The 109,076-nt window shown below is 41.6% G+C and overlaps 1 protein-coding gene across 1 annotated transcript; it reads left to right on the forward strand.

The window, feature by feature from the left end:
* Window positions 1–32,693: 32,693 nt before the first annotated feature.
* On the forward strand, window positions 32,694–101,392 carry LOC141000135 (XK-related protein 7-like). Its single transcript, XM_073470765.1, has 5 exons — window positions 32,694–33,301; window positions 94,295–94,494; window positions 99,323–99,542; window positions 100,585–100,958; window positions 101,010–101,392. Exons 1-5 carry the CDS (start codon window positions 32,694–32,696, stop codon window positions 101,390–101,392), a joined length of 1,785 nt encoding a protein of 594 aa, XP_073326866.1.
* Window positions 101,393–109,076: the final 7,684 nt, after the last annotated feature.

The raw sequence follows: 109,076 nt of genomic DNA on the forward strand, positions 1-109,076 counted from the left end.
ACAGAAGTAAAAGGAATAGACAGGACACATCCTGATGTGCAGCAGCTGTATAATACTGTGTCTGTCTGCTTTTACACATCAGCTCCTCTGATTTTGAGTCTTTTCTTTCTATATTCACTTCTGAAAAAGTTGTCCTGTTGGAGGACTGAGACACGTTCTAGTGTCGGTGTCACCGGAGTTGAAATGACATCACTGTCCCTTTAATGCTACATGTGAATACAGTCCCCGTGTCATCGGGCGTCACAGCTGTTTGAGACTTTTTGAACTCACAGGATATAAATTATGTGGTAGATCGTGTGTTTGGCTGTTTGTATCTGATAGCGGAGGACGATTTTAAAACTCAGGATTGTCGTCGTGTTTTCATGGCACTTCTTGAGATCAACGAGGGAGCAGGGATGTATTTCACAAAGCAAACACAGGCAGTAATCAGCTCATACAATAGCGTGATTTTGTTTTGGAAAATGATGCTAATTTCCATCTCATGAAGTGAATCTGGATGGCTGCCAGTTAAAGAAGCGCGGTAACCTCAGCCGGCAGCCAGATGTGTTCACGCTGATGAACGGAGAATCTCGTCAGCTGATGAAAATCTGTTTTCTTTGCTGTAATTTGTGAAAACACTGTATAACTTTTGCCACTGTGACTTTGTTGGTTACGCCTGAGTGATGCACGTTTTAGTCTTGACATGCTTGTTGTGCTTTTGATTATTCAAATCAGGCTTCTACTCATCCTGATTTTTAAATACCAGGAGCGACGATGCTCTTTCTTGGAGCATAATCCAACTTTTTCTCAGGTTAGGTTAGAAAAATAAAACGTAATTGTGCTAAACTGAGACGATCCTAGTAAAACTACATGACTGGAGGTTCTTAACGGAATAGCTTAATAGGTCAGCGCCTCCTGGAAAAAGAGATTTGGCTTCTTGTGATGCAATTTTTATTTTTTTTATTTGTGTGATTTTTCTCTTTTAATCTCTCCACTCTCCTTAATCTGCACTCTTCTACTGAACTTCTTTGTTCCTCTCTCTGTGAGAAGTCCAGCCTGTGTTGCTGCCCTGTCAGCTTAGCTCCTAGCCTAGCCGAGTACCTTAGCCTCTATTCAACCTCAGCTGAAGCGACCTCGCTAGCTGTGTTACGATGGTTTGTTTTTACCTGACATCCACTAGATCTCACAGGGCGCTCCAGCCACAGGTGAGATAACAAGCCGGTCAGTGATAGCACTAGCACGGCCTGGTTGGCAGGTAAAGCGGAGTTTATCCCCGTTCAGCTTGCAAGAGCAACAAACCTGTAGTGAGGCTCGCTTTGTCGTCACCTCTCCCCACTGCAAACTGTTGGTACTCCTGTCGGCCTTGCGAACCTCTTCTACCTGCACTGACGGGGTAAATCTGAAGGAGCAAGTCCAAATATCCATATCAGCATCAATAACATAAGGACGAAGCTGTCAGAGATCACAAAAGAAAGTCGAGTCAGGATGTTTGAACGTGCCAGAAAGATGAGTGTGGATTGATTAATGGTTTCTGGTCCCTTTACACATGCTGGGTGATGGATGACGAGACGTACAGCAGTATTACCTCACTGAACCCACAGACTCACTCGCTGTAGTGAGCAGCAGTGACTAGTTTGTACCCACAGTTAGTATTTCTAACAGCTGGTTCTGTTTCAGATCGTAGATAGAAGTATAAATGTTGCAGCAGCAGCTCTGATCGATCTGAAGCGTGACTGTCTGTTCTATCTGCTCAGCTTCTGTGTCACAGACATTACCTCACCGATGTGCTGTGATGTCATCCCATCCCTCTCCCTCCCTGACGTCTCCTCTCTCCCTCACTCGATCTGACTGTCGTCTTTTTCTGGTTCGGTCTCATCTCACCTCTGCCTCTCCTTCCTCCGTCTCGCTCTCTGTCGTCTTTCAGTCTGTCTCTCTCTCTCTCTCCCCCCCAAATGGCCACAGTGCTGCTGCAGAAATAGCACACACACATTTAAAATACATGCCTGCAAGCCTGCACGAAGTATAATTACACAAAGATAGTTTGCATGCACGTTGAAATTGACATTGATGCACTCACAGGACCGTGTGCAGCTCTCTTGAGTGAACATGACATCTGAGCATGAGGCAGCGTGAAGATGTTCGGTGTCAGGGAGACGTAAATTGATGCGAGCGGTGAGGGAGTCATTTTCATTTCAACACGACGCGTGTGAGGTGTTTCTTAATCAGACACAATTACAGTGTGAAAACACGCTGTATGTAAACCCTTTGTCACTTCACATGTCACGCTGAGCTGCACAGGGTGTGTGTGGAGAAACGGCTCGTTACAGAAGAGGTGACTGTGATGGAGTGAAGGAGTTAGTGCTCTTACTTACATACGTATACCATTGATGTTCATTGGTGTAAATTAAAGATGAATATCTTTGCTGTTACAGGTGTAAAGGCAGATTCACAGCCTCTCTGTTACTTTCAGAGCTAAATCAGCTCTCACACAGTGAATAAATTAGATTAGAGTTCAGATAAAGACATCAGCAGGATCAGAATCATGTCTAACAGAGTCATGATCATTAAAATGACTCAAACTTTCTACATAATCTCCTTTACTTTAGTCTGCAGTCTGTATTTATACGTTTTTCTTATGTTACTCTCCAGTACAGTAGTTGATGTTGCAGTTGTGCCATGGCGTCATCACATCTCTGTGATGGTACCAACGTTCACTGGAAGAGTTTGTTCTTCATCAGCCAGATTTCAACCATTGCTCACTTATTCATATTCATTTTATGTTAACGGTCAAGGTTCAGGTTGATAGGTGGTCTAGCTGAAACAGTTCCCAGCACAGACAGCTGAGAAATGAGCCACGAGGGAGTCGCTCCGTGCACGAGCCCTTTGAAAACCGGCTCACTGACCAGAATGTCAACCAGGGTTGCCAGGTCTGTAGATTACATTACACCGAAATCCTGCCATACTGGCTCCAGATTAGCACGTACGCAACTGGACATGGGACACATGAGAATTTACATCGACTTACATTAAATTCCTGGAGACTTACTGTAACCATAACCACTACGAGCCTTTCGAATTATTCGAAATTTGTCGCTGACAGTAGCCTACGCATACGTAGCCTCAGGAAAACAGACTCCACCCGCCTCTCAGTCAAGACTCTGCTGGTTAGTAAAGCGAACAAGATTAAAAAAAAAAAAACTAGCCAGCGACCCCGAGGAGAAACATGAAGAGTTTTCCTTTATTACTTTTTTACTCTGCCGTCAACCTACAAGTCTAAAAGTCAAACAGGTAGATTGAAATGGCAGTATAGCATAGCATATTTACACATATATATTGTGAGCGTATAATTAAAATAAAGCAGAGAAACATGCTAAGATGATAAGGCATTGAATTTACTACAGTAACTTCACTTATGTCATCAAAGCAGCGAGGAAAAGGGAAGAGAAAGCAACAGGTGAGCTTGTGCCTCAGTGAATTAATCTACACACTCACAGGACTTTATCTAATTTCTAATAATATACTGTTCCTAATCACAAGAAGCCATTTTAGGACGTAGGTGAAAGAGCTGTTCAGGGGAAACTGTTTTTAATCCCGGCTCACTAAACATTTATGGTGACACTTTGTAGATTCTTACAATACGTCTGGCAATGAAAGCAAAGCTGTTCCACTTTAACGCTGTGCAAATGGTTCAGCAGGAGCATATCTGAGTTCAGCCTGGATTTATTTACAGTTGTGCTGCTTTTAACTGGCCAGCAGGTCAAACCCGATGTCACAGGATGTTTTTTTTTCTTTGTGCTACTTCAGTCTGAACCGCAAGAAAAGAGAAACCTGCCATTCTGAACTACCGACGCCTCTTTCAGCATCACCTCTCTCTCACTCTCTGCTGTCTGAGTGTTTGTTTGGCTGAATAAGTCTTCTCCGACGTTCAGCTGTATATCGCTCTCTTTCAGACAGCTGCATACAGAGATTTTTACCTGGTGGTGAATTCAGATGTCTCCCCACCTGCGAGCGTAATCTCTCTGCCTCATTATGTTTTATTTGGCTGTTATTGTGTGTTACAGCTGATACGATTCACCGAAACGTCTTTTTTTATGATTTGGTGTGGGTTATGAAAACATATTGAGCCAGAAATATAACCTGCCAAGCTTTTTTTAATTGAACTCCATTTGAATCTTGACAAGCTGCTGTGGAAGACGTGTGTACAGCCTTGACTTATGTAAAAGTACAGGAGCAGAATGAAGAAATAATATATTAAAATATATCGTTAGTGACAGTACGTACTTTTATTTTGAAAATAATCATATGCACTTTGATTTTAAAGTTGATTTTGATGGAGGTGAAGCTTAATTTCAGTATTTTACTAATTCTTGTTGTTTATTTTACATTAATGTATTTTATGAGATGATCACGTGCTTTGTGTGTAATTATAGCCGTTAGATGAAGTAAAAATGACAATACTTCCCTCTGAAAGGTACTGAGGTAGTTATCATGTAAGTTAAATGAAAATAGGGAAAGTAAAAGTCCTGAAAACTGTATTCAAGTAAAGTAATTAAGTAAAAATACAACACAGGATCACATTTTATATTTTTGTCAAGACAATCCAATCGTCACAATAAATGTCGGCAATGTACGTTTTTACGCAAAATCACTGACATGTTGCAGCTTTGCATTTCTTTAGATTCACTTTTTTAATATTTCTTCTGGTGAATTTTAGGCACAGAGGTTAGGAAAAGATCTTGTTTTGGCTTAAAGGTTTTATTGATGACATTTAAAAACTAAACATCTATGAGCTCGTTTCGTCAGTGATGAGGAAGTTCAGTTTGTGGGAAAAAAACTAAAAATGACTGAATTCTGCCAACTGCTGCCCTAATGTATGCAAGCTAGAGTTAGCAATGTTAATGTCGCTAGCTGGCTTAAGCAACATCAATGTATCTCAGGAGGTAGAGCGGGTTGGTTAGTAATCTGAAAGTCGCTGGTTTGAATCGCTGCATGTCGATGTGTCCTTGAGCACGATACTGAACCCTAAATTGCTCCTGATGAGCAGCTGGCACCTTGCATGGCATCAGTGTGTGAATGTGTGTGTGAATGTGACAAGTGTTGTACAGTCTTAACATTCGCTCGCTAGTGTTAGCAACGATAATGCATTAAGCACTGGCATGTTAGCTAGTGCTAACAAATCGGCAGCCACATGAGGGGGCAGATGAATATAGCGGTGCAATGGAAGGGCTGAATGTTAACACCTCTGAAACACCTGTTACGGTCGTCACAGTAACAGCTGGGTACGTCCCGACATCAGGTCGACAAAAACATCTGGTTAACATCGACGCAAACACAGTTTCACACATACAGATGTTGAAACGCTGTCTCGAAACTGTGGTCACTGGCTTCACAGCCTAGTTAGGTCATCAACGTGTAACGTGAAACGACATGTTTTGTTTGAATATAAATGTTTCGTCGCCCATAACATGAACAAATGTTAAAGTATCAGCGGTTTGCAGAACATTAAGTGGTAACACCCTATCCTGGCGACTGGACCTCGACAGAGCTCCACTGTTGTTGAAACTATTAAAAGCATCACATCAGTGAGTCACACTCTGCACCGGGTGTCATTTTCACAGCCCCTTTTAGTTTATTTTGACTCAGTACACTGCGATGTTCACTCTCCTGCTGCTGAAAATACTCACAAGAGCACCAAATGTGGATTAATCCACTGCTGGAAATGTCCTCCAACAAATCCACGTTTAGCTTCTGTTTGAATAAAGGTAGTAAAAACCACAGCGGCCAAATGAAACTATTTATTTGCGATGCAAAAAGATGAAAAGTCTTATGATTTACATTCGATTATGCTGTTCTGCCAACTCACTTCACAAACTGTATATTTATGTAGATTCATTTTTGTAAACATATATTTTTAAGTGGTGTGTTTCAGGTTGTAATGTATTATTTGGCTCTAAATCCTTGGAAGCTACAACTTCTAGTCCTTTGAGAGACTCTAGCAAACTGCTAAACAAATTTGAAACGCCTGAACCAGACATCAGTACATCGACATTAAATCCAAAGGAAGAAGTAGCCACAGTGTTCTGACTGACAAATGATCCGGGGGGATTTCAGTGCAGGAACATCAATGAGGCGTCGCAGCGAAGATGAGAGAGAAAATAAAAAAATAACACGCAGAACTGATATTACCACTTTAAATGCAAATAAAACAAGGTGCAGAGTTATAAAAGAAAGGTGCACTAGTTCTGCCTTCTGAAGTTTAGAGTTCCTGACTTTAAATACTTAAGTCAGGAGAAAAAAGCAGCTCTCCTCTTTATTGATTGTGGACTCGGGCTTACGCTCTCCCTGAATCGCCCATTTCATTATGCTTTGCTCGCGGCTTATTGGTTTTAAGGCATGAAGCTCTGAGGGGAGACTTGTTTAGCTTATTGCTTTGCCGGGATGAAGCGGCGCCGGCTTATTGCTGGAGTCTGGAGGTCCGAGCTGTTTCAGCAGCAGACGTGTACTGTTGGGAAAGCAGTATGAAATACAGCAGGCAGAACTGGCCACGCAGGAAACCCCACACAGTCTGTCTGTCTCTTAAAGAGGGCAGTCAGTAGTATGCACAGACTCTCTAATGGTGAGTTCAGACTACTGGTGACAAAGCAAGAGGCCGCAAGTCATTTTCATTGGAAGCTACAAACTGACACCATGTCTACAGTGAAACATCCTGATGGACGATGACATCACTGTGTCCCCTCAGTGTTGTCGTAAGGCAGCGGTTGTGTATTAGCTCACCACTGTAGCCGCCGCTGTTTCCCATCGTTGCTCTGACATGAATCTCCAACTGTCTCACCCTGCAGAGGAAACTATCTCCCGTTACCACCGACATGCATCCCTGTGCCAGGTTTAAAAGCGTCCTCGTCTCTGCGCCACATGTCCGTAACTTAGTTTCGTTCAGCCTCACATGCATCAAACAACGTTGACTGACTAGCTGAGGAAGCTAAGCTAAGAAAACACTGCTGCCACAAATTTAACCGAGGGTCTTGTTCTCCTAACTGAGCTGGTTCAATAAGAAAATAGTAAACGGGACATGGAGACGTGATGTTAGTGCACCGAGCAGCAACATACTTCATTTCCTCTCCCCACATATCACGAACAACAGCTACTCTTTCCCTACGGCAACTCTGAGCGGACACGCCTCTTAACTGTGCTCTCTGGTGAGGAGCCTTTTAAATCACGATGTTACGATGCTCAGGGATTAGTAGTCGATGGCCGTCAGCCCGACCTTACCGGAGACTTGTCACCGCCTGATGAATCACAGTTGAGCTGTCCTCAACTTTCAGCTGTTACCTGGCAACAATGTAGCCGGCTGTTTTGTAGCTTTGTTGCTCGTAGTGTGAACAGAACATTTTCAGCAAGGAAGAGGAAAAAGGGCTGCCGAGGACTCTGAAGCTGTGCGTAGAGTAGGAAACCCCTCGATGAAGTCTAGACATCTGAGACTCTTCTTACAAATAGGACCTCTAGAGCTTCGTTGTCATTGTTTTAGCTAACTTTTTGTCCATTTTGCAGTCAGCAATCTCCTCCCTACGACGCCACATGAGTGCAGATACACAGCAGCATGTGAGGATCCTGCTCTCTGCTTCTTTATGGAGGTTCCTGTCATGAGTGGATAAAGTGGGCGGGGATACCAGAAGGTGTAGTTTCTCTCTGAGCAGAAGGAAGGACATGGGGTATTGACCAAACACTCCATGACACTGAATACTGCATGAACACGGAGCTATTTAACACTTGTTTTAGTAAAAAGAACTAAAAATATATCACTTACAGCAGCTTTAATGAAACTGGGATCCACTAGATATTCATCTTCACCTTCTTAGCCCGGCAGAAGTTCTTCTCTTCTCTTGCAAATCTAACAGTTTTTCATTGATTTCACACATTTTTTAAACCATTTTTTAAAAAAAAAAAGTTATCACAGACCTCATGATAGGACTGTTTTTTTTTAACAGTTAAACAAAAGGAAACCTCTTTTTCTTTTCATTTCATTTCAACGTTTATTTAAGATTCTGGGAGAAAGTCAGCAAACCAGATCAGTTAAAGATGTTGCCATATAAAAATACAATCAGACAGATCAGCAAAATCAATTAAAGCAATCACAGGTAACAGCTGATGGAAATGACTCTCTAATGCACCTGTGTGAAAGTCCTTTGTACAACTCTTCAATCAGCATTCAGTCCATCTATCTAGCAAGGACGGATCGAAGAGGGCGAGGGCACATGAAGAGAGTAAAAGCCTGGATAAAGTCTCGAACACATGCTAACATGGAGTCCACTTCAAGGACACGTCCCACACATGTGTGGAGATACGTGGATGTCCACACCGAGCCTGTACGCACACCCGACGATGACAACATTTTAGTTGTGCAGACCCAAAATATACTGTAATTCCAGCTGAAGAGGCCGAGGGAGAGGGGCCCGAGGAATAGGAGAAAACAGAGCTACAGTTATTGACCATGAATCAATCCTGGCTCGTCCTTTTAAAAGAGCCCGGACAAAGGGGTCCGGCCCAATCTGAGTCTGAGCATTGTGGCGTTTTTCAGAATGAGAATAGGAAAGACACAATGTTACTGTGTACCACTGTGTATTTCAGCTTTCAGTGTATTGCCCTGTTCAAGTACTGTAATGCAGTTGTTTCATCAATGCCATTTAACTGACTGTCATAATGTCAACTTCAAAATGCTTTTTGCATTTACTTTATAAAATCCAAAGACTAACACACGCTGGAGGCAGAAGAAAGAAAGACAGAAAGACGTTTAGTGCTGAAAAGGAAGCTGCTGGTGTTGATACGGCTGCTGCACACAATGATATCAGACTGCGTGAAGTCCAGGCAGCAGAAACTGCAGATCAGGAAGCATCTAGAAATATCAACAGTGTGAGTTTGGCTAATATCGAGTACCTGTACCTGTACAGAGTTCAATCCCATAGGAGCTCTGACATCGTGCAGGAGGCAGCCAGGTGAGGGTTTGTCATTGTAATGCCTCGTCGTACCACAGTTACAGTTAATTTTCCTGAAAAGGGGGACAGCACCTTCATTTACGTCGATGAAACTGACTTCAACCTCTCTAAAGTGAGGAGACATTGGGCAGCGGTCCACTGTTACCATCGCCAAATGTTGCTGTCCTTTGCCACAAACTGGGGACCTCTGGTAATTTGTAATAACGAGAACATCTGTGGTCTTAACCCCGTGCAAATCTGCCACGTTGGCACTGTGTAAGGCTTCCTCTGCATAATGGCCACCAGATTTCACCAAACACAGAGGTCATGTGATAATATTTGTCCCATGCTAATTGGCAGTCTGTGTTTTTGGGGATTGCATTTCCTTTTTTTTTTTAAACCTCTGTTATCTGTCGGCAGCCAACAGAACAAGTAAAGAAATTTGGTCACGGCTCAAAATAAGTTGAACAGCAGCCAACAGCTGTGCCGCGAGATTGGCTATATTTTGATGACAGGGGTTGTTATATCCAACTGCAGCCACAAAGCATCTTTTTCCTCCATCTAAATGAGCTGCAAATGTGTATTCATGTTTGCAAATGAAGTCTAAACTGTATTAATAATGTGGCTGATGGAAAACAAGAAGAACTTCTTCCCTCGACATCCGTGTTTACTGACTTGCAGTCTTTTTCTGATGCACTGGTTCATTCGTTGAAGCGACAAACATTCAGTCAGTTGAATAGAGCTAAAAACCGAGCAGCGATACATTTTTGCTGCCCGCATCCTTGTCTGATAAACACAACAGGTACCAAGAGGAACTTTGCTCCATCGCCCTCCTTGAGCTCTGTTTGTCTCTTTAAGGCATCAGACAGCAGCAAAACTGAAGGTTTCTGAAGAAGAACTCAAAACTAAACTCTACTCTCGAACTCTCAACATTTCACTTGAAGTGCACTACGAGGAATAATAACAGGGCCGTCTGAAGGAGATAAACATGTTGCACAGTATAATCATCAGGACACAATCACACACACGAGGAACACATTTGATTTAGTTTCATGTTATTCCACCAGCTGTAGAGACTCGAACCCAACAACCGTATTTTTGAGTTGATTATGATTCAGTGATTATAACGATCATCATCCACTCACCATATGATTACACTACACTTAAGGAGCTTTATAATAATCTTCACATTCTGTTGTTTTTCCTTCTTGTGGTAAAAATCTAATTGTATTTCACCCCAGAGTTATTTCCTTCTCGCTGACCTGAATTTCACCTTCTCACTTCGTCTCTTTTCCAAAACCTTTTTTTTTTCTCACCTTCCTTTTTTTTTTTCTTCACTTCATCTCTCTCCTCCGTCTCCAGCCGCTCCATCAGTGATTACACATAACCCTGAAGTAATTAAGCTAAGAACACAGACGGGGGACGCAGGCCGTAAATAAACAACTGTAAGTGATATTAAACTATCAGGGAGAGCGTTTGGCACGAGGAAACACATCGTCAGGAGTTTTTTTAAATGAACTCTGGGCTGAGCAGCGTTTCTGACTCCTTGCAAAATTGTCTCTGTGGCACGGGACAGAGTCAGAGAGCCTTTAGTCATATTTTTGTTGAGGATTATCGAGCCTTCTAGGTGATACAGAGCCGAGTCATTTGCATCACAATATTCTTACTGGGTTTTTATGTTTAATGCCTAAAATAAACACATGCACGCCTCAGATATGCCGACTTCAAAAAGAGAAAATAAAGACTTTTTAAAATGACCCTCTAAGCCTCAAGTAAAAATGACAGCGTTGACATTTTACCTTCTTATGCCCCCCTGAAGAAACCTCCGTCTGGGTAATGAAATTAATCGCAGACCCCAAAGATGAAAGAGGCGTGACGTTAGGAAGTGTTTAAGGAGAGGTGGGAGTGAACAGCAGATTGCTCATCGCTGAGCAATAGACCTAATTCACACGGCGGCCATTTCCCTCCGACATCACGCTCAGAGTGGGAAGCTCATATGATGGGATGATGTCATACTGCTGCGGTCCAGGTTGCAGGTTGTACAAACGTCAAATTGTCATCATTTCGTAACAGATTATCTTCCGTTAGACATCAGCTAACACTGAAACACCTGCCACTAAGCTATAAAACACAGATGTTAAATAATTATTTTGATATTTGTTGCATGTGGATGTTTTTTAATGACAGTCTTCTGATATTTGTTCGTCTTTTTTACTTTCTACCACTGTTAATAGACCTTAATCACACGGCAGCCATTTTCCTCTGATGTCACAGTCAGGGTGGGAACTCAAATGCTGGTATATTATTATGTATCATGTTAAGTTGTATATATTTTTTTTCATTTACTCACTTCTTTGATTAGCAACTGAAAAGATGATGGATAGTGAAAATCCGGAGGGTCATCAGGCCATATTTCAAGCTAAAACAACATATTTGATAGCCCGGTAGCTAATGTTAGCATGCAACCACACCCTAACTATCATGTTTGATAGTCATGCACGACATGATAGGAAAAGTGTAAATCAATTCGAAAATACCAACCAACATCCTGGATTGCATGTTGTTAACAAGAATATTAGCTAGATAGTGGTTGAATGCTAACGTTAGCCAACAAGCTATCAAATATGTTGTTTTAGCTTGAAACATGACCTGATGACCCTCCAGATTTTTTACTATCCGTCATCTTTTCAGTTGCTGATCAATCAAAAAATAATTTTATACGACTTGCAACCTGGAACACAGCAGCGTAACATTATACCAGCGGTTGAGCTGAATGTGACAGAGGAAAATGGCTGCCGTGTGATTAAGGTCTGTTAACAGTGGTAGAAAGTAAAAAAGACGAACATGAATAAAATATCTAAACATTTATTTAACATCTGTGTTTTATAGTTTAGTTTCTAATTCTTTACAATGCCATGTTTAAAGTCATTGTTCAGCGTCGCTACTTCTATTGTTAGCAGGTTGATGTAATTTATGTGAACAGACCCCTTAGTTTTTTAATGCTTCTCTTCTTTAGTAGCCTTTAAAAAGTACTTTACTCCGGCTTCACTGTGCTGTGTTAGAGTAGGTTTTAAATTGTGGATCTGAAAACCAAAGCACTGATGAGAAATTCTCCAAAGAAGTAAAAAAAAAAAAATATCTATCACCAAAAATAGCAAAAGTCTATTTGACAGTAAAAATAGACTTCCATCCATCCAGTTCTCCGTCATCTTCCTCTTCTTCTCTCTCATCCTTCTTGTAGCGGGAACCATTAAAATCATAATGAGACTGTTTCCGTTTTTGGAGACTGGGATTGGAAGTAATTCATCCTCATTGCAGAAGCTGAATAATTGAAAGGATGAGGGAGTTTTTTAGGGAAGAGGGGGTCGGGGTTGATATCGAGGTTTTTCAGATGGTGTGTTACAGTATGTTTGAATCACAATCTGTACAGATGCTATAGTTCAAGAGGAGGGTACAAGGCTTCGATCAGTCTGTGAAACAAGTAGCTCAGAGAAAGACAAAATAATAGTGTTGTAGATGAAGGTAGATCAGTCTGAAACCCCATAAACTCTCCTCCTGAACGAGTACCGTGTTCGCCATCCTGTGTGAGTATTCAGGCTTTAATCAGGCCGAACAGCTTCAGCTTAATCTGTGATAAACTGAAGACATTCAGACTGTTTTAAGTTACTGAAACTAAACACGGGTTATGTTCAGGCTAAGAAAGTCACCTGTGACCGGTGTTGGGGGGTAACGCCTTACAGTAACATGTTTATTTTAGCGGTAATGGAGTAATGAAGCGCGTTACTTATAAATCTAAGTGCTGTATCGTAGGCAACTGGACTTGTTTCAGTCTCTTGAAGACGTTTCACCTCTCATCCAAGAAGCTTCCTCAGTTCTAACTGGAGGGGAGTTGCAGGGTTTTAAACGTTGTGTGGGAGTGTCCTGACAGAGTCGTTAAGGACACGTGTGATCCTTTATCTGCTCATCACTTTGTCCAAGGACATTCGTTTATTTAAAAAGATCTCGGTTTAGACAGATTTATTTTATAGGTTATGTTGTTTTGCATCATGAGCAACTTGTTTCTGAGGCAAGTTAAAAGAGAGAAAACCTAAATCAATTCATACCATCGCTGTTTTTTCCTGCCTGAAGTTCATCGTTCAATATCTGTGAACTGCAGCAGATACAAGATACATTTCCCCAAACCATAACCATCTACGACTGAAACCCAACAGTGGTGTTTATCTTTGGATTAGCAGGCCCTGTGAAATTTACATGCACTTAAAAAAAAAACAGGTTACTTAGAGGAGTCTCGCTCACAGATAATCATGTACACAGTAGTAACCTGGTTACAGTTAAACCTGCACAGCTTGCAGCAGGCCAGTGTTAGAAAATCCTCCCCCGCTCAACACCTCATTGTGTTTCCTCACATCGCAGACGTGTGTGAATTTAACAAATAGTCAAATGTTGAACAGTGAAAACAGACATATATTTAGACCCGTGGAGGAAACTTTGTGTTAGATTTAATTTTAGTCCAACTTTGGATGGAATTATTTTAAATACAAGGACACACTTCTGCTGTTCATCGCCTAGGAAGTAACCTGGTTACTTTAATGTGCAATTTGTAAGATGAGGCCAGAATTTTAGCTTAAAATGTAAAAATAATAACAAACATTGTAAACACAATGTGTGAAATAGTAGTTTTGACGTTATGTTGAAGACTTCTATGTACTGTAAGACATGTCTACTGAAGTTAGCATGCTAACTAGCTAGCTAGTGTACCTCAAGAGGCGACAGTCTGATCGCCCACGTAGTTTAAGCTACGAGACGCATGTGAACGGCAAGTTTGCTACATTCCACAAACTATCTTGGCTTTCATAGTCTAATAATTCAACCAAACAAACTCACAAAATGCAAAGAAATATACACCTGTACACCCTCTGAATTTGGGTTTCTCTGCTCTGTTACACACTTGAATCAAACTTGACAGAAACAAGGGTCGTCGAAACCGTCTGTTTGTTTTTCCACCGTTCCAACAATCACCTAATATTCTGCTTGCGTTCCCGCTCCGGTGGCGTCCCGACCTCCCTCTCGCTCCTCTTCCACTTAATGCTTTTCCTGTCCTCACCTGCTGTCTCGTTCACCCCCAGAGTCAGAGTCCTCATTGAAATCACTGAAAATCACCATACACCCCGTCTCCAAACCGGCCTTCATTTGTCACAGAGGCTTTTGTTCACCGAGGAGGCTGCTCACCCCGGGTTGAGCCGAGCCCCGTCGCCCGCGGTGTAAACACCAGACGAACACACCCAGCATACAGGATTGGCTTCCTCAGTTGGTTTATACGTTCTTTGTTCAGTACCAAATTTAATTCTCAATGCCAAAATGGTGTTTCGGGTGTCGACATTTAAAGTCACGCTTCCGGCACCATACGTTTTGTGTACAGCAGCTCTACAGAAGGACCGCCTGGCTCGCCTCAATCCTGCCTGATTGATTTGATGCAACTGTGAGGCCTCTGTGGTGTTTAGATCTGACAAGAGTTGCATTTTTGGCTTGTCTCATCATTCCCCTATCTCTTCTTACATCTCATTTCATTTTAAGGAGTACATGAAGTGCTGTTGATAACCGAGCAGGACTTGAATTATTTATAGCTCGGTACAACAAGTCTGCAGAGTTTAATATGGGATCAGTGCTGTGAGCCAGCAGTGGCTCTCAATCACAGAGTCCCCCGGTGGAAACATCAATCAGGCCTCAGACAGTGAGTGATGGATTTACTGTGAGTTTCGACTGTTTGGACAGACAAGCCTGGCCCAGATTTATTGAGTGCTATGACAAAAGTTTGAGAGAAGGAATATTCTTCACAATCTTTTCTCGACGTCACTTCAGCTGAATTTGTGAGCCATCGGCAGCAGAAGACTGGTGTTCAGGGACAGCTAAATGAGATTTGTAGCAAAATGGGTGACAGCGCATCGTTTGTCCCCATTTCCATCTCTTAGAAAACACATAAATAACCGTGCTTGTTTGGTTTTTGGCAAGAATTTACTCTAAAGCAAGAAAAATGGTTGTTCAATTTTAGTGTAGTTGAGGTCTGCTTGATCTAATTTACCTGTTCTCCTGTATGTCCGGGAGGCAAACGCATCAGGATAATAGATGTATAATAGAACTACCAGACCCAAAGATGCACCTATTGAGGCCAATACGTATCACTTGCATGGCAAAAACTAGAAAAGTTTGTAGCTTCAGGGTTTACTTCCTGGTTGCTCAGCCCACTGAATACACACAGTAATGTTTCTCAGCTGCACATTCCTGCTCAGCCCGCAGACTTTACATTTAACTTTAACGTTTAAATAATTTTTCCTTGGCTCGCAGAAATAGTAGAAAAGAGTCATAATTGTCCTTGTTTTGCCATTTGAGGTGTCCTGTCAACAGCTTTGTGGTCTACGGGGGAAAGACTTTTGGGGCCGCAGGGGGATTTTTAGCTGCAATGCTGCGAGTGGCCACTGGGCAAAACTGGAAGCGAGGCTGAGCAGCACCACCGTATCCAGGTCGAAACAGAAGATTCATGAGTAGGAACAAACAGGTTCTCACTTTATGCCCGTACTGATGTCATCCCTGATGTTGTGGCTTACCCCTAAATTCCACCAGATCCGTGTTCGGTCCGTGTCCGATCCACCACGGCAGCTCGAGTTTTCTAGAGTTTTTTTCAGTGCTGCGAACAAATTGCAGCTGGTGGGGGTTGCCGGACAGCGGAGCAAAACCGTACCGGAGCCGTTCTGCAACGCACATGCAACCAGTTGAATTCCCGGGTTAGATTAAGAGTCAGGCAGAGGCTTTATTAGTTAAAAGAGTAGAGTTTGCACATTAAGTGGTGATAAAATTGGAAGTCTGCTGCTTAGTGATGTTTAATGAACATTTAAAAACTGTCACCTACCTGTTCTGAGTGAGAAAGCTGTAGCATGGACCAACATTAGCCAACTTTTTAATTCTTCTTAAATAAAAGGGGGGCAGCACGGTGACGAAGCGCATTTCTTTGCTGAATTTGCATGTTCTCACATTCACACCAGTCAGCGCCCTTGACCGAGGCACTGGCTAAGATCTGGAGTCCCCATGCATGACCACCTCTGCTCCTTCGGGATGGGTTTAAATGCAGAGTACCAGTTTCGCTGTGTTGTACATTGTATGGTATGTGATCACATAAAGATTCTCCCTCTTCTGTAGTTTAAAAGGCTTTAATGCCACCCAGGGAACAGAGGTGCCAGTGTTCATTTGTTCTTTTGTCCACTTAGAGGCAGCTGAACTAAAAGGCTGAACCAAAAAAAGTTGGGACGTTGGTGAAAACAAGCACTGAAGAGGTGGCTGGTGGAAACTGAAAACACCAGTGACTCTGCCTAAAAAGCTGCTGCTTCTCATTTTGCACATCAAACAAAGAAAAAACAAAACAGTTTATGATTTTCTGTCATTTCCAGAAGCTGGTAAATTAAGAAATCTGTGCCTCCAGGCCATCTGCAGATGGGCCGGTCACAGCGAATAAGTACAAGGCTGATACTTCCAATATCTGGATCCTCAGCTGCTAAATGTTTCACTTTCTTCACCAGGGTAGTTGCTAACTTTTTTCCCTCTGCGGTTTGGTGGTGCACTGTGAATTAATCAGAGCTCTTTTGCTTAAAACAGCTGCCTGCTGCTGCTGAAAACAGGCTTGATTGGAGCACTGACACTGAATCAGACAGTGAATGTGCAGTAAAACTAAAAACTAAAGAGCTAAAAGACTGAAAAAGCTCCAGAAGAGCTGAGGGATACTGCTCACTTGAGTGATGATTCTTTGTGGGCTTGTCAATCCCCCGTGAGTTTTTTAGCTCTTACATTACATCTAATCATTGGATCCACTCATCCAGTGACTTGGCAGAGCTTTTAAAAACTGCTTCTTTAATAAAAAGGCTGTTTGAAGATACTGAAGAGTAATTCCAGGAGATATTTCCACCATCACTGACGTATAAAATCCGTTTTTGCTTTTTGCCCCGGCTTTTTATGAACTCAAAAATCAATGTGTTCTTTCCACTTTTATCTAATATTGTTGTATATCTACACCTACACACATAAAGGTACCCACAGATATTTTGGCAAGACAGGCGCGATATCAAACAATCATTCAGTGCTGTGCTGGGAGGCTTCCAGGTATAAATGTGTTAGTGTGGGAATAGAAAGCAAGGTGTTGCTGGGAAAAAAAAAAAAATGTCTCTATGCTCGATCAGCTTTTCTCTGAGATTAAAACATTATGAGCTGTGTAAGTCGCTCTTGTCCTTAAGAGGTACCTCGTGTTACCTTCTCCCTGCTGAATTAAACCCTTCTCTTCTACATCTCCCCAGCCTCTACCCACCCTCGTCTTTTCTTATCACAAGAGGAAATTCTACTTTCCTCAACATTTCACTTCAGCATTTTTTACTTGAAGACTTCCCAGGATTGCCGTGTGATTCTTCACACTTGCTTCTGTCATCGTCTAGCAAAGGCAACACGGGTATATGATCGGCTCGGCTGTTATTCTAACCAGGCATCGAGAGATCAGTGAACAGTGAAGTCAGCTCGGCCTGAACTGACAAATCAGCTCGTGTTGCTACAGAATTTACTTACGTGTCATATACACCATATTGACACTTCTCCAGTGCAAGTCATATCAGGTTCATATTACGTCTCTTGCATTTGAGACTGCATTTTATTGAAGACAAATTCAAGACGTGTTTGTGGAGACTAAACAGACTTGACCACGATCCTTCCCTGACCCTAAGCGAGTGTTTTTTGTGCCTAAACCTCAACATATCTGTGGTTTGCAGAAACACACGTTGCCAACATTTATTCTGGCAGCTGGGTTCATTTGGATCATCAATCATTTGGATTGTGAATACATTTAAAGTAAGACTACAGGTCATGTAGTTTCATAACTGTGGTTGATTTGGTTTGCACGATGTCTTTCTCACACGGTTTGGGCCTTTTGAGAGCCATCGAGTCATGTTCTCATCTGAACACTTCCAGCATCGATATAGAGAAAGTTATCCCAGATAGCAGCACTGTAGTGCAGCAGTTAGCATGGCTGCCTCACATCACAGAGGCTGCTCTGGCTTCCTCACTCGGTCTAAAGACATCCAGGTACTTACTCTTTCTAAACCGACCTCTAGTTGTGAATGTTAACGTGGACATCGATGAACTGCTGACCTGTCCAGGGTGATCGCCTCCAGAACATCCAAAAAATAAGCTGTTATAGATGACGGATGGATGGAATAGATCCATCCCAGATAGCCAGAATGTCAGGGCCCGACAGCAGGACCAAAAATGTGTTGGCTTGTCGAACTAACACTGCTACTGAAGCTAAAGTCCCGACACTGGCCCAAAGCTGGTCAGAGAGCTGGTACTGCCGGGAAAAGGTCCTACCTAAAAGACCAGACGACAGGTGTGAGTACAGTAGTACAGTACTCACAGATGCAGTTAGGAAATATGTTTCTATACAATCCTAAAAGTCCTCCTAAAGAAGATATGATAGGATTACAGAATAATAAAGTTTTGCTAATGAGGCCCTTGGATCGAGTAGATGTTTTAACTCTATTTTTAACATCACGTTTATTAATTTAGTGTCAGATCCATTAACGCAGATCGATTCCTTACTCTTTTCTCTCCACCTCACATTTCATTTAAAGTCTTGTAGTCTCCTCCGGATCCTTTTCATTTGCAACAGGGATGCATTTTTTCCATCCACAAGGTATATTATTGGCGTTAATGCCACTGTGCCCACAGCACTCTGGATTCAGACACCAATAATTCCCCGGGTGTGAAAGCACAGCCGTTGTTTTGTCTGTGTGGACGTCTGCAGCGTCTCTGTGGCTCTGCTCTTTAGTCCTCTCAGCCCTCCAGCGAGTCTCAGGAAGAGCAAAATCCTAATGAAGGGTTGAGTAATTACTCCTCTTAATATAAACGTTATAATGGGATTAAAATGATCCCACATCCTCCCCACTGCCTTCCCTCCCTCCCCCGTCCTCCCCCTCTGGACTCCCAGTCGTACTCTTCTCTGGAAGTCTCTCTCTCTCTCTCTTGTCCTCGTATGTCTCTCTACCTCGCTCTGTCTTCTGTGTTCATTGTTTATTTCAGGCTGTCTTTGTGAATCAGTTGTCGAGACAGTGAGCTCTCGAGGGCCGGTCAGCTGGACTGTGTGTGTGTGTTTGTGTGTGGTGTGTGTGTCTGTGTGTGTGCCCTCTTGTAGCAGACAGCATGTGTATAGTTTGTACAGTAAGTGATTGTATTTGAATGTTTCTCTCTCTTTTCTCTCTGTGTTTGCTGTGATTGTGTTGCGGAGATTGTGTGTGTGTGTGTGTGTGTGTGTGTGTGTGTGTGTGTGTGTGTGTGTGTGTGTTAGCACAGCATGTGACTAAACAACAGAAAGTGAACATGGCAGCTGCCATGCTGCACAAACTCCCACTCCTTAGATGAACCATACATACACACGCGCACACACACACACACTCTGAGCTCTATACTTGTGAGTACTCTTCAGCATAATAATGCCCTCGCCTGATAACACTTATAACTAACCAAATTCTAAGTAGCGTGAAAATTATTGATTAATCAACAGAATTATAAAAATGCCAACAATCTGATCATCAGTTACTCGCTTTTATCCGTCTCACTTATCTGTTTTAAGATGTGAAAATTAGCTTGAAACTGTTTAATATGACTGTAAACTTAATATCTTTGAGTTTTGATTTGTAGATTCAGTAAAACAAGCAAATATAATTTGTCTCTGGGAAATTGTTAGAGACTTTTCACAATATCTGACATTTGATAGACTAAATAATGTTCCAGTGAATCGAAAAATTAACCACATAACCGCATAATTTTATGCCTAGCAGCTAGTCATGCACGTAAGAATTGATTTAGCACATCTGCTCTGTTGTTGTTAGCGGTCCTTGTTCAGGCGTGTGTGAGCTGACCAATCAGAGGAGCCTGAGTATTCTGCCGTTGTTCCCGACGTTCATAATCGGGCTCGACAGTGGAAATTTGGTTGTACCTGATTAATGTCTTGTGGGTTTTTCAGCAAAACAAAAGCCAAACATTAGTTGATTTCAGCTCCTGGTTTCCAGACAAAATGAGAAATTTCAAGATGTTAACTTATTTTCTCTTCTAACATCTTGTAGACGAGATGATGAATTGCTTTGAATAAGTAATCAGCAGATTAATCAAGAATAAAAAAAAAACATTACTTGTAACCCTCATTCTAAAACCAAGTGTTAATCTTCAAAGAGCTCGTTAAAGAAATGAGAATTGGACAATTTTTCCTCAATTTCAAAAACTGTCTTTGAAACACCGAGTGATTAAAACATGGACACACACACACACACACACACACACAAGCATTCAGAGGCTGTGATACTGACTTGTGAGGACACCGCTGTGCTGTACATTCAGCTCGCCTAACCCTAACGCTAACATTAACAGTGTGGTACTGGACTTTCTGTTCTTCTCTCATCTCCAGTCGACCATAATGAGCTGTGAAAGAAGAAAAGACAAAAAGAAAAAAAAGGGGCAGAAACTGGAGAAAAAGCCGTCCCTGCTGCGGACGTCTCCAATCTCGTTAATGAAAAAAAAATACGTTTCTGGTGAAACAGCAGCGACACAAACTTTCTTCCATTTCATCTGATGTGTACAAAGAAGAAAAACAGGAATTCTTTATCATAATTATCAACTGATTTTTGCAACTTTCTAAATGCAAACGAATAATCACTGGAAAAAGAAAAGTTACTGCGCCAAGAAACCATCAAGTCAACCTTCCAGTCAGGATCCACAAGAAGATACTGATTTTTTTAGCACCTCCTGACTCCTGATGTTATCTTCATGGCCAAAACTTACCAAAGAACAACACCAGACATCTCAAAAACCAATGATTTGATTCCCACCACATAATTGAATATATCAGTATTCACTGTCTAATGCCACCATCTGGCCCAAATCATCAAAATCAAAGCTAATGAGCAGCTTGCCCTGAACTTTGCTGACCTCTTCATGCTCCCCACAGGATGAACCATTTACATTTCTAGCTCCACTAGGATCTGAAAATAGTTCAGTCATTCTGCCCAACACAAGCCTTTAACCACCACGAGGCTTTCAGACTTTGGGTTGTGTTTATTTTCATGAATTATTTTACGGTTCTCACTTGAACTTGCTGTTTGTTCATGTTGGTGTGACTCCAATTAACAGTTCTGGTAAAAGTAAAACGATCTTGAAACCAGAAACAAGAACTCTCGCATCAGAAAATACATTTTACATTTGACAAAGAGTCAACAAATACCACGAGGGAACTGATCATTAACAGCTACTTTAACGCTTTAATGCAAGTCTTAAACAAAAAGGCTTATTGAAAAAACTGGATCAGGTTTTATTTTTTGCTAAATGGATTATTTACTGTTTGAATGGTTTGTTTGTTTAACAGTGACAGCAGGCGGGGAACATCAATTCCTGTGGAGTGAGCAGATTCCTGAAACCCATCTGTGTTCCCAGGACTGTTTCAGAGAAAACAATCACAGATTTACACAAAGACAACAGGAAGGCAATTATTCACATCAAACATTCAGCTTTATTACAATATCATCAGGTTCAGAAGGAATCCCTGGAGAGTCTCTATCTATCTATCTATCTATCTATCTATCTATCTATCTATCTATCTATCTATCTATCTTCAGAGCTGTTGTCCTCTCACTCTTGCAGACAGCCTTCACACTCTGCTGTTTGCTGTGTCTTCCTGTGTTGTTTTATCCACCTACGGCCCTCTGCTGCGAGAAATCATATTTATAACCGTGTTAAATATTAAACATTACTGCCTCCATGACAGTGGAGTCAAGTACTGTTGTCTTTATTTAAAAAACACTTTAAATGATGTGTTGACCACCACAAATCTAGATGCACGCAGTTCAGCACTGGGTCTTATGAGTCTTGTATGATGTAGTATCTTTAGGTCTGTTATCTAAAAGGTGTGTTAATGTGTAGATGTGTATGTGTGCGCTCTCTCAATACTAACACAACTGCAAAAACAGCTGCAGTTGTGGCGTTGGATGGAGCCAGTGTGAAGCTAACATGGGATGAGCATTACACAGTTTAAGTGAGTAACTGTGTCAGTAAATGCAGCATGCAGCACTTAACAGAGCGTCAAAAAAAAACCTGTGCTTGTGTCATATTCTCAGAGTTTCACCCTAAAAAGCTGTTTTGGATCAGGGTAGAAGAATTCACTCAAGCGGTAGGAAACTAAGCTTGCTGCGGTGTTGCAGGATGTTTGGGCATACATACATATTTTACAGTTACAAACTCGTCTGCTGTGTGCAGCGGCAGAAATGCATCACACGCTGCTCACGCATGATTTGAGGAGCGGGTCAAAAGGAGACTTAATAACATGATGTTGGCGTCAAAAGTGCCCGTTTGACAGTATTTTGGATTTAAATCCAAAGTTTAAAGGGAACCTGATAACATTAATGAAGGAAAAGGAGTTGGTTACCTCACTGAGAAGTTGGAGGTGCGCAGCCCGTCACCTGCAGCTCTTCATCTAACCCGGGAATTCCACTGGTTGCATGTACGTTGTGGAACTGCTCCGGTGCGGTTTTGCTCCGTTGTCCATCAACGGCCAGAGATAGTTAGCATCTTTTCTTGTAACCGGTGACAAGACGCTAACTATAGTCACAGATGTATCTTTGTCCCTTTATGGTAACAACAAGCATTTCAGAGGACTACAGTATCTGTCACAACTGTTACAATGAATTTAAAGAAAATTCATGTTAGTAAGTCTAATAAAATGTGTTACTATACAGTTGTTGTAACGTTGTGTTACTTTTGACTCACCTGTGGGTTACTTTCATTCCCGCTAACGGGGTCGACAGTAACAATGTGCGAATTACATTCAAAGTCAAATTATCAACCTAAGTCCTTCCACATTTATATATAAATACACCTGGTATTGATAAAACACACATGTGAGATGACAAGGTCTGTGACGTTATCTTCTAAAATGTCATTTATCTGAAAAGTGTTACCTTTGTATGAGCTTGCTCTGAAAAGTAATGTAGTAAAAAGTAGAGCAACAATATTTCATGTAGTACGACGAGGCGTAACATGAAAATCCTTTAGTAAAGTACAGATACCTACAGCTAATTAGTACTTAAGTACAAGACAGGTATTATACTTACCTACTTTGCAGTACTGAATACTCAGTGTGTGCTGATGTGGGTTGCTCTAAAGACTTCACACATTGGCAGAGGAGTCTCTGCAGCCTGTGATTGGATAAGAAGTGTGAGGCGGTCATTGAGGAGGTAACTACCTTCAAGTCAGCTCTCAGGACGTAAAAGCCTCAAAAGGAAATGCTGAACACTTTTCTCTGTTTGACCCCAAACCACCACTCCACAGTTTAAAAGCACTTTTCTAATTAACTATATTTCAGAAAGACTTGACATTTGGCAAAAAGGTAACTGAGTTTGACTTTATTTACTGGTAGTTTGCAGTAAAGAGGAGACCGGTCCAAACACAGACAGAATTTTTTATTTAGTGTCTCGGTTTTGCAAAAAAGTAAATAAATAACATAAAAGAAGCTTACTACCAGACTCAAGCTGATAATGTAGAAGCTATACGGAGAGTAAGATGAGGAGCCTGAAGCCTCCGCCCTCCTCAGCCTGGATGTTTCTCTGATGAGGAGGCAGAAAAGTCAGGTGGATGGATTTATGAGGGTGAAGGGGCAGTAAAGAGCTAAGCTAGCTGATGGGGCCGAGCTAATGGACAGCTCTCCACTCAGCAGTTTATACTCACTGTTCGCATACAGCCGTCAGCTGGAACCCACACGACTCCAGAAACGGTGGCTGCTGCTTGTTGTGCAATGAAAAAGACTGTTTCAGTGTTACCTTACTAAAGGATGCTGCAGAAACTGAAGACTTTCATGATGTTGTATGAGCTGATGTAAAGGTTATATTTCACAATCTGTGACTGGCTTTAAAAATGTCTCTGATAAATAAGAAGATGAACCACTGCATGCTGGCTGACTGAACCACAGCAACTGCTCCCAGGCCAAGAAAAGCAAGAAAACTGGCCGAGCAGTGGGTCAAACCCCCATCAGGAAGGGCTCCACTCCTCCAGGCTAGCTTCAGCCACATTTTAATGTTAAATGCAACACATAGGTAGAGGAACTACACAGGCCCGCCTGCCCTAGATTTAGGTTTTCATCACTAGCCAGGTTAGCGTAGCACATTGTTGCAAACAGCTGATATGTTGAAACGTTACATTTCGCTGTGATAATGTCTGATTGGGTTTAGGCACAAAAACCATTGGGTTAGCGTTAAAAATATCAGGTTTTGACTTTAAATTCTGAGTTACGCTGCCACAAAGAGGCCTGCAAAATGTCCAGACGTTCGCTAAAATTAACAGGAAGTGAACAGTGGTTCATCGCCTGGCAGCCATCTTGATTCGATCACACCACCCTATACATTAAATCTGAATATGATACGATATGAAACGTACGTATTTAATATATTTGCGGTTTGCAGAAACACACGATGCCAACGTTTTATTCTGGCGATTGTGCTCGGAGGATCACGCACCTCGTGATTTACGACTGATGTGATTGCTTCGACCCTTTTCTGTATTCAAAAGGCAGTTAATGCTAATCTCCTACCATCACTTAGCATGTTTTATTTAGCAGAACCTTGGAGCCAAAATGAACACATGAATAAGTTCTTGTATGTTAATCAGTAAGATCTCTGGGAAGCTGAACGTGCCCCCGGACTATGGAGTTATAGTTTTTTTTTTCTCCCTGTTGAGACATGATCTGATCTGATTGGTTCAGTTTGAAACAGTTCCCACAGACCCTACAGGCATCTAAACGCACCAAACTCATGCTGGGATTTCAACCGTCCGTGGTTAGAAATACAAAATGAAGCGATGTTTTGTGAGAAAGCCGACATCCTGGGATCCTCTCACAGATCAGTGAATACTCGGCAGGCTCCGTGTAATTCTCCGTGTAATAAATCACTTTAAAGAAGTGAGTTTTATGGACTTGCTGTCCTTTAATGACTCTGAGGGAGTTTCTGTTTCCTCCTAATCCTCTGACTGATGTTGAGAGCGGGAGCTTCGGGCTCTTCATTCTGCTTATCGGACCGCAGAAACGTCACCGTTGGCGAGTTAGCACGTAGGCTAAATTAATATGTGCGGTCAAGTTATTATGTCTTCTTTCCGTCTGCTGTCTTAAAGGTTTTCTGCTTTTTTTAGTTTTCTTTCCTCCGAGCTCTTTTCTCTCCTGTTTTTTCATTGCATTGCCTTCTAAATTTTATTTTCAATTTTTCTTCTTTCATTTCACCTTGATTTAATTCTCTCAAGCTGTTTATTTGTTTTTGTTTTTTAGGGTTTTATTACATCTTTCTTTCAGGGTCTTCAATCCTTCTTTATTTATTTAAAGCTTCTCTTCTTTTGAGCTCTCTGTCAGTACTTCCTGCTTTCATTTCCAGCCTTGTGTAGTTCAGTGTTTCCATCAACTCTCAACTTTTTTTTGACTCAATTTTTCAATTTCTTTTCAGTTTTCTATTCCTCAAAGAATCTTTTTCATTAAAATTTCTCTTTAAGATTGTTTTGGTGATACGTTTTCTTGCTTCTGAGCCTTCTTCTCAACTTTCTGGCATGCCCTGTGCAGGTGTCACATGTATTTATGTGTTTTTCAGTTTGTTGTTCTCATGATTGAAAGGCTAGAACCTTCTGTTGTAGGACTAAACATGGTATCAGTCGTCTTGTTCCTGCATCATTCCTGGAAATAACAAGTTAAATTCACTCACTTAAATGTAATTTAGTGGAAAACACATTTATTTGAATCTTTGCATTTAAGAATTTGTGCTTTACTTGAATGAATACGCTTGAAATAACATCCATATATCTTTCATAATAAAAAAATGCATCTTTTGGCAGTTCCACATAAGAGATTTTGCTCTGCTGCATCCTGGGAGATTTAACAGACTCCGACCGTATTACTGCTGCACAGAGTTGTTGGTTTGAATCAAGAACACATCACCTTCATTATGCGTCACTCTCCACTGAAAGTTACCAAAGCAATTCAAGACATAAAAAATCCTTCATTTAAAGAAACGTTGGTGGACTGGTGCAGATGTTTTAAAAAGTCCCTCTGAAGCTCGGAGTCTGTGTGTATTCACCAAAGTGTATCACAGCGGCGGCGGCACTGATCTGAGACCTCTAATTAGCTCCCTGCGCTCTCAAACTCGTAATGACCCTCATTTGTCAGTGACTGTGCAGCTTGTGAGCGATACAACGACAGGATGTGAGTTCAGGTGAGGCAGACGGAAGAAGAACTGCGACTCCCGGGAGGACATTTTGTCCGCCGCACGGTGAATTCACACCACCTGGCCTGATGAGGGTGCTCTGATTAAAGGGTAACACTCCAGTACGTTACCTCAAAAACATCAGGTCTGATTGATGAGTGACGAGGTGTTTTTACCAGCAACCCAATCGCTGGAATAAATGTTGGCATTATACATTTCTGCATGTGGTATGTTACATTTCTACGTTTTTTAATATCATACAGATATAGTGAAACTTTAATAAAATATTCAACTCTCACAGTTCCTTTGTGACTTTGGCAGAAGTAGCAGAACCTAAGATGTGGTTGTCCGACCCAGTTATCAGACTAAATGTTAGTTAAGCAGGTTTCTGCAAAACCAGATTAGTTAAAACTGAACGTTGCTTTATGTTTGGGAAAGGTTCAATCTTCTCTCTCATCACAACACTGTGCTTATTCTCTGATTAGGTTTAAAACACTTGGTTAAGTTGAGGAAAACATCATAGTTTGACTTAAACAAGTGGACCTGTTCTGGTCGCCACAAAACGCCTGGAAATCTCCCCACAGAAACTGCAGTCGCCCACTTGGCAGCCTTGATAACAATGTGAAAGTCAGCTAATAAGCACATAATGTGAACGTGAAATGACACGTTTGGTACAAATGTCAACCTCGGAGGTATCTGTGGTTTGCAGAAATGTTAAGTGCTAACATTGTGTACAGGCCACTGGGCTTGGTTGTTGAATGCTAACAGAACAGTCATCAGTTTATGCCTATTAAAATGTTGAGGTGTTGAAATTGTGTCTGTTCAGTACGAAGCAGATGCTCATTAAACTTGGAATACAGACGGAAAACCCCGGAGACGTGTTTCAGTTTTTCAGAAACAAGCATTAAAATATATTGTCAGACAGAATAATGTCTTCAGCGGTGCTTATAATGGGCCAGTGTTCACCTGTAGGTACCAACGACTGTACTCACTGTACATTACTGATAAGGTAAGTTCAGGTACTGGTCGAGTTCAGTAAGGAAGCTGTTGGTAAGAGATCACTTCATTTTACAGGTCTGCAAATTTCATGGGAAGTAGGTGGTAATGATTAAGGAAGATATTTCATCATCACCACCTGACCATTACATTTCCATTTCCAGACAGGAGTCCAGATAAACGACAGTGTGTGTGTGTTGATGGTAATGAAGGAACAGCGTGGCTCACTGATGTGTTCAACAGTGGAGCTCAGAGGAAGAAGATCCGTCAGGCCTTGATAAACACAACACTCGCTGATATGATCAGTTCATTGTTGTTTTGTCTTTCTCACCATAAGCAAATAATATCATCAGATTTATAATTCAAGAGTTCATCAGCATCGGACCAGCAGCTCTCTAACCCCACAGGCCGCCTCTGTTTGAGTATCGGGGTCTTTATAGTGTATTTGTCTGATTGTGCCGAGGCAGCGGTGCATAAAAACTGACAAGACACAGAGCAACTGGTCTGTTTACAGCAGCCAGTGTACTAATTGAAAAGATCCCATAAACTCTGAGCAGAATAGGCAATAAAACTCTTTGGTGAGTTACGGCTCTGCGCTTCACCTCCCTCAATAAACTAATCAGCCACCGTGTTTCCACGTCGGGGCCGAGCGGAGCTTATCTGAGCGCGGGTCAGTCCAGGATGTCCGCGGAACAAAAAGCCCAGTTTGTTAATCTGGAGCTATCGCGGCTCTCACAAACAGCCTCGGCACCGGTCACATCTGCAGTGGGGTTTTTTTTTTTGGGACTGGGCCCCGTTTGGCCCGGACGGGGAGACTAACATGATTTGGCAAAGAGTGAGGCTGCATGATGAGTCCTGATAGGCCCGGAAATCAAAACAAGGCCTTATCAAACCAGAACTTAGAGCTCAGTGGACTTCATTTGGAATTTCAGATAAAAGCCTTAAAAAAATGACGTGAAAACAAAATAAAGTCACGTGTGAAGTGATGGGCTCCTTTTCACATGAGAAATTTACATTTTCACATGTGTATTGAATATTTAAACTGTGATGGGCTTTTTCCACATGTGGAAATCATGAAATCATGAAATCTGGCTCTTTTAACACGTAGAAACAAAATAATGTCACAAAACATGACAAAGGAAATCATGTGAAGTTTGAAAGCAACATTTTCTTAGCAAACGGTAATTTCTCATGTAAACTAACATTTTAACGTGAATAACAAATGATAATATATGATAGGATCACGTGGAAACAAAACATAGCTCATGAAATAATGTGAAATCTGCTTCTTCACATGTGAAATCCACATTTTCACATGTAAACTTATATTTTAACATGCAAACTTAAATTTTCACATGTAAAAAACTAAATAATGTCACATGTAAATGGCTTTTTCTTCCATGTGGATTATAATTTCCACATGTGGAAACATATATAGCACATGAAATAATGTGAAATCTGCTTCTTCACATGTGAAATCCACATTTTCATACATTTTCTTAGGAAATGGCCATTTTCACATGTGAACTAAAATGTTTTAATATATAAAACTAAAAAAGTTGACATTTTTTACAAATGACGGGCTTTTTTCACGCATTAATGAACATTTTCACCAAATAAATTCGTAATTTTTGGCACATGTACATAAGAGTTTCCTCATGTTTAACCTCCCTCCAGTTTTACAAATATCCTCAACATCTTCACAACTCCATCTGGATACTGATAAAATCTATACACCCACATATTTCAAACATTTAAGTGGTCTGAGCAGCAGAGACTAACATCACTTTCCCAGATGTGTTTTATCGGCTCACTTCTGTTTAATTCAAAGCTGAAAGTGTTTTTGTTTCACGGCATATATTAAAAAATACACGGATTTGTCTGAATCCTTTTTTTTTTGATAAATGATGCCCATTATGAGTTTGAGACTAAGGGGAGCTAATTAGAGATCCCAGATCATCGCAGCGCCGACTCTGACACGCTTTAGAAAAACAGAGCCAAGTTTCTGCAGTGAAGAGAGAAAGCTCTGTCACATTCTCACCACAATTAGAAAATTAAAAAGTTTCGTGCAGTTTTTCAACAATGCCCAAACAGCCCTGAAGTAAAATATGCAAGTTTGTAGTTGTTAAGACAGTTCTTACTCACGGATAGCAAAGACTTGTGCCTGAACAGGGACATACTGTGTATCTCTGGACAGTAAATGTATCAATAAAGCTTAAATTGATTTATTTACAATTCAATCAAATCATTTACCACAAGCATTGAACAAAAATCTGTCATTTAGCTCAAAAACAGGTCAGAAACATTACAGCAGAGACAGTTAATGTGCCTGCAAGAGATTTAATGATTGGGAATAAAAACTAAAAAGCCTGCGGGTCGTAATCGCTTGCAGGATTGTGTCTCTGCACGCTGAATGTCCTGAAAACATCGTGCTGGTGTCACGGTGTTAAAAGCGCTGTTAGTAATGATGCCTCGCAATTAATTGGCTGATTGCTTTGCCTGCCTCCGAACCAGGACACATTCACAAAGTCGTGTTTACGTTGAAGAAAGATCTTGATTTCACCTCCTTAACTAAATCCTTGTAATTGCAGATATTTTAGAGGCTGTTCACATTTGGTTTGACCATCCGTCCTGAGTGATCGAATCACAAGTGGACACCTCCCAGCCTCAGGTCTTCAGTGACCTCCTGTGATTGGATCTCACTTCCCTCTGCTCTAAATGCAAACAAACACCTACATAATTGGAACAAACAGATATGTTTTGTACACAAACAAAGAAATATCTTCATGCAGAACATTTACTGAATTAACAAGAAGGCCCAAAGAGTTAAGAATGTGTTGTAGACAGCGATTCACAAAGTTTATAAGGTTTCTTTTGATGCAACAAGCCCCAAAATTCAGTGATTTTTTAATGGAGTCTGGTGACTTTCTCAACGAAGAAGTAGCCTATCTTATTTAGTTTACTGTATTTGTAAAATTTGGCATGTTTACTGTCACCACCTGTGAATAAGGTCTGAGAGATCAGCTCTAAATGCGTCTCGGAGGTGTTCACACCTGTACTGAGAGCTGTCATCTCAGGACGCGTGTTGATGCCAAATGTGAGCAGGGCCTTAGATGTGCTGACAACATGGTTGAATGTTTACTTTAAAGGGGCTCTATGTAACAATTTGTAGCACTTTACATGTATTAATCACCTTTATATCAGCCGCATGTGAGCGGATTGTAAGACCTTCCCCTCTCGGTTGCCTTTACAAGCCTGCGGATGATTTCTTTGTTTAATGCTGCTGGTACTGTGGAGACCATTTTGAAGGGTGTGACTCTATGCCAGAGATGCTCACAAGTCTTTTATTTTTTGATTTTTGCAAGTCCAAGTCCTTCATTTTGATTCTGCAGACGTTGCATTTGGCGAGTCTTTTGTTTGAGCCTTGTGTGAAGTCTTTACGGCCGAAGGTGACGACGAACGGTGCAGCAGCTGCCGGCGTGCTCGCCATGCTGTTGTTTGGATCTGCAGCATACGTCATCGTCATCAATACTGCGGAAATTTCTGCACTCCTCACAATCGCACCATTTTTTTCTTGTACATATTAGTCTTAATTTTTCAACCAGAGTCAAATTCCTTGCTTGTGTTCACATACTTGGTCAATAAGCTGATTCTGATTCTGATCATCTGTGGCTGTGCGCTTGTGAAACAAACAAAGATTGTTCACAAGTCCCGGATCTCGAGTCTCAAGTCGAGTCTCGACGTCCGGCTTCCAGCTCAACACAGACGATCCACAGAGCCCCGTTAGCCTGAACTAACCAGAAGTCATTCAACTCCTTTTTTCTGAGACAGACCTCCTTCATTCTTGAAAGCATTTTACATTGAAAGTTCTTGAGTGGTAACTTTTGTGTTGCAGTTTTTTGAAGGCTGTCAATATAAAATCAGGAAAAAAAGATTTCTGTAAATAATTTTGGGCTGTTTCAACTTAAAAGTCTAAGTTCAAGTGCTGCCTTAAATATTAACAAGATTAACAAGATAACAAGATATTAAGTTGAATCAACGACTGTTCATTGATGCTGACGATCATTACAATGACATTTGATTTCCTTTCATGTGAAGAGTCAGTTCGACAGCAGCGGCTTCTGTTGGTGCTACTTTGTTCCAGCATTTGCACAAAGACTTTATATTCACCAACTCATGACTGAATAAAAACTGAAAGTTTGATAAAATAAAAAAAACATGACTTCTCTCAAAATGTATTAAAGACAAGCAGCAAGTTTCCAATAAATGTTTTCTTCAAACTATAAAAAAGAAGAGTCTCAATGCATGCTGGGAAGTCTGCCAATATGCTGATGATATTTAATTAAAAACTTATTTCTATTGATTGAACTCAACTCATCATTTAAAGTCAAACAAAGACTTTAAGTTAAACAAACGCGTGTTTGTAAGTTCAGAAGCGGTCTGAAAATAAAAACTATAAAATTCAAGTCCAATCAACTTGAAACAAAACTTTGTATATTTGCGTTAAGTTAATTAGGAAAGATAAGTTGATTCCACTAAATTCTGTAATGCCTATTTTTCAGTGTGCAGCATCATTCACAGTAACAGAAGATCGTCTTACCTCGGTGCTGTTCATCGACATGCAGACGAGAGCTTCTTCATCTGGAGGAAGAAATAAAAAACTTACAAGTATGCAGAGAGACAGATGGAAAAAACAGTGGTATTACCCTTTAACCTCCCTGCTCCAGTGAGACAGCAGACTGAGGTTTTCCCTGAAGAGCTGATATGAACTCATACATCTGTGAGTCTTTCTCCTAATAAATACCAGAAACTGTCTGTGAGCTACTTTTTTTTAAACACTGCTGAATGCATTGTCTCCCCGATCTCTCATGGACTCAACCAGGGTCGGTGCACAGCACATCTGCACATTTTACTGTCTGGAGGGAAGATTCATTGTGCAGGAAAAACACAGCAGAGGCAAAACATTTAAGGCTTTTATACGTTTATAGTAAAAAAAAAAAAAAAAAAAAAAACTGATGATAGCCAAGTGAGAAAGTGATACTCAGCAGGAGCAGCGAATAAAAAGCATCTTAATATGAGTTTAACAACAGTGCTGTCATGTGCAGCAGAGAGCCGCTGCTGCAGAGACACTGTAATGTGCCTGCCAGAGATTTAATGATGGGAATAAAAAACTAAAGAGCTGCGGGTCGTAATCGTTTGCAGGATTGTGTCTCTGCACGCTGAATGTCCTGAAAACATCGCGCTGGTGTCACGGTGTTAACAGCGCTGTTAGTAATGATGCCTCGCAATTAATTGGCTGATGATGAGGCTAGTTATGATGTAATCTCTCTCACTCTCTCTCTCCTGCACACAGCCCCCTCCCTCTCCTCCCCTCCTCTCTCTCTCTCTCTCCCTCTCTCTCTCCCTATCCCCACCTCTTTCTCTGTCTTTCTCTCCTATCCTAACCAACATGGCCGCTAAGTCGGATGGAGCAGCGGTGTCTGTGGAAGATGACAACACGCCCAGGAGCCTCTCGGAGCCGGGGAACCCCGCCGACCGGCCCCGCTGCAGCGCCGCCGGCGGGAAGCCCTACACGCTGCTGGACTGCTGCTGGGTGCTCTGCGCCCTGCTCGTCTTTTTCTCCGACGGCGCGACCGACCTGTGGCTGGCCGCCGACTACTACCTGAGAGGTGACTACTGGTGGTTCGGCTTGACGCTCGTCTTCGTCGTGGTGCCCTCAGCTGTGGTCCAGGTATTGAGTTTCAGGTGGTTCGTGTACGACTACTCGGATCTGAGCGGCGGGGACGGAGCGGCGAGCGGCAGCGGGACCGGCGCGGCGGCGGCGGCAGCAGGCGCGGCAGCAGGCGCGGCGGGCGACAACACTTTAAGCACCAAGGACAGCGACCAGCGCGGCGGCTGCGCGGCGGCGGGGAACGCCGCGAATGCCACCCCGGTTTACACGTCCTCTGCCCCGCCTGCGACGGCAGGGAGAGTCGGGGGCCCCTGGAGGTGCTGCACCGTCTGCATGTGGGTCTTTCAAACCGTGCTCCACGTCCTGCAGCTGGGGCAAGTCTGGAGGTAGGAGCGCTGGGGCTGGATGGTGGAGAACAAGAGGGGTGTGTGTGCGTGCGTGCGTGAGCGCGTGTGTGTGCGTGTTTAATGCACATGTGAGCTCAACACTCTCCTGCTCTGGAGATGTGTGTGCGTGTGTGGACGTGCTCGCTACGTGTGCGTGCTTTTTTGCCCATGCACGTTCATTTTCACGTGTGTGTGCGCTGATTCCCCCCCCCCCCACCCCGAAATATCACCTTCCCTTCACATGCACTGGTGGCTGAAATGTGCAGAAATCGACCTGAAAACAGAGAGATTGTTCCTCCAGTCTGCAGCCTCCACTTTTTACTACAGTCATAGTAAAAATAGGGATAACTCTCCCATGAGCCTCTTTGTCCATCTGCCCTTTTTGTCCTGATTGTGACAGAGTGTGGATGGTTGCATATGGTCCGATCTCTGAGCCCTAACACACAGTTTGTGTCCCCGGTTCCTCGGTCTGTCACGGTCCTGACATGTTGACAGGAATATAATCAAAGCTCTGTGCATGTTCACATCCCGCTGCTCTGCTCGCCTTCCTCTGGCTGCTTGTCATGTTAGTGAATCTTGAATCTTTTTATTTTTTTTGCCTCCACACTCAGTGTAGTTTTGGATGAGAGCATCAGTGAGACTGATAGAATGTATAATGAGAGGATGCACGGGTAAAAAATCTTTTTAAAGGAGCATTCCCACCCACAGCGTCCTCTCCTGCGCTGCTTTGAACGGTGTATATTCCTGTCAGACGCGTGGTTCGCTTTGATTAAAATTTCCTCCAGAGACACGTTTGCTTCATGCGAAGACAGCGCGTCGACTCAAATGTGAAGGTTTCGTCTCTAGAAGTGATGTTTTCTTGAGCTATGAGTTCATCCGCGTTAAGTCGATCACAGTCACAAGACAATATCTCTTAAAGGACATAAAATGAATCACAAGTTCATGGACAGAAATGTTCATTAGCTGTGATGACAAGAATAAAGTGTAATATGCAGCACCGGGGCTGCAGTCGAGGCTCAATGGTTTCCAGACTGCAGGTCGAGGTCAAGTCAAGACAAAGACCAGATGTTATGGTCCACATGATACTGGGATGTCTAACTTAATGTCTAACAGCAGATATAATACCTACAAAAATATTGATATTCGATGTCATGTTCAATACCACAGGAGAGAAAATGACACAATTTCAGATTCTTATTAAAAGATCATTATAACAAAGTTGTGTTCTGTGCACCGGTGTATCGATACTGTGAAAAATAAGTGCTGAGGCTGTTTAAAATATTCAGAATTAATATGTATTGATATTTTGATATTTTTGTCAACACTAGTCAATAATAATGTAAGTTCAGTCCTTTTGATTTTGATCTAGAAACAGGAAAAAATACTAATATTTGCTTCAATGTTTCTTGCTGAAGTCTTTGTAATAACTCTGAAAAAAGTATAAGTTCATACTAATTGGAAACAAAATGTTCTTGTACGATGTCACAAAGGAAAAAAGCACAATTACTCAAGATCTGTATTTAAGTTCTGCATTATATGAACTTTCCTTAAATCTTTCTTACTTCTCCTCGGAGGAAGATGTTTTCCTTTTACACCCGGCTAAATTCATCTAACAGCTGTGGTTGCTAGTTTTCTTTTCACATTAACAGTTTGCATAAAATATGCAGAAAGGCACTCAGGAGAGTGCATACCTCCGCCGAGGCCCAGCAGTCTCTTTTATCCGCATCAAATTGTACTCACTCATAGATACCGGCCACCTAAATATGAAGATCCACGATTATTCCCTGAGAAATGTATGAAAATGTTGAAAACAAAGCCGTCTCTCGCAGTGTTGAAGAAAGTGAGAAAAATATCCTGGATCTGCTCCACAAGTTAATGGGGTCTATTCTGGGCCGAGACCCGTCCTCCATCTGAGTTCTGTGGAAATTCCTTCATTAGTTTTTGTGAAATCCTGACGACAAACCAACCGACCAACAAATATCACATGAGCACAGAGGTAAAAACCTGTGACCAGCTTATAAAATAGTAGTTTTCTGGCTTGTGACTCCTCACAAAACACAGAAATTTTCCCTTTAAACTTGTCAGATGTGGCACTTTGGACGGGCCTGACCCAGAGGACAGGAACCACTTTACTAAACTTCAACTTCAAATTCTAATAATGTAAAATATAAAATAATTTGTTAGTCACAGGGCGTCATTATACTTTACTACATTGTTGCTGGTAAATGCAAATGAACAAAGGTAAACCTTTCTCCATTGTGCCGCCTCCCAGAGCCCCGCCCCTTTTGGCGTTCCCCTGCAAATGACGCAAAATGCACCAGCTGGGGGATCGTGGGGCTGTTGTATCAACAACAGATTAAACTAGGCAGTGCTGATAAACTATAAACCAAGTTACAACAAAGTCTGGTTCTGCATAAAATGTTTCAGAAACATATTTCAGCATACTGTTCAGCAGAAGTCGCCGCCATGTTTTTTTCTGTATTGTGAAAACGGAGGCTGGAAGAACTCAAACTGTAAAACAAGTCCAGGCTTATTATGAACCACGATCCTGTTCACTGTCCGTTTCTCTGCTAAAATGCTAATGTTTAGCTGTAATATGATGTTGTTTGCTACCAGCTGGGCCGGTTTACGGGATGATGACTGAAAACCGAGCGCCGCCCGACTCGTGTTGACTGTCCGGTGCGGCGCAGTGCATTCTGGTTGTTGAAGGTTTTCCACCTTTTGAACAAAAGGGAATATCGCTGCCCTCTTTCTCTGTTTTCTCTGCTCATGTAGCCCCAATTTCTAAAATACTTACGTCTGTCTACTGCAGAGTAAAAACCCAGTTTTACACGAGGGGCCATCTTTCCAGTGATGGATACTTCTTTAAGTAAAAGTTCTTCCACTACTACGATATCTTTCTACACATTTTTGCATAAAACTACACGTCTAAAATAGGAATGTCTACACGGCAAAGACGCACCACTGAACATAAGCATCACCTGCTCGTGTACCACAGAGGATTTTTGGTGAACTGACACCTGAGTGACAGCAGAGCAGCTTGTCTAGTCTACAAGAGCACTGACACCGGGCAGGAAAACCTGAACTGATGAACAGTTAAACAAAAAACATCCACTGGACTGGACCATCAGGTGAGACCAGTTCCTGAAACAAGTCAGTCCAAACAGCCACGAGACTGAGACAAGTCAGCAATGTCAGAATGGATCCAGAAACTAGTTTAATGTCTCTGTTCTACTGTGCAGAACCCGACAGAGAAGTTGTGCAGTGATGATAAAACTTCCTTTTATTGGAGTTGATATCTTCCAGAGCCGACTCAGCCTGCCAGTTCAACAGGAAGCTGGTTTTTATCTGCTTGTTCTTGCGGACATTTGTTGGATGAAGTCTTAAGTTTCTGTTTCAGAAGTTATTTTAACATTTAGGAAAAAACAGAACATGGTTTTTATCATCTGGAGGAGCCGTCAGTACCTTTCAACATGACTTTCTGTGGTTTCACCCTTCTTTAGCAGGAAGGTCAAAGGTCACTGGAGCAAGAAATTGATATGCGGCTTGCTCAAAGACTCTCAAACAACAAAGGCAGGATGAAAAGTACTCTGGTTGTAATTGTCAGGATTCTTATCTTCCCAGAGAGGATTTTTAAATCACCTCTCACAGAGCAGGGTGAAGAAATGTCGACCAGTTACTCATCTGACTTCTGACCTCCGTGTGAAGGAAGAAGAAGACACAGAAACACATTTTTTATAAATGATGTTGCATCAACTGATTCAGAAATAGAGCATGTGGGAATTCACACGAGTATAATTACATGCAGACTCAGTAATGAACTGCATTAATGAACAACAATAAGACGCTGAGAGCTGGAGAATGACAATGAGTTGGTTTTTAACGTGATAGTTGGTGCCGCGAGCGTTGGACAGTCTTCAGCGTGACTTCGGATTTGAGTCGGGACTCCAGTTTTTTAAATTTGATGAGCTGAGATTTATTCAGCACGTGGCTGAAGAACGGCTCAGGAGCTTCACCTGCAGCTGAATATTCCCTTTTTCCTTTTTCCCTCCCCTGGGATTCAGATCTTATCGTCTAATCAATGTGTAGAGTTAATAAAAGTCTTGTTTTCTCTGTTGACATGATGCTCGTGGTATGAAAGCTGCAAGAAATGTTGTATCGTAGCAGCTCGGCCGAGCCAGAATGAGAAGATGTTAGGACATGATGAATGATGGAGAGAAAAACAGTAGCTGAAGACGTGAAGCTAACTTGAGTCACATTTGGGCAAATTACAGCGGCAAATAGTTGGACTGGATCGGAGTTTGTTCTTGGTATTAAAAAATAATAACCCCCGTAATTTTTATTTATTTATATTAAACAATACACAAGATCTGAGGTGGTTTGGACACCTTTTGTGATTTTCACCTCTTGTTGCCCTCTGCTGTCTATAACTGCAACGATTAATTGATTAGTTTTACAAACATTAAAATAATTGCCAACTATTTCTGATAATCGATTACTTGGTTTGAGTACTTTTTTCAAGAAAAAATTGTCAAAATTCTTGGACAATTTCTGGTTTCTTTCCTCCTCTACGACAGTAAACTGAATATCTTCGGGTTGTGAACAAAATAAGAAATTTGAGTCCATCATCTGGGCGATGGGAAACCCTGGTCGACAGTTAGAAGACTTTAAAGACCTTTGATGCCTCCAACATCACGTCCTCGTACCTAAATGTCCATATATCACCGTTACCAAAACAGCTTAGCCATGACAGGCGTACAGTTTGTTTAGCTTTAGACAAGAAAACTACTTGATACGTAAATTAGGGAGTTAGAATAAGACCTTGTCCACACGTACACAGGTATTTTTAAAAACACATTTCTTTCCTCCTCCAGTTTAAAAAAAATCCTGCCCACACCAACGGTAAAAAATCTGTCTGCTGTCAAGCGCACGCCAAAGCAACAGGTGGTGATATAACGTCTACCGTAAGGTCGCGCTGGCCAATCAGAAGCCTGCCAAACAAAGGAGACAAGACAAAAACCTCTGGTTTTCCTGTTGACACATTCACACTGAAAACAGCTTTTCTGAATATCTTCACCCTGGCAGGAGTTTTCCCCAAAAGCTCTGTTTTCACTGACCTGAAACGCTGTTTATGTACGCAAAGCCAAAAAGGTTTGTTTAGAGAAATACCCATGTAGGGGTGGTCAAGGTCTAAGTCACTGTTGACTATCGATTTCACACTGGACACTGTCTTTGACCCCACCATCCATCCTTTAAATGGACTTGTTGGTCGTGTTCCTGATGGGGACGGCCTTCGTCCCTTCATTTGTGTTTGTGGACTTGCTGCCGCCCTGAGGGTCGTCGGAAGGCTTTGATTAATGTATTTTGTCAGAAGTTTATTACACCCTCTCATTGCAGACATTACAGACTTTCCAGGTGATTCTGTAACCTGGCTGCAGGGATTTGCTCTCATTCAGCCACAAGATTTATTGTGAGGTCGATCACTGATGTCACGTGATCACATCTGGCTCACAGTCGGTGTTTCAGCTCACTCCCGAGGTGTTGGACGGGGTTAAGCTTGTCGCTCTCTGTGCAGGCGTCAGGCTCGTCCACACATTTCTTCAGCAGACATGGCTTTCATGAATTATTTGTTTTTATGCTATTTTTTCTCCTCGAGTCTCGGCAGCTAAAATTAGTAAAGCTGATGAACGGTAAGAAGTATCAGATGCATCTTTAATCTCGTATTTAACCTTTTAGTCATTCAGAGAAGATGAGCAACACCTTGTGGTTCCTCTCCGTCTGCTGCATATGCTGCCGGCTAAACATGTTTTAATATTCAGCCTGTTTCTAGTTAACACTCACTGCATAGACTTAAAAATCTTCCAGACGCTTTTTTCTGGTTTTAAATATGATACAAAAAATGACACTGAAATAAAATTATTCATGCTTGAAACACTGGATTAAGGAAAAATCCCTGTTTTTACTGACTTGTATCTTTTTCCTTCTCTGTGCTGCAGCTCCCTGTCAGTCATTAAAGGATGGTCCATGTAAACAGAGCAGCTCGCGGTGATTACCGTCTGTTTTACATCTTTTTGTCAGCAGAGGATTTTATTTCAGTGATCTAAAACATCAAGATCTTCTGTAAATCTCTTATCTTCTCATGACGCTCAACGATCCTGGAGGGGAAAGATCAACCTCAGAGGAGATAAAGAGACAAAAGTACCCACAGCCACAGGAGCAGGACAAATCCCCATAATGCACTGCAGCATGAATACAGGTTGAGGTTTTGAATCAAGGTCGACTCACCTTTTTTTTTTCTCGACTGGAGACTCTCGCTCTGTTGTTGATATCGCTTTTCTCCATCTACATTTAAAATCTGCAGCTGAAAAAGCAGCAAGGTCACATCTCTTTATCTGTGGGTTGTTGAAAGGCATTCTGGGAATTGTAGGAAATGTGCGACTGAAGCTGGAGCAGATGAATCAATTTGAGAGAATGTGGGTTCACTCAAGATGTGATTTGAGCTCATTTTCAACAAAGTCACCTTGATTTTGTTGAGCGTCGTGAACCATCAGAGGGTTAGCTCAAGGTTTTTCACACTCTGCTGTCACTCAGTTATATACACTCAGCTAAAACTAAAAAGAAGTCTGATTATATGTAAGCTTATGAGAAAATGATCCTCCTCCTCACTTTATTACCTCAGTAAACAGCTTTCTAATGGGTTTATGGTCTCAGTCGCTAGTTTCATGGTCCCATTTGGAGTAAAATAGATGATAACACAGGGTATGTTTTAGGGCATTGTCAAGTCGCTACCACGATGGTTTCTAACTCTGTCTCTAGACCTAGCAATGCATCTCCTCCCCAGCTCCACCATCTCATCCAAATATGGTTACCCCTGGCTCCAAAAACAAGATGGCGACAGCCGCAATACCAGACTCAAGCCTTCAAAATGGCAGTCTACAAACCGATGGACAGGCGAAGATCCGCCCCTTCCTGTGTGCCCCGTGGGACGTTGTTTTTATGTCAAGAATAATAAAATAGCATTTATTTTTAGGTGAAACTGCTCGGTGAACCACATCGTGGTATCTCAGTATAGGTCAACACCACCAAAATGGCCGTCACCTTGGCACAGAAATAGTAATAGAAATGGTAGAAACAAGGCCACGAGGGTTCAGTGATGGGTTTTGGTCAGCGTTAAAGGAGACGACATCACTCACACAACTGATGGGTGCGTAGTCTTTTAATTCAAGCAGTTTTAAGACAAACTGCAACTTTCTCGAGTCTCTCTCCGTCACTACAGCACCACGCATGTTTTTTCAGAGGATGGTGGTCCACTGGACTGGTGTGATTAAGTGTCTTTATTGGTGACATCACCGAGGGGGTGAAGCGACTCTATAGCTTCATCATCAGGTTGTAATTTGAATTTTGTCCAATACTGTGATTTATGACCCGCTCCCACCATCGTCACGTGTTCTTTGTGGTTAATGCTAATTAGCTAAAGATAGCTTAATAACATGATAAACCATGGTGGCTACAGATTTGTTTGTATTTCTCACTTTATTTGATCATCTCTAAAAAAAAAAAAAGAAAGCACGACGCTGCTTTAAAAAGGTTTTTGAAGAAGTGTCTCCAAACAGTCAGGCGGACATACAGAGAGCCTGAGGAGGGACGCAGAGAGTGGACAGATGGACAGACAGGTGGACGGACCAATAAAGCATCAGCTTCGGTTCCTGCCTGCGCTTCAATGGTCGGCCAGCGTTGCAGTTTTTCAGGACAATCCAATTGGTTCATGTCCGTGCCAGACCAGATCAATCAATCAATCTCAGGGAGAAGTAATTGAATCGCCTCCAAATGGTCACTCAGCTCAGGTGGTCTGACTGTTAGTCGTGTCCGTCCGTCCGCGGCTAATAATCAGCCCGAGTGGCTAACTGGCAGCCTGGGTGTAGCTCAATATGCTGAATCATTCAAACAGACAGTGTGTGTGTGTGTGTGTGTGTGTGCGTGCGCGTGCGTGTTCAAGCCATTCATTCATAAATGAAGTGACGCTCAGTGATTATTGCCCTTACTTTTCATTTTAATTTCGGGGGCTGTCACTCAGTGTCTCCTCGGATGGCGGCTCCCCGGGGCAACGAGCAATTGGCAGCCATGTTGGAGGGGAATGACGATAAAAGGGGAAAATGTCAGCAGGTCCTCCTGTCAGATCTTTTACCTTTTATAATATGTTGCCATCTATAGATGTTCAAAAACGTAATTTTGGCCTTTTTTCAGAACGTCTTTTTTTCCTCCCTCCTGTGACGCAGACGAGGGCAGATGGAGGGTTTTTAGAGGCTGAAGCCAAACACAGGCCTGGTGTCCTCCTTATCCATCCCTGTGTTTCTTCATCAGCGTCTCTTTACTGCTGAACTGACGATCAGCTGTTTCATCTGTGAGAGAAAAGTCTCAGATTAATAATCTTCTGTCGATGCTCCGGTTCGTGTCAGTTCTCATTTATTTGTCTTTACAGTTGAAATGTTTGACTGACAGCTGGCAGACGTTGATGATTATGATCCTTCCAGCTTTGTTTCCCGATTCCATTCATCCTTATTCTGAGCAGGTTTTGTGTCTGTAGCTCGTTCACGGTGCAAAAAGTTACTAAATAAACTCAAGTATCAGTCGGTATACAAACTCTGCTTGATTTTTAAATTGGCTGCTGATGGTCCCACGACAGAAACCCTGCAGGGACGTCATCGTGTGGAATAATTGGTTTTGCATTATAATTGCGCCTAGAAAAACCACCTAGATGATAAAACATGGATCAGGAGTGTTGAATGAGAACGCTTTAGTTGATTTCAGCTCCTTCATGTTTGTATTTGTTTGCTCCTCGATAACAGTCGACCTCTGCGAAGCTTTTTGTTGGGATGGATGCTTCATCTGTTTGAGGCGAGACTGTTTCCAGTGATGTAACATAACTAAGTACTGTACTTAGTTACAGTTTTAAGATACATGTACAGTATTTTACTTGAGTATTTCCATTTTCTGCTACTTCATACTTCCTCTCCACTACATTTAAGAGGCAAATATTGCACTTTTTACTCCACTACACTTATTTAATAACTTGAGTTGCTAGTAATGTTGCAGATTGCTACAGATGCTGTCCCGGAGCCAAAAGTAGCACATTTTTAAAGTAAGTGATTCCAGCGATCAGAAAAATGCTGAATACTGGAACCAATAATCGTCCTGCCCAATAATCAGTTTTCCCATTGTGAAGTATATACATATAAACGTTGTTAAGGACAGTGTGAGCTCTGAGTTTCAGAGTCGTTAGGGCCACTCGTGGGTCGTTAATCCCAACCGGCCTCTGTAAGGACACTCCCACACAGGGTTTAAAAGCCTGCGACTCCCCTCCAGGTAGTTAGAACTGAAGAAGATACTTGAGGATTTTTACTCTAGTACTCTTGTGGTGGGTGACTTTCACTTTACCAAAGAAATATTTAAGCGCAATATCTTTACTTTTTATGACTTGATGAAGTATGACGTGATTGTGTCTTGTGAGTGGGACTCACATTGGTCTGGCCTTGGTCAGGACTTGGTTTCAACCCCTCATAGTTTTAGGTGATCTTGACGACAACACTGTATTTTGCTGCTCACAGCTGCAAAAAATCAAACACAGGGTGGTAGGACAGATCTTGTAAGATCTCATAAAAAATAAATCCCAAACTTATTTTCTCACGGTGAAGTTAAAATGACAGGGGTAGCAGCTTGTTGATGTCTATCTTGGCAGATATTGCATCATTAGTACAACATGGGAAAGTCCTTGATTTCTTGTATGCAAACTGTAAAAGTGTTGTACTATGACAGCAGGAGTAGATCATACACTGTATATTGTTATTTGGTGAGGAAAGAGACACTGTCTGTAGTTTATTTTGCTTATTCTTTGAAGGGGTCGAGGATGACATCATCATCAGGAGGAGTTGCCTGACAGGTAATTATCTGCAGGTGCAACACACCTGGAGGAAGCAGGAGAGACTGTGGCTGAGCTGGAGTTTTGTGCGTGTTGAAGCAATAATCTCGAGGTGATGAGTTGCTTTTTTTTGGGACTAAACAAAAATAAACAGCCTGAAATATAGAAAAGGAGCCGGTTGGTCAAGAGTCAAGAGATATTAGCAGCTGCAGCTCAGGAACAGACTGTTTTGGGAGCATTAGGTGGAAGGTTTTGCTATTTTTCTAGTCTAAAATTTTTAAATCCAGTTTTGTAGTAATGCATTCAAGTCACAAAAGTATGCTGCTGTTTCTGCAGAAAATTAATAGAAGTAAAACCTTGACGAGCCCTCGAGGTTATTAAATAAAACGTTCAACAGAATCATGAAGAAAAACTTTCAGACTTATCGTATTTTTTACGGACATGTCCTGATAAATTAGTAACCTCTTATCCTGAGTATATACAAACTGCATTTCTTACTGAAAAAACTGGAATTACAAGGGATGTTTCACTCAGGTCATGTGTTCTGGCAGGGCTGGAGAGGTTTTTTTTAGGTTTCTCTCGGTTCCTTTTTGCCCTCAAGGTACGATCCTGCAGCATCCAACAGCCTGCAGGGAAAATGAGTGAGAGATTCATGAAAGTCAGTTAGAAACAGAGGCAGACGGATGGAGAGTGCGAGAGACTTGTCGAAACACAGACGTAAGAACAAAATGTCTTTTTCAAAAGCTACAATCCAAAGATTTTTAATTGTGACTCTGGATTCTTTTATCAGCTTCAAGTAGAATAAAAAAATGTCCTCAAACTAACTGCACCAACCTGTTGCAGCTGCTGAGTCCTTCAGTTATGAATTTCTTCATTTATTTAAGGTGGACAATCAAAATCAAACCAAAGTAAAACATTTGTACCAAGACATCTGTGCAGCATACCATTTATGAAAAAGAAAAAAGGGAAAACGATCTGACTAAAGTAAAGCTTCAGTCTGGTTTTGAGCTCAAACATCTGAAGGATTCTTTGACAACAGAAAATAACACTGACGAGGACGTTTAAGAGTATAAAATTCAATATTAACTGTCAATATAACTATTATTAGCTTAGTCCTATGGCATTTTACATTGTATAAATTAGCCGTAGAGGCTAGCAGCGTATCCTCTACTCAAAGTTTAAATGACATGTTTACATTATTTAAGCTTAAACTGATGAAGAGGAACTTTTAAGTGTTTATGAAACAGTCTCTGTTCTTATATAGTTATTATTAATGCCTGTGCTCGGGTCCGATCACATATATCACATATAAAATCACATATAAATACATTACATCATCGAGATCCATCCTGCGGTCTCTTCACAACAGCAGGCGCTGGTGTCGTACCGCTTTTGTCCAAAGGGGGCACCAGAATCACCAAAAGCTGAACGTTCCTCGTAGTCGTTTCAAGTTAATGCACCTCCCGACATCTTCATCACTGAATCAATAAGTCCATCCACATCGACGGATCACTACCCCCGTAACAACCAGCAGATTAGTTGATAGTGTAGATGAGTGATGCTGATGGTTGAGACGTGATGTTTGCACGCCACAAAAACATAAATAAACATAAAAGTTTTACCTTTTTTTAACAAGAAACACACGGCAGGACATTTTTACACCAGAAAAACAAACTCGTCACTGCTCTCTGGTGAACTTTGCAACACTTTTTCAAAAACACATCTTTGGTATTTCAGCACTAATTAGTTCTAGTCTGAAAAATCCCTTCTGTTGATTTACGATAATGTTTAAAAATGAAACCCACAGAAAGGAAAAACAACATTTGACGGTCTTTCAAAATAACCTCTCTGTTGTTTATTGTATCCCGATTCTTTTAAATCAGAGCTTCAAACATGCAGATGTGGAATAAATGAGACGAACTCTTGCAGTGCAGTGAGCCGAGCTGACTGTTGTATTGGAAGCTAAATGTAAATCATCTTCCTGTAATAACTGGCGGCCTGGTTGTGAATGCAGCCTGTCGGTGCATGTGTCTGAGGTTAACTAGCACTGTTAGCTGAAAGCTAATTGGCTGGCCTTTATAATTGGCTGTGATGTGTGATGTTAAACTACAAGCTGTTTTTCTCTGTTTGCTGTTGAGTCGTAACTTTTCCTCCCTGGCAGTGGACGGCAGCAGCAGCAGCAGGAGAGGGATCGGCTGAATTTCAAACCATGTCTCTTCAAGAATGCACATAGGTTTATGTAAAATTCAATAGAGTTATTGATTATGAATAAAAATATGCCTGGAGGGGAAGTTTTGATGATCCACAGCCTTCTGCCTTCACCTGTATGTCTCTCCGTGTCTTCGTGTCTCACTATCTGTCCGTCTTCCCCCTCAGTCTGCGTCTCTGACTGATGTTGTGTCTCTCTGTATGCTCTCCTGTCTGTCGGTCCGTCAGACTGCGCTGAATTATTCACTACAGCCCTTGAGGGAGCTGTCAATCACATTTTTTAGTGAGAGTGTGTGTGTGTGTAGGGATGTAGCATTTCCTGCTAGCTGCCCCTGTCATCCGATCTGTCTCTGTCACTTGCTCTCTCTCTCTCTCTCTTTCACTTCCTCTGCTTACAGTCAGTGTCTCTCTGCCTTTGCGTTCAGTTGTTAACCTCGAATCAACACAGAGGTGTGGTGGGCGGGCAGGCGGGCGGGTGTGGGTGGCGCGTTAAAAGTTTGGAAAGTCTGACACGTGCCTCTCATCTCCACATCCTCTCTGTGCGTTTGTGTGCCTGTATGTAGGGCAGCACACACGGTTCGCACATGCTCAGTTAGCGCGCCCGCCGCAGTGATGCATGTCATTAGCATGTGCCCCGCAGGTGGGCACACACACATGCACGTATTGAAGGATGTGACTAAGTGTAGATAATGTATTCACAGATGCAGCACACACTGATGAGCACCACAGCTCACGTATTTTTGCTTTCTTCGACCTGCTACAACACACCAGTTTCCTATTAAAGTGACTAAATTAAATCTAGATTAGAGTTCAACCAGCAGCCCACACACTCATTAATTAGTTGTGAAATAAATGACCGCTTGATTCTGTTTGTTCTCATTTCACAGTATCGGTTATTATCCCCGCAGAGGAGGTTATATATTTTTCAATCCGGTTGAATGTTTGTTTTTCAGCAGGATGAAGGAAAAAAAGCTGCTGGCCTGTTTTTTCATGAAGCTGGTGAGAGGGTGTAGCGTCGCCTCTGAGGTTGTCTGAACACAAACTACTGGCTGTCCCTCTAAAACGCTAGAAAACCCTGTGGTGACCGGGCTGTTCAAGCTCTCCCCTTTATCGCTACGAACTCTAGATTCCCGTGACAGTTTCGTGAAGCAGCTTTTACTTTGACAGGCTTTTAGAAAACCTGCTCCTTTTATGTATTATCTTTTCTCTGGTTTTACTTCCTGGATATTTCATATTGTTGTTGTCATTTTAACTTGTTCTGATTTGTACTTCCATATATTGCTTTTAAATGTGTTTTAAGCGCTTTGTGAAAGGTGCTATAAGGAAAAACTTTACTTTCTTACATACTTACTTAGCTCGGAGCAAGGAAACACCTTGTTAAATTATGGTGGCTCTGCATCATTGGAGAGATGCATGAATTATTTTTGCACTTTCATCACTAAGGATGGAATCACAGTTACGCATGATACGATACAATTCACGATACGTTGCACACGATAGTATCAAGATACAGATGCATCACGAAAATGACTGATGTAAAAAGATCATAAACTGGCAAAAGACCAAACTGCCAGGAAGCAGAAGCATTTGAAAAGCACTTGGGTTCAGGTTGGGAAAATATACTTTCAGTTTGTGAAACAGTCACGGATTTAATATCCAGGATTCACTTTAATTAAAGTTAGGGGAAGATTATAATTTCAGTTGTATGTAATAGTCGATGCGTTTGTGAAATACTGACAACGTTTAATGTTTAAGATTCTTTTACATGAATGCAAATTTCCATTTTAAATGTATGCTGAGAGTCCCATGTACACAAATCCCATCAATCAAATCCCGTCATGGCTTCACGAACAGGCTTGAGCATAATTTATCAAACAGAAAGTAAAGACATCAAGTGGTATCACATTAAGACTGGGCAGAAGTTTTAAAAAAAATTGTAAAGCAATCAAAAGGAGGATTGTGTGCAGAGCTGAACACAAAGTCAGACTGATAGCTGATTGTTTGCTTCTGTGTTGTGCATTTAAAACGTTCCTGCGAATAGTTTGTCTGGTAGGGACAGTTTTTTTTTTGTTGGGATCAGGATGTACAGATGTGCATCAAACGTGGATAGATGGATGGATGGATGGATGGATGGATGGATGGATGGATGGATGGATTGGATCAGTGTAAAAACATCCTCAGCTGAGCCTCCTGAACAGTGGGCCACCTCGCGGCTTCACTCCCAGCCTCAGAGCTGCAGTAATGACCCACTTTCTCCTCGGGGATCAGGAAAGTTCATCTTGTTTTACAGCCCTTTGCTCCAAATTAACTGCTCAGTCAGAATATCTCCACTCCGCCATTTGGATTAGATCATTATCAGCTGATGGATTGGGGAGAAAGCAGACTGTATTTTAACATTTCTGCTGGTGAATGGAGGGTTTTATGGTCTGAGTCAGAAACAGCCAGACGGAGGGAGTGAAGCTGCTTCCCCTCCTGAGGGCTTCCTACGTGCTTTTCTTTCACCGGTTCTGTTCTGTTTGCTCTCGCATGTGCAGCTGCAGACCAGCGCAATTACTGTAGATAACTGTGGCGTGAATCCTCTGTGTGACTGAACACTTCTAATCAGTTGGTGGTCGATGCTTTAATATCGTTTTATTTGCTTCTCAATGGGTAACAATTTGAGCGTCCATTTTAGGACATATTTAGGTCATTTTCATTTTGTACAGCCCAATATCGCAAAAATTTGCCTCGAGGGGCTTTACAATCTGTGCAGTACGTGTATACGTGTATCATTAGATCCTCAGTTCCAATAAGAAAATAAAACTCCCCAGAAACTCTTTCATGGGGAAACCAGATGCAAGAAACCTCAGGAGTAGTAGCAGAGGGAGGACGTCTTCCAGGACGGACGGAGATGCAGCAGCAAGAAAACTGCGGGTTCGTCCAGCTTTGACTCAACCGCTCCTTCAAATTAAACAAATAATATATATTTTGGACTTTAGACATGATTTCTGGTGCCTTCTGAATCCATACATAAACCATCTTCTGTTATGACAACACTAAGGTTTAGTTTAGGCCAAGCTTAAATATTAAGGTAAGAAATAAAGATGTTGTGCAAAAGATGTTTTTTGGTCTCAGAAGCTAATTTCCCTGCTTCTTATAACTGTACAGGGGTTGGATTTTTATATTACTCCCTTGTTTAAATTATATTGAGGCTAAAAGTTACGTAAAATTAAGGGAGTGGCAGCTCTGAGTGGCAGCAAGCTGCGAGACGTCTGCGTAGCTTCACCTCAGCTGAGTCCAGACACTGATCTCCACCTCTCTGCTTCTGTTTTTATGGTGTTGATGCCTTTTGGAGAAATTTTAGCAAACAGCTGCTGGAGGAGACAGTCGTCACTAGAGCCCGGAGCTTCTGGAGGAATAAACACCCAGCTGAGGAGACCAAAGAGTTTGTTTGTTTTTTTACATTTTTGGGATTAAAAAGTGGATTTATCTTCACCCTTGCTGGTCTGCAGTAACGAGCGATGGAGGTGCTGAAATCCACTTTAATGTACAGAAATGATCTCTTACTTGAAGGCTGAAGGGAGAAGAGATGTGTTTTACTTTATGAACATACAGTGAAGAGGAAGGAAAGAAAAGACACTGCAGGATAACAGAAAGAACCCGACTCACTTCTCTTTATGGGTGAACACTGATAGGTTGTTAGCCTGAGCTAGCTTGATAGTTTCCAGCTTGGTGGGCTTGTTGAAATGCCAACGCTACATCACTTTGCTCATTTCTGATTAACTGGGAGTTTGGCAGAGTCAGGTCCTGCCAAGAATGGCGGGCACCACCCACTTTGAGCTTTACTCTGGCTCTTCGGAAACCTCGGTGACGTCACGATGGCTCTGTCCACTATTTTCGTAGTCAATGATGTCGACAGCTTAGACTAGAAAGAGTCTGAACGTACTACTGAACTGACGACGGTCAGAATCATTGCTGAACGTAGAGTGGTGATGCGTTCACTTACTGTGTCCTGAAGTGGATTTGAACCGTGCTTCCTGCTGATTTGTCCACAGCATATACGTATAAAGTGCCACAACGACTCCTGTAGTGACGTTAGTGCAGCAGTATGCGGCGTATGATCATATTTTCTTACTCTTATTGGTTAATCCAAACTCTACTAGCAGCATCAGCTAAATGGCAGCCAAATACATGTAATCAGTGAGTTACTGGTGCATAAAGTTCAGTTGTGGCCTGAGAACATTTTCCTTTTTCTTGCCATATTCGTGTCGGTTCTGGGATTTTCCAGTTTTATTTTTAAACCTCCATATTCTCCTCACAGTCTCAGCGTAGGACAAGAAAACTGGTGATGGACGGACGTTTGGAGGGACGGATGTACACAGATGAATAAAACCAGCGTATCGATTGGATGGATGTATATATAGTGTAATCTGGGACATTACATGGACTCGGGCCTGCACAGGGTTTGTCAGTTTATCTCTGTGTGCGCTTCAGTGATGCATGTTATTAGCGTGCACCCTGCAGGTGTACACACACACACACACACACACACACACACACACACACACACACACACACACACACACACACTCGCAGACACACAGATTTTTCTTTCTCTTTTGGTCTTTTCGTTCATACAAACAAATCCAGACACGTTCTCCTCGAGTGTGTGAACTTTATGTTCCAGCCCAGAGGAACAGTTGTATCGCTGTGGATTCTAGTTTTCTCTCTCTGAGCTCTCTGAACTCACACACTCTCTGATCTGTCTCTCTGGATTTTCCTTTGTACGACTTTGTGTGTGTGTTTGGGAGGAAAATCCTCCAGATGTGAGGGGCCACATTCAGACACAGGGACCATTTTAGGGGCCTGAGACTTAGATTCAAGGTTGCAGTTCAGGATTTCAGCAACATTTTTTAAACATTTTATCATAATTTCTGTTTTTTGTTTCTGCTCTAATAACAGTGTTGTTCCTTCTGTACACACTCACAGTAACCATTCACCTACTATGTGTTTTTAAATGGATGTTTGTTGGTTTGTTTTTTGACATGCGATGTCAAATACATGAAACACTTTACATACAAGTGGTTAAACATGTGGAAAGACTGTAAAAACATGGAAGTAATACAGTAAGTGAAAGCCTGGAAAAGCTTTTAGATTGTGATCGATCTTAAAGGTGTCCAGTTTCTAGGAGACTCATACAGATTGTGCTATTTAATGTTCTCTCCAAACTTCACATGAAATAATCAATTAGCAGATCCACAAGATGTAAACCAACCTATACAGTGACCTAACTAACTGTAGGGCTGCACGATATGGTCAGAAAGTAATATTGCAATTATTTGTGTTATTTCTCCCGGTCTCTGCCAAACAAACATGTTTTATTACTTCTGGAGGATAAGATTTGTAGGCCAGAGCATCTCTGTAGCACTACAAAATCTCATTAAAACACTGTTTGTGACAAATTTGACCTTCATAAGATAATTGCAGTTCTTGCCATTTGGATATTGCACTTAGTCATATTGCGATTTCGATTATTTTGCAATGAATTGTGCAGCGACAAATGACTACTTCACGTGGCTCTTCCTTGGCTTATGCACTTGCACTGTCGTACAGAAAACAACAATTCATCCAAGTAGTAAATCCGGCTGGGAAACTTTGGATCTGATGAATCAGAGCTTAGTTACATGTAGCAGAGGGATAAGCTAAAACTGTAATCACCTTATAATGTTGTTATGGTGGGTGTGTTAGCCAACAATTGCCTTCGTTTCACATCCAGCAGTTACGGAGCAACATGAGTTGTTTTTTCCGTCCGCATGCTGAATGTTAATCTCATATTCCCTCTCCTTTTAGCCCTGGTTTGGTCTCCACCATCTCCTGAGAAAAACATGGCCGCTAGATGTTCCTCTTTCTTCACCTGCTATTAGATATTTTTTCTGTTGAGAAGGTAGTCTTTAGTGCTTTTTTCCAGTCATAACGAGCTTAAGAAAAAAACCCTCAATAGCCGAAGGACACTGCGTGGTTCTTCTCTTTAGTATATCCTCTCTTGAGTAGAGAGTTTTAATATCATATTCTCAAACATTCTTCAAAACTGTAGCCAGATACAGATCAGAAAAAGTGACATTGGGAGCCAAACTTCTTTTATATAACACCCTGTTTTTTTTTATTGAAGTCATCTAGTAGCCAGTAGAGGAACTGTGGCTCGCACCAATGGTTAGGGTTAGCTGCTAGTTTGCTAAAATGCTAATAATTAGCTGAAGCACAAGCCATAATATGACAAAAGAAGAGAGAAACACATCAAAAGCACATCACCATCCTGCCCACGCTGTTTGATATGGAGGTGAAGTCTGTGAAGTCCAGTGAGGAAACATCAATCAGCATACAGTATGTACAGCAACCAGAGATACAACACGCCCTGTGTCATCCATATAGATTCACATACAACACAGTTAGAGATCATTTCATTGCTGCTAGTTCACCATCTGACGTCCAGGTACCATCTCAACATCACAACGAGCCTCACAGCAGCAGCTCTGAATCACAGTTTGAACCTTTTCTTACAAATTTCTGGCTCGCTCTGGTACCATGACCTGCTGCATCCGTCTTTGTGTTTGGTGATAACAGAGTTCTGCAGCCTGTTGAGCCCAACCTGTGGACCCCTGAACCGTCTATTAGACCACATAAGCTCTACAAATCAAACATGAGAGCGATCTGATGTAACACTGTCGGCTTCTGACTCAAGTGTTTGGCCCCCGAGTCTTTGAGCATGTTCTTAACAGCCTAGACAACTTGAGACGGATGAATAAAACGGTGATCTAATTTTTTTGCATAACGACTGTCTGACAGTTTAAAAAGGACGAAAAACTGAATATTTCTGCCCCCAGATGACTCTGGAGGATGTGAGTCTGAGTGAATCGGGTTGTTTCTCGCCGTAGACGGAGCGTCCGCAGAGATTCCTGAGCTTTCACTGAAGGTAACATGCCTGAATCTGAGTGTAATCAAAAAGATTCACTAAAAAGATTTATAGTATCACTGCTGATAGTCTGCATGACCTTTATATATTAAGCCAACCTGGGATGCCTCTAAAAATATGACTGGTCGTGATCCTCTGATTTTTCCCTTGATGCCAACATGAGGCTGGACTTTTTGGCTTTTTCTTCAGCAGCCTGTCCTCACTCCCAGTGCCTCTAATGCAGCAGCCTGGTCAGAGGCCCAACCGATGCTCTGTTTTGGGGCCAATGCCAACGCCCATATTATGGAGTAAAACATTCGGATATATCGGCCGATATACACAAATTACTATTATCAAACAGCCGTTTCAAAGATATGTAACTTAGGGCTGGATATTTTACAGTTTAACCCAAATGTTGTTGTCCTAAATGACATCAGTGCACTGAAACAGTAACCTAAACTAACCCTAACCCCACATATCTGTAATAGGTCAATACACACTAATAAACTGATCATTATCTGATTTATGGACTTACCAGATTATTCAAGTGGTCATGTTAACAGCATAATCCAATACGCTTCGTCGGATTATGAGAAATCCGATAAACACATCTAGTTTTTTGCCCGATACTCGGTTTTATTCGGCGCCATGTGTACGGTTAATCCGGTTTCTTTCGTTCCTTTACATCTGCACATGTGTAAAAGAAGCAAGATGATAACACTCAAATAATGCGCTTTAAATGATTATTACTGTAAATACTGCACCTTATCCTCTCGCACCTTATGTTCCTCTTACCTTTTCTCTTCTACCTCAGTAAACACGTCAAATCAGATTATTATCATAACCTGATTAATCCCAGTCATTGGATTATTGTGCTCGTGTAAACATGCTGAATGATTTGAGATAACTTTGGTGGTTATTAGTATTAAATGATGTATCTGTGTGTTGAGTGTTCAGTCTCTACAGAGTGACTTGCTGTTAGTTTTCCTTTATTACGAGTTTATCTGGCTGTGGCTGAAGTGCCTGCTGTTCACAAAGCTTTCTTCTCTCTATCAGACCGATGATCAGAACAGCCGGCAGCGACTCGGAGACATAAAACATCGAAACATTATTAAACCAATGATTTGATAAGATGCTAAAGGCAGCGTACTGTAGGTAAACAGACTTTTCACAAGCTATTTCAGCCTGCGGGTCATGTGAGCTGCACGTCGTCGTGTTTGTGTTGTGATTTACACTCCCCGTCTGATCAGCCTTGTCCTGTTTGTAGTGAGGAATGAGGCTCTGAAGGAACAGGCCTGATAAATCAATCGCCCGACCCGCCCGCAGTTCAAAAGCCTCGGCTCTGTTCTGCTGCAGTTTCCCCTCCGCTCTGGACTCGGCTCGCCGGGCCTCGTCCTGCTCTTTGTCCTCCTGTGGTGCGACTATAAAGGAAACGCACACATGGCGTCTTCATCAGGGGGAATAATGAAATAAGCTTATAGAAGGAAAATGCCACATTTTATTTATTACACCTTCACTGTGTTTGAGTTTGTCCTGATGTTTTTGGATTGGATTGAAGCCGTCTTCTTCTTCTTCTTCTTCTTCTTCTTCTTCTTCTTCTTCTTCTTCTTCTTCTTACATTTCCTGTCTAATCAAATACAATATAATGAAAAGGCTTAAAAGTCCATCTAAGGAGAAATAAAGTAAAGTTTGAAGCGTTTTCTTTCCATTCTGTAGGAAAACATTCATCACCCAGAGTCCCTGAAGTTAATGTGATCCGGTCTGTAAAGTCCGTCAGCCAGGACTCAAGTTTTCTCACTTTAATTTTAAAAGAACCGATATTTGACTTGTCTTTTATTTAAACCGTCCTCAGAGGAGCCTCAGGTTTGACTTCTGAGCTGTTAGTGGTTTTGAGATATTTCCCATGAACTCTTGAGGACTTCGGCTTCACAGTGTAATGGATTATAGGAATTATTCATTTTGTTTCCTGCTCAGTCGACTCTTATTATTGAAGCAGGTTAACTTCACAAAGGTCAAAACGAGTTATTTTATTTCCTGTCAGGTTCCTCGGACGCTCATCAAACTCACAGAAGATGAGATTTTTTACAGTTTGGCACCAAAAATCCTGCTAAACATGTTGCTATCAATATATATCAATATTCTCCAGATGTTGCACTATAAACAAGGCAGAACATTCAATTCATAGCCAATGTTTGACTAAAATACTGTCGTTACCCCAAGATTATTTTTTGCTTTGCTGCTGTTTGTTTGTTAGCAGGAAATCTTAACAACTTTCACGTCATTTTGAAAAGTTTTGCCACAAGCTAAGTAAGATTATTTTAGGTGCAGTTTGGGCCGCCGTGCGAAACATTTTAACTTTTTGCCATTAAGTGATCCAATGTGAGTTGTAGATGGACACGTCTGTCTTGTTCCCAGTTTGTTTGCTCTGCATGGGACATGACAATGTTTTAAATCCTGGTATTTTAAAGGTCCTAATTGTAAAAATGAAGAAATGGTTTTTGAGTCTCACTCCAAATTCGTCATGACGCTTTGGGATGGCGACCGACCTGTCCTCCAATCCCAAAGCATCATTGTTTGACGAGTTGGGAATAGGTCCTTAAAACCTGGGCCAACGTTTTGATGTGTAAATGATTCATACTTACCAAAAGTTTTCACTTTCGGTACTTAGAAGTTTCCACTACATCGCCTCCAGTGGCAGCTGTGACACGGCTGCAATGGCTGCAACGTAACCCTTTAGTGCATCGCCGACTAAGTACGTCCACTCAAAGTGCTTTTTTTGCCACTGACTGAGGCTGAGGTTGTTACACTAAGTCTCTGACAACATTATGGAAATTATTTCTATGGAGATGGACCTTTTTCTTAAACCATAAGATCTTATTTTTAACCAGAAACAAAAGTCTTGTCGAGGAGAAGTCAAAAGAGCTGACTTGTTGCAGGATGACGACGGTGGAAAGAGTCAGAGAGGAGTTTGTAGCTCACCTCGAGGAACTGCCAGCGAGAATTTATCTCAAACGTCAAAGTGGCTGAATATTTAACTGGTGTTGATCTGGATGAGGCAACAAACTCACCTCAACGGGACTTCTCCTTGAACAAGTTACTGTTTCTGTATCTCAGCCTGTCAGTGTGGAAGTTTGACGGACCATTTCCTGTTTCATCATGTCAGAACCACTGTGCACAAAAAGTCCATACAGAAGTGGTTTACTCAGTTGTGTTACAGAACCACTAGACCAGCCTGTACAGTACCTTTGGGATGAACTGGAACACGGACTGTGAGCCACAGCTGATCACCCAACATCAGTGTTAAACCTCGTCAAAGATCTTGTGGCTGAATGAGCGCAAAACCAGAAGATGTCCACATACGTAGGCGACATATTGTTCATTTGAAGTGGACCTAAAATAATTTCTGCTGTGTTATCCCTGACAGGATTTGATGGGTTAACATTTCCATCATTTTTAATCACAAGTTTAGCGGATGGTGCAGCTCCAGTGGAGGTTGAGCGCTCAGCTTTCCCAGCGTCTATTGTTTTGGCTCTCAAACAACCAGTTTACGCCCTCCCTCTCCTGTCAATCAAACCAGCTGTAAATTGGAAATCCTGACATCCAGACAATAACATCAAATCTGACATTTTCCATCTCTCTTGTTTTCTCTCTCTCTCTCTGCTCGTCCATCTGTCTCTCTCTTGTTCACCTCGTCCTCCGTCTCTCCTCCCTCTCAACTTTTCTGTCTTTGTTCCCTCGTGTTTTGTACTTTCGCTGGGTGAAGGAGAGAGAGAGAGAGGAGGCATGTCTGCAATTGACAGACAAAATACTTCTGTGGAGATGTCCTCTGGAGAGGACGAACGTATGAGTGTGTGTGAGTCTGATTTAAACATCCTTTCGTTTAAAAGAGACGTAAAACAATGAGTGTGTGAATGTGTCGCTAATGAAGCGCTTTGTAGATGAGGAGGGGAATTAAAAAAAAAACAGGAAATGCTCGTAATCATCAGTGGAAATGACTCTGGATGAATGAAAAGGAGGAAGAGTACAATAGAGTGAAGAGAGAGCAGAGACTCGGATGTTTGATGTATATTTTTTAAAATAAAAATCCCACAAAGACAATGTTTCATGACCAAAGCCGAGAGAGAGAGAGAGAGAGAGACGGAGGAGGTAAAGAAAGAAAATTAAAAGGGGGATTGAGAGAAAATGAAAGGAGTAAGGAGACGGCAAGAAAGAGGAGAATTTCCCTTAAGTGAGAGCTTAACCTCTTTCTGACTCGTCACGATGCATATTCATCCGTCTTTCTCTCTCCGGGGATTTAAGGCAGGATGGATATGAGGTTGAATAGAAGGAGACGTTAAATAGGAGAGGAGATCAGGAAGCGAATGAGAAAAGAGGAGATGAACATACAGATGAGTGGGTTAATGGCACTGAAGTGAAGTCGCTTCACCGAGATGTCGGCTCTCAAATCTGCAGCTTTTCCCGTCGGTCCAACTCTTTATCTACGTTTGTTTTTCTGTAAACTTTCATGTTCACATTCAAAAGTCACAACTTTCCTGTGGTGATAAACCTGGATATGATTACAGGCCTGTTCACACCTGTTTGTCCTGCTTCTTGATAATACAAATCTTAAATTATATAAGCTGGAGGTTGCCCATCCTCAAGGGGTTAATGCACGGTCACTACATGACTTTCAAATTGCTGTACTTATCGCATTACACAACTTTTTGTCTTGTATTGAGGATCCTTAAAGCTGCTGTGGTTTGCACATTACATGAGTGACGGTCTGTCTGAGCCCCAAACTACATTTTGTAACAAAAACATGAGAAGCAACACCAAAAAAAAAATAGCATCCAAAGTTGTGCGCTGATTTGCAGAGAATAAAACATATTAAAGAATACGTGTGAGATAATGGATTAGAGTATGAAGGCAGTCTGTTCTGCAGAGAGAGTTGGAGGTAAATAAATATGTTTTGCTGTATTAAAGTTTAGCTGCCTGAGGACAACAAGTTTACAAATCCTGAAAAGCTTGAATACCATTCATTTTTAACAGAATCTATATTATAATAACTGCTGATATATTCGTGCAGGTGTGTATGCCGATGATATACCGCTATATATTGGCCTGTAACAGATATATTGGTTTTGGCATATATGTTGTCTGTTATGTGCCAATATATTGTTTAGACATTATGATGCAGAAGAAGATATTAGAGGTAACTAATGATTATTAGATTCCCAGTGAAGTTTACTGTTTCAGTGATGTCATCATAAAGTTTACTGTTAAACTGTAAAATATTCTGTTACATAAATAAAAGCACGTTGGTGACAGTCGGAAAATATCGTTGTTGCAGTTAATGAATACGTTGTTTATGTTTCAAGTCACTGTTGACTCTCTATGTATTAAACCAAACCCACGACACTGTTATGGTTAATTGTTTTACTTTATTAACTTCCTGTTTTATGTTGAAAGAGTTTTTGCTCATGTGTCTTGGTTAACTTCCTGTCTTTGTCTGTTTTCTGTGTCACCTATGTTTTATTATTAGATCCTTCTGTTTTTAGTCGATGCGTCTTTTCCCTCTTCCAGTTGACAAGTCGTCAACATTTAGTGATTTACCAGAAATGTTAATTAACGACAAATCCTCATTACATTAATTGAAAACATGAACACAATTTCTCAGAAAGAGGGTTGTTGTTGTTGTTGTCGCACGTCATTCCCACGTCCATCATCGCCCACGTCAACAATCAAATAAAGGCAGAAAATAAGAAATAATTTCAATAAATTACAGCAGCTCTTCTGTTAACAAGGAGTTTGAATTAGCGGTGAGCCACACAGAACAAACGCTGAGCTGATGAGTCTAAACTTCAGTAGTTTCCGACTAAAATAAAAGATTTACATAATAAATAAATAATGGATGATGATACAAACTCTGGAATGAGTCGGCAAGTCTCACAACGTTCGATGCAAAGACTGTATTTAATCCTCTCCTCCTGCTTCCTTCTGCTCAGACACTTTTGGTATTTCTTTGCCCTTTTTCCTTCATTTCTCTGCTGCTTTTGTCATGTCTCTGCTTCCCCTCTCCTCTCTTCTCTCTTCAGGGACAAAAAAAACAATGAGAAATAGGTCTGAGCTTCTCTGCTCTTCTCACCTCTCCTCCTCCCTCCTGTTACATCAATATTTCATATCTGCTCTTTTTTCTTTCTTTTTTTTGTGCTTGATTTGTTGTGGTCTTGTTTTTCTCGTGTCTCCTCTTGTTTTTTAAAAACTTCTGACTGCAGGGACACTCGCACTGAAACACGGAAACATGTTTGTGTGTGTCTGTGTGTCTGTGTGTGTGTGTGTCTGTGTGTGTGTGTGTGTGTTCGTGTGTGTGCGTGTGTGTGCGTGTGTTTATGTGTTTGGACGTTACATGCAATGGTCAGTCCGTTATTTACAAACACATACGCACACAAAAAAAGCCAATTACATTAAAGTATACCTGAATGCATATATGCCCACTGATCCGTGCAGTAATGGGGGGAATTCAGACTGACACACACATGTGCACACACACACACGCACACACACACTCCCAGGTTAATGCAAACCTGCTGACCCGTAACATGGTGAGTCTCATAAATACAGACCACAAACACACAATCCAGTAATCCCCCCCCAAAATCCAATTATAACACAAACAGAGACAGGTGCTTAATGAATTAAAGGCTCACTTCTTCTTCTTCTTCATTCAAACTGCAAACAAACAAAGGCAGCGTCGGTTCGAACAAACACCTGAGTTGTGCAACGGCAAAGAGATGAAACTAAAATACAGTGAACACAAAGAGAAGCAATGAAAATAAAGGAATATAGAAGAAAGAGAGAGAAGATTGAATAAGACGGTTTTAAATCAACACATTTTCAGTCTGAAAATATCGCTGCAGACGATCACATCTGAAACCCCGGCGGAAGATAATCAATACAAACTGAGACAGAATGTGAAGCAACAAGTTAATAAACAGCAGAGCTGCAGTCTACCTTGAAGAAAAATCAGATGTGCAGAAAGCACACTGCATCTGTTGATGATCTGCAGTCTTATATATTTTTTGTTAGTTTTTAAATGTTTTATCTGTAGAAGACCAATAGATACAGCTGCTCATTACATTACAGCTCCTCAGAGCCACAGATGTCTTTGTTTCTGAGGACAAACAGCCCAAAAACACCAAAATGTCTGATGTTTAGCTGGATAAACTAAACATATCAATATCAAACAATATAAAATAATTAGGTGATTAGTTTGAACATAATGTAAAGTATATATTACATTCGGACTTCCTGTGAAAAACACCCACTTTTGGTTGCCAATAAAACGTCTGGAAATGTCCCCACAGACTCGGAAACAAAGACACTGTCATTATAAAAGATTAAATCATCAATGAAACAACCTTTAATGATAATGAGAAGATTTCTTCACGACTTACAAACCCTTAAAAACTGATGGCAGTTTGCTCACAAATGTTCCAGCTCAATGTGACACATCAGACAACAGGTCTCCTTAAAAATCTCCAGCAGTGTGACTCGAACTGTGGTCGGCCGTGTTAGCTTGTATTAACACCACCACCATCCGCTCCACCTCTTGATGTGGAGGTGACAAACACTACATAGCTGACAGTACAGATGGATGTTGTGATGTATGTCAGAAATCTGCAGGTAACTGTATGAGATGCTTCTGAAATGAAAGAAATTGTGGTTCCTGATCAATCCCCTATTTTGGGTCCAATTTGGCTTCACCAAAGATTTACAGAAAGAGAGCAGATTAGCATTTTCCTGGAAGTCATTTTTATTTGTTTTTTAACGTGGGCATTTGCATTTTCTGACATCCTCTGTCATAAAACTTCATTACAGTTTCTGCCTCATAATCAAAGTGTCACTAAATGTCCCCCGACCATGTATCACCTGCTGCTTTCATGAGTTGAATGTGTCAGGTCTTTTTAAACGGGAGCATCCAAAGTGGGAGGCATTAAGCAAAGTTTCTTTTATTTCCTCTCCGCGGTAGCTGTTGGTATAACTGAACCCCGCTGGGAGGGCACGCTAAAAGGGAAACAAAAGTCTTTACAATTTCCTCTTTTTTTCCCCTGCCGCTCTGTTCTCTCTTCTTATAGACGCTCCTTACAATAAAAAACTGGTGCTGACAATACAGCCGGCAGGGAGTCCGGCGTGACTGTGTCCTCCTGCGGGCAGAGCAATTAAGATAGGAAGCGAGGGATGACTGTGAGGATGAGGAGGTGAGAGAGACGGATGAAGGAGAAGAGAGGGAGACGGAGAGAGAAGTGAAAATGGGAAATAATTAAGATAGGGGAGTGAAGGATGACTGGGCGAAGAGGAGAATAGAAAAGAAAGAGGAGAGCGTGAAAAGAAAGAACAGATGGAAGATGAGAGGGATGACAGACAAAAAGAGGAGTGAGGACAGCAGGGTGAGAAAGGCAGACAGATAAAGAGATGATTGGAGCAGAAACAATGAAATGTCCCAATTTCCCATAATCCCTTGCAGTTGTGAGTAAGTGCCCACAGAATGATCCGAGCCAGTAAGACTTTGGTCTCGGCGCTGCGGGTCACAATGTTCCCATTTCCTTCTTTTTTTCCTGTGTTCACTCAGAGCAGAGATAACACAGCGGCAGGCAGCCTGAGCCTGCAGCCTGAAACTCAGGGCGACAGCAGCCCAAAGGTCAAGGTCACAGGTTCAGTTCCCGCGAGCGGCGCTGGGAGGAAGAGTGAGTAACGCTGGGTTTAGCGCCCCGGAGAAAGATAATTAAAGTAAAGCGATGTTGAACTCTGGCGGGTTGGACAGCGCCACCGACGTGAGATCAGTCCAAATATTGTCAGATGTCTTTATCAGTCGCTCAGTGAGAGATATGCTCATTGTTCAGGGAGGCAGGTGTCACAGTCACACTCTCACTACATGAATACGAAGAGAGAAAAGTGTCCTTCCGACATATAAAAAGATTAGTCCTTCTGCTATTTCTGGTGAAGTGAAGTGATGCAGAAGATCAGAAGAAGAAAGAACAGGCAGTGTTAAATATCTGCTCCTGTATCGTGTGAATGTGATATACGAAGTGTTAAAAAACTGCACGACCTCCATGAATTCATCCACTTACATCCTGAGCAGCGATTACAAAACTGTTCATGTTACACTGACAAGAGATCATCTTACGAGACTCTACTTCAGGCTGCAGCCAACATTACACGATCATTTGTAATAATCTTGATATTGATTTGGGGCAATGACATGGCTGGCTAGCAAATGAGATTATATTTACTGTTTGACAACTGTACGCAGTGCTACTGACGTTGAATCTTGGTAGCATAACGTTAGCTTTTTGACCGATACCTGTGCCAAAAGTTGAGCGGACTACTTTGTTGCTCAGTCGTATAAGGTCCGTCCTATTAACTGGAGTAGTGACCAACATTTCCAATCTTTTTTGGCAAGTGACCACGGTATAAGCACAATGTGTGATTACACTCTACATACGTATATATCGTTATATATATGGCTGTTATCAATACCTTGAATTTGATACCGTTTCCTGAACGATCCGGTAAAAACCTGTAGTTTTATTCTTCAGCTCGTTCATATTTTTACAGGCTCAAAGCAGTTTCATAACACAACTAACATAAACCTAATCACCACAGTGTGGTGAGCCTTGTCTCTGGGCTTCACCTACTGTTTTTTCCTGCACGCCTCACAATTTAAAATTCTGGTATTGTGACGATCTTATTGCGGACGACTGAAGTCTGCGAGTGCACGGTCACAAGTCCACAGGGCGAACATCTGGATTCAGCCTTTTCTGATGGTTACGAACTATACAGCGCTGCAGGGATGATGTGTTTTTGCAGGCAAATAGTTTATGATACTTCCACATTTTGCTCAGTGAGATAATCTTTACAGATTAAAACAATAATGCCGTTTCAAGGTGTCCATTATCAGGTCGTACAGCTTCCCAGATGTGAGATTAGTCAGGAATTGGAGGCAGCAATAATTCCTGATAATGGGACACCTCGTCGGGCATTGTCACCTGACTTCCTCCTCATGGGCACTACAACCAATAGAGGTCTGTACCTAACGCTAAACGTAAATATCGGTCGTAATAAGCTGCTTGGACAGACATTATATAGGGTTGTATTTTAAGCAAAGATGATCTCGCTGACGTTACATATAAATGTTGTGTTAACATGCCAGCAGCATAAAAACCTCTCGACTTGAATCACAACTCTTGCCTTTGTCAGTGCCTTCAGGATAAACTGTGTTATTAACATTACAGCCTCATGGGGGCGCTGGTTTGGATTAAAGTCCTTCAGTTTGATTCATACGCACAGAGGGATGGTCTGCTGCCTTCAGCGACATCACAGTATTCCCACTGGAGCTCCCTCCACCGTCGGCTGTTTGCTGTTCAAGCACTTTTACAGCTGAAACACACACAAGTACACACAAACACACAAGTATATTCACTGCTTTTCTATTTTTTTGACTCATGCACACCAGCCCTGACAGCACACACACACACACACACACACACACAGGAGGTGATATGTATTACTCAGTCATAAGACGTTAAAGGTTTCCTTCACACACTCGGCTCGTTCTCTCTGTTTTTAATCTCATGAGTCCCTTTTTTGTCCATTCGGCTCTTGCATCATGTCTCCCTCCTCTGTAATTAAGCCCTCCTCGGCTCACACACTGCTTCTTTATCAATTTGCTGGATAGATCGATGCACCAACACCGCTCGAGGGTGTTGGTTCGATTTCCGGTTTTGGACACGAGCGTGCCCTTTGGCTTTTGATTTAAAAAAAGGTAAAAACCAAACCACCGAGCTACGAAGCTCAGATCTCTCTGCTTCACGCTGGATGTAAAAAAGTCAATTATGATAAAAGTTCAATTTCACTGACCCGTTATCGAGTGTGGAATCTTCTTTCCCTCTGAGATCTCACACATTTTGCTCCATGAAGACATTTATCTCCATTTAAATCACCTCGACTGGAAGTTTCGTAAAATCAGCGATCGGAGTTTAATAGTTTCAAGCGGTTGTGTCATTAATCTGGACTTAAGGAGGCCGGCTTAGATGCTTTTAACAGGTTTAAAATCACGGTGCATGAAATGATTTAGGGGTTATTCCAAGTTTACAATTAATCCTCGGCGGTGATTCTTATTGTAGCACTCAGAATCAATGTGAGGCTCTAAATTACTTTAATTCGGCTTTTATGAAAATTCTCCTTTTTTCTTTCTTTTCATTCTTCGGTGCAGATTTATGAAGCTCCGGTCGAACTCATAACGTTAAAAATCTGAAATCACCGCTGAGACAATGTGTCACTAAAACTCTCTGCTGAGACCAGTGAGGATAAAACACAGACTATAGAAAACCCAAGTTTCTGTGTGAAACAGCAACCTCACACAAAACACAAATGAACTTTTTGTCCTTGAAAAATTAAAATTGATTTTAATGTCTGAAAAAATATTTGACTGTCAGTGAGAAATCTCTTCTCTGAACCACCAACAGAGTTTTTGAACAGCTGAGCACACAAAGACACAAAAAACGATCAGCGACACCTGACATACAAACATATTTCATATTGGATGTTGATACTGAGTGATTATACTCTACATACGTATATATCATTATATGTGGGACTGGGTTTCTCACCTATTAAAATTCTGGTTTTGTGACGATCTTCAGTACGGACGACTGAAGTTTGTGACTTTCTGATGGTTATGAACTAAACGGCGCTGCAGAGATGATACATTTCTGTAGGCTAACCAGTAAGATAGCATCGCCCTGGTTCCCCTTGACAAACAGTCTGTTGGATTTATCAACTGGATTTTGGATTATTGCAGAAAATAAGTTCAGTTTATGATACTTCCACATTTTGCTCAGTGAGATCGTCTTCACTTTTATGAAGCTAAGCTAACGTTGCTGTGAACGAACTACACATCGTGGTCGCATGACTCAAACGGCACCACCACTGACCGTCTTATGAGACTATAAGCTGATCAATCTACTAGTTGGAAAGTCAGAGATAGAATAGAGTGTGAGTAAAGTTTATCTATATATGGACTAATGTGAAGATAAGTCTCAGATGTAATGCATTTAATGTCCAACCTCTGGTTCAGCCACTTGCCAATAACCAATCCCAACTTATTTTAGGACTCATTCCTGCGGCACGCTATCGGGATAGAGATGAACTTCACTGATTGGTCGCTCACATGCCTTAAAAGCTGAGGAAGTGATCAGCAGTTGAGTAGTGGAAAACAAACTCGCAGCTTTATAGTAAAGAAAATTGTACTTCAGCGCCACCGTTCCGTCCTCTGCCAACAGTAATCCAACAAAGGGCACTTTAAGTTCCTGATTTTGTTCTTGAGACTCTTATTTAGTCAGAAAGCTTCACGCGATGATGTCATGTGAGCAGACTGACTTTTTCCTCTTTGGATGGAAGCCCTGAGAGCAGCCCGGGGAAACCCCTTTGATCCTGACCCGAGGCTTTATTAAAGCCGGTATTGTCATGTTCGCTCTGAAGCCCGTCTTCCCCCTGCAGAAACACGACCTGACATTTACATCTCCCTCATCAAACCCAGCCGTCTGCTCGCTGATGAGAGGAGGAGGAGAGGACGAGCTGATGGGGGATGAAGAATAAAAAAAAATAAAAGGCATGAAAGAGAGAGAAAGCAACTAGAAGAGACTGAGACAGACGGAGGGGAAGAAGAAAAAAGAGAGACTGAGAGAAGGAGATACGTCCAGAATACAAAGCAGGAGATCAAACGGGGAAGATGAATAAAAAAAGACGGCGAGGTGCGTACGTGATTCACACAGTGACATACAGAGAGGAAGTGAGGACGGGAGAGAAGAGACGAGTGAGAGAGAGAGAGAGGATATAAAAAGGTAAATAAAAGATATGGTCGATGGTGGAGTGATAGAGGGAGCGTGTATATATACTGTATATGAGCATGTGTGTGTGTGTGTGTGTGTGTGTGTGTGTGCCCGGGTCAAACACTGACATTTTCAGGGAGGATGTGACTCCTGGCTACAGATACTCAACTGTCAGCAGTATCACACACACACACACACACACACACACACACACACACACACACACACACACAGAGGATACTCCCTGAAGAAATAACAGCGGTGGTTCAGCTGCATCTGTTGTGTTGTTTTCTGCCTTTTACTGTAAAGTGCGTCCAATGTTTTGCTCCAAGTATGCAAATATTTTCTCACAAATACATAAAAAATGATTCTATAAAATCAAGGCAGTGTTTTCTTTTTAAACGAGGCTCGTGGCTGTGATGGATTAACTGTCTGAAGTCTCTGCCAGCTGATTTTCATAGAAATTAACTGAAACTAAAAAGGAGGGAAATCAATCTCAGAACTGAGGGTGTGATGTGGAAAACTGCCGACAGCGAAGTAAAGCAGGTGATTTTATACTTAACGCCATTTTTAAAAAAAAAGAATTGATGAAATGACTGTTGACTCGTCACCCTCAGCTCTTTCTTTTAAAACTTGCTTTAGTTTTTAGTTTCTGTAATGAAACAGTTTTGACCCACACGCTGCGATTTGCTATGTGTGAACATTTAATGGCCGTTAGCCTCCTCTGCAAGACAATGAGAGCACGACGGCAGAGACACTGTTTAGCAGAATAATGACAGAACACATTATGAATCGCATGAATCGGCAGCGTAGACTGGAAACATTAGACGTCGACACATTAGATGGAAAAACACCAGAAAACACTGAAGGCAGCAGCTTGATGATTGTGCAGTAATCATCAGGAAATCAACGCATTGAAACTTTTATTTTCACAGCAAAGCATCACAGAGACTCATCACATCAACATGAGGCTCACACTGTAATAATACTGTTTAAAATGTGCAACACTTTTGTATTTTTTGCTATTGACCAACAGTCTCGGGGGTAACACTCTACAAAGACAAGATGATCCTCTATTAGTCCCCATACGGGGTAATAAATAGTAATAAATAAGTAAAAAAACTGAGAAAATTTAAGTAAATAAGCAGTAGAAACAATATTAATAATATAAATATGAAACAAAATGTTTTAAATGGTATTAACCTGTATATGTGTAACTGTTTCTTATATGATATGCAGTAATATTATTGCAGTTACTTATCAAAGAGGCTCATAACAACATAAGTGTTTTGTCTCGATATGAACGTGCTGTACTAAAGATAAGCTTTTAATGAAAAGCCAAAACCAACCAAGGAAAAACACGAGGACTAAAGCAGAAAAATAATAATGTGATCGGAGAAACTCAGGAGAAAACGTAACGATCTGACAAAGACAACGGAAAAACACTGGAAGGAGGGAAATCACAAAAATGGGAGGAACTGAGAAGCAACACATGACGGCACAATTTCAAAATAAAACAGGAAATAACAGAATCACAAAACCAGCATCATGACTCCCTCTGCGCAGCACCAAACCGCAGACAGAGTTAGCTGCTAGCTGGTGAAGAAAGTCGAGAGTCTTTGAGGCGTCGTGGTGGAAACGATGCTGCTCAGGCAGGCTGATAAAGTCAAAACAGTGAGCTAAAAGAGGCTAAAAGGCTCCGTAGAGCTGCAGAGTCGGTGCTAATGAACCTCTCCCGTCTTCTCTGAAAGATTTTTCCATGTCGCCACCTTCTCAACACATTTATTGAGATTCAGCTGCAGCTTTAATGAAGAGACGCAGCTCCACACGCACCAACACGCCCATCAAACTGTCAGTCATCAACCCACTTCAGCTGTGTTAGAAACTGTCTGCAGAGAGCTCGACAACCAGGACACACACACACACACACACACACACACACACACACACACACACACACACATCAGGGAGTTGAGTCATAGGAGGGGAGGAGTGACTGTCAGAAAGATGGATGGATGAAACAATGAAAATCAATGAAGTGTGTGTGTGTGTGTGTGTGTGTGTGTGTGTGTGTGTGTGCAAGAGAGAGACATGTTGCATCCATACGAGTGTGTATGACAGATGAAGAATTGCAAAGTGAGGCAGCAGAAGTGTGTGTGTGTGTGTGTGTGTGTTTGTGTGTGTGTGTGTGTGTGAGAGAGAGAGAGAGAGAGAGAGAGAGCCTGAAATGCAGTGGGCGTGTCTCGCTCTGAACGAGTTTTTCTTTTTAATTACCTTCGTTTGACCACAGTTTGTTTTCCCGGGAACACGGCCAGAAAAACACACACACACAAACACAAACACACACACACACACACACACACACACACACTCAGAGGACTTACATGTTTGATGTTTTGGATGCTGGACGGTGGATTTTCTCTGATTTAAGCCTTAAAAAAAGCCGTTTTCATTCTAGTTTCCCTCGACTCGTCCGACTCATCGGCTGTGAAACTTCCCGGTTCATTTTATCGGCTTATCTTCGTGTTTCTTTCTCTCTGTTTGCATCATCCCGCTCGTAGCCCAGGTGTCAGTCTGTCTCTATCCCCGGGGTTCTCTGGGAGATGTTGTCAGCCAGGTGAAAGTCGAACCACGCATTAACACGGAGAGCAACCAGATAACCGAGGCGGCACGCGTCAGTTTCCTGAAGAGTCGAGCGATTGAGGTGAACTCTGTGAAGTCGGGCCAAAGCTACATGTTTTTTCACAGTCAGAACTCCATTTGAAATTCCTGCAAGTTTTGAGCCATGAACTTTAAAGGATTTAGGAATCAAGTCCCACGACGGAGCCCAAAAAAAAAAACCCTTTAAAATCACATTTCAAGCACACAATCCTCACTTCACCCCGAATTAAAACCCTGTTTTCAGATCAAAAGTGGATCAAAAGTTGCAGGAGAGGTTTAACTTGTTTCTATTGATGTTTCCACACATCAGCTTATCATGACTCTGAGCCGCCGTTGAAGTTCTTCGTACCTGCTGTGAATCCAAGTTCGCCACAGCGGCGGCAGCTTTGAGCCGGCGTCTCAGAGCGTCTGAACATGGAGAGCAGCTGTGGTCAGATCAGCTTCAGGTGGTCACAGGTTACACTCAATAAATCAAGTATCCTCTGTTATCCCCAAGACTTTCTTCTTCTTGTCTGCATGGAAAAGGCCATCATGTGAAACTGAAAGTAGCTTCTAGACTGATGAAAATACTTCATTATTCAATCCTCAACTTATGTTTCCTCATTTCTTTTTCTTTTCCGTGTTAGTTTCAGCATAAATTACCAAGCTACAACTTTTGATGGATGTCTGTTTGTTGTTTTTGTGGAGCTGCATGTAAAAATGTGGTTTTATTCAAGTTTATAAAGTTGCCTACAGAACCAGCACGTCTTAAATTTCTACCCACCGTCCAGGTTCACCGTTCAGTTACTTTTTAGGTCCATAAGGAGTCCCAGGAACTTTAGTTGGTTTGCATTTTCAACACAAGACAGAAGTTACACACTGCGTGTTTCTCGTCCGGTTCGTGTTTGCATCAAGTTCATAAAATCCGACATGAGGTGTCCGCTTTCAAAATACTTGGTACATTTTATTTATCAGCTGCTGGTCTCTGCCGCTCTCCTAACATAAGTAAGATTAGCCAAACGTTCGCCCACAATTCAAAGCATGAGAGCGACGTTGCGACGTAACTTCAGAGCTTTACTGTCCAGCCGAGGCCGGAAAGTCAACAGTCGACTCCTGATTAAGCTCTGCCTCTGCAGCGATGCATCATAAAAATCAAGGTATTTCCACACCTCTAGTATATATATTTTTTTTTTCAGAGAGACAGATGAAAGAAATGTTGCACATGTTCCAGAAGCTGGTGGATCAGCAGTTCATGTCAGGACTTCAGCTCTCCGCTTCAATCAATGAGGACGCTGCACGTTTTCTCTCAGTATTAAACTGGAACTATGTAACTTAATTACATTAAACGGGTTCATGAACTTTCCTTTCCGGGCTTTTCTTTAGCTGAACTGAAATCTGTTTGATGATATTTCATTAAAGTTTTCATACTGAACACGTCGAAGGCACGAAACATTAACACAAAAAAAAACAGGAATTTGGTTAATGATTCTTTTTGATGAAATCAGACCGACTTGTTCTCTAGTTTTGTTTTTGTTTGTTTTTTTTGATCATCCATCTTTGCATTCAGCGCCTGAAACGAGTCTCTTACAGAACAGATCAATGAATTATTCCTGAATCAATAAAAAAAGCTTTGGGGGCTTTTTTTTGTTCCGGATGTAAAAATGAGTTTCCTGTAAAGTTAATTTGAGCATCTCTCTCTCTCTCTCCCTCGTCCTTAAAGTCTCTTTCTCTCTTTTCTGTCTGATTTCTTATTGTGTTTATTCATACAGGAAAACACACACACACATACACACACACACACACACACACACACACACACACACACAAAGTTACACACTCACAAAAACGCATCATGACACACTTTCACACACATACGAAGACATCTCCAGCGCTCCATCCCGGCCTATTTATTACTGCACTACTTTTTACACACACACACACACACACACATACACACACACATACACATACACACACACACACACACACACACACACACACACACACACACACACAGTCTCATCCTGGTCTATTCATGGTGTGTATTCCTCATTAGCGTCATTCAGAGTTATTATAATGATATGAATGGACTGGCAGCTGCTGCAGCGATAAGGACTCTCTTCGGCTCATTCACTCACCCGTGAGTGTGCGTTTTTGTGCACGTGTGTCTGCGCATGTGTGTGTGTGTGTGCGCGCATTTTGCCGTTTGTGTGTGATCATGCGAGGACGGATGAGTTCGGGGGTATTTTTTCTTGTGCACAAGTGGGTGGATGGAGAGGAAAAAGCAGAGCAAGAGGAAGGTGAGGAAAATGTGTGTGAACATGCAAAAGGAAGATGCAGGGTATGTGTGTGTGTGTGTGTGTGTGTGTGTGTGTGTGTCTGTGTGTGTGTGTGTGTGTGTGTAGAGAGAGAACAATGCAGACAGTGTTCATGCATATGGTTCGTTATCACTCTCACATTCCTCTGCATCTGCCTATTTTTTTTTTCAACTGAGTCATCTTCTCATTTTTTCTTCACCTGTTTCTCCGCACAATCCTCTCCTGTTCATTTCGCCTCTTAAATTAGAAACCCCTCCTCCTCCTCCTCATCCTCTTCCTCCTCCTCCTCCTCCTCTTCCTCCTCGTCCTCCTCCTCACTCGACGCTCCACTCCTTCCTTCAGACACCATTTCCCATCTTCCCTCCTTCCCTTCCCTCCTGCCTCCATCTATCCTTTTATCTCCTTGTAAAAAAAAAAATGTTCTCTTTTTTTTTTTTTTCTGAGAGGGAGCGTTTACCTCCAGCTGTGATCTGGCCAGATTTCGGCTGCAGCGCAGACAGCCGTCGTGGTTGTGAAGGAGCTGCGGCGGGAAAACTTTAATCAGGAAGGAGACGGCGGGGAAAATGCACATAGTTAACTCCAACTGATGCTCACGTCTGAGCTCTTCTCCTCGGGTTCAGTCCAGACAAAAGTCTTCCTCCAGTATGTCTGTAACTATTGGATTATCAGCACTAACAGCTGGTACAGCTGAAGATAACTGTATACATTATAAACTGCCGCGTAGCTTAAAATTTTAGTAAATATGTCTTAACATTAACATATATATTAGTTATTGTATGTCATGGATGTCTCCTGTTTATCGCTGCTCTGCGTGTCTCGTTGTATCAGAACACAATCAGAACTGCTCGGCTTTGTGTTGTTGCTCATGTTGCTTGCACGGCCATTTGTGCAGGTGTTTGTTGTTGCTGTGTTACCATAGCGATGCTTCCTGTTGCTCTGCATGGCTTCTTGTCGGTGTTGCTGTCTTTGTGGTGTCTTTTTGTCTCCATTTGTAAATTTGATCACTAAAGGTGGCAAAAAATCTCACCAGAGGAGTCGTAGAAAATTAACCACATTTACAGTAACAGTCCAGTCGCCAGGATAAAATGTTGCCACTTAACATGTCTGATACGTTCACATTTGTACGTCATAGGCTACATTCCAGTATGTTACGTCATATAATGACCTAATTTTAATGTCTGGTGTTGAAGGGGATGGTCATAGGATTAGAAGTGACCGCAGTTCAAGACATTGTTTGTCAAACCCACAGATATTTGACGTGGCACCACGCCGTTTCAACACTTATAAGCGTGCCACCTCATTTGTTGCAACAAAACTGGGTGTTTTTGACGAGACAGGTCTTTGTAAGTTGGACACCAAGACAGGGGAAAGGTTAAAAGGAATATATTAAGGTTGCTCAGGTGAATGGGTGGTGGAGGAAGGCTCGGGCTCAGGCTCAGCAGGTGGTTTAGCTGGGGCTAACGGTACTGGAAGGCAGAGGCTTAGGTGGAGCTCTGCGAATGAGGAGGAGATTGCAAAAATTTGTCTTTCGAGTTCAAAGTAACACAAGCAAAAAGTTGTACGAGAAGTATCGCCACGAATACCACGGCGACGAGCGGAAACAATCTGGCAGCGAGTGGAGAGACGACCAGAGCTCCAGCCATCCAAGGAAGCCACGTCCAGCCTCTGCAAGACACCTCAGAGCACAGAGAACAAAACAAAAGCACAAACAACAGTAAAACAGCAGACAAAATCCACAATCATGACATCGTGTTTGTGGCAAATAAAACACGCACAATATTTTCCTAACTCTAACCAAGTAGTTTTGTTCCTAAACCTAACCAGAACATTAACACAGCGTTGTCGCAGGAGTTGCAACCAACAGGTGTGAAGTTTCGACACATCGGTGGTTTTTTTGCAGAAACGAGCGTTACTGACATTTATTCAGGCTCACAGTGATGTTGATTGAATCATAACTGAAATTAAATACATGCCAAAACATCAACATTTATTCATTTTATTTTAATATTGATGTTCTGATTCTGCAAAGTAATTAGCAACTGAAGCTGTCAGATAAATGTAGTGGAGTAAAAGTACAAGTATTTGTCCATCTCAGGTCCAATTTGTAAGAATTCCCAACTCCACACTCAAAAATCAATTTAGATTTTTAGCGCTCTTTGCTCAGTTTAGCACGGTAACAACTTTTTGATGGTTGTCGGTTTCTGTTGGGGTACAGGTTGCGTACAAAAATGTGTGTCTTACTGTATCTGGCTTTACAAGGTTGTCTGGCAGCGCAGCCTCAATCGTAGTCGATCTGTCCTCCAGCGTCGCCTTTCAGCTTCTCTTTTCAACACTAAATCTGTGCATGTCGGTGGAAACAGTCGAGCTGTGCGCCTGGAACTAAACTCAAGGTCAAAATCTGCACCTTTGCATTCACACGACACTTCAAGAACAACAAAGATGAGACGATTCGACCTGTAACGGATGACAAATGATGGGCGGTTTGGAGACGTTATATTTCCACCAGACCTTGAGATGTCTGAGGCAGAAAGAGCTTCACATACATGAGAAGTTGAGACCTGCTGGTGGAAGTGTTTCCCGTCGCTGCGAGGCAAAACGCAAAACAGTCAGCTCGCTGTAAAAAAACACAGCTGACACCTCATTTTCACACAAACACGAACAAACATTCAGACCGAAGCAGAACAACAGAGATAATCAGCAGGCTGTTAATGGTTTAATGGCATCTTATTTCACTGGACTGTATTTAGTGCTGGAGCTGAGAGAGCTGATAGCAGTGTGTGTGTGTGTGTGTGTGTGTGTGTGTGTGTGTGTGTGTGTGTGTGTGTGTGAAAGAGAGAGGATTTAGCTTTTGAGTTATGTGTTTGTAAAGAAGTGGGTGTCAGAAAGATATAAAACTGTGTTAGATCAAAAGATGTTTCACAAATATGCAGTTTCTCATCTCGTCTCAGAGCGTCTCCGGTCTGAAACACGAGAATTAAATGTCTCCCTCGTCCGTTAGTTTAGCTGCAGCGTCTTCTTCTTCTTCGTCTTCTTCTTAACAACCAAAATCGCTCTGTGAAGCCACCAGAACGCCTCCGCGAATCCTGGCTGAACATTTCACGAGTTTGTTTCCAAAATGAAAATCGCCACAGAAGCAACACCTGCTGGAAAAAAACAACAAACACTACAAAAACAGCTCATTGTAACGGCACATAGTCACGCGTAAAGGTGTAAAAGTGAAAATCAAATCAAACATTTCATCCTGAGTTATGATCTTTGTTTTAATCGCTTCATTTTTGGATCTACAAAACACACTGAAACCATGATAACATGTTGAAATGGGGATACTTACCTACTTCACACATGGTCCAGAGATGTTTAGAGATGGAAAATACTGTATGTATCGTAACATTTGATCACAAAACAAAAATTACATCAAACCACCCAAACACAACACAAACAACTCGATACCTCAAATAAAATGTTACTACCCTCTCACCTTTAAAATAACTTTCTAGAGATTACATCACATGAACCTTTTCTGAGAGTTCAACCCGCCTAAATAAACACTGCAAAAAAAACAATAACATATGAAAACTTCCCAGCAGAGTAAATACTTAATAAACCCTTGCATTCTTGAATCAAACTATAAAGCCAGGAGTCTCTCGCTTGTTGCTGAGGTCCCAAGGAAGTGCAGCTTCAACCAACAGGTGATCTCATGGAGAAGCAGACGTAAACAGAAATGCTGTAGCACCACGTTGCAGTGAGAAAAAAAACAAAAGCAGAAGATTAAATGAGTCTGGATGAGTGCAGAGACACGATCAACACGGGTTTTCTATTTCTGTCAACAGTAGTCTGCTAGCTAACATTAGCCTCAAGGGGCTAAAGTCAACGTAACGTGAATGAAACCTTTGAACGTTACCTCGTCGAGAACATTTCTGCGTCCCGTCACGTCAGATTCGAATCAGCATTGGCGGCTGTTTGACAATGAAGACAACAACTCCATGACGCTGACGTCTTTTGTTTTGTTTGAGCGACCCCTAGTGGCAGAAATAACATATTATGCATTTGATTTAAATTAAAGGTGGCATTCAGTAGAGTGCATACCTCCACAAAGGCCCGACAGTCTGCTGTAATTCAATATCAAATAAAACATATGTATGTAGCAATTTGTAGCAATTATCATGTATTAATCAGTTTTTTAGCCGACTGTAACGTGGGTCGGATTTTCTGTGACAGTCTCTTCCAGCACAACACAGAAGTTCCTCTGAGCCCCTTTACATCTGCTGGATCCTGATTTTTATTTGGATCTGCATCAAATCGGATCTCACTCACAGAGACCAGCCGCTCATCAAGATCCATGCATTGACCCCTGAGAAATTAATGGAAATATCTCAATGTTAAAGAAAGTGAGAAGAAATTCCTGGACCCGTCCCTTTTATCTGGATCCGCACCGAAACTTAATGGGGTCTATTCTGGGACGAGACCCATCGTCCATCCAGGTTTCACAGAAATCCGTCCGGTAGTTTTGGTGTAATCCTGCTCACAAACCAACACCGGCGACATCATAACCTCCGCGCCGGGGTCACGTTGGGTGATGAGGGGGGGGATTTATTGAGGTGAATGTAAAAGAGCAGCAGATCGTCGTGTTGGCTGAAATGTGGGTCAGTATCCATGGCGACTGTTTGAGGGGGAAAAATGACATTTTGCGACGCTCAAAGCATTATATGCTGAACTGTGGGTGTCTGTGAGCATCTGTGGCTCTTCTAAATATCATGTCAGGATGCTGTGTGTGTGTGTGTGTGTGTGTGTGTGTGTGTGTGTGTGTGTGTGTGTGTGTACTGTTGTGGCCTCGGTTTTTTATTCAAGCATCTCCAGTTTCACCGCTGACTTATCTCCACAAAAGAGATGATGGCGTTCTACTTTTTAAAGGTGAACACAGTGAAAATGTGCCAGGAAAGAGTGTTTGGAGGCAGAAAGAAATGACGAGTACTTTGAGTACTACTGTCTTCCTGAGTGTATACTTAACACATCATCCATCTGCTTTCAAACTGCCTCCCTCCGGTGCTGCTCAGCTCCCGTCTTCAGAAAGATGAATTCACTGTTTCCTCTTCTTCACTCTTGTATCTTTTATAACCTCAGTCAAGACTCGTACCAAAGTCTATTTTTTACGACATATAATTTAATACGTCTGCTTCAGGGCTGGTTGTGACACCTGTTGTTGTGCCGTGGTGCATTCGAGGGCTGTGGGGATGTGGAGCTTTTTTAGGAATAATTGGACGAGGCCACCACATTTATATGACGCGTCTGTGGAGGACCAGGTTTACTGCAGTGACTTCTGGTGTCTGGCACAGTTTCTAAAGGCTCTGTGTTATTAAAGTAAACACAGTCTGTCTCATTTTTAAACAGGGTGGATTTTTTTTTTTACTAACTTTAGTGTTTGGAGTGCCTGTTAGCCAAAAAAAAAAAATGTTGTTTACTTTTATTTTTAATCCGTCAACGTGTGCAAACAATCACTAACTTCTCCTCGTGACATGTTCATGTTAAAGTTCACACCATGACATCACACAAACGAGCCATGGAGGGACACTAATCGCTGGAGTCGGTCTGAACGCAGCCTAACTCTGAAATATGATCTGCAGCCTGACGTGATTCGAGGGACTTGAAAAGTAATCAATAAAATCTTAAAGGTCAGTCCCAAAACAAACAAGTCATCAGTGCAGAGAGGAGAAAAGTTGAGTAAAAACTCTCTTTATGTGGTTCAGATAAAGATTTAGCAGCAACTTTTTGTTGTGTGGATGAACAACGTGCTCCGGTTTAATTACTTCATTAAGTAAAGAGTGAGGTCTTGATCTGCTCCAACTGAGAAGATAGCTTTTCTGACTTTATACTTTTTTAATAATCTGTATTTTTCTTATTGTGAAAAAAATCCCATTAAGTGACTGATTGTATCCCACTATGTGCATCAAAGCCTGATATACCTTCTTCCTCTGTGCCTTGTATCTCCATTATTGTCCAAAAACTATTAAAAAACACATCAGTGAGTCTCAAAACCAAAAGATACATTAAAACTGATCATTTCTTTATGTTACTTTAGGTCAAATTTTCTGTTTCTGTCCTATCACAGCGCTGTACTCATGCTCTGCTGAGGTTTACGCACAAAGACATTTGGTCAGGGTTGGGAAAAAGTCTTGGTTTGGCGAAACTTGCCTGGTTTGGTCGCCACAATCACAGCTGGGAACGTCTCCAGATGTCCTTAAAATGTCCAGCGGTGTGACTCAAACTGCGGTCGGCTGTCTGGCAGCCTTGTTAGCTGTAATAACACGACCCTCATCTTTCACTTACTGATGAGAAGGTCAGCTGATGAGCATATGATGTGAACGTGATATGTCACGTTTGGTACACATGTCAACCTCGGTCGTATCTGTGGTCTGCAGAAGCACGTTCCTTCATTACATTGCACACACACGCTAAAGTTTATTTTGCCAAAATCACACATACATCATCCTGCTGCTGTAAATACTCAGGGGGAGCACCACATGTGTATTAATCCGCTGCTGAAAATAATCCCCCCCCCGAAAAACACAATGTTATCCTGTCAAGTAAGATTTCCTGAAACCGCTGTACTTTTGAAAAAGACAACTGTTTTTCATGTTTGCAACTCGTTTTTAAAGATTTATGTACTCAGTAGGGAACAATGTGCTTTGGGCTGAGTGCCAAAGACGGTGAAGTCAGAAAGTATTGAAAGAAACACGTCGTTGGTTTTTGTGTTTTCATGGGATTTGTTGATATTTAGCTAAATATACTGTGGAACAAGGGAAGCCTGTTCCCCTTCTGATGGCCTTCCTGCTTTTACCTATAACTATATGTAACTATATAATGAACTATAATGAGTTTTTTATTTCCTGTTACTCTCAGGCAGGAGTATTTTGAGGTCACAAAACACCAACAATCTGTACTCCAACAACAGCTTTGAATTCACTTTAAGGTATTGTAGTTCAAAGAAAACAAAACAAAAGACTAAGATGAAGGCTGAATCTCGAGCTCAAAGGGAAGAAAGTGCCTGAATTTAATTGAGTGAAACTGGACAGTTTAAGCAAACACACAGAATAACATTTGCTTTTTTCGCCCTCTCTCGAATATCTTCAGCACTTTCGACGATTGTATCTATTTTTCCCATTCCAGCTTTTTCAGATGTTCCCCTGATTGGCCTGAGGGGGGCGCCACCATCATCGGTTTAATTGACGTGACGTCGAGCAGTTTATCTGAAACTTCAGAGCGTCGTTCCCGCTTCCTCCCGGCTTTCCTGAGGCTGCTCTGATTGGCCTGAGGGGGGCGCTGTGTTTGTTTACTCATTACTGATTGGCCGAAGGGGTGCCTGCATCACTTGTGGGGGATGTTTATTCTGACACACACAAACACACACACACACAAACACACACAGATACACACTTCCTCTGACGCACACAGACTCTCTCTTTCTTCCTCTCGCTGGATTTCTACCCCTCGCTCTGTCGTTCAAACACTCGACTTAAAAATAACACTTTTCCTCTCTCTCTCTCTCTCTCTCTCTCTCTCTCTCTCTCTCTCTCTCACACACACACACACACACACACACACTCTCTCTCTCTCTCACTCGCTCCCAACACACACACACACACAAACTGACACACACAGCTCAGTTGAGTGGCTATGTGGGACAGCAGCTTGGGGATAGACAACTGATTTACTTTGAGTGGCACATGGATATTTATAGCTGGTGTGTGTGTGCGCGCGTTTGTGTGTGTGTGTGTGTGTGTGTGTGTGAGAGAGAGAGAGAGCGACAGCCAGGTGATCAGCAGTGAGCGTGCTCAAACGTCTCTGTTTGTTTCCGCGGCGCCTCATATCCCTGTGTAACCATGGTAGCGGCGTGTTGGGAAAAGCTATATTGGACAGCAAGTCCTAGACACCACACACACTCTCTCTCACACACACACACACACACACACACACACACACACACACACACACACACTCACACAGACACATATATATATTTATAAACACACACACACACACACAGATAACAGATTTTTATTGGTGAACTACCCACCATTTTTTATTTCTTCTGAACTGCCTCCGTGCGTCACCTTCAGCAGACGAACAACCTGCATCACTTTAAACACATCTCATCGTATACGAACACGAAACACTAAATGATGTATGAATTTTTAAACTTAGATGCAAGGTGTTGTCACGATGTGCAGTTATTACCACAGATGACTGTCGAATATTGTGATATTTTCCATCTCATGCATTATTTTTCCACTGTGTGATTCCTCACCTGAGAGGAACGACTGACTGGATCTTAATTTTTAATCTTCATTTATTACAGCGTTATTTCTCACCTGGCCGGCCCTTTAGAGTTTAGAGGGAAGGGAACCAGCGACAGACGAGCTGCCCCTGATATTATTTTGTGGTTTATTAGTGTTGTCTGTGTTGAGTATATCAACCTCTCAGTCCTTTATTTACTCATGCAATCATCATGCTAAAGCAGTCTACAAAATAAAAGCTGCATCTTTTCAACACATAAACATCACAAAAACAGAACAGTTATCCGTCTGCGGTGCCTGACACGTTCATTGTAATCTACAATAATATTGTTTTCACATGGCAGCTTTACGATAAGGCATTTATTGACTCTGCTGCACACACACCTGATTAGCTGGGCTCGCTGCAACAGTTATTATTTATGGCTGCAGACGTTAGCTTCAGGTGAAAACGGCTAACGTGATTAGTAATTGTTGTGAGGCAGAAGTGTCGTCCCAGCATGTTCATAAAATCCTACACGTTCATGTTTTTCGATGATTAAACAACATTTTAAGACAAAATTCAGGCAGAAATCAAATGATGAAGTTGATAATAATAATAACCATCGCTGGTTTGATTGTTGCTAACAAACCCTCGACCTTCAGCACCTGGAGCTTTATGAAATTCCTGACGTTTTGCAGGAAAAAAAACACAACATTCAGTGTTTCACTCATAAGTGCCGTACTGTAGTCTGTGTGTCAGTGACTGACAGTGAAAGTACCCCATTTATCACCGGCAGAGAAACAGAAAATTAGACTCAACAGCCCTGAAAAGCTTTTTAATGATTTCGTCTCCAAACTCTCCTCGATGTCGTGACAAGATGCTAAAACTTGTTTTTTTTGTGTGTTTTCAATTTTCTGTTGCTGGAAAAAATAAGCAGCTTTGGTTCTTTTACTCTGACAAAAAACAACATTTACTGTTGATGTGAAGAACATTTCCTTTCCATGAAACATTTTCTGCCGTCACAAATGCTCACCGCTGGAGACGTCTCAATACCACCGGCGTTCGACCCCAAAATGATGCAGACGAGCGTGAAGCATCACAAATAACTGATTCTGTAACAGAGTTCAGGTGCTTTCAGGTGAAATCTCTCCGTGGAGTGATGCAGCGTGTGTTTGTTTTGTTCTGGAGGAAACTGGGCCACAGAAGAACTGAGATAGAGCCAAGAAAAACAGAGTATAAATAAGATTACACAGCAGCTTCAGCATTAGGGGGAAGACGTACGAGCATTAGAGTTTAAAATCTTTTCAGAAGACTTTTTTTATTTGAAGTAATTCTTCTTCTTTCTTACTCCCCTCCCTCTTAATTTAATGTTTTATCTTTTTTAATTCTTTTGGGCCCTTGTGAGATTAATTTAATTTCTTTTGTTCCACTCCTGCTCTTTTCATGTTCAATCAGCGTTTTGATAAATGCGATAAAAAGACCATTTTTAATCAATCTCATCGAGCTGCAGGAGGAATCGAACCGTCGGCTGCAGGGAGCTGCAGATTTTTTCATCTGGGAACGACTTTTTTAAATTTTTTGAGGGGCTGACCCGTAACCACAGGAGGCCCGAGCAGAAACTCAGCTTCCTACTGTGATTAAATGTTCTGAAAGTAATGACCTTCAAAAATCTGCGGAGACATAGTGAGGAGAAGAGGGGAGAGGAGGAGGTGGAGAGGGGAGAGGAGGAGGTGGAGAGGGGAGAGGAGATTAGAGCGAGGAAGGACTCAACAACCGGAAAAGCTTGGAAAGGAGGAGGGAGAGGGGGGAGAGGGGGGAGAGTTTGCCGTCTCTCAAATATGATGGGACATGATGTCACTCGGCTTGTGGGGCTCAAAGCACCGAAAAAGTGATGTCTCTTTCCAGAAATCATGACCCGGTTACTCCACAGACCTTGTTGTTTCAGAATATCACGATGTCTAACTTAATTTGGTTTGCTCCAAACATGCTCGGCACTTTGAATAATCACCACTGCCTCCGATATGAGTCCATTCAGCTCATTCTTGATTTAAAGCTCTGGTTTTGCTGTTCCCTCCTCCTCCACCGTTGTCCCTCATCTCATCTCTTGTCTGTGCACCTGTCGAATCACAATTCATAAGGCAATACACAGATTTGATTGGCTGAGTAGTACGGACGGTTGATGATGATGTTCAAATATTCTAATAGCCATTAATCTAGAAAAACTGGATATTTATGTGAGTATGGCTTGTTCGTTTTTTTACTGGTGCCTGGAAGTAACTCCACCAGATATGGCGTGATCACTGGCCTTGGTAGAAACACATTATTATCACCAGGCTCCAGTCAAACATGTGTTACACAGTGTTTTCCACATATGGTCAGTATTAGCTTGTGCTGCTATATGCTACAGGTCATACAATCAGCAGATCTTTGAATAATCTTTGAATGGACTCCAGTGACCATTGCCTGACAGAGTAGCATCACGTGAGATTTACAACACATGCACTTGGTTTGTGCGAGTTTCTTCAGCTGCCGGCGCCACGAAGGCATCTGTGTTACAACACAAATGAAAGAGTCCTCAAACGTCAATCAACGTCAATCCAACGTCTCTGTCGACTCCTGCTGGAGAGTTTGAAGAAGAAAGTTTGCGTGCCGTCTTTTTGAGACGTCTCTCCAGCGTTCACTGTTGACATTTAGACGTCTTTTCAACTCCAGTTACAGACGTCTGAAGAGCTTCTTGTCGTTCATAATTAAAGTTTTTATCACGGCCAAATTTGACTCCATGCAGCAGTGACTGGAGTTGAAACGATGTCTAAAATAATACATTGTTAAAACTTTAATTTTGAACCGCGTAAGGACGCCACTTGGACATCAAGAGAACTTTCATTCTGGATCTCCAGTGGAAGTCTTTTAAATGTTGGCGTAGACGTCAAATTGACGGATGTGTTTTTGCTCAGTGGGTTAAAGGTCTGGGTTCGGATCGGACGGCGTCTGGGTCTGAACCCAGGTCTGTCCAGGTATTAGTGAACTCAGGGAGGATTTAGAGGGATGGCGGCTGATCAAGGGGGATGGCGTCCCTTCTCAAATCACCTACTGATGGTGCAACATGGAAGAGGACTCCCTCCTTGTGTAGGAACAAAAGTCTCAATCTAAGGTAACAGACGCTTCAGGTGATTTTACACAAATAAAAACATTTCTGCCTGTTTCATTCCTCCTACATCCCCTCAATCTGACAGACCGGACCTTTTAAAGTCACTGAGGACAATAACTAAAGAGTCTTGACTGGAAAAGGAAGATGATGCCTCCATTTTTTCTTTTAATCCCACCTGCTGTGATTGGCTCACTTGCTCTCAGGGGGAAAGGGTGGCGTCATCATTCAGGTCTGAGCTCCTGAAAGGCTGAAAGAGAGACGAGGAAGTCAGGAAAGAAACGGACAAAAAGAAGCCAAATATAGAAAGTAAAAGACAGGAAGAAGTAAGAGTTTGACTCGGAGCATCCATCTCTCTCTCACTGCTCCATTATCATTTATTTCTCTGTGTAATAAATATCTCCCCCTCTCATCCATCCATCCTCCCTCTCTCCCTCTCTCTCCCTCTCTCCCCCTCTCTGATTGTTCCATAAACAGTGATTGATCAGCGAAGGCAGCGGCTCACCGATCATCTCCTCCTCCATTCCTCTTTTCTTCTCTCCCTCCATTACCTTTTCTTCTCTCCCTTCATTACCTTTTCTTCACGCCATAAATCTCCTCACCTCACCTCTTCCCCTCCTTTTCCTCTCCCCCCCTCTCTCCCCATCTGCTCATCTTCACCTCTCTTTATCACCTCCTCACCCTTTTCTCCTCCCTCCTCATCTTCTCTTTTCAGGTTTCTATTTGACTCCTCAGTTTTGCCGTTGAGTTCCTGGTATCCCTTCTTCCTTTGCCTTTTCTCTTTCCTCTCTTAAGCCTTTTTCCCTTCAAGATTTTACTTTTGTTTCAGTTTCTTTCTTTCTTTCTTCATTTCCTTTTCTTTTTCCTTTTCCTCTTCAGTCTTGTTTCCCTTCCTTCTCCATCTCTTTTTTCTATCCTTTTCCTTTCTTCTTTCCTCGTTTTACTTTTGTTTCTGTTTTTTCCCATCCTTTCTTTCTTTCTGGTTCATTTCTTTACTTTTCTTTCCTCTTCAGTCTCGTTTCCCCTCCTTCTCCATCCCTCTTTTGTTTCCTTTTCCTTTCCTTCATTTTGATTTCCTTTTCTTTTCCCTTTTCTCTCCTTTGATCGGATTTTCTTTTTCTTCACTTCAGCTTCATTTCATTTCTCTTTCCCTTCTTTTTTCACTCTTTCAGTTTTGTATTTTCTCATGTTCTCTCTCTTCCAATCCCATTTCCTCATTTCCATTCTCTCCCTCACCTTCCTCCTTTTTATTCCCGTCCTTTCTTACTTTCCCTTCTTATCTCTGATCTCCCCTCCCTTTTCCCTCTTTTATATCACCTCCTCTGCTCTCCTTTTTTTATTTTCCTCTCCTCCTCTTTTTTCCACATTCTTGTTTCTTTCCTCCTCATTAACCTCTCGCGATTACTTTTCCTCTCCCTCTCCTCCCCTCTGCTCCTGTTTCCTCCTCGTTTTCTCCTTGAAGTCGTTACACAGCAGAGCGACGCCTCTGGATTTTGCAACTCCTGAATGACGGATGTGTGTGTGAGAGAGAGAGAGAGAGAGAGAGAGATTGAAGATCAAACTTGAGCCCTTGAGTTAAGTGATAACATCACCCGCTTCACACACACACACACACACACACACACACACACACACACACACACACACACACACACAAACAATTCCCAATTAAACACTTCAGCGCTCGGCGTGATCTTATCTGATCAGCAGCTCGGCAGCTTCGGCAGCAGCGATCAATGGTCGTTCACCTCTGTTGTACACACACACACACATGAATGCACACATTCAAATACACACAAACATCATGTCCTTCCTTGTGTCACTTTCACTCTCACGTTCTCCTTTTTGTATTTTTCTTTCTTCTTCTTTTCTTTCTCTTCCCTCACACATTATCTCCTAACCTTCTTCTTCTTCTTCTTCTTCTGTTTTTCTTTCCCTTCTGCTTTTTCTTCCTCTCATTTTTCTCTTTCTATCCTTCCTTTACACTCTCCCATAATCCTCCTCTCTCCGCGCTGGGTTTTTCTCAGCGTGGCGGTCTAAGTAGGTCGGTGTTGACAGCTGAGCTCTACACAGACAGAGAGGAGACATTATTTCTGCTCTGTGTGGGCTTCCATACAAACACTCACTCACTGTTTGTGGCTCAACCCTCGCTGCAGATCTATGGGCCGATCTAAATCCTCCAGAAAAAAAAAACCAGAGGATCCCGTGAACTGGATATCTGATCCACGCTTTGTAGTCCTCTTTGGCTCCACATCAGTCTGAACTCGGGTTGTGATATGCAGAATTCAGCCCAACAGGACCGGTCACAGCCTGTGAGGAGCTGAATGTATTTGTGTCACTAACAGGTTCACATCAGTAACACTTCCTGACCTCACGCTGCATCTGCATCCAGCATATCTGCTGCCAAACAGTGACCTCTGTGGCCGCTCGTGGTAATTACAGGTTAGCCAAACATTTAAATTATCTCCAATTTCTAAAAGTCTTTAGTAAACCACCGTTTTTGGACGCAGCAAAACCAAAAATATCGTCTTTTTTTCCACACATTTTTCTTCCTTGTTAAAACTTGCTGCTTACATTACCCACAATGCAACTCCACCAACAACAATTCAGTTATTCCAGTAAGTGAAATTATCCCGTAGTGTGAAATTTTCCTAAACTTAACCAAATCATAACTTTAACAGTCCAAATGTCAAAATATGTCAAACTATGTGAACTGTTTGTCAGCAAGCTTTATTTTGAAAGTCTTGTCTTGCATATGTATTATTGCTAACTCGTCCATGGAGCAATATTAAGAAGATGTGCACATAAAAACATGAATAGCAGGCTTTTATTTTGACGAACTGCTCGTACTTCTGTTTATTTAGGGCATTTTTGGAAAAATGATCAATTATTTAGTTTGGAAAATAAAACATTTAAACATCACTCAAGCAACAAATGGTTAATATACAGGATATACACCACTTTATTTGAACGACCACAAACATGATGAAGTCATAAAAAAGTCATGCTCAGTTAATCATGATTCAACCCAAGCGTGAGAATAAATATTGGCAGTGTACGTTTCTGAAAAACCACAGATATGTTGAACCTTTGCATTTCTTTATGTAGCAACTTTATGTTTCTTTAGGTTCAATGCTTTGCTTATGATCCAGTCAGGTTTAGGCACAGCGTCCACTGGGTCAGGGTTAAAATACCCGGCGTTGTTGTCACAAACAGCTGGAAATTGTCCTGAGACCTCCATAAAAACATTCAGTGGTTTCCACCATCACCACCCGGCATGAAAGTCAGGTCATAAACATTTAATGTGAACATGATGACACATGTTGTAGAAATGCGGTAGCCCGCGTATAACATGTATAAATGTGAAACGGATCAGTGGTTTGCAGAAATGTTAAGTGTTCTGGCGACCGGGCCGTCATGATTACATTTCTCTGAATACAACAGAACACACGTGCACTATGTGACTGGTCAGTTTCTTGGGGGGCTGTCCCTTTAACTGCAGACTTGAACAAGACAACAACATCTAATAACTCAGATATGATGATGATTAGTTGCTGCATTAATTGACGTGTTGTTCTTGCATCAAGGCAAGCGTGAAGTTCTGTTAGACGGACTCTTCACATGAAGTTTTAAATCTGTTGATGACATTGAATTAGAGATGAATTCTCAAAATCCTGATTCTCATCTTGATGATCCAGGAAATGAAGTTAAAAGTGTTTGAATGCAATCTGCTGGAAATAAACATTTATCTTTGAATTGGGTTTTACAGCACCACTTTAGTACTGTATGTTTATTTTCCTCCATGTGTAAATGGGCCTGTATGGGATTATAGTTGGCTGTGTGTGTGTGTTTTCCTGCTTGTGTGTATGCAGTGTACATAGATGTCTGTCGATGTGTGTGTGTGTGTGTGTGTGTGTGTGTGTGTGTGTGTGTGTGTGTGTGTGTGTGTGTGTGTGTGTGTGCTGCAGTGCCCACGGCTGTCCTGCGTGTATTCAATGTGTTTAATTTTGAGCTTTTTGACAGCTGCATTATTCACAGACTAGCAGGAGGTTGACTGTTCTAACCTCCATCCACCCACTGCAGGGGGCTTTTCATCTCTGCTGGGCGGGGGGTGGTGGTGGTGGTGGTGGTGGGGGACGACTGCTCACGCTCTGCCATGATGCCGACACAGTGACGTACGCCTGTGCGTCTCCGTAGCACCGCTGCACTTCTAAAGCTGCTTTGGGTTTAACAGTTTATAGGTAGACGTAAATCAGAAAGTGAGTTCTGCAGCCGAGTCCCAGTCCCACTAATTAAGACATCGTAGATTTGGATAATTTGTCTGAATTAAATTCTGTTGTTGTTGTTGTTGTTGTTTTGCTCACAGCACTCGATGTGTTCGGTGCACACAGGAGACACATCGTCGAGACAAAGTGAAACTTGAATCGATATAAACTGCTCCTCTCTCGTTCAAAGCTGATGTTAATTACTTGAAATATTCATGCATCCCTGTGGATCATCGGCTCTGGTCGATGTGTTTATCACAAAGTGTGTGATGGTGTGTCCCAACACCATATTTTACACTCAACACCTGGTCCCAATACTGGCCCTGCCACTGAGTCCTGCCCCTCCGCTTTGCATGTTCAGCCTTTGGGAGAAGGATGTCCCAGTTCTGGGATAGAGGGGTCAGGCAGAGTGTTCGGGCCTCCACACTTCAAACAGAGGGTTTTGAACAGAGGTGGCAAAAGTCCACACATCCTTTCCTCAAGTAGAAGTACAGATACTTAAAAAAAGACTCTGGTAAAAGTAGAATGACTGATTCAACTTCTTTACTCAAGTAAAAGTAATAAAGTACAGGCTCTGAAATGTACTCAATGTATGTACACATCCGTTTATGTGAACACCGTCAGTCTGAAGGGTCGTCATTTCATAGTGGGACATTTCAGCCTCTACGCCTTGTAAATCTGTTCTGAGGGATAAGTTTAAGCTATTCAGGAGCAATACAGCAGCTTTTATTATGGAGTCTTTGATGCACGACTGCAAATCATGACAAACAATATCTACCCTGCAGACTGACGTTAGCAGTGTACTTGTTTGGTCACTTGTCCAACAAGCTGTGGTGCAGGACAAGACGTGATAAGGAGGAGACTTGAGCAGGAAAGCTGATGTGGGTTCTTGTTCAGAGTCGGCTAACTTTCAGTTTAGCACCCGGCTAACTGGAATAGAGATAAAATGATTGAATCTTGCGGCTCTTCGAGACTTTTTCCAAATTTTTTTGGGCTGAATGATTCAAATTTTAATTGTAAATTGCAGCCACTGCTTTTACAATGTGAGCTTATGGGAAAAAGTCTTCTTAGGCCCCAGTGCATCAGGTGACATAATTACATGGCTTGGCCACTATAAAAGTGGATTTGAAATCCTGGTGCTCTTCCTGGGGGATTGATCCCCCCCTGCTCTAACACCACTGCCATCCAAACCACTTCCAATGCAATATGACACATATTATAGAAAACACACATACAGATTTGAACATATCCGGTTTGCAGAAACGTAAAATGACAGCTCAAACAGGATGTCATTTGTGCATCTTTACTACAAAACTTAATTGTAACTTCACAGCAGCAGCAGCAGCCCGAGCGTAGCATAAAATAACCCCCGAGCGAGCTGCTGGTCTGCTGGTCTGCTGGTCCACGTTACAAAGGCAGGAAGTCAAATGAAAAACATGGACATCGCCATCTTTCTTTATATATTTCTCACTTATTGCACAACAGCTCCGATGTGAGTCAACCAATCACAAGTGAGAAGCAGCACAATGTGTTTCATAAGAGACATTTGATCATGAGTGTGTATGTATGTACGCACTCACACACACACACACACACACACACACACACACACACACACACACACAGGCAATAAATGCCACTGATTGCTGGCGTGATAATGGGCAGGTTGAGAGTCTCTTCAGACAAGTGATGAAGGTTAAAGAGCTGTGTGTGTGTGTGTGTGTGTGTGTGTGTGTGTGTGTGTGTGTGTGTGTGTCTGCCTGCTGTTAACAGCTGAACAATTTGCAGGATATATAGAAAATTTGCTGTGCCTGTGAGTCAAGCTAATAGATCAGCCGCTCGTTAAAAGCCTGGTACCAATTTTTCGCAGTGGAGACTGACGAGGGGGCGGGTCAGAAACTCCAGTCGAGTCTTTGATCAACTGCAGGGGCGAGTTATTAATAAACGCTTGTTTTCTCCTCTTCCCCCCTCCCCCCGCTCTCCTTTTCTCTCGTCGATGGAGGATTTACAGTCGTGGCCTGACATCACCGTGATGTCACCGCCGTTAAGAGGCAGAGTTATGACATCAGAAAACATACGGAGAAGTCGTTAGTCTACTGAGTGGCGATATGAAAATTAATGGTCAGGAAATGATTGAGTGATTTAAGGTTAACAGGCCTCCTATCTGCCTCTGTTATCATCAGAGTTATTATTAGTCTCATTTGTTCCTTCAGGTAAACAAATCATTAATTACGACTGACGCTAAAATCTGTTTCCTGACCTTTCTTTATTGCCTCTCGCTGTGTTCGCTGATCAATTTCGACTCAATGAGCCGTAATGATGTGAGATCTGCAGCGCATTGATGTCATAGCGGTGACAATAATGATCGAACGCGTAAAAACAAAAATGCCCACAAGTCATTATTCAAATCTGCGTGTCAGACAGTCTGAGAGGAGGTTAATTATTAAAACATTTACAGCCACATGATGACGTCTTTTTTTTAAATTTTTAACCAGAACTGAGGAGTTTGATCATGTCACTGGCTCCTTTTTTGTCTTAGAATCGATTTTACGATCGTATTGATCATCTTTAAAGATCGTCGTGGCCTCCAGATTATATTTCAGACCCTTTAATCCCTTATGATCCTGTTCACACTGAGATCCTCGGACAGTTGTCTTCTGTCTCTTCTCGAGTCCACGCTGGAAACTTAAATGGACCAAGCTTTGCTATCAGAGGAAATAGGGCTGAGTCTCTAAAACAAACTTTTATCTGTATATTTTGTTGCTTAGTTGTGAGATTATATTTTATTGTTGTAGTTGGTCGAGCTAATTTTTATTTCTTTTGCATATAATTATTATTATTATGCCTCCACACTGGCGACAGCACCAGAATCATGTGTTCGGGTCCGTCTGTCCATTATTCGTCACATTTTTGGCCATAACTCAAGAATTAAGTCAGCAAGCATAATACAAGTTGACATACAGATGTCTAATAGGATAAAATGTTATGTTAAGTTATATTCTGCAAAAAATGTTCTGGTCATGATTCAACTTGACTGCTGCACAGAGGCTTTACAACCACGAGGTAGTAATGCTGGTTTTGATTATGGATTCATCTGGACTATTTTCTCCTTTAATCAGCTGATTGTTTTGTTTGTAAAACTTCTGAAAATAGAGATATAGAGCCTAAAGTTTGTTTCGTTCAAACAGATCTCCAAACCTCGAAAATACTTAAATGATGAATCAAAATGATTAAATTGAAAACCAAAAAAATGTGATATTCATAAAGCTAGAACCTTGGCATTGAGATATTTTTGTGATTATCAGAATATTCTCCAATTAATTATCTGCCAATCAACTAGTTGGCTTATTGTTTTAGCTGCACTTTGTACGTTTTGTGTGCATAAATGTGTAAAATAAAACAGTTGTAGTGAGTACAAAGTGTAAGGAGAAGAAATATTAAGGTACAAGTACCTCAGATTTGTACTTCAGCCGAGTACTTGAGTGAGTGAATGTATTTAGTTACATTCCAGTGCTTCATTCTCTGAAGTAATCCTGCAAGTTGTTTCATTTTTGGGGACACGCTTCCTGACTGGTCTGCGCTCATGTTGCTGCTACTTCTGGTGACTTCAGTTAAATTATACATTTCTGCCTCCTGTTTTTTTTTTCTGCTGTTCGCTGCGTTTCAGCCGCTGACCTGTAATATTCACTTAAAAGAGGTTTAAATGAAGTGTGTGTAACAGTTTAATTTCTCTGTGTGTGAGTCTCTCTCCTTGGGTTCATTCTTGGCTCACCATCACACTTGGCAGCAATTCTCTAAGACTACACACACACACACACACACCGCACACACACACACACACCACACACACACAAGCTCTTTCTACAAATGCTCAGGGTCTCAGCGGTCCAACTGTGGCCTTGCAGATAGTAGAGTTTCTGGCGGAGAGCAGAGGCAAAGAGAGAAGGACCAGTGGGAGGAGAGAGGGAAGAGGATAAAGAGGAGTAGAAAGAACACAGGGGAGGAGAAAAGAGGAGTAATGGAGGTAGGTAGGAGTAGAGGAGGAGAGGATTCATATAGATTTGATAGATTGGAAGCTGGAGGCAGAGAGAACGCCTGAGGGAAGAGCAAAATAAATTGGATGGAGAGAGGGAGAGAAAGAAATGAGAGAGAAAGACAATAGCTGCATGAAATTGGATTGAGAGAGAAACAAAATGAGAGATAACAAGCTGAGCAAAGGAGGCAGAAAAAGAGGGAAAGAGACACAAAAAGAGAGCGATGAAGATGGATCGAGAGAGAAAACGCTGAAGGAAAGGTGGAGGATGAAAGAGACACGAGTGAGATGAGAAGTGAGAGAGAAAAGAGCAAGAAAACAGATGAATTGCAAGAAGGCAGAAAAGAAACAGAAAAGAGATGATGAGGGAAGAAACGCGATGCTAGCAGCTCTGAAAGTGATGATTTGAGCTAAATGCTAACCTTAGCATAGTATGTTTACCATAGATGAGAGCAGGAACTATTCCTAAACACAGGCTGTGTTGTTCTTGACAGTGAAAGAAGATATCTGTGTTTTCTGCAGAGAGTTTGAAAATGGTAAACATGGAAACTGGCCAGTCTGTGGGAAACACTGTCAGTTAGTGATGTGACTGAGTAAATGACGTGTGCTGATTGTACCTATAAATCCAAGCCAATCAGAAGAGTATCTGTGATGGTGTAACTACAGTTTTTACTGTGAAAAATCATGGTTCAGCCATAAAACACTTGCTTTTTGAATGGAGTTTGGTTTAACGGTCTGTTCACTGGAAAGACCCCCCAGGAGCAGAGGAAGTTTTTACATTAATAATTCATAAATTGAGCTGAATAATGAACCTTCTAAACAGCATAAAGGAATATAATTAGTTTACAGTAACGTCTCTTTGGACAAAATAAAATGTCTTAACGACAGAAATACATTACCTGGACAAGGTCGTCACAGTCATCAACTCCCGTTTCTTAATTTTTTTTCCGTATGATGACGCCGATTGTAGATTGACAAGATTGACAGCACAACATAATTGTTTGCCTGACTAGCCACAGGATTTGGGCTCCTAAAAATCAATACGTTATTCTTACTTCATGCTATTTAATTAGCAAAGACCTCAACATTTCCATTTACAGCCAGTCAAAGTGGGCATCTGCCTTTACTCCCAAAAAGGGGCGGGGTCACGATGCAAGCGCAAAGTACCCGGATGGGCTGCTCTTATCTATGATCACTGTCTTAGTTTAGCATGTTAGCATGCTACTATTGATGACATTAGTTCTGTGGGTATCTTATTGAAAGTTTTGAACAGATTCTTAAATCATCCTGAAGGTAACACGTCTGCGACGCCAAACCATCAAACAGTCGTCGAGTTATTTCAGTCTGAACCAAAGTGGTGGACCCACTGACCCACCAACACCGCCTACACAAAGGAACAAAGGCAGCAGGAAAGGGCAAGACGGTGACCGATAAATGAAGAGATCAGATATAAAAGAGATAAAAGGACAGAGAGAGACAGAGACACAGAGACAGAGACAGAAGAATAGGAGCATTACAGAGGTGGAGATGGAGAGAGAGACAGAGAGACATAGAGATTGAATGGAAGAGTGCCAGCAGTGCTTGGACAGCAAATAATTTGCAGAGCTACAGATTTCCAGGCTGCATCGTTGGCCTCCCTGCCTGTCTGTCAGTGTGTGTGTGTGTGTGTGTGTGCATGTGAGACATTTCAAATGTGTGTTTAGGTGTGTGTGTGTGTGTGTGTGTGTCAACTACATACACATGTGTATCCATGCTTGTCTGTATTTTGCAGGCTTGAACATCATCATATATGCTGACGTGTGTGTGTGTGTGTGTGTGTGTGTGTGTGTGTGTGTGTGTGTGTGTGCGTGCACTGTGGGTTATTTTTACCCCTCTATTTAAAATCTGCTTGGGGATGCAGAAGCACAGGAAGTGAGTGTCGTCTCACTTTTCCTCCAGCGAGCTTCATTTCTCCTCCACAACCTGTCTGTCCTGTTGTACCACTACAACTATCTGCCATCCTCTTCTCCCATGATGCATCAGTCCTTCCTGGTGTTATTCTGAGAACATAGTAATTGATGTTTTTCCGGGACTATCATTAAATTAAATTTACGAAACAGCGATGAAAACTGCAGACCTTGTGGTTGAGCGGGTTTTAGAAGTTTTGCACTTGTTATTTTCCATTTCTTTTCAGCTTTCTGTTTCTGTTTGGTTAAATCTAAGAAGACATGGTTTGGGTTCAAATAGATCCTTTCACAATGTTGCACACAAGCTTGGAAAGGTAACTTCTCCCATGTTTGTTTTCTTTACCGGTCTACTTCCCCGAGTCGCAAAGCTATCCATTAAAGCGTGATTGGTCGGTTGCAGTGATGGTCCTGGTTGTGTCAGAAACACCATCACCGCTGATGTCAGTGCACTTGATGACCCGTCATCAAAGACCATTACCTCATTGGAGTTAGAAGCAATTTTCCTTTTTCGTTTCCTTTTCTATTTGAAGGGATTTTTAGAGACCTGAAGAGATGAACGAATGCAGTGTTTGAAAATAATTTAGTGTTTTTCTAGCAGATGTCTTTAGTCATTGTCATTTAATAGCTTCTCAAAAATGTCATAAAAAACCTGCAGGTACAGTGAGAATTTCAATCTGTTTCAACAAGTTTAGTTGAATGTTAATGTCTTGAAGAAAGAATGAGGAAAAATGAAACTTTTTAACACTTGAAACAAATTGATTTACAGTGGAGAAACTTGAAATATTCTGACTGACTGACTTGTTTTGAACTGTAACGCATCAATTTACAAGCAGAAATGAAGCATATTTTGCAGTGATTCTGTGAACCTGCAGGTTAATCTTGGTGACCCTTGGTGGGATCCAACATAACTGAAAAAACAAATAAAATAAAGATTTGTTTTCCACTTTCGTACGTACATGCAACATATAACCATTTGTTATCATTAATTGGTGGTAACTTATCTAATACAAGAAAACACTGGTCACAAATCTACAGCAAGCGTTGTGTCACTTGTTCACCGTCAGCCTGAAACAACACTTGCCTTCTAACACTTTTCCCCAAGTCATAATACCTGTGTTTCCAAACAGCTACCTTGTGTTTTTCTATCAAAGTCGACTCCTGGTCCTCACCGACAGCAGTGTGTTTTTAATGCAGACCTCATGCTGCACCGGCAGGAGAGAGAGCAGCCCTGCCCTCCTCCCCTCACATCAATATTTTGTCAAAAAACACAAAGCTACTCTCCATCGTGTACCGGTTGACCCGCTGCAACCTGGTGACCAACACCAAAAAAACATCAAAATAAAAGCACATCAGAGTTGAACGGTGACAGCTAAGGGCAGCGATGTTTCCCTGGAGAAACACAAAACACTCTGTGGTGTTTTTTTACCTCCCAGGAGAGCAGCGTGGTTCATATTTTCTCCTGGAGGCTGTCATTTAGATTGTTACACTGTTATACCTGTTTGTGTTTACACCAGTGAAACTGAGCGTTTTCAGCATTATTGATGTATCTCATATACAAACCCCTCAGTGTAAAGAAAAAGCCTCAAGGCTTCTGTTCATCCTGTTGTTTTTACTTTTGAATAAATGATGACTCCCTATATGTACAAGTATACTTTTTATGGAAGTGTGCACACGTTATGTTACTGGGAAAAGAGAAGATATAAATCTGCAACATAAGAAGAAAAATATCCTTTATTTAAGCAGGTAAAAGCCTCACTGACATTAAACTCTCAATATCAAGACTGAAATGCACGAGCAGATACAATCATAAAGAACAAGCACACTGACCAAGAGTGCTATTCGTATAAGGGAAACTCCTTATCATAAGTAAAAAGTAGTTTAAAAACTTTTGTTGCTCCCAAGGAAAAACAAACATTTTCCATTGCACCCATTTGTCCAATAAAACAAACTCATATTCCTCTGTTGAGCTCACACTCTCTGCTGTCTTTAGTCCAGTGACTTCCGGCCCTGTCCGTGGTGCTGAAGCTGCAGGGGTTTTGCCCTGAATAGTCAGTCTTTCTAGCCTTACACTGAACAACAAAACAAATCCCCAACCCTAACACAACACAAACATATTAAGGGCACAAAACTCAAGACAAAGTGTGTATTTGCAGAACGAGGCACCTTTTGTTATAATGGACTGTAGGACAAATGGGATTTCAATCCAGTGAGACATTTTTTAGACTTTTGGACAGTGCTCCATGTGATTGTTTCCTTAAGATGCATATTTCCAGAGGCTTTTCACTTCGATCACCTGTTGCAGATTGCCATCATTTTGAGATATGTTTGCAAAATTAGATATTTGTTTAAAACAATGCACTACAACGGAAAATGAACAATGAACAATGTGCAGGATTCGACTATATGCTGATGATTAACCACTATTCTCAACCTGTTTCTGTTTCTCGCCCTCAGGTACATCCACGCCCTCTACCTGGGCGCCCAGAGCCGTTGGCACAGCAACGGGCCCCGTCGCCACTTCCACTGGCGACTTATGTTTGAGAGCGCTGACATCACCATGCTCCGCCTCCTGGAAGCCTTCCTGAAGTCGGCTCCGCAGCTCGTCCTCCAGCTGAGCATCATGATCCACGGGAACGACGTCCTCCCTCTGCAGGGTGAGCGACAAGTGTGACACGTCAGGGAGAGCAGTTAGTAAAGTTTGATTGATGAGATAAAACTGTATCTCACCAAGTTAATCACTAGAATTTTGGGACACAGCAATGTCCCTATAATGACGTCAGATCAGCTAATCTAGCTCAGATTGTTTAAAACACTTTATGTGGAGGTTCAAATCCTGAAATGTTGTAATAATCCATCATTGCAAACTAAAACTGTGTGTTAGCACAGTTGAGCAGTCCGATTTCTTTTCAGTGATGTCACCATGTTTCCAGATTGAAGCAGTGAAAGGTTTTTTTCAGGAAAATGTTCCTATTACTGATGAAAATTATGAAAATGAGAGCAAGTTGTAATAAGACTGAATTATCCTTTCAGAAAACTGATGGTTATCTCCTTTATTGGACTTACTTTATTAGATTTTATCTGCCATTTCTGATCGCTACAAAGGCTTCTGCAGCGAGGGAGAGTAAGGTTTAATGAATGGAGTGTGTGTGTGTGTGTGTGTGTGTGTGTGTGTGTGAGAGAGAGAGAGAGAGAGAGAGAGAGAGAGAGAGAGAGAGAGAGAGAGGACAGATATCAGTAGGAGACTCTATGCTTTATTCATGTGCCTCTTACAAGAAGCAGATTGGCCTTTGATGAATAAAACAAAACATACTCTCTCTCACACACACACACTCTCACTCTCTCTCTCTTTCTCACCCTCAGATGCACACACACACACACACACACACACACACACACACACACACACACTGTACACTCTCAGCATTCACACACACCTGGCAGTGCAGAAGTCAAGTGTCAGACACATATCTGAATCGTACAAAACACACAGTCCCAGAACACACACGAAACCTACAAAAACACACAGAAAAGCTCAAACTAAGTGATGTGGATTCCCAAATTTATAAATTATTCCCCCGTTACATTCTAGGAGGAGACGCTGACTGATCATACCAGCTCAGTGTAGCACGGCAGCAGTGCTGGTCATCAGAGCACCTGGCATGACGTCTACTACGGCAGATGGAAGTTTAAAAAAAAAAAAAAAAACATGATTCCCACAACTTTTGAAACATCAAATTCAAGGACTGTTCCCAGACCTTTCCAGGCCTAATTTCCTTAAATACAAGGACACATAATGGCATACTTTTGAGACACATATTTAGGTTAATTACTGTTACAACACTGAGAATTTCTAAAAATAATAACTAGCAGGCTTTGAAATAACAGCTCCCTTACTGAAAATTCAGTCATTATCTAGTCACCTCCATGTGTTTGTAGTCCAATAAACAAGCTTGTGCACCCACTTCCGACAGGGTGTGCGCTAACGCTTTTAGCTTAGCACCTACAGTGAAGATTTCAGCTTAAAAAAAAGGTGTAAGTAATGTCTTATCAAATCAATTTTGGCTTCGAGAGTATTAGATTATGCCAGATGAGCTGTATGGAGCCATTTTAGGTTATTTTTTTCAGTTGTTCAGAGAATACTGCGACACTACTTCGCTGTGAAGCTCCAACAGTGTTTTGTGGACTGTGAAACTTTCTATGACATGGGGCCAGAACTGGTCCATGAACGTTACTTAACATTAGTTTTCTCTCTTGCTTGCCACAAACTGTATTATTTGACTTTAACCACTCGTGCACACACTTTCTCGAGGCAGGTGGCATGTAAAACAACGACGCAAGTACAGGAGACACATGTAGACAGCAGAACATATAGCCTATTTACTTACATTAAATTCAAAGAAAGAACTTCAATTTCTTGAACAAACTATATAAATTCAGGCACTTTCAATGATCCATGTCTGTTTTCAAAAACTTTAGAGACCCTGATTTTTTCCCCCACGTGGGAACTTTAAAAACGTGTCATTTGGGTGTAATTACTCTTTAAACAAACATATTTCTACTTCTACACTTGTGTGGATCTTCACTGACATTGTACATTTCCTCTCTGCTTACCTTAACCTATAAATAACTCTAGTGTTAACCCTAAACCATGTCGTAGACCTCAGACTGTCCTGTGAAGAAGTGAGGATCAGATAAAATGTCCTCACTTAGCAAGCTGTCCGCTTTCTCTCTCCAGGTCCTCACACAGATACAACTACCAGTACACACACACACACACACACACACACATCGTCTATGTTGGCAGCCTACCATCTGTTAATAGGCATTATACATTATACAGTACAGACTCTCCCACACTGCCTAAATCACCTGAGTGCTGATATGGCACACTGATCAATCCATTAACCAATCAATCAATTTAAACAACTATTGGCACTGGCAATTAATCATTTAAGTCATCTGTTAAGTACAAATCCCCAAACACTCGTTGGTTCCAGTTTCTCCAAATGCTGGGATTTACCGAACATGCCAAACATAACAAACTGCATCTGTCTCCTTCTACCCATAATCCCCTTTGTTTTGGGGTTATTTCTTGTATAGCTGCTTTGGTTTGTTTCCTTAAGCTGCTTTCCAGGAAGCTTATTGTGTCATTGTATTAACTTGTAAACTCAGGAATATAAAAAGAGAAATATATCAATTAAACAATGTTGTATTTAAACATCCTGAGAAACTCCTCAGACATCTCCTACAGCTTAATCCACTTCTTTATTGCACTCATTGGGGACACAATATTTTGTAGGACAGAATGTAGTATTGGCAAAGTAATTACTTGCTTAAGAGACTAACTTCTGGGGCTTTAAGGACGACAACAACATGAAACCGCAGGAGTGAATTATGCAATGTTTTGGTACCATGAACATACTAATACAGATAGATAACAGAGAAGCAGATTATGCTGCATGCAGAGTATTCTGTGTTGTTTTGTCTTGTGTTTCTTTTGTGTAAAATAGAGAGCTTCAGTATTTAGAATAAGGCTCCATGAATTTTTTTATTAAATAAAAGTCACAAAAATGCTTTAAAACAAAGAGCCAAAGCACAATGAAATACGGAATAAAACAAGGCCTTAAACTATGGAGGTTTGAATTGACTGGACAAAATGGGAAAAATAAGTGTGAGTGTAAATTAAACTGATTAAAATCAGGGTGAGCTTTATGATGAAACAGTGGTTTCGTAGGTGATGTAAAAGAGGAACCAGACACAGATCTGGTCCTAACTCCTAAGTCAGTCTTTGTGAAGGGCAGTCTTTCGAATGGACTTTACATCAGTTGCAGCCAGCATAACTGTCAAACTGTCAAAAAATGTAGCATAACAAGATCAGTGGGCTTTATTGTAAGGAATAGCTGTTTGTCATCAGCATAACAAAATAAATGGAATAAAATGGCGCCAAAAAATAGCCAAGAATAAAACAGGAATTGACTCTTAAGGCACCCCAAATCTAATTTTGGCCAAGGAAGGGACCTGTTCACCTATTCAAACAGACTTTTACTTTCTTTTTTTCTGCCAGAAACCCTTACTCGGTGTCTCACCCTGTCAACAAGAATGCGGTGGTCTATCATGTCCAAGGTTGAACTTATATGCACAGTAATAGGAGTACAAGTCAGCATCTGCAAGGTCATTGGTTACCATCAGGACTGCCGATGATGTCAGCTGCACCTGTCTAAATTTAAGTTGACTCCAGCAGCTGATTGCCATTCAGGCCACTACAAATTGTTTGCTACCAAAACGTCTTATATAAAAGTATTAAAAAAAGTTTATAATCCAGCAAGTTCTCTCCGTGAAATAACGTAGATCTAGAAGCTCTTAAAAAGTCGTCCCAGCTCTTTCTCTGCTCAAATTTTAATGCCCTCTCAGTGTGATTCATGGCTAATTTGAGACAAGACTGCATGATTAACACACATGAATGTTTAATGTGTTAAACTGTGCTCAGGGCCGCTCGCTGCAGGCTCCACAGTTACGTGTGCAGGCTAATCATCATTTGACTTCAGTAGGAACTGGTTCAGGAAAAAATTCTTATTCAGTGTGTTTGTAGCTAATAGTTTTCTATGCTGTGGTGGTATTCTATATTTATTATATATTTACCACTGGTAAGTCATTTTAACATGCTAGACCAGCATTTTAGCATCAATTGAGTAATCATTCATTCATTTTGATACATTATGCCAGCTATTAATTGCACTAAAAGATAGCTGAGGTCATTTTCCCGTTGTGTGATTTTGGCAGTTGTCCAGGAAAAGATGTGTTGATGAATATCTGTCAACTTTAGTACTTGTGGTTAAAATTGATATCTGATAAGATGTTTTTGATGACCTCCCAACCTTTTCTTTTTCATCATTTATAATTTAATAACTGAGAGTCATGAATCAGCCAACTCATTTTGTAATATTAAAACACAACATAACATTTAGATGATTTGTGATTGATGATGATGGACAAAATGTTTGTGGTGGTGTCACCATTTGTAAACTATCTCAAACATTTGATTTAAAAAAATGTTTCTGACCACATTTCCAAGTCTTCATTTGGGTTTGGAGTTTGGTCAGTTGTTATGGTTGTTGTGCCGTTGTTCAAAGCTCCGAGAAAAGTGGTAGGCAGAGGGTTTTTTTCTTCTGTCATAGTACTGTTTTCAATGTTGATAATGAACTTGCATGTTATACCATAAATATATATATAAATATATATGATATATATATAAATATATCCGTAGTATTTGTGTGAATTTAACGTTGAAGACTTTTGTGCACAACATGAAAGTATTAAAGTGAGAAATATTGGTTTGATTTTATGCTTTTCTGCCATTTATCTCCTTTTCCTACTTTAATCAATTCCCTTTCCTTAGCCAAATGTCTTTCTCTTTGTGTCTCTTCCTTCCCAACCTCACATACATATTTTTTTCTCTCTCTCTCTCTTCATCTGTCTCTCCAGGTCTCTCGGCCTCGGCCTCCCTGGTCTCTTTGGCCTGGATGATCGCCTCCTACCAGAAGGTTCTGCGAGACTCCCGCGACGACAAGCTGCCCATGTCCTACAAGGCCGTCATCACCCAGATGCTGTGGCACTTCTTCACCATCGGGGCGAGAACTGTGGCCTTTGCCCTCTTCGCCTCTGTCTTCCAGCTCTACTTTGGCATATTCATCGTCAGCCACTGGTGCGCCATATGTGACCTGATGCAAAGGCTCTGCTTTTATAATGAGAAGATTAGCATTTGACACTGTAGGAATGTATTAAGTATCTAGACAAAACACCACATCCTTTCTCTTAATTCAAGTCACCAGAAAATAAGTTTTCTTTAAGTTATTCCCCAACCATTGATTGTGTCAGTCATCTTGTATCTCAGCAGCAGGTTCCTCGACAGAAATGGATCATACATTATTCAGTTGCCTCCAAAGTTAGAGCCTTAAGAAAGTCAAACAACAATTAATTCCCCTACATAATACTGTAAACAGCAGTGCATTTCAGTAAACAGCTTTCCTTAACAGCCTAAATAGTAAGTAAACACTGTAAAAGTATCCTCTTTTACCATAAGCCCTTTAATCAGCTCATTTTTTGCTCATTAACCGCATTAAATCACAACATTGGGGTTAAAACAAAACAGCTTTCTCTGCACTTTGCACGTTCTTTCCCTCAAGGAGGAACGCTTACTGTAGCAGGGGCTAATTTACAAATTTCCTCCCCCATTCTTTGTGATTATTTATACATTTATTTGGTTCTGAAATAATGCGGGCTTCTGTGAGTGGAGATTTTATATCAGTGTATTATCTTGTGCAAGGTGTCATGAATTTGTTCTCTTTATAAACAGATCCTAAGATTAAAAATATATTTATTAGTTTTTTAAAACATACACAGTGTTAGCGTCAATGTGTGGGAAAAAAATGCATTTAAGTATACCATTCAGATATCTAAATCTAAATATATAAAGACACATATTAAAATTAAATATACATAAATGAAATGTATGTCAAAGGGCTACACTTTTCCAATAAAATGATTTTTTCCAATAAATACCAAAATATACAGGATGGTGGTTTAGAAATCATTAAAAGTATGTGTGTGGTGTTTTCTTTTAGAAAATAGAAAATGCCCAGTCATTATTGTCAAGTCCTTTTTAAAGCTGTCCATCTTTTATACCACATTAATACCAGACATCACAGAATTCATTAAACTGTAACTAACAGTATAACTTTTTTCAGGTGTGTCATGACCTTCTGGATCATCCAAGGTGAAACCGACTTCTGCATGTCCAAGTGGGAGGAAATCATCTACAACATGGTCGTAGGCATAATCTACATCTTCTGCTGGTTCAATGTCAAGGAGGGCCCCAGCCGCTTCCGTATGACCGTCTACTACTCCGTGACTCTGGCTGAGAATGTGGCGCTGACCGCCGCCTGGTACACCTACCGTGGCCCGCAAACCTCCGACTCCTACGCCCTGGTGGTGGTGTGCCTGGTCGCCTGCAGCTTCGCCCTGGGAACCTTCTTCATGTTGGTGTACTACTGCTGGCTGCACCCCGACGGGCCCGTTCTGGGCTCACAGTGGAGAGGATGTGTGGATGAGGGCGTGGTGGGTGCAGGAGGGGTGGCAGGAGTGATTGATGCTTGTCTCACTCCATCCCAAGGGTCCCAAACAGACATGGTCATTACCAGTCCTCCGAGAACTCTCCCCAGGACTAAAGACACGGGAGAGCCGGTTCCAGGGGAGCGAGACAGGGACAGAGACAGGGACAGTTGCCTGCCTGTCTTCCAGGTTCGTCCCTCCCCGTCCTCCTCTCCTGCACTCCTTCACAGGACCTCTTCCTCGTCCCGTGCGCAGGAGGGCCCCGTGATCCGGATCGACCTCCCGAGAAAGCGATACCCGGCCTGGGATGCGCACTTTATCGACCGGCGACTCCGCAAGACCATTCTGCTTCTGGAGACCACATCAGCCGTCAGCCCCAGGATACAGTATAGGAGTAGCATGATGGGCAGCAAAGAGGTATTAGAATATGAGACAACTGTCTAAGCCGACAGGGGCTCTAAGACTTAAAAGTGCAGTCTGGGACCAAGGCTCAGCCTGAGACCAGTTCTCATCCCAGGACTACCGTCGCCAGGAGGAGCATGGAAAGGAGACAAAGAGTGTCAGACAACTCTTTTTAAGAAAAAAAGGTTGTCAAAACTTGATTGTAAAATGTAAAGCGCAATCTGGGACCAAGGCTCTCCCATTACGGCACAGTCCGGGAGTAAGTAGCATGAATGAGCCGTGGGAAGTAAAAGGAGTAACACTGAACTGGGATAATCTTCATCTTTTCTAAAAGCTTGGAGGTGAGAAATTTAATCTCTCATCCTGGGACCAAGGAGTGATAGATTTAGTTTCATCCTGCATGGCCAGAACAGGATGTAAAAGGATTTGGGAGCAATGAAGTTGCGGAGATAATTGTGAAACAGTCTGCTGCATGAACTTGAGCCTCGGACCCCGGAGACAACAGAGACTTACTGGGGAACTGGTAGACACTGGTTGCCAGAGTTTGCACAGGACATGCAATCATTTTGGTTTGGTAGCAGATTAGACACTGACAGGAAAGCCATCTAAAAAGTATTGCTCAAGTGATCAAAAGACAACTAGACTATTCGGTTAAATCTGGGCTAAATTTGGTCGAGAAAAAATATCCAGTTCTGGTTAGAAATCTAGGTTACATATAATAGATTAGATATGTTTTTGAACAGCACTTAATTGAGTATATTTAAATATATATTTCAGTGAATAAATATACTTAAAATGTGAATGAAACAATGACTATAATGTAGATGTCTCACTTTTCAACCACAGTTAGTCCAGTTTTAACCAAGATGCCTCCAAAATCACCTCACTCTTAAGCTGCCAGAGAGGATTTTTCATTTTTTATACCGTCATGCGTCCAAAAGGTTGCATGTCCCTCTGAAACTTTGGTAACTATCCTTTAATCTTACTGTTCATGGGGTCTAAAGAGAAATGCAGTCTCATACGTTGGGCTCCAGTCTCATGAGAACACAAGGACCCATGAAAAGTAGGCTGTTGAATCTCACAGTTTAGGTCCAGGTGGATTATAAAATGTAGGCCTGAGATACAAGTGAAAACAGTCACCCATCCATATGTGATACAAAGGCAGCCATAGCAAAAGTCCCGCTTTTTACATCCCAGCTGCAGTGTCACCCCCAACCTGAGAAATGTACAATCCATCAGGACTGGATGTAAGGATGTAGAGTGGACGACTTCTGCGATGGCTACCATCATATGGCATGCTGTCACTCACCACAAACAGGCCTGTGATGTACAGTTGAACAAATACAGATGTCAGATATAAGCTATTATAATAAGCTGTAGTTAGGTGATGAATGACTGTTGGGTGAAGACGCTTCATTTACTCGTAAGAGTCTAAATGTTGTCCACTTTTCTTGGAACACATACCATGTCGGAGTACGAAGGGCGCCATGAGCAACCTCATTAAGCTATGAAACATTTTCCAGTGACGAGAAATGTCTTTTCATCATGTCAACAGATCTGAAAGTATCCTAGAACGATTTGTTGGAAAGTGAAAACACTATAAAGCAGAGCATGATGTTTCTGCATGCTAGCAATAGCTGACACTTCATGTTACAGATCATTGACTGTAAATAAAGATGGACGACATGACCGCTCCTCAAAAGTGAAGCCAAAACATCCTGATCACCAAATTAAGTGCACATCAATTACATTTTTCTCAGAGATGGTTTCAGTCATTTTAGGTAGTTTTTATCACACTGCTGTTTGAGGTGTTCAATTTTTATATGATGCTATAAAAAGGGGGTTTGGGGTCCATGATGGGGTCAGATGGATAAGGGGGACCCTGATATCGCAGCTCCAACGCCTGATCACCGGTGGGTGATTTAAGGAGGGGCGCCATCCCCCTTGTTGGCAAAATAACCAAAATGCATCCCCCTTACGCTCCCAGGAAGAGCGCCAGACTTTGAAGCCAACTTTCGTAGTGGCGAAACGATGTAATTACATCGTGACACTGAATCAAAATGCTAAATTAAGAAATTACGATGTCCTATACCTTGAGGAACTTTTTTCTAAACAGACCTCTTTGACTTTTAATTTTTTTTTATCTGAAGCCAATTTTGTCTTTTGCAGGATGGCAGCACTTGTATTCCGGATATTTGGGCTTCATTTTTGTACAGTGCGAGAGGTGATGATGCTTCGTGCATCTCTTTATACAGTCAATATTTCAGATAGCACGTTGACTTGAGTTTGGACTTCTTGAAAGGTGATGTTGTTTACAAAATAAAACCATGTACAGGCCTTCGATGGGGTATACTTGCAGATACAGGTTCAGACTGATAAATGACATCAGTAGAAAAAAAAATTAAATGGTAAAAACTGATTAGCTCCTCTTTGCTCCTGTAAACTGCTGTTGTGATGCCCTGAAGCAACAAGCTAACACTCATCTGAGCTGATCAGTAACCAACTGCAGAGGTCGAAGTTTAAACGCTGCAGCTCCCAGGTGTGAATGAGTGTTACTATCAATTAGAAGCAGCTGGATGCTGAAAAAGTCAAGCATGGTCAGCATCAGTACCCGAAGGAAGAACAGTTAAAAAAAAACAATGAAAAAAAAACACACTAGCATCAAAGCTGTCTTCTGTCCCTTCTCATATTACACGACAGATTTCTCTTCAGCAGCCTGTTTTTGAACGTCTTTTTCAAAGACCATTTTTCTTTAAAAGCCTTTAGGGATGGTCTGTGCATTTAGGGTGATCTGATTTGTTATGAAGTCAGTCCCAGAAACATTTAAACCAGTGTTGTGATCGTTTTAGATGAGGGCAGCAGAAGGTGTGTGCATTTTTATGAGCAATGCACTTAAAAGCATTTCTCCTAAACACATTGCATTCCCCATGTGACTCTGATTCATCCCAAAAAGCATGCTCATCAAAACACATTTGAAGATGCATTTGAGATGCTGTGCAGTGATAACAGCTCCCAGTTCATGATGTAGCTAAACTGTTTTGTTTTTACTTTTCAACCCAACAAGCATTTAGAAGATGCCGATGTTCAGGGGGTCACCGGTTCATGGTTGACTGACACGAGCACAAAAAACAAAAAACTATGGCACAGTAAAAACTCATTCAACCGCTATTTAGATTCTCGTTTTCTCAAAGCATCTTTGGATGATTAAAAATGACATCTCAACTTTAATTTTGCGCTTCCCCGTTTCAGAGCTGATGCAGATTGTTGTATCAACATCTACATTTATTTCATAGTGTAAAAATTGATTATTTTTACATAAAAAAATAAGTGTTTCATCAAAAGAAATCAGCTGAACATGTTTGAACCTGTTCACTGTCTCCACCCTGACAGTAGACTGGAGCACTGTTCTGTTTTGGATGAAGTCTGAAATTCAAAGAGATCCCCCCCTGCTGCCATCTGGGGCCGACACGTCTGATGTCTGAGTATCAGGGGTGGTTTTAATGATCAACTTTATGCTGATGATGCATGTGTATATTTTGAGATGTTCCTGGAGAAGTATTTCCAACCTCCTGTACTTTTAGTCGATGGGTAAGGCAAGTCACTAAGAGCAGCTTATATACTTGCTTTTTAACATTGAGCTCACATAGAGGAACGACTTAACTTGCTGCAGGAATGAGTCCTAAAACCCGGAAATAAGTTAACATTTTTGTACTTCTGGTTCCCTCGTCTTGAGATCAATGGGTTTTTTGAATGGGTTGTCAGTTAGATGCCTGACATAAGGTCTGTGGTCAACACAAGCTTAGGAGATTTTCACGGTTTGTTCTACGACATAAAATATGTCAGTAAACTTTTAAAGCTTTTACATGTCTCTAAAAAGGAAGTTGCTAACAAGTGGCTAAATGTGACTACAGAAGTTGTCGGGGAAATTAAACATCATCACGGGATGAAGTTTACTTGCAAACTATTCTAACTTTCCAATTTGTAGATTGATCAATTTATAGTAAATTGTGTAGAGGTCAGTTTAGTAGGAGGCTTAGTGGATGTGACGTTGAAGTCATGCTACCGTGATGTAGTTTGTTTATAGTTCATAGTTAGCTTTTTACTTTTGCTTCAAAAATTGTAAAAATGGTGTTCATTGGTGAAGATTATCTAACTGAATATGCAAGTATCATTAAAGCGGCAACCTTTCCTCTTTCACTCAGCGTTAGCAACATAGCTACTGCTAGCAGCCTGACATCTTTCCAAAGCAAAAAACAACCGTGAGAATCCCACTTTGACCTAGATACTCTGATCTCAGTGCCATGAAAAGGCAGCGTCAAACAGCTGGTTGTATTAATGAGTAATTGCTGATCTACACTACAGAATGCTAGTTTAACTTGTGTTTGGCACAGAGTTTACATCTTGAAAATGCTTTGAATCATTTTCCAATGGTGTGAACAATCAGTGCTCTGTAGGATCATACATGGGGCGTCTATCAGGCAAACGCTTATGTAGCCTATTGATAAAAGCAAGTATGTAAGCACTCTGACCCTCACAAGGTTTGTGGTAATTCCCAATGAAGACACCGAGGGCAAAAAATATCCATGTTAGCTCTCTTTGGACGTATGTGTGTCTCATCTGCAGGGAAACTGTTGTGTTTTAACTCTGGTGGGCGGTAAAAGAAAAATCAACAATCAGGAATACGAATTTCAAATCAATATTGATAATAAGGGTGTTATTATCCTGACAGTGTTGTGTTCTGCCTGGACTTGTGGACGTTGGTACAGTGGTGACAGTCACTGCGATGTTAATGGTGCTGAAAACGACTCTATGTCGACACTGATTATGTCATGTCGAACATGATAGGCTAATGTACAGATATTGCATCAAACACCCAATCACGGGGCCGAGGGCGAGGCTTCGCTTCCTCTGATTGGGCAATGAAGCAGTCCTTTGTCGTTGAGGTAAAATAACAGTTAAAAGTGGTGCGCTGAATATATATCGACTTGAACAAATCATGTTAAAAAGTAAACAGTGAGTTTAAAAAACTCATGTCATCTTTTATTAATTGATGCAAGTATTTATGTTTATTTATTTTTGTATTTGTTTTATATCTATTTATCTATTGTTTACTCACTCGGTGGCCATGTCTTTGGTATGACTCTTATATTAAGATGTAAAAAGTGAAAATAGATTTTTTTTTACTCATTCTATATATCTGTATATACCAGCGTGGCGCTATACTAGGACATGTGCGTATGAGTATGTGTGCTTTTGGTTTGTATGTGTGTATTGTATGTACAGTATGTATGTAAGGATGTGCTCTAAGTTTTTTTGATAATGCTGCTTAAACATCCTCTGAGTGAACGAGCAGAAAAATAAAAAAAACAGTGGTGAAAAATATCTATGACGCTGTTAAAAAAAAAGAACTCAACAAGCTGTGCTGATAACTGTAGATGGGAACAATACTGTAGTAAACATGGCTGAACAGCCGTCCAAAATAAACTGACTGTGACTTTGTCTTCTTTTACAGCATTAGAGTGAGAAAGTAACGTGTTGGACTACAAATTTTGAGGGTTTGCTGGAACTGAACATTCACAATTACTGAAGCTGTATTATTCTAGTTCACTATATGTGAGAGGGAAATATTCTACTTTTCATGTTACTTCACTGATTGCATTTTTCCAAACATGCAAACACGTGATAAACTCAGGCAATTCTACATGCAGTCACTTAAAGGGGCACTCTGTAGTTTTGGAGAAGAAATTTAATATTTACAAGATTAATACAAACTCGGAAATATTTATTTTTTACATAAGTGAATAAACAAGCTGTTCTCAGAGGGAAATAAAGGTCCCCAGAAGACTGTTTGAAGCTAGAAATGTGGCAGGTGAAGTAAGTAAAACAGTCTGAAATTGTGTTGTCCTTTCAGGTCAGTTAGTTTATTCAGTTTATTCAGTCATAGAAACAAAGAGAGTTTGTTTAGGCATAAAAAATCTGTCAATGAAGATCTTCTAACACCCACCAACATCTGGCTTTTATATTGCAATTCATTCCTGCATCAAATAACTCTGCAGTAGTCGCGGGTGTTTATTGGCTCCAGCTCCGATCAGCTGTGATGGAAACATGGCACCCGGGTGGACACGCTAGTTTTCGCCCCTTTTCCGGCGCAATGCTATGACGTGCGTTGAAGTCAGGAACATTGACCCGTCAGAACTTCTACAGTATATCTGACTCCAGCGCTTCAGTCAGCATTGAGTTAAAAGAGAGACAGAGAGACAGAATCTGAAGCCCTGTGATTGGCTGTTTCTTACCACCTGGTTGCTCTCTGTGTGTGTGGACTGTACCGAGGAGTTTCCAGGTGTGAAAGCCGAGCTGATGCTGGAGCTCCACTAGCCCTCTCTCCTGAATCTACTTTCCTCTCATCTCTCCTCTGTCTTTCCTCTCGAGGCGACAAACAAAAATCTCTCCCTCAAACCAACATCCTCTGATCTCTCCATCTCTCCATCACATCGGCATCCTTCCATCCAGAGGATTGGTTGTTTATTTGGTCGGCGTCTCTGGAGATCCAGCGACCAAACAACCATCATGCTGCTCCTCTCCTTCTCTTCAGGTCTTCAGGCTTTTTCTTTTCCTTTTTGTGTTTTCAGTCTTTGTTTTTTCATTAATGTCACAGCAGACAGGAGGAGGATGGAGGATGAGTAATTCCCTCCTCGCCTTTCTATTTTCCTCTGACTTCCCACCTTTACATCCTTTCCAAAGCAGGCCTCTTTCTCCTTCACTTCCTCCTCCTCCTCCAACCATCCTTCCTTTTTTTCATTTTCATTGTACCAGTGTCTCTGTACTTCCTCTCCCTCATCCCACCTTCTCCCGTTCCTTTATTCCTTCCTTCCCCTTATTATCCTCCATTATTGATATTTCTTTTTGTCCCTTCTGTCTTTTTAAGTCCTCTTTACCCTTTTCCTATTTTCTTTTCCTTTCCTGTCTTCCTCCTCCTTGCCACCTTCCTGATTTGATTTGCCTCCGTCCTTTCTTCTACATGACTTCCTCTTCTTCCTTTCCTTCATTTCCTCGCCTGTCAGCCTCCACCTTCTCTTCAACTTCCTACTTTTCATCCTCAACTTTTACCTAATTTTAGTTCATCGCTCTTTTCCCATCCTCTTCCTCTTCCACCTGTCTTCTCCTTCATGCTTATTTCCTCCTCCTTCTTTTTTTCCCTTTCCTCTTGCATCAGACCTTCTTCCTCATGCGTGATTTTGAAGCGGGCGGGTCCTTTAAGGATTCTGCTTCTTTGATATCGCTGAAGCACGCACACACACACACACACACACATAATACACACTCTCACACCACACACGTGCAAAGACACATGCACATTTTCACAGATATAGAGTTGATGCAGCACCGAAACATATCGAGGTCTGACATGCTTTGAAGTTCATACGAGTGTGATTGATGTGTGTGTGTGTGTGTGTGCCAAAAAGAGAGAGAGAACATCAAGAGCATGTGAGTACTAATGCATATACCGTATGTGCATTTATTTAGCACGACTCTCTCTCTTTCCCCCATTTCCTGTCAAACTCTCACCCGTTCTATCCCAATAAAGGCAATAAAGCAAAAACAAGCGATGTTTTTCTTTAATAACATTTATTTTTAGTTTGTTTTGTCGCTGAGAGTTGTTGAAAATGTCAGTTTGTTGGAGAAGTTGAACTATCCTCTGTTCCTTTGGACAGGGTTAAGCTCCGAC

The sequence above is a fragment of the Pagrus major genome, chromosome 7, assembly GCF_040436345.1.
Source record: "Pagrus major chromosome 7, Pma_NU_1.0".
Lineage (NCBI taxonomy): Eukaryota > Metazoa > Chordata > Actinopteri > Spariformes > Sparidae > Pagrus > Pagrus major.

Coding starts and splice junctions, on each gene's coding strand:
- LOC141000135 (XM_073470765.1), top strand. CDS start 32,694: ATGGCCGCTAAGTCGGATGGAGCAGCGGTGTCTGTGGAAGATGACAAC. Junction 33,302..94,294: donor CAGCTGGGGCAAGTCTGGAG/GTAGGAGCGCTG, acceptor TCTCGCCCTCAG/GTACATCCACGCCCTCTACC. Junction 99,543..100,584: donor ATATTCATCGTCAGCCACTG/GTGCGCCATATG, acceptor AACTTTTTTCAG/GTGTGTCATGACCTTCTGGA.